This window comes from Echiichthys vipera (genome assembly GCF_963691815.1).
Source record: "Echiichthys vipera genome assembly, chromosome: 17".
NCBI classification, from domain to species: Eukaryota; Metazoa; Chordata; class Actinopteri; order Perciformes; family Trachinidae; genus Echiichthys; species Echiichthys vipera.
Window position 1 is genome coordinate 23,707,330 of NC_139842.1, and position 144,179 is coordinate 23,851,508.

General features: G+C 42.3%; 5 protein-coding genes across 5 annotated transcripts in view; 1 reads left to right on the forward strand and 4 right to left on the reverse strand.

Moving 5' to 3' along the window:
* ldlra (low density lipoprotein receptor a) overlaps positions 1-12,210 on the reverse strand; it is a 12,643-nt gene extending 433 nt beyond the window's left edge. Inside the window, exons 1-18 of the mRNA XM_083931582.1 lie at positions 11,993-12,210; positions 8,161-8,286; positions 7,916-8,038; positions 7,390-7,770; positions 7,173-7,295; positions 6,959-7,081; positions 6,696-6,815; positions 6,361-6,486; positions 5,211-5,382; positions 4,899-5,126; positions 4,674-4,792; positions 4,427-4,566; positions 4,121-4,262; positions 2,781-2,918; positions 2,327-2,641; positions 2,094-2,171; positions 1,816-1,979; positions 1-1,693 (exon numbers count right to left, since the gene is read on the reverse strand). The exon at positions 1-1,693 is cut by the window's left edge and continues 433 nt beyond it. Of these exons, the coding sequence (XP_083787708.1) occupies positions 1,637-1,693; positions 1,816-1,979; positions 2,094-2,171; positions 2,327-2,641; positions 2,781-2,918; positions 4,121-4,262; positions 4,427-4,566; positions 4,674-4,792; positions 4,899-5,126; positions 5,211-5,382; positions 6,361-6,486; positions 6,696-6,815; positions 6,959-7,081; positions 7,173-7,295; positions 7,390-7,770; positions 7,916-8,038; positions 8,161-8,286; positions 11,993-12,050 (2,733 nt within the window). The 5' untranslated portion in view covers positions 12,051-12,210 and the 3' untranslated portion in view covers positions 1-1,636. The remainder of the gene's footprint in view (positions 1,694-1,815; positions 1,980-2,093; positions 2,172-2,326; positions 2,642-2,780; positions 2,919-4,120; positions 4,263-4,426; positions 4,567-4,673; positions 4,793-4,898; positions 5,127-5,210; positions 5,383-6,360; positions 6,487-6,695; positions 6,816-6,958; positions 7,082-7,172; positions 7,296-7,389; positions 7,771-7,915; positions 8,039-8,160; positions 8,287-11,992) is intronic.
* Positions 12,211-18,743: 6,533 nt separating this feature from the next.
* On the reverse strand, positions 18,744-38,169 carry smarca4a (SWI/SNF related BAF chromatin remodeling complex subunit ATPase 4a). Its single transcript, XM_083931580.1, has 34 exons — positions 38,063-38,169; positions 35,110-35,373; positions 34,765-34,897; positions 33,320-33,778; positions 33,053-33,151; positions 32,709-32,964; positions 32,375-32,501; positions 32,085-32,258; positions 31,646-31,819; positions 31,360-31,527; positions 30,361-30,411; positions 30,118-30,248; positions 29,807-29,867; positions 29,603-29,715; positions 29,307-29,454; positions 29,029-29,192; positions 28,862-28,928; positions 27,812-27,922; positions 27,452-27,694; positions 26,180-26,293; positions 25,967-26,074; positions 25,752-25,838; positions 25,595-25,641; positions 25,333-25,499; positions 25,069-25,232; positions 24,560-24,826; positions 22,916-22,993; positions 22,602-22,820; positions 22,246-22,508; positions 21,929-22,037; positions 21,008-21,109; positions 20,510-20,642; positions 20,255-20,394; positions 18,744-19,369 (listed from the first exon to the last, which is right to left on the reverse strand). Exons 2-34 carry the CDS (start codon positions 35,329-35,331, stop codon positions 19,337-19,339), a joined length of 4,932 nt encoding a protein of 1,643 aa, XP_083787706.1. The 5' UTR covers positions 35,332-35,373; positions 38,063-38,169; the 3' UTR covers positions 18,744-19,336.
* A 4,842-nt stretch (positions 38,170-43,011) lies between these two features.
* On the reverse strand, positions 43,012-51,208 carry LOC310960010 (cysteine protease atg4da-like). Its single transcript, XM_083931584.1, has 11 exons — positions 51,101-51,208; positions 48,629-48,879; positions 48,447-48,530; positions 48,178-48,351; positions 46,274-46,568; positions 46,127-46,191; positions 45,496-45,623; positions 45,058-45,136; positions 44,878-44,954; positions 43,828-43,947; positions 43,012-43,660 (listed from the first exon to the last, which is right to left on the reverse strand). The coding sequence occupies exons 2-11, from the start codon at positions 48,819-48,821 to the stop codon at positions 43,490-43,492; spliced, it is 1,386 nt and encodes a 461-aa protein (XP_083787710.1). The 5' UTR covers positions 48,822-48,879; positions 51,101-51,208; the 3' UTR covers positions 43,012-43,489.
* Positions 51,209-55,212: 4,004 nt separating this feature from the next.
* On the reverse strand, positions 55,213-113,962 carry LOC310960007 (microtubule-associated serine/threonine-protein kinase 1-like; the record flags this gene model as incomplete). Its single annotated transcript, XM_083931581.1, has 27 exons — positions 55,213-56,861; positions 57,088-57,278; positions 57,403-57,536; positions 57,655-57,777; positions 58,838-59,067; positions 59,155-59,379; positions 59,485-59,744; positions 59,883-60,043; positions 60,180-60,289; positions 60,607-60,729; positions 61,998-62,099; positions 62,209-62,374; positions 64,858-64,990; positions 65,148-65,286; positions 66,700-66,908; positions 67,012-67,088; positions 68,421-68,488; positions 68,579-68,711; positions 69,936-70,037; positions 72,067-72,276; positions 73,130-73,205; positions 75,031-75,191; positions 78,028-78,100; positions 80,323-80,398; positions 83,590-83,684; positions 101,906-101,937; positions 113,924-113,962. The coding sequence occupies 27 exons, from the start codon at positions 113,960-113,962 to the stop codon at positions 55,213-55,215; spliced, it is 5,097 nt and encodes a 1,698-aa protein (XP_083787707.1).
* A 20,528-nt stretch (positions 113,963-134,490) lies between these two features.
* rtbdn (retbindin) overlaps positions 134,491-144,179 on the forward strand; it is a 13,954-nt gene continuing 4,265 nt past the window's right edge. Inside the window, exons 1-5 of the mRNA XM_083930693.1 lie at positions 134,491-134,579; positions 136,494-136,655; positions 136,761-136,860; positions 138,633-138,761; positions 139,967-140,063. Coding sequence (XP_083786819.1) covers positions 136,496-136,655; positions 136,761-136,860; positions 138,633-138,761; positions 139,967-140,063 — 486 coding nt within the window. The 5' untranslated portion in view covers positions 134,491-134,579; positions 136,494-136,495. The remainder of the gene's footprint in view (positions 134,580-136,493; positions 136,656-136,760; positions 136,861-138,632; positions 138,762-139,966; positions 140,064-144,179) is intronic.

Sequence of the window (144,179 nt, forward strand, 5' to 3'; positions counted from 1 at the left end):
TTTGAGGAATGCAATGGTCCTCCCAGGGGGGGCAAGGGGAAGGAAAATTTAAAGATGGCTCTCCAATGCACAGACAGCGAATCACAAATCAGGAGAATGGAGCTGAAAACGTGTTCAGAGGAATTCTGAAACAAAAACCAGCTGCTGCCGTGTGTTGTGAAAAATCTGCAGGCCATCACACAGCACAGTATAAATCAAGGCACAGTGTGAAGTGTGTATTCTTTGAGGTTAACAACGGCAGTGGCCTTAGGTCCCTTAGGGTGAATGTTTTGCTCCAGTACAGAGGCAATGACTGCCGCTAAACTCAAATTTAGTTACTGAGACTTATCGAGGTCACACTGGTTAATCTGACTCACGCAGAATTTCTATTAGCATTACACTCACCTACTGTGTATGCTCAACTTTAAACCCGCTGTAGTGTTAGTGTTTGTCTTGGGATAAAAGTCTGGTTCAGATTCTCTTGTTTCCAATGAACAAAGATACATTAAGGGAAACAAATTTGTCTTTTAGGCAGACAATTAGACGACACCATTGTTTCCACTCTCATGTCTGTGAGTTAAGTATTAGCTTAGCTTATTTTAGTATTCACACTGGGAAAAAAGCAGATACTAGCTAGCCTCGCTCTGTCCCCTTATTACTTCAAACATTATTTTTCATTTGTTGTTCCATATAGAAAGCATCAAAGTGTCTTTATGCTTTAAAAGTCTTAATGCTTCAACTAGTTAATCGTCTCCTAGCTCCAGGTTCATAGTCAAAAGAATAGTACGCTACATTTTGGGAAATACACTTATTTGCTTTCTTGTCAGGCTTTAGATGAGAAGATTGATACCATTCTCAGATGTGTTTTTATATTTATATATATATACATACACGTATGCCAGCCAGTTAGCTTAGCTTAGCACACCACAAAGAGTGGGAAAAAAACAGCTAGGGTTCAAAGGTAATATAATCTGCAAGCCAGCACCTCTCAAGCTCACAAATAAACATGTTATATCTATCCTATTTATTTATTCTGTACAAAATTCCATTTCAAAAAAGTGTAAAAACTAAAATTGTCAACAGGTTAGCTGTTTCCCCACTGCTTCCAGTCTTTGAGCCAAGTTAACTTAACCGTCTGCTCGTGCTAGCCCAATATTTACCATACGGACATGAGAGAGGTCAAAAAAGCAAATAAGGTTTCAGAATGTTCCATGAACAGACAAAAATAACTAACAGTGATATTTACAACACTCGTGTGTGAACTTTAACTTACAATTTGGAAAGTATGCATTAGCCTAAATGAGCTCAGGTAAACTGATGCATGAAAAACAAGACATTATGTGGCTTTAACAGTGACATCACAGTTATGATAACAAGTAAAAAAAATAAAGTTAGAATGAGGAATCTATCGTTTGCTGTTTTGGTATGATTTGATAAGGAATGGATTGTCAACAATGGAAAAAAATGTGCAACCTGAAAACATGTTTCACCCTGCTTCTTCCACAGTACAGCACTTGTTCACCTGTGGGGATATAGTGGTTCTGATACTGGCTTTGACTTCCATATCTTTGTGCCGTATGAGGTAAAAATACGAAAGGTCTTCCAAGGTAGCTTATCATCACGCCTCTTCTTTCCCCTCTGCCCGGCATTTCTCAGTTTAGTTTTCTGTGAAGGCTGGATTGTCTGCCTCTTCATCCAAGCTCACAACTTGTCTCTGATCGGTCAGAAAAAAACAGGATGTCAGACACAACATAAACTGTAGCAGGTGTGTGCTGATTACAACAAAATGTACTAACTTTAAACAGGCTGAACTGTAGACTGTGAAACTAGACTCACTTTTGGATAGGAGTAACCGTCAGGGCTGTGGCTCCTCCAAATGTGCACTTGGTCCTCAGTGGTTTTCTGATAAACAGGGTTGTCAAAGTGAATTGTGTTGGTGTTCTTCAGCCTGTAGTTCCTCCATAGCAGCACGCCACCGACAGCCACCAGGCAAAGGATCGCTACACAAGGCAGACATAGGGAGAGATGAGATATGACACTTAACACTGTTTAAATGTTCAAATAATTTGTATTTTCTGTGATGGAGCTGCCTTTGCAGCAGCTGACAAACTCACCCAGAGGTAATGCAATATACAGAGCTACCGGGGTGGTGGAGGCTGTGGGTATAGCTGCAGCAAATGCATGTCGGTAATCTGAAGGAAAGGTAAACAGTAGAAAAAGAGTTAATGATACATGAAGCTGACCTGCACTATAGACATTGTATGTCAGAGCCGAGGACAAAACACTCAAACAAAACAAACTTTGTCAATCTACACAGTCCGACCGTAACCACTGTCATGGTACTTGCCTGGCGAAGTGATTGGAGCTCCTGTAGTTGTCTGGGGAATTTTAGGGTTCACCGGCTGGAGTGTTGAGGTCTTTGGTTCAGGTGTGGTGGTCCTTACGGGAGGCTTGGTGGTGTGCAGCGCTGGCCTGGCCACAGTACTGGTGATTACAATAGGCACTGTGGTGGTGCGGACCAGGGGCTTAGTGGTGGGGACCAGGGGCTTAGGTGTGGTGTGGACTTGGGGCTTAGTTGTGGTGCTCGCTGGCAATGATGGCCGACGAGGGGGGTCGGTAGCTGGAACTTGAGGCTGCACAGGAGCTGCAGGTGTGGGCACAGCTGGTGAAGAACAAAACGAGAGGAGGAGTGAGAGACAGAAATAGGACCACTTCGAAGACAGAGATTACTCTGTTATGAATTTGTAATTTTCTTCTTAATATTATAGAACAGTACATGTGCTCTTTGATCATTTACATACCAGGTACACATGTCCTCATATCCCTGGCTAACATCATGTTGTCTGGACAGACACAGGTGTATTTGGGGGGATGTCTGCCCACTTGGGGAGCTGCCAGGCACAAGAATTCACAGCCGGACACCTGGCACCAATCCCTCCCTACAATGGAAAAGAGGATTCAACTTGACGTGAGATTAGGTGCTTTACATGTTTTGAAGCCATTATCATACTGAAGCTATAGACTTTTTGGGAAATCTGCTTCTTTACTTTTTGCAGTCAGATGAAGAGATTTATAACTTACTCTCATGTCTGTAAGCTAAAAAGTCGAGGTAATCAGTCAGCGGGAGCTAAGCTTAGTTTAGCACAAAGCTGGAAAAGGGGTCCTTAGCTAACCTGGCTCTATCCAGTGGCAATAAAATCCACCTACCAGCTGCTCTTTAGCCCACACATTAGCTGTAAACAGAGTGAAACTAGCTGTTTTGAGTCATAGTGCTAACCTAAGCCAAACAGCTGCTGGATCTAGCTTGCTACATACGAATGTGGCCTACAGACATGAGTGAGTTGTATGGATCTTTTCACCAAACTCTCAGCATGAATAAGCATATTTTCTTATACTTCAAATGATACTTTAAAGTCACTGATTTGACCTCAGGGATTTTGTGCAGAAAGCCAATATTTCCATGCTCAAAATGTCAAATATTCAGATATCCCAGATACAGTAGAGTGACCATTATGGGTTCAGACACACATAAATCACACATCGACATCACTAACCAGACCAGTGCAATTTTGTGGAGTAAGAGCACAAGTTCCCAACCAACCAACGCTAAAATAGCCTCTGTATATCATAATCATTATTATGTATTATTCTCGTTTTTTGCCAAATAAAAAAATGGTGAAGCATTCAAATGAATAATACCAGTGAATGAATAGTACCAAGAATGTAACTTTATTTCACTACACACTGTTGTGTAGTTGTGGTCAGGAGGGAGCCTGGCAGTGAATGTCAATGTTTCAATATTTAATAAAAAGGCCAATAATGATCTGATATGCCAGTAAAAAAACCCTAGTAGGCATGTGTCTCATTATGATGTGAGCACCTTTCTTTTTCTTTAAATATATATATATATATTTTTTTTTTAAGCCTTTATTATTATTATATAGGACGGACAGGAAATGGGGTGAGAGAGAGAGAGAGAGGGGAAGACATGCAGCAAAGTGCCGAAGGTCGGAGTCGAACCCGCAGCCGCTGGCTCGAGGACCTTCAGCCTCGTTAAACAGGGCCACTGCTCTAACCACTCAGACACCGGCCGCCTCCCTGAGCACATTTCTAAAAAGTATATGGCAGTGTTGTCTCTTACCGGTAGGTTGTTTTAGGTTATGGTAGAGAATAATGTCTTCTGGTGATGATAGGTGCTCTGCCACTGGTGTGATGTCATCACCCGTCAGCCTGTTTGCACTAAGGATGGCATTGTTACTGACGTCCGTCCAGAATACTCTTTCCTAGAAGACCAAAAAAGAAACCAAGCTTGAGCATTTAAGAGACTGGGGACAGAGGAGAAGTCGTGAGGAATGCTACTGTTGTAGCACGTGTAGTGAGGAGGCATGTTGCATTTGACAGTCAGCTCTGGGTTTATGTGTAACAGAGTTTATCAGGTGGTATCTACCTCAAACACAGTGAGGCCCAGCGGGTGAGCCAGCTTGTGTTCGTCAATGATGAGGGTGCGCCGACCACCACCCTGCACATCAATACTGGAGAGGGTGTGCAGTTTAGAGTCCACCCAGTAGAGCCGCTGGTTTAACAGGTCTGGGGAGGAAGCAGACAGGGGGGGTCAACAGGTCTGACCACTGGCATTCACATGAATAGATAAAAAAACAACTTGAAACCAGAGAGACATGAATGCTAGAGTTTACCCAGTGTAATTCCATTAGGCCACACAATGTTGTCAGTCACCAGAGCGGTGCGGTCTCCTCCATTGAGACCTGCCTTCTCAATCTTAGCGGGATTTCCCCAGTCAGTCCAGTAAATGAAGCTGGGAAGACATAGATATGTTGTCAATAAAACATTACAATTAAAAAAGTAGTAGGACTAGGATAGATATAGGCATTACTGCACTTTTATTAGTGCTATAGACTTACTTGCTGTGGGGGTCGACCACGATAGCACGAGGTTTCGATAAGTCTCGGTGGAAGAGAGTTTTGCGGCGGCTACCATCAGCAGTCACCACGGAGATGGTGCTGCGAATGCTGTCAGTCCAGTACAGATTACCATGGATCCAGTCGACAGCGATGCCTTCAGGAGCGTCAGTGTCGCTACCGATCACCACACTGTGATGGGCGGGGTCATCGGCTGAATCCATCTGAGCTCTGGAGTGAAAGTGAAGAGCGGTTGTTAAGCGGGAGCACAGGAAAAGGAAACACTACTTTTATTCTGATTTCATTCTCGCTCACCTGTAAATCTTCTTTTGGGAAATGTCTGACCAGTAGATGTCTTTGGCGGCCATGTCCATGTCGAGAGCCACAGCGTTCTTTAGACGGGGGATTACTCTGGTGTACTCACTCTTGTCCAGAGTCATCTTTCTGACTTCATGACGGTTGGTGAAGAAAAGATAGGCTATTGTTCCTACAAAATAAGAGTGGACAAGAGATGTTTTCATCAGTAACTCATGGGGCCCAACTGATACGGGATATTGGAGACCAATACCAATGGGATATGTGGATAAATCACTAATTATCGATAGGACAGCTTAAGTGATTTTTGAGCTGGAATGAAAATAGACTCTTTCTATGTGGACTGTGCATTGATTTTGCAACAATTTGACTTTGTAAAGGTGCTCAAAAAACATACAACTTTCTTAAACAAATCACTTATTATACATTATACATAAAATGTATTACATTGTCAAGCAGTTGTAGAGATTCACAGAGAAAATAAAGAATAAATAAACTTAAAATAAATAACTAAATAAATATCATGCTCAGTGTCAGTCAATGGCTGACCATTTAAATAAAAAAATACATTTAAATAAATTAAATAGTGAAATATTATTGTATGTTAAGTATCAGTCAATTGCTGGACATTTAAATAAAAATAAATACAAATCTATATGACAGCATGTCTAAATTAACCCAATCATTGTTTTCTGCTTTTTGTTGTAAAAAGTGTTTCTTATATACTCTCATATAAGAAAACGTACCGACAGATAGCGGTATCTCTGGGATAGGCCAATATTGTCTTTAGTATTCAGTAAAATAAAAGGTCAAACTGAAATTTGAGTTACGTTCTTACTCACAAATCCTATATCCATGGCACTTGTTTTGACTTGTGTACTTATTTTGATTATCAAAAAGAAGAAATTTAAATTGTTTTTATTATTCTGCTTTGATAGCAAAACAATAAAAGCTGAACAGCAAAATGGGTCTTCCCAAATGTTGAATATTGTAAATGGACAGATGTCTTAAACTGCTAACCATCTCGTATTGGCATATGTAGGCTATACAGGTCAGTGACGTGCTCCAGTTAGTAGACACCACACCAGAACATCTGTTACATATTATTGTAACAAACACTCTGGAAAGAACACAGAGAGCTGATATTTACCGATGGCCTTGCATGCTTTGGTTGCTGGGTCAACTTGGTAACCCTCCTCACACTGACATTTGAAACTGCCCATCTGGTTGATGCAGATCTGGCTGCATGTGTCCGGGTTGGCACACTCATCGATATCTGATTCAAAGTAGAGGGTGATAAATAAAAGGGGAACAGAAATCAGTGTAACCAAATAGGAGAATGAGTCATTGTGTTCCTAAGAATTACAGGATGTATCTGGCAGCACACACAGTGACATGGAATGGGTTGTGTCATAGTAAACAGATTGCAACATCATTTGATAATCTGAATGAAGTTCTCAAATGAACTATGTGGGAGGGTGTTACCTTCACAGCGCTTTTTGTCAACCAGGTGATACCCAACAGGACACAGGCACTCATAGCCGATCTTCAGGTCATTGCAAATATGAGAGCAGCCGCCATTGTTGTACAGGCACTCATTGGATCCTGCAGCGGGGAGAGGAAAAGAGTTGCCTTCTTTGTTTTCTGATGGCGTAGAGTAACTAGCATTCTCAACCTGCAGGCACCCTCTTTAAATGTAGAAGTAGCAATTAAGCAGACAGTTATGGATGAGAGGCCTCTGTACTCACCACATTCCCTCAGAGGCTCATCTGACCAATCCCTGCAATCGCGCTTCCTGTCGCACACCTTCTCCATGCTTATACATTCCCCACTGCGGCACTTGAACCTGGTCGGGCCCTCACAGTGGGTTGCTGTGAAATAAGAGGTTCAGTTATAGACACAGACTGAAGGTTTTTGCATTTGGCTGCAAGAAAACAGGATAAGAAGGGAGGAGATTTGCACCATTAACGCAGCCAGTTTCATCACTCATGTCCCTGCAGTCATACTGATGGTTGCACTGGTGGCTGCCATGGATGCATGTGCCATCACCGCATTCAAACTCATCGGGACGGCAGGTGGAATGTGCTAGATAGGGATGCAACAGGCAGAAATTTAAGTATAAGAAGACTTGAAACCAATGACAGCACCTAATCAAGAAGAAAAGAAGAATCTTTTTTACCGCAGTTGGCTTCGTCTGATCGATCCAGGCAGTCAGCGCCTCCGTCACACTTCCAGCTGCCATGGATGCACTCTCCGCTTCCGCAGCGGTACTCCAGGGATGAGCACTGATGAGTGGGAGCAGAGTCAGGTGTGTTTGCACCACAGTTCTGGGGCCACTCGTCCGAGCCGTCAGAGCAGTCGGTGTCACCGTCGCAGGCCCACAGGCGGGGAACGCAAACGCTGTTGTTGCACTGGAAAGACACAGCACTGCAGGTGACCCGCGGGCAGGAGGCCTCGTCGCTGCCGTCGTCACAGTCGGCCTCATCGTCACACACAAAGGAGGAAGACACACACTGGCCACTCCTGCAGCGGAACTCTGTGCTTGTGCACTGCTTCGGCGCTAAGAGAAAGGAGACATAACAGGGCGTAAGAATAAGGACAGACCAGGAACACTGTGGATCAGGGACGAAAGGGGATGACAATGATTCTCAGAGGAAACAGACAGATGTGTGGGCTTCTTGCAGCCTGCAGTTAACTCAGCTTACCGCAGCTCTCTTCATCAGCTCCATTCTCACAGTCTGCTTTTCCATCACAGCGCCAGGTGCTCGGTACACACTGGTTAAGGCGGTCTGCGCAGCTGAACTCAGCCGGTCGACAAGTTTTGGCCACTGGAAGTGAAAAACACAGAAGACTGTAATTAAAACTGTATAATAATCACACCAAGGGATTGTGGGATCGACAGGAATGTACGCAAAGCAACAACAAGCTCGTTCTCATGTATGATACTCACTGCAAGTAGCAGGAAGTTCGTCTGTGGCATCTCCGCAGTCGTCTGTGCCATCACACACCCATCTGACCGTGATGCATTTCCCATTACCACACTGGAACTGGTTGGGTCCACATGTTGTCAGTGCATCTATCATAGACAGATACAAACACACAGTTCAGCTGAAAGGGCCATAGCTTTAGTTATCATTGATCAGACAGACACGGCTGCCAACGAAAAGAAGTCCCATTGAATCCTAATTCTGCAGAAGTCTACAGCCATGCTAGCAGCTCTGTCAGGCTCTACTTTGGCACACTGGTGCTCAGAGCTAATCGCTAATGCAAGCATGGCAATATGCTCACTATTAAAATGCTTACATACTTATGTTTAGCAGGTATAATGTTCAACATCTTGATATCACATGGTAACATTTGTTATACAGAGTCCACCTGATGCTCTGGGGAACATCAATGTCTGTAGCCTACCAGACTTAAAGTGAAATTCTGGTGTAAAAGGATCCCAGGGTCTTTTTCTTTAAGCCATTGAGACGATTTTTTTCACGTAACAACTATTAACAGAGGAATCCCGGACAGTCGCTAACAGCCAAATACGGCTAAAACACTGATTAACTCGGGGCAGTACGGTGAGGATTAAAACATCTTTAACCAGTAATACTGCTCATGAGAAGAGTCCCTACACAGAAAACACGTTTGAATGCCTTCACTGTACTGCCCTGAGCGAATCAGTGTTTTAGCCGTAATTGGCTGTTAGCAACTTTCTGGGATATCCCTGTTAATAGTTGTCACACCAAAAAAAATGTCTCGAAGGCTTATTTGATGAGTGTATTTGCCGAAAAAGACCCTGGGATGATTTAACGCTGGAATTTCCCTTTAATGGCAATCGATCCAAGCTGTTGAGATATTTCAGTCTTGACTAAAGTGTTGGACCAACTAAACATCTTTTTGGTCAGCATACCTACATTCTTCTTCAGAGCAGATCAACATATGCTCTTGACATAAATCACAGGAAGGCAGGTTGGTCTTAGTTCACTAGTACATCAGCGTGGCAATTACAGCTGGGTTTTATTACAGTGTGGAAGGAGCTATGTTTTCAGCAAAGTCAAAGTCTGTGATAAATATGCTGCCAGAGAAGAGAGGGGCTTGGGGGGAGCCTCTATACTCTGGCATGACACACACATGACCAAACACACACGTGCCTGCAGGTACATGTTTAACTAGGGCAGGTAAAGTGTGAGTCAAACAGGGACACACATAGTGTATGTACGCCTTCTTTTAGCAGCCCTTATCAGGGAGCTGCTGATATGGCATGTTCATAACACACCACAGAAATCTCATTTTCCTGCTGGCAGAAATACAACCCATCTGAAATGAGTCTATATACTGAAGGCAGGAGTCCCCCTCCTAACCCCCATCTTTAATGGACTCGATGAAGCCATTGAACCAGAAGGAGCAATTAGTCTGTACATCAGAGCGACAGCACTTCATGAAAAGGTACTAGAGGCCATTTCTCCCTCTGGCCCCGGGGCTTAAAACCCTGGATGGCCACCTGTTTCTGAAAGAGGGCGGAGGGGGGTGTTTACCACTAGCAGCTAGGCATTTAGCATCTATAGACTGATACATAAGTGCAAGATTTGCTTTTGAGTTCTCATTCTAATGAAGTATTAATGTGCAAGTATTATACATTTTCATAAGTTTGTGCCCTGTGAGAATGGATGGTAAAAACACAAATCATAAATTATGTATTGCACTGAATGGCTGACAGCAGCATAGTAAATCATAACAGCTTCTTGGTGAAGTCAAACATCTGGTGCCGTCGGTCATGGGGGGTGCTTTAGTTGAACAAGGAGAGGCGTTATTCCTTATGAGGAATCGGGTTTTGCCACTGTAGTAATATTTGACATGACTCCAAATGACCGCGAACAGTCATTTCAGTGGCTGTAAAGTAAATCTACTACGTACTGTTAAGCCAATCATATCTTTATTACTCCATGTGAATGGCTGTGCACTATTGCCCTTGCCATAAAGACTTTCATCGGTTTCCTGTTGACAAACCGGGTCTTATCAAAGGGATATTCTTGGGCATAATACAAAAGACAGAAATACAGTAGAAAACACTCTGAGCTATATTTCAACATGTCCTTTTCCCTAAATGGTGGATTATTTTCCCTTTATGGATCAGTTCCAATTCCATGAAAATGGTAACATTTCACCCAGATCCTAGTTCACGCTGGTTATTTACTCAATGGGCTCATAAGGTCAGTCTTTGAAAGACATGCTGAACCAAACAGGCTGTTGTATTAAAGATTAGGCTGTGGGCGATAAACTGTACCTGAAATGATTGCGAGAAGCAATGATATTGCCGTTTTGAGACCATTTTCAACTGATATAATGATCATGACAATAGTAATAATGCAAGTTCACCCTTTATAAGAACAATAAACGCTTATTTCTAGAGAATATTTAACACTAGAACTGGGAGACATTTTAAATATCCAAACAACCAAAATCAATCAATCAAATGGACTCTGTTTTAACGCATTGGTGTTAGTTGCTACTGTTCTACTGCTCAGGTGAAGTGGTTCACCGCGGTCACTCTGTCTGAACCCGAAGAGCTCCCACACGGCAGCTGTGGCGTTCGGCTTTGAAACCAAATCCATCTTTGTTTTTAGACCTCCAAATCTCAACTAGGGTGTCCCCCAACCTGCTCCTCACAGGGCTCTCCTGCTGCACTCGAGCTCATTAAAAGTTAGACAGGCCTATTAATGATTGAATACGAATCCATGCTGGGGAAATAACAAAGCGCTCATGTTTGTTGCCCATTCTGTGACGTCTAATTGATTGGTCATAAAGTGAACCGATGGAGAGACAAGAACATTAAATATCTTAGAGCAATATCTCCTATCAGCTGAAAAACATTGACCCAGAGTGAGAGTAAAACCATTTTTTAAAAAGTCAAATTATCACTTTTAGATCAGTAGTTTCTCCTCAAATAAATTAAATAAATAAGTGGGAGGCAACTTTTTCCCAACATGGGGGGGCAGGACACATTTCAGAACTACAGGTCTCTGTGACTGGTATGGAAATGTGGATGGGTGACAACAACCAGTTCCAACATGTTTCACCACACACACCGTTTCCCAGAACCAACCCAGTGGGAACAGGTCTGACGTACGCGTCAAACCAAAACTCAAGGAATGCTGGCAGAAGACAATGTCTGTGTTTGTATTGGAGGATGAGTTGGAGGGCTTCCATTCATTTATACAGTTTAGGGCGTTTCAGGTAAAGCTCGATGGGAGACAGCCTTTTGCAAACAGGATATTGCATCATGTAGGAAGAATAAATTAATACTGTTATGACCCAAATGCTTCCAAATGTCACCATGATATATTTCTCTACAGTGATTTAAATACAAGTATAAGAATAAGAAAATATACATTTTATATAATGTTTGACTGAAAGCCATTAACAAATGCATGATGACTGATGGATAGATGATTTATATATATATATATATATAAAATGTTAAATGATGGGAAATAAGAGCTGGAGTCGCGGTGAAACACTCATTGTGAGAGAGATTTGACCTACATTCTGTGAATAATTGGCCCTCCCCCATCACCTTGCATCCTGTAATGTCAGAGAAGGGGGCAATTTAAACCCGCACATATATGAGTCAAAATCTCATATTTAATGATATTTAGGTGGATTTTTTTTAAATCAAAAACACATCAAGCTGAAGCCCAGTCTGTTATTCTCTTCGTTTAAGGTGGATGCCAAATCAAAACAGAGCTACTGAATGACACTGCTCAAGTTAAATGAAGGAAAGGTGAACTTACTTGTCTGCACAAGGGAGCAGAGGAGAAACAACAATGCCGCGTGGGCCGGCCGTCCCATGTTTTCCTGGCGCCCTGGGAGATGCGTGCACACTGAAGCCCGTGGGGTCTCTGAGGGGACACTTGAGTTCTAACAGTGTGAGGGACGGGACTGCTGTTTGACACCAGGACTGAACTCTGCCGCTGCACTGGAGATGCTCCTGCTGTAAGCTCAGGGATGCTCCGCCGCACACTCTACTGTTTGACAACAACATCAGACCCATTTCAATGTGGTCCAGGGGTGGGAGTGGCCGAGAGGGGCCCCACCGGGGGGAGGCGGGACCTGGAGTGGTGTGATTTCTGAGGCAAACAGCCCCAACAATTGGGAGGCGGAGCCCCGTGGAGATGGATTTACTATGAGTTTAACCCTTTCAGAGAGGCAGGAGAAACACGCGCGCACACGCACACGCACGCGCACATACTGTATTTGGATACATTCGGTTGAATTGCCTGAAGGCTAACTCACTTCACCACATGCTCAGCAGGGGCGTAGCCAGGGATCTGGGAAACCTGGTGGTGTTTGCCTGGGGCCCACACAGGAGTATTAAGGTCAAGGTTGGGAGGGGGGTGATAAAGTCAAAATATTGTGAGAGAACAGGTTTTAAATATTATTGGTTCTTATTAATAAAAAAGCCATAATATAATAACATATATACAAAGAGGGAAGGGCTCTTTGAGAAGGTTTGATTTGATTGATTTTGATTTGATTTGTTTGTAAAAAAGGTGTGGAGCTGGTGGACGAAGAGGAGGTTTGAGTACTGGTCAATGTAAACCTCTTAGTGAGGCTAATGGGAGCGTAGATGGGGAAGGTACTTTGAATGAGACTGATTGGACAATAATATGCTGTGTTAATATCTGAGAGGTTTATATTAATTTATTCTTTACTATTGATTTTTTAAAATTAATTTGTATCTTGTATGTGTTAAATTTCTTCTTTTAAAGCTTTTACCTTATATTGTTTGTTTGAATGTTGTGTATACCCATGTCTCAGTGCAGTCTGTTAGTCAGTCGATGTGCACTTCTGTGAATCTGTAATAGTATACTATACATCAACAACAAACATCAATAAACATATTGTTTCTTAAAAAGCCATCATATATCAGCTAGATCTGAGTGATATGGGGAAAAGAATTGTGGAAACGATATAAAATGTATATCGTATTTATATTTTTTCTATATCGTTTCTATCACAATGTTGAAAAACCAGCAATCAACCTGCATCATGCCTATACTTACGTCATACTGATCCTTGCATGTTGTTAATAGAATAAGAAAATACTCATTACTTTTCATTTGCCAAGTATTTAGTTCACACAGGAGCATACAAAAAGACTGACTTATTAAGCACTATGAAGGACACACATTTTATCTAATCTACCCGATCCAGTCATGATAGGACTCTGGGCTCTCGACTATGAGAAAACTCTTATAATATCATTACATTTTTCTAATAATATTATAACTTGATACTTGAACTATAAGGACTTTGTCCTAAAGGCTGTATGATTGTGTCCCCAAGTGATCGTTTGAATCTCTCTCTCAAAACATAATTATTTTCTTAAAATATTTCATTTTTAGAAATCCCTGCCCCCAAGTAAATAAGATGTTCCTAATAAACTGGTTTGATGTCCAAAAGTTGTCCATAGATGTGGCCTGTGACCGCCTATAGGGTTGGCAGCTGGCCTAGTCCAACACACGTTCAATATTTAAATAATAGCAAAAGAGCCGCTGTGGTCCAGTTCATACTGGGCTGCTCTAACAACATCCATGTTTTTGTGGTAAAAGGATAATGATTTACTTATTCTATGCATGTTTGTCATGTAATGTGAATTTCCCTTCATGTCACTTCCTTCATCAACCAAAACAGAAAAGGTAAAACTTTCACAAATACGTTACTAACAAGAGCCCGTAAAAGCACAGCATTTATCTTCATATCACGACTTCCTGAACTGAGGTTGGTCACCGCTCATAAAAAATACAAACACAACAGGTCAAAGTCTCCTTCTTTTCTGGGTCCATATGATAGTTCACAATGATTTACATCAGAGGCAGAGATAAAGTACATGTAAAGAGATAAAACTTGAAAACAACAGCCTTGAACCAAGCAAAGAGAGCGTCATATAGTTCAGTAATACACCCCCGAGAAAGTTGGAAATCAGAAATGGATGAAAAATGAAGATGTTTCTTTTGAACGTACTTCATGGAAGAGGCACTGCAATGTAAAAAAAACAAGAAGCTAAAGCACTTTAGGGGAAAATCATGTTGGTCACAGTGACACGTAAATAAATATGACCCTGTAACGATCACAGGGAGAGTTATATACATTGAGATAACATGGGAGCCCACTGGATAGTCTGTTGACCAAGTCCATTTTATCATGTGTGAACTTCAGTAACACTCCGGTGTGCACGGAAACAATTGGAATTTCAAAGAAACACGCAAGTGTGTCTCGTCATTTGAACTAAGCGCGTGAAAAGAGTCAGTCAAAGTCAGTGCTTTTTACCTCTGTCATCACTTCAGAGCCTCCCAGAAGATACTAATGGCATTCAAGGATCAAGGCCAGGGCTGCCACACTGTTGCCAGAGAAACAATATGCGCAGCAACTGTGGAGCTCACTTAAAATGTCCCCTGATATCTTATTATTATATGACATTAATGTAGCACCAACAACGTAGTTAGTGAACCCGGAGTTTATTAAAAGAGTGTTTTAAAGACTTACCTACTGGCCCCTGTACCAGCTCCCCTCATAGTAAAGTCCATTCAAGTGGATTACCAAAGTCAATCCCAAAGGAAGGAGCCCATTGGTGCTTTGTTTTCTGTGTAGGGACTCTTCTCATGCTGCTGCAGAGGTTTGATGTTATTTTCGTCTAAGTTCGTCTGTGGCATCTCCGCAGTCGTCTGTGCCATCACACACCCATCTGACCATGATGCATTTCCCATTACCACACTGGAACTGGTTGGGTCCACATGTTGTCAGTGCATCTATCATAGACAGATACAAACACACAGTTCAGCTGAAAGGGCCATAGTTTTAGTTGTCATGGATCAGACAGACACGGCTGCCAATGAAAAGAAGTCCCATTGAATCCTAATTCTGCAGAAGGCTTTCAAACAAGACTAGGAGTCTACAGCCATGCTAGCAGCTCTGTCAGGCTCTACTTTGGCACAGTGTTGCTCAGAGCTAATCGCTAATGCAAGCATGGCAATATGCTCACTATTAAAATGCTTACATACTTTAGCAGGTATAATGTTCAACATCTTGTCACACATGGTAACAATTGTTATACAAAGTACAGCTGAGGCTCATTGCAGATATAAACCACAGTACTGGACAAATTTTAAGTCCACCTGCTGCTCTGGGGAACATGAATGTCTGTAGCCTACAAGGCATAAAGTGAAATTCTGGTGTAAAAGGATCCCAGGGTCTTTTTCTTTAAGCCATTGAGACATTTTTTTTCATGTAACAACTATTAACAGAGGAATCCCGGACGTTGGTTGTTGCAGCTTTGCTTTCCGTGTGCTACTGCGGAGGTTGGTTTTATTTTGAGCAGTATTAGTGGTTAAAAAAGACGTTTGAATGCCTTCACTGTACTGCCCCGAGCTAATCACTCTACTGGATTTTATCTGTCAATAGTTCATACACGAATAACTTTCTCTTTGGCTTATTTGATGTATGCAAGTCCCAAAAAGACCATGGGATGATTTTGCGCCTGAATTGCACTTGAATCATATGAATACATCTTCCACTGCTGATATTTCCTTCTAAATTGTAAAGTATAAAGCATGAGAAAATGGAATTAATCAAATAAAGTAAACGTACTTCTAAAGCGAATTGAAGTACAGTATGTGTGTAAATGCACTCAGTTACTTTCCAGCACGGGTGCACACATTGACCTCCCACAAAGGACTCATCAACACAATTACATTGCTGAACATGAATCGACACCAGAGCCGCGGTACCAGTACAGGACGCATTTTCCTCCCAATGATGGCCTTTCTCAGAGTGAACCCACCCACCTTTAACCCCACTATAGGCTGCACATCGGGGTGCATTTAATAAGAAGTGACATGGAATTTTCAGGCCTCCGCTAAAACTGGGTCCTTTGGGTGACCGACTGTGAAACATGAAAAGTTTTCTAAACTGGGCCGGAGTTAACCTCTAACTTCCTGATGAGCTGTTGGGCTGATTGCTGTGTGCTGGTCCCCAAAACACACACACACACACACACACACACACACACACACACACACACACACACACACACACACACACACACACACACACACACACACACACACACACACACACACACACACACACACACACACACACACACACACACACTTACACGCCTCTCTTTCACCCCTGATTGAAAAGATAGAGGGAGAAACTCCTGATGTATACCTTGTGAGAGAAAGCATGAATGCAAACAAGAGTGCATATGAGGTTAAGTTCCTCTCACTGTCTTTTATTCACCAGAAAACACACCCTCATCTACAACTCTCTCTCATTATGCACAATCTCAACTCAACCTCCTCCTCCTCTGCCTCTGTAAACGGTTTCTGGTTCTCCGAGTATGCACGCAGGCCCTTTCACATTCACTGCTTCTCCTAACAAAACAAACAATGTGTTGGCTCCAACGGATTTTCTGTCACTCCGTCTTCTCCTGAAGGTTAAATCAGGTTCTTCCAGATGTACTTGCGCATGTTTTTGGCTTCTGCTCCAGACTAGCCGGGGAAGGGGGGTGAGAGTGAAAGATTTTTTTAGATTCAGAAGACAAAGAGAGATTTCTGTCTTCAGTCAAATATTTCTGCGTTCAGCTGTCCATCATCCACTCAAAATGCCACCTGCAGGTAGGGACACATTCCTGGATTGCCCTGCTGTCACTGTGGTTGGTGGAGAGGGAGTGACTGCACGGTTAGGGAGTGCAGCTCAAGCTATTTCTTGGAAAAAGTTATCTGACTTCATCACCTCGGCCCTTGAAAAGCAGATAAGACTGACACTGTGTTGAGAGGAGATGAATCAAACAAAGATAATAGGGGGAAAGTTGTTGAGAAGCCTCCTGTCCTTATTAGTTTCGATCATTTTGTATGTTTATTCTAGATCCAACAAAGACACACAAGGCTCCTGTGTAATCTTTTAGGCCAGTAATATGGATAGATCTAAATGGAGAATGTTTATAGTGGAAACAGCCAATACATCTTGAAATAATGACAGCCACAACTGTACAAACATACATTTACACAGGATGATGAGTCTGCCGGGAGAATCATGCTGGGGTTCCTCTTAACGTCAGCCAAGGCAGGAGAAATCACCCACACACAGAATTCATAGCAGATCCAAGCCGTCGTGTTTGCTCAGGTGCTGACAAAAATCACGTGTGGGAAAGGAGGATGTGTGTGTGTCAGGGTCAAGCACTTATCTCTGAGGAGTAAAGATGGTGTTGGGAAACTAAGATCAGAGATCAGGAAGGACCCCTGGGGCTGCTTGCCATGCAGAGTGTGAATATTGGAGCAGCTCAACCAATATGATTTTTTTTCTATTTTATTAGTGATTTAAAATAATCACAATAATAAAAGTCCACTGCAACAGCTGAACACTATACAGCATGTGGAGATTGAAAAGGCATAAAAATAAGTTAGCAAGTTTAGCTAAGAGGAGGTTAATGGGTGGTTGCAGTTAGCTATACACAGTTCAAATATAATATATAAAAGTACTGGATAAACATTTGGAAAAGAGGGATACAAGTATTAGATACCCTGTGAAATAGCTGCCTGTAATTGAAATAGTTAGCAAAATTTAAATGTTCAAATAGTTAGCCAACAGAAGCTATAGCTTAAGGTTGAACTAGATAAAGTTAGCTCAAAGTAATGGTTAAACGGTTCAGGCTAGGCTAACTAAAAGTACCATTGATGGGTAAATAGTTCAAATAGTTAACTTAGCAAAAAACAATTTTAATGGGTTAATGGTTGAAACCTAGCTAGAAGTTAGATTACGTTTGTCAATAAATGTTGAAAAAGTTCATGCCAAAAGTACCGTTTATCGATTAATGGTTGAACTCGTTAACTTGGATAAAAGAAATGTAATTGATAAACGGTTCAAATAGTTAACTACAAATAACTTAAATTAATAAATTGAAGTTAACTTAGCTAAAAGTTCGATTAATTGATAAATGGTTGCAATAGTAAGCTAAAAGTTGGCTAATAGATGGTTGAAATAGATAAGACTGAAACGACTAGCTCCTGCAACTGGTTGTAATAAGAAAAATTTGAACAAAAACAGTTTAATTGTATGAAAAAAAAAATTAATACCCATCTTTATACATTAAGCAACAGATAGTTCAAAATAAAGGCGCACATTTAGAACATGACTACTGGTGTTAATGAACCGGGTTATCTGAGTGGGCTGTGGGGATAGGTCTAAAAATATGTACAAAAGTAACCACAGACCGGGAGTTAAAGTAAATAAGAATAAAAAAATCTGATGACCCTGAAACAGGCAATGACAGATGAAATGATGGTAGCAGATGTAAACACGCCTCCAGTGAGGGTCGACATGTTCTCAGTAGGCCATCTAGTGTACACATGTAGTGAGTGCAGTCATGTCCATGTCTGGGTGCATTCTGGACAAACAAAGTGAAGACAACGACTAATTATGAGATGCCTTTATTGTACTTTTTGGAATCCAGTGACACCGACACGAGAACATGGTCCTATCCCTCCCTCCCCCTTTACATACACAACCTGAGAGGGAGGGGCTGCAGGGTGGGATGTACCGTGATCCCGCTTGTAGTCTTAAATTAAACACAGAGATAATAGCGAAGACACATCCAGGTGCATTTCCACAGACACGCACGACATGCATTCAAAAAGGGACTTCAGGGAACGCAGTGACTCCTGGTTCACATGTACGCTTTGTCTTAAAGTAAAAGACGACAAAATGAATACCACTTAAAAAACAGTTAGCTGTCTTTATGGCCCACGATCAGTCTATAATTCAGGCTCTGTCAATATTCCACTTACAGGAGAAAACAAAAAAGGCAAAGAGACACTACTATTCATACTGGGAAAAATGGTTTAAATATGGAAGTGAATGGTTCATAGCTTTCATATTTTAGTTTTTTTTTTTAATTGATTTTTAATGAATGGTAGATTTAATGAGGATACAATTGTCCCACTAAAAACCAGCTCATCTAGGTAAAACTAGGCCTTAGCCACCGACTGTCTCCCTGCTGTATCTAAGTAAAATATATAAAAGTTCAGTCAAGGGGCTCAGTGGGCCGTTGGTCCAATCGGGAGTGGTTCACTTCAGTCCTCCTCACTGCCACTGGCCGAACGCTCCTGAAACAGAGATTTATTTTTATTAGCACAAGTACACAGAGACTACACAGAGACTACACGGGGACAGAGTCTCCACACAGTATTTAAATGTCACGAATGTTTGAGTGATGATCGACGTGTGACAAACGTCAATGAAACGGCATTTGCTCTTCCCAACGCTGATCTGGATGACAGCAAGGTAAGGAGTGTGGGGCATTATTACTCACCTCAGTTCTGGCTTAATAATAATAATAATTATAAATCAAAACATATGGAGTGAAGTGCTTTCTTTTTTATTTAGTCTATAAAATATTTCATCTTGAAAACAATACGAAATGCAACATGTTTTCATTTTTAACTGTGTAACAGTGTTTACAGGGGAAGCTGGATCACTTCAGGTCAGTGGAAGCTGCTCGCGTTCTGCCACCTGGAGGGATCTTGATGACTGTTTTTTACAAACATTCTGAAATGCCGTATAAAAACGGGGTAAAACGTCATCATTTACAGCCGCGGCTTGTGATTGGTCCAGTGGGTGTATGAACGGGGCTTCTACTGTCTCCGACCACCACTGAACAGAGTCTGCTACTCCTCGGGCTACAACTAATGATTATTTTCAGTTCATAATACGTCACAGAAAAGTGAAAAATGCCAGTCAGCGTTTCCTCGAGTCAAAGATGTCATAAAATTTCTCGTTTTGTCTGGCCCAACACATTCAATTTAAAATGTTTTCAAACAAAAAAGCTGGAGCCGCTGAATGTTTGACATCATTTGCTGTTTACCAGAACTGTAGCCAAGTATATTGATGTAGATTTACAGTATTTAACAGAAAGGGAGTGTCCTTATGTTAGCGTTATCAGTGTTTCCTCCAGACTGATGTTCTTCTTGTGTGTGAACGTCTTGTCTCACCTCTTCCTGTTCCTCCTCGCTGTCATCGTCGCTCACCACAGGTTTAGCCCGGGCACCACGGCCCCTCCGCCGTTGTCCTTTTCCTCCTCGCTCCCCCTTTTCTTTCCGGCTCAGTTTGATCTTCACCTTCACTGAGCGAGCTGAACGACAGAAAGATCGATGTTCAAAGATCATGAACGCGGTCGCCTTTAATGTGCCTCCACGAGCCTGTTAGACAACAGCTTGGGCGCAAAACCCTGCGTTTCTGATACTCACATTCAGACTCGGAGCCTTCGTCTAGGTCATCCTCCTCTTCCTCGCTTTCCTCCCCTTCGCTCTCATCTTCCTTCTCAATCTTCTGTCTCACACTGGTGAAGACGGACTGCAGCACAATGGAGTCCTCATAGATCTGAAAGATTATTAACAGCTTCCCTTAGCTCCGATAAGAGTTTTACAGAGGGCCCATTGTACTTCGGGAATTCAAGTAGCTTTATTTATCCCGAGGGTTTCAATACAAAGATGGGAAAGGGTCAGAGTAACAATAAGCTAACATAAATCAAATCAAAAGAAAGCTAACATAAAATAAATCAAACAATTAACTAAATGTGACAGAATGCAACAGACATTGTGGTTAAACGTATCCCGTAAAATCCTTCTCCTTATTCAAAGCTTATTCCAATATTGTACTTATTTTGACAAAAAAACATTTGGTCCATGTCTAAATTACCTAAATAAAGCCAACATTGCTAAGTGTGTACTTGTGTCTTGACTCACCAGAGACCCCTCCAGGTTGAAAGTCTGGGCATTTTGACACAGCAGCATCACATCCTTCTCCAGGTCGTTCAGACTGCGGTACTTATGGCTGCGGATCCTCTCCTGGTGGCAGGAGGGAACACGGAAAGGCAGCAGTCAGACAAACCGTAGATACTCAGGCTACACCCACCACATGTCTGCGTTTTCATTTAAAAACGCATATCTTTTGCTACGTTTATGCTTGGCATCCACACTACTATTACGGCGTTTCTGAGCCCCTAAAACGGAGACGCTGGGAAACGCTGCTGAGTCCATTTTAGTTTGAAAACACTGGGGTTGCGTCTTAGTCTGAAAGAGGAAAATGCCGTCTTGTGGAATCGCCGACGCAGACACCCACGTGAGTCAGTCTTATCAGTTAGTAAGGCGGACACACCCTTTGTGATTTCATCCTTCTTGCGTTGGTGCTCCTTTCTCTTTGCCATCCCTTCCCCACTGATGGATGATGCTCCTTCTACCGCTTTATTACGTTGCCATATTTGCTTTGTAACGACTCACACTGCGCTTTCCACCGCCTTAGACTTGTGTTACTTCCAGCAACAGTTCCATCTCACAGTTGGTCCAAGCAAATAAATCTCTGCTCTGACTTTTCACAAATGGTGTTTATATTCTGAAGTATTTTCTGTATTTTCAACTTAAACGTCCATGAGTAACGACGATCTGCATCCTGTTTACACCGGCACACGCATGCCCAATGTACGCAAATGGTGACATGATACAGAGATTATTTCAGCTAAATTCCTTAAGAGCGCAGCTAGTTTTTGTTTTGAAACACCGTTTTTGAATGAAAACGTAGTAGTGTGGATGTGGCATCATGTGAGAAAGCACAAAGGAAGAACTGGCACAGAGCAGTACATGGAGAGCAGAGTTGTGTTTGATCCTTACCTTGATCTTTCTGAAGTCCACTGGCTTGCGGATGAGCTCGTAGTACTCGGGCAGCTCCTTGCGAGACGGCAGCTGGATGAAGACTTCGCTCAGCTGTCGCCCGTTGGTACTGAAACACGGGAAGCTGCTCTCTTAGTATGCATCTTCGTTATTTAACACACATTCTAAAATCACCGCTTAATAAATCAATAACATTCTTTTACTCAGGTAAATCATTTCCTTCTGGATAGCTTCAGTGAGGTTGTGTTCTCTCTCAGTGTGGTCAGAGAGCACTGATATTAGCGTGCGTGTTTGCAGAGATACGGCGCTGTTCTCACCCGTCTTTATATTTGATGACAGCATCAACGATCTTCTTCATCTTTTTGGTGAGTGACATGGGGTTTGGAGAGAGCTTCTCAGCAGGCGGGCGACCGCGTTTCTTTGCTTTCTTCACCTCCTCGTCCTTGTCCCGCCCTCGGCCACTGCTGGAGCTGGGCGTGGCCGGGCCGCCGTCATGGTCGCGGTCTCTCTTGCGCTTTCTGGTCGTCTTTTTGTGACGCACTTCCTCTTCAATGTCCTCTAGATTCCCCTCCTCTATGGCCTGCAGAGAGGAGACATGACCATTGAGCTAAACCAGGTCAACACTTAACATATTGATGCACCAAAGATGCAACTAAACATGACAGCATCCCACCTTGAGCCATTGTTTCTCAGTGAGCGAATCGCTGTAGTCCACTTCTTTACGTTGGCGGGATCCTCTGCCAAACATCTTCTCTTCCTCTTCTTCACAAGTTAGCCTCTCGACCTCAGCATCGTCTTTCAAAATCCAGCTGGGCATGTCGTCCTCCTCCATGAGACGGGGTCTCCTCTTAGGGTTGCGGGCCTCCTCGCGGCGTCTGTCTAGATCCATGCGCTGGAATAAAAAAAATTGAAAAAAAAACACAGCAGGGGATGAGTCCCATTCTTAAATGACAAAGTATCTAATGATTAATAGGAAGTCAGACTAACCATGAACTGTTCAAACTCCTCTTCACTCCTGGCTATCATCTGATTGACAGTCTCATCATCGGGCACTTCGTCCTCCTCCTGCAGACAAATAAGACGAGTGAGTGGAAAGAGACCGCCGGCAGATTGATGTGGCACCTCAGAGCCAACTCTTTGAACTTGTGTCTGTCACTTGCAAAAACCTGGGAACAAAGTAATTCAATGTGTGTATGGATGCAGTGTAAATAGCTTAGCATATATGACTGATCAACAATTGAATAGGGACGGGTACCGAAATCCAGTATTTAACAGGCTCCTGAGGATAAATGATGAAAGTCTGCAGTATTGATACGCTCTGACGTTATCAGATCTTTTATGGGGACTCTTTTAACGCTTTGGTGTAATGAATTATCCCGCTGCAGCATCTCTTCTGCTGTCTGTCGGGGCGGAGCTCCTCAAACTACACTCGTTGCGGTCAGGACTTTCCAGACCCAATTCTCCCTAATTCGAGGACCCAGCACGGCTGAGTCTGAGGCCCAGATCAAAGTGAGTTACTGTTACAACACGAAGCATTTTTATCATGAGAACTAGCAGGCTGTCGCTTGGAACAATGATGCAACTGCATAAGGACACATGCAGACAGCCCAACATTTACCAACTGTAAGTAAAACAATATCAAGAACTTCAATTTATGTACGAAACTATATGAATTCAAGCAGTTTTCCCCATTTTCAAAAATGCCTTGGTTTTTCCTCTCAAATTCAAGGGTCTCCAGGACCCGTGGGGACCATGAAAAGGTCAATACAACTGATCAGCAGGCACTAAGGACTTTGCATTTTATATTTAAACTTTACTGTCATTGCTCTAGAAACAAGATCAAGTTTTATTTAAAATAGAAAATTCTTAGCCTGTTCTGAATTGATTCGGTTTTAAATACATTTTTTTGGAGAAGCAATTATTTAGCTATGAAAAAGAGTACCCATAAAAAAAACAAGGAGTACTGACGATACCCATCCCTACATTTCAATTTTACAATCGAGGAAGGAAAAAAGCCTTAAAACGTTGTTGCAGGAAAAAACAGCAGAAAGATAAAAAGAAGAAGAAAAGTAGGGAATGGGATGCACAGATACTCTAAACCAATGTTTAAAAAGATGTTTTTGTTGTCATTTATTCCCCCTTTTGTGGCAGGAAACATTCATTATTAAAAAATATGACTGAACCGTTTCATTACACTATCTTTGAATGAGGTTAAAATTATTGATACAAATCTATGAAACATCTTAATACAACCGTCATTCAAATGAACTAGATGCTGCTTTTGTCTGAGTTTTGTTGCATCACAAAAGTGATGCAACAAAAGCTAAACATCGGCTCATACCAGTGTATCAGTGCATCCCTAAGAACAAGCATTGTTGCAGGAAAAAAAACAGCAGAGAGAAAAAGGAGAAATAAAAATATGTAATGGATAAAGTAACATATGAACCATCAAAGGTTAGTGTAGAAGCAGAAATACAGAAAAGAGAAAAGGAGAAGTCTGGACAGATGAAAGCTCACAAATCCTGAGGAAAGAGGGAATTAAGGAAAAAGAAAGTGAATGTAGAGGTGGATCAGCACACAGGCAGATGTGGGTGGGTGGGCAATATGTGGACAAGTTGAGATCACACCCACCCACGCCCCCCTGGCACGACTGCCTCCTTGGGCCACGACCTCGTCCTGTTCCTCGTGTTCCAGAATGGCCTGTAAAAAGGCCCGGCGTTCGCAGCCTGAGGACTTCTGGTCGAACATGCCAGCCTGGATGACCTTCTGGTCCACGTTCAGTTTATACTTTGCCGCTGCCAGGATCTTTTCCTCCACGCTGTTGACGGTGCAGAGGCGGAGCACGCGAACCTCGTTCTGCTGGCCGATACGGTGGGCTCTGTCCTGGGCCTGCAGGTCCTGTAGGAGCACGTGCATGTGGGTTAGTTTAGGTGGAGGGATTGTGTGTGGCGAGAGGAAAATGGAACAGGAATAAATGATATTAAAAATATTACGGCCTCAAATGACCAGTATCCACATAAGTGTTGTTAGTGCCCTTTTAATTCATTGGACTCTCAGTATATTCACTGTATTCACTGCCATAACTGAGACCTGTGTTGTTACCAACATCAATTTCCAGGTGTTCCTGGTATTTGAGGTACCTGGTGTGGGTTCCAGTCGCTATCAAAGATGATGACAGTGTCAGCAGACTGCAGGTTGAGGCCCAGGCCTCCTGCCCTGGTGCTGAGCAGGAACACAAAGTACTCAGAGGCCGGGTCATTGAAAGTCTTGAGCAGCATGCCACGGTCCTCTGCCTTGGTGGTTCCTATAAGAGGGAGGCAAGATTAGAGTGTAAAAGAAGTGAATATCAATAGTTCAGTATAGTTGGGTGACGGTGCACAAACACTTGGTCAGAGGTGTCTCACCATCCAGACGCAGGTACTTGAAGTTACGGTAGGCAAAGTAGTCCTCCATGATGGTCATGAGGGTGGTCATTTGACAGAAGAGCAGCACTTTGTGGTTGGTGGCCCTCAGCTTGGGCAGGATGCGATCCAGCAGCTCAAACTTCCCAGAGGAGCGGTACAGGTCAGGGCTGCACAGGGGCAACACAAGAAGGAAGAGTGAGCCAGGGTGCAACATATACAGACACACAGGGAATAAAAATGGACAACTTCAAGCTTTACGTACCCACTCACGACTCCACCGGAATAGCCGAGATGCTCAGAGAAAGACTCCTGCGAAACAAACACAAATCGGTCACATTCATTCTGTCTGCCTCCTGCATCCGTTTCTACCGAAAAATATTTGGGGGCGCATGGACTAAGGTGAAGCTTCTGTCTGGTACCTCGATGTGCTGGAACATGTAGGGGTGGTTGCAAATCTTTCTCAGTTGCATGATAGTGTTCATCAGGGTCTTCGTGCCACCTTTACCCTAGAAAATTTATGGGAACAACAAAATTCCCCTTTTAGTTTCCAGTTATTGTTAAGCTTCAAAATAACATTGATAGTATATACTTCAAGTTCTACAAAAATGTTAAGACATCCTCCTCTTCTTCTTACCTTCTTGTCTTTCTCTGACCCGTCTGTGAGCAACACTCCCTTGGCCTGCATGTGTCTGTACAAAACCCTCTGTAGGGCTGACATGTCGCACTTTATCACATACTCCACCTGTGAGCCAACAGGAAGAGAAAAGAGATACCAAATGATATCATTTTTTTTTTAAATCCACAAACAAATGTAAACGTGTGGGAATAAAAATGTTCCTGAGCGGACCTTCTCGGGCAGCTGGGCCTCGACTTCTTTCTTCAGTCGGCGCAGCAGGAAAGGCCGGAGCACCTTGTGTAAACGTCGAATGATCAGGATGGTCTCTTCTTCATTCAGGTCCACCTAGAGGGACGGAGAGAAGAGATTCAGCATTTTACTGCAGCTCTTCGTTATGAGGTTGCCATTTAGAAATATTAAATAATATTGGTAGATTTGGTATAATATTGGTATAGGTGTAGGTAGAAATGTTCCAACCAGCCACCGTCGGCACAGTAACAGGTGAGGTCTATATATTTGCCCAGGTGTGTAGAAGAGATTGTCACAAGTCACTTTTTGCAATTCCAAGTCAAGTCTCAAGTCTTTGAGGGCTGCAGCAAGTCCTAATCAAGTCTCTTATGGTTTTAATGAATAATAATAGTGTTGAAGTGCAACCATATTGTATAATTACACAAGGTCCCAACTAATGGCCCCCATAATCGAGTGTAAAACAAAGAAAGTCTGCTGCTCTCTTTACCTGAACTAATCAGACACACCTGAAACTCTAGGTCCTGCTCTCATTGGTGGATTTTAAAGATATCTTAAATAACTTGGGAGGCATGATATATTCAAGATTATGGCTGATTTTGATATAGATTTGCAGTTTCACTTGTTTGATATATTTGAATTGTATTCTAGTTATATATTTTATATTGGCTGCTCATTATGTTTGTCAGAAACGTTAGCCGTGGTGCTGCCTTGGCCAGAACAAAACAAAAATCGTATTTAATCTTCAAGCCTCTCAAACGCAGTGTAAGCTAATAAAGAAGTAACATTGAATGGTCAACAATAAAGCTGTAACGTAAACTTGCCTGTAGCTGACATTAATAATTAACGTGTATTTCTCCCGGTTTAACAGAGTTAGCCAGTAGATGAAGGTTGCAACGGCAAGAAAACACTTTTCCAAAATATGGACTTTAACGAACGCCATACAATATGACGGTAATGGAACTGGAGCAGCACACCGGGGTGAAGTTAGCTTTCATTTGGATATTTAGATAGGCTGGGACCAGAGTGGGTCTGTTGAATATCCAACTTCAAACTAACTTCACCCCGAGTCGAGTCTCGAGTCTTTGAGGGGCAAGTCCAAGTTAAGTCTAAAGTCACATTTGTGTACGCCTTAAGTGCGACCCGAGTCCGAGACTCAAACTCGAGTCCCCATCTCTGGTCTGTGGAAGGGTCCCCCAACCCCTGGGTCTCACAGAGACGCACCGCTACAATATACCAGACCGGACCATAACTCACCTTCTCTCCTGTCATAGCGAAGGGGGCGTTGAACCACTGTTCGAAGGTGGTGCAGCTCTTGAAAATGGTGGGCAGGAGGAAGTTGAGCAGGGCCCAGAGCTCAGGTAGCTTGTTCTGCAGCGGGGTGCCTGTGAGCAGCAGACGGCGCGGGGCCAAGTAGTGAGTGTTCAAGACCTGGGTCAGCTTACAGTGGTGGTTCTTCATACGGTGGCCCTCGTCCACAATCATGTACTTCCAACGGAGCTTGGGGAGGAAATAAAAAAGTCAGAAAGGGAGAAAGGGAAACAAAACACTGAGAAACTCATGCACGAATGAATTAATACAGTTTGTAGCCTAAAATTAAGTCCGAGTCTTCCTTACCTTTGCTAGCACCTGCTTATCTTTGATGATGTACTCGTACGTGGTGAGCAGCACGTTGAACTTGCCACTGCGCAAGATGGGAACGAATGCACGACGAGCAGCCGGAGACCCCTGAAAATAACAGAATTGTTTTCCATTCATGTTCAACAGAACTGCAGAAAAAAAACCAAGCCACATCTTTGAACGTGTTGCTGCATTCCCACACCTCTACTCAACTCGCTATGTTTTGCTTTTCCATTAGCTGAAGTTTATAGATAGTACCTGGCACTTTTTTGGTACCATCTCGAGGAGCTGAGCAGAATTATTACACTGCAGTGCAACACAGGGCATCCTGCACAAATATCCAACTGTTTTCATGAAATCATTTTCCAGGAGTCCTCGAAAATACAGGACTGCACAAACAGTCATATACTCCGCGAGTGGGCCTACTGACACATTTAATCTGCTCATGACTCTGGAAAATAGAAAGTCTATTCCACTTTGCAGATTCACTGACACAGGAGGTGAAACAAAGGGAGTGCTCTGACACTTTGAAGAGTCACAAACTGCAGCAGATCCGACCAACACGTCAAGGAAAAACACACCATGGTTTGTGGGGCTAAAATAAGTAGTAACATAGATTATTTCCAGGATTTTAATCAATTTCCAGGTGTTTCCATTACTGTAACACTAGTCTCTAATTTCCAGGTTTTCCCCGATGTGTGGGAACCCTGAAATTTTTCAACCCACTCACCCCGGATTTTGAAAAATGTCAGCCTGCAAAACAGCACTGTAGCCTACACTACGCTTTAGAACAGACGCAGTGCAGACGTCGGAGCTGGTGAGAGGATTCAGCGAGCAGCGCGTTGGAGATGATGTCACAGCAGTTTAATGCGGCGTCACTACGTCGATCACCTGAGACTCCCGCCTACAGTGAGGAGGTACTAACTCCAGTGGAACCAAAAGTCAGTTGAGTGGAGCAGAGCTGTAGCAGGCAGTGTATTTGACCATGACTTTTTTTCAACATGACATAAAATGACCGGCAAGAATATCTAAGCAGGTGTCACTGACCTTGTAGGAGACTTTCACGACAGATGGGGCCCACTTATCAAACTCATAGACCCAGTTTGATAGAGTTCTGAGAAGAAAAAAAGAAAACAACAGAAAATAAACATAAAAGCACGACTCGTACAACTTCCAATAAAAGGACTTCTTGCTTTATGTGGATTAGGGCTTACGAGAGAGGTACGATGATGAGGAAGGGCCCGTTGAGGCGCTTGTACTCCATGAGGTAAGTGATGAGGGCGATGGTCTGGATCGTTTTTCCCAGACCCATCTCATCAGCCAGGATGCCATTCAAGTTGTTGTTGTAAAGCGACACCAGCCACTCCAGACCTTTGATCTGAGCAGGAACATCTCAATGTTAGCTTTAGTTCACTCCTCTCAAAACCCATCTAGGGCCCTCATAAATGACACGATTCTCCCCTTTCTGTTTTTGCATGTTTTGGTTGTATACCTGGTATTGCTTGAGCTGCCCGTTGATCAGCAGAGTGGACTGTTTGTCCACTTTCTCAGTGACAGCATGAGCCACAGCGTAGTAGGACTGCAAGCCTCGGTTGAAACTTGCATTACCGTACTCATCGTCGACATCCTGCTTGGCGTGTCTGGTGGATGCAGTGAGAGGGACAAAGAAAAAACACAAGTTAACATATAATGCCTTGAAAGGTATCTGTGTGTATGAGTAATTAAAAAGTCAAAGGTTGTGTTGAAGCAGGAACTAGCAACAACAAAGTCTCAGTGTTTTCATCTTACTCGATGATGTGCATGACATCCACTTCGGATACTTCTTCACTGTCAGGGTCGGGGATCTTCTTCTTCTCGTCTGCTGGAGCGACAGAGGAATGTGGTTGCTCCTCCTCCTCTTCCTGACAGAAAAAAAAAGAAGATCAGAAAACTGTTTGCAAGAAGTTTCAAGTGACCATTAAGCTCTGATGTAGAGACGACTGTGTCATGTACCTCATCCTCCTCTTCTTCCGAACCGCTTTCTTCACTGTCTGAACGCGGTGCTACTTCGTATCTGCACAAACAAACAAAAAGTACAAAATATTTTTCACAAGATTAAAAACATTTACCGAGCGACGGATGTGTCTCTTCCGCTCAGCCGAAGGAGAACTCTTAATCTGATAAAAGACGGCGTGGAACGCTCAGTGATACGAGCTGTGACTTTTACTCTGGAACGTCTGCTTCCAGAATTTAAACCGCTGAAGTCAACAAACAGTGAACATCTCCCTCACGGGAAGTTATTATCAGGCAGACTTGACACTGACCCTGGGTTCATTTCTAGCCAGGTCTCCAGCTGACCAGCCTTAGGTGCTTCCATCCCGGTCAGGATCTTCCCACTGTCTGTGTGGATGACCTTCACAGGTAGGTCACTCATTTGACTGGTCTCGTCTAAAGGCTGGGAGAAGAAAGGATACGAGTGTGTGTTAGAAGTGTGTTTATTATGTATACCAACAAACTGCACATTAAGATTATGAATGACATCTTGTGTAAGTAGACGTGTTCCTCACCTCTCCATCAGGTCCCAGGGTAGGAGCACCACCCTCCACGGCCTCTGGCTTCTGAAAATATGAAAAAGTACATGTAAAAACGCAACGTAAACCGATACTAGAAAGGTACCGCGGTTAAAAACAATACTTTTTCACGTTTTATTAGTATCGGTACTTTATGAACTTTGTGCGACAGCGGGGCAGCGTGTCTGTGTGCAGCATCTCTCTGCTTCATCACTTCCATGCAGCAAGAATGGGCGTGGTTTCATAGTGACATGTCACTCAATGAGCGACACAGACATGGCTGACAGTGGCTCGAGTGCTCCTGGTAACCGCCCTAGGCTTCTTTATGAGAAGACACACTGAGCAAAATATGGAAGTGTTTTCCCTTAGTTGCTGACAGTAAGGGCAAGCCGTCAGACGAGTGTTGATTTTGTGACGAGTGAACCATCAGAGTTGGAGGAGGCCGTCAGGGGTAAAGCTGTTCAACTGTCTGATGTGGTTCACACGTCTCTGTATGCAAACGCAACGTTTACACTGGTAACATTAACTTTACCATAACATGCACTGCTGTTCACAAGTATGCTGATCAACAAAACAACAACGCCAAGGAACTTAAATTGTCCAGAAAATTGTCCAGATATAGAGACAACTTTCAATATGTCCATGTTCTGCGACAAATCTTTTTTATTTTACAAACAGCTGCATAATCCTTTAATTATTGCTATAACAAGTTCAGTGGCTATGAAGCTCAGCGGCTTTAACAAATATTAATATTTTTATTTTGACTTTTTAAGTTTAAGTGTTTTAATTAATAAAAATAAATCTTTCTGTCGTCATCATATTTTATTCCATTACTTTTGATGATGTTTTAGTTTTACGCCATGGTACTGTTTCAGTATCAAGATATTTAAGGCAGGTATCGTACCAAAGTCAGAATTTTGGTATCGTGAAAACACTAAAACGCACACAAGAGATGCATCACAAATGCATGTTATGTGTTATTTTATTAACACTTACCTTCTTTTTCTTCTTCTTTTTCTTCTCTTTGAGAGCTTGTACGGCTTTGTGGGCACGCACCAGCTCAGTGAGGTTGGCCACGTACTCGTCCGTCTGCTGCAGCAGGTAGGCCAGACGCTTGTCTTTCTTTTGGTCGATGAGTTTACGGTAGCCTTCTTCATCTTCAGCCTGGGGGGAGATTCACAGAGACGTCCCATGCTTGAGTTGGACTCAACATACACGATAACAACTTACATATACTGTCCACCTAATAGCAAATGCAAACTCATTTTGCATTGAGTCTCACCATCAGCCTCCGCATTCTCTCCTTTTCAATGCGCTCATTCTCTTTCTTCTGCTCACGCTCAGTGTTGGCATGATAGGTGGCGACAGCTTTGGTGGCCTTCTGGATCTTCGCTGTGATGGAGCGGTGGTACTCCTTGAAATCCTTGGCGTGCTGCAGGATGCTGTTGAGGTATTCCTATCAAGGGAAGGACACACAAAGCCACCGCTGTTGTTAAGTTCCAAGAATAATGTGAACAAAACTGAACAGTTTCTTTAACCTTCCGTTTTCACTTTTTGCTCCGTTGAGAAATATCATTTTTGTTTTTTCTGCTGTCTTCAGTAAATCGGTTTTGTTTTCACGACCAACTGAGCCACAACGAAATTTAAAAAAAACAGGAAATGATTAAACGACCGACTGAATCCCTTTACCCTGCTATAAACCTCCCCCACGCGCGGTGTACCTGGTGTTTCTGGCGACGTTTCCTCTCCTGTTCAATCTTCTGCTGTTTCTCAAGCTTCTCTGTGATGCGAGCTTCACGCAGAGACTGCCGTTTGCTGCGCTTGTAGGCCTTGGCGTTGAGGGCGGTTTCCAAAGCAGTGTCACGCCGCATGCAAACCACCACCTCTTGACGAAGCTGTGGGCACAGAACAGTGGACACATTAAATACTGCATCTACTCCACTAGGGAACTCAACGACACAATAGTTGCTACAGTTGCCTAAAGATTTCTTGCTGATAACTCCGTGGCTACCTGTCTCTGGAAGTTAAGCAGCCTCAGGGCCTTGAGCTCAATGGTGGCCTTAGTGCGCAGGTCACCGGCTAGAGAGCCAGGCAGGTTCTCAAGCTCCTGGATGCGGTGAGCAATACGAGCCTGTAGCCTGAAGAATACATATTAAAAAAACAATATTACCAAACATTGAAACCACTATTTTTCTCCCCTTCAGCGTGATCATCCACAATTAAAGGGCAAAATACTCATGATGGTAAATCAGCTGCCACAACAGTGTGCTTTGTAGTGTTTAAAATAAATATATGGTGCACAATTCAACACTGCTGCATCATGGTTTTTCCCTAGCCCGTCTTACCTGTACTCTCTCTCCTGCAGGATCTCCACTGGGTCCAGCCCGCGGGGCTTTTGGATTGGCGTGATGCGGTTCTGCTTCTGGTGAAGCATCATGGGAGGGGGCTGGGCAGGCTGTCCTGGGGACTGTGTCTGAGGGGGCATTACAGGGGAGGCAGCTGGGGGAACAGAGGGAGGAGCAGGAGAGGGTCTGCCAGTGGGTTGAGGTGGAATGAGCTTCTGAGGAGGGTTGGATGGGGCAGCAGCATTCACCATGGGTCCTGGAAGAGTCAGAAGAGATCAGTGTTGCTGCGCGTGCATGTTAACTTAGACGGTGCTGACTGAGATGAACCTCAAGACTAAGTTTACCTTCAGGCCATGATTTAGGGGGTCCGTTGGTAGGCGGGCCTTGCATACCTGGGGGAACTCCTGCAGGTCCAGGAGGCGCCATATTAGGACCTACCATGCCTAAAACAAGAAGAACCATTTGAGTTTTCAGGTAATTAGTAATATTCCCAGCCACCAGGTGTCTCTACTGAGCCACCAAATAGTCTGCTTCCTTTGTTTAAAGACTGGTACATATCTGTTTAGATATCGTTTTGTTAAGAGGCTTCCTGACGGGCTAACTTAACTCACCGTGTGGTCTGTTGTAGTTGGCCTGAGCTGGTCCCGGACCAGCTCCAGGCCCACCTCCTGGCCCTGTAGAAGGCGGCATGTTTGGCATCGGCTGCTGCTGCATCCCTGGCATGGGCCTCTTCCCCTGCACAGCCATCTGCAGGTGCTCTGGTAAGGGCTGACTGCGTGCCAGCATCTTGTAGGCCATAATCTGAGCCCTGAGTTGGTGCAACTGGTTCTGGTTGAAAGGAGCAGGTCCACCTGCACCACCTGGTCCACCTCCAGCAACACCAGGTCCACCTGGACCCTGGGGACCCCCACGGTTTGGTTGACCCATTCCCTGGTTAGGGTCCCCGCTGCCCTCCATAGGGCCAGCCCCGGGGCCAGAGGGACCGCTGGGCATCATAGGACCAGAGGGTGGGCCGTTGGCCGGGACAGGGCTAGGTGCGTGCTCGGAACCTCCCAATGGAGAGGGGTAACCTGGGGAACACAGATGCATGATGGGTATTCCAAAAATACTATTCACGCATTGTGCGTGAAGTTTTTAATATGGTTAAGAAGATATATTGACCGTGGCTCTGTTCAAAGTCACAAACTATTCATACGACTATGAGATAAAATTGTGTGTACATGCTAGAAATGCCCGGATGTATACTAGATTAGCAAGAATATCAAGAGGCAGGCGGTTTAAATAATTAACCGGTTGGATAAAATAGGTACGAATTACGATGAGTGACATTAAGATACAGTTAAATCAAGAGTCTTGATCAACACAGCTATGTGAAGCAGAGAAGACGTTACGAAAGTATAGTTAGAAATACTTACTGATTAAGTATAGAGTAATAGTGTGCAGTACATTAGTATGCAATTTCAACACACGAGTAGGGTGATAAGCTTCAAAGCATTTGAACTTCTCAGACTGATTTCACCGTGACATTAAGATACTGACTGTAGGTAGGCAACATGCAGTTTTATTCTCTTTAGTTTAGGCTGCGAGTGGAACATGGAAACATCTCCATATCATACACACTATGTCCCTGTGTGTGTGTCTCTTCTGCTTACTGACTGTGTGGTTTTGTAGATGCAGCTGGCTTAGTTGTTGTCTGAAAGGGGAAGCCCCTTAACCCCGCCCCCTACCGTTGTCCTGCCTACTGCTGTCTGCTCATGCTGCCAAATGAACCAACACAAGAGGAGAAACTGGCTGGATGGGTTCACACGCACGCACACACACACGCCTGTGTAAATGAGATATCTGTTGTGTGTGGAGCTTTTCAGAGACACAAAGGTGATCCTTAATCTTTCAGTAAGCGCTTCGTGTTTACCGTGTACACAGCTCAAGTTCTGTGAAGATTCAAACTGGCAACCTTCACGAGGACTCAGACGAGCCCAACACAGAGATATTAACACAGGGATGAATTTCCTCATGCTTGATCTCTCTGGAGCTAATGTAAAGGCTGTGATGTTACCTTGGGAATGTTGGTCCATTGGGCTAGGAGGGGGTCCCATCCCACTGTGCCCCCCTGGTCTCATGCCCATGCCCTTCATCTGGGCATAGCGGGGGTCATCGGGCATTCCCTTCTCATGCATGGCTTCCATGGGCTGATAAAAAGGCAGAGAATAATCACGTTAATCTTATTTTGATGTGAGGTAGGAACATTCATTTTATATCCATATATATTTTATTCAATACTTTGCTGTTTAAAGTCTACAAGACACACAAAGGTTAGTTGTAAATAAACTATTACAGGAACAATTGAGTGTATTTTTAACTTAAGATGGAATAAATGTTCAATTCAAAAAGGGTTCAGTACTTTATGCATCTGGTGCATGTTCTCCTGAGGATATCCTGAGGGTCCCTGTGGAGGGTGAGGGTGTCCAGATCCAGGAGGTCCTGGGCTAGGTCCCATCATGCTGTGGGCTGAGCCTGGAGAGGGACCAGGGCTCGGGCCCATCATGCCTCCCGGAGATGGCCCTGGGCCTGGAGAGGGTCCAGGCCGAGGTGTCCCTCCCATCGGGGGGTCAGGAGTGGACATCTCTCAGGGGAAGCTGGGAATGTACAGCGGCAGAAAGTACCCCTGAGAGGAGAGATGACAACAGGTATGACGATAACAGCCAGAATCCATCTGTGGCCAGATGTGCATGTAGGCTATGTGGGTTTTTTTTTTAACACTGCTGCAGTTGTAAAAGTACAAATTATAAAGCACCCTGTTTTGAATAATCACATTTGATTATTTTTAATTATTTTAACAATGTGCAAGCTGTTACAACTAATACAACTGCAAAGACTGCAAAATGGAGACAAGTTGCAAAAATGTTCTCTTAAAATGTTCGCCTTTTGTCTAGTTCCATTTTTCTTGAAGCACAAATTCACCTGGTTTCTGTGGATAGGGGCAGCAGTTTAATGTATTTTAGCCACCTAAATTTGTTTCTGACGTAGCCGTCAGACAGCCCTTTCTAATGGGTAATACGCATCTATGCTCTCTTCAAAGCCACCAGACTCCATTAACAAAAACACTTATTTAACCTGGCAGAACACAGGAATTTCTGGTCTGCCGCTGCCCTGATTGGTCAGTAACTTTGGGTTATTAGCTTTGTTTTTTTAATGGGTTCATTTTGGATTCACCAGCCACACAAACTGGGTGCTTGCCATCCACCATCTCTACTGTAGGCAACACAATGACTACGGATAAGTATCCCTCATACAGCCAAACTTCAAAGAATCTGAAATAATCCCTTTACTCACAACCATACAATTGTGTTTTCAATAATGAATCCATTTAAAAAAAAAAAAATCATCATCATCATTGCAATACCAACTTTTGCAAAAACACATGGCGAAAGACACTCAGAAAACTGCACTTATAAATGTAACCATCAATTCTTTTCAAACAGTGCCTTTTATGTTGTTGAATTTGTTCAATGAAATATTATTAGAAATCGTTTCCTTTCATTTTCTTGTAATTGAACAAGCAATTTATAGCATTTTGAAAGTATAGTAAAAGCAGCAGGAAGGCAGAACTGAGTAGAGTTTAATATCAGTTTTATTTCTTGCAAAATGTCGTTAGCGCAATATTCAATGTTATCACAGATTTCCCTCATATCTTTCAGCCTTAGCTGTCAAGGGTTAGGACAGTTGGCAGTAGCTCCCCATAACCTTTAATTGTGCATGTTTAAGGGGAACTACACCCATTTTCAAAATGAATTCGCATTATTCCTATAGTCTAAGACAATCCAAAAAGTATTACTAAAAAACAACTCTCCTAAATCTAAACACTAGAGTGCTACAACTCAAATGTATGAAGTCACCAAGAACAAAGCATGGAGCTGCTGCATAGACACTGAACAGAGAAAGATGTTATAGATGAGACAGAGCACCAGGGAAAGGTTCGGAGTATATGGGACAGTTTCACAACTGACGACACTACAATAAAAGAAAGAAAACAAACTCAATCAGTCTCCAGTCATTGTCTAGGAGCAGCTCCAGACTTCATACATGGATGACATCACAGGTTTGAGACTTTCTTGTATGGTTTTTGGTCACAAATATTGACAGCACTTTCCTGGGTCATGGAAATAACAGTGTAATTCTTAATTGATGTTGTGATACATTTTAAGTGACACACACACACACACACACACACACACACACACACACACACACACACACACACACACACACACACACACACACACACACACACACACACACACACACACACACACACACACACACACACACACACACACACACACACACACACACACAAAATGTCCAAAGCCTGAACCCACTTTCAGTTATAAGTGTGACAGATGGTCAGTTGTTGAATAGAGTCAGATTAATCACAACAAGTAAACCACACACGCAACAAGTCAGGAACTAAAGGAGGTATATGTGTACACACAATGGGAGCTCCACACACACACACAGTGGGTCAGTAACTTCGCTCATCTAAACTGTCACAAATGTACTAAATATATAGACGAGGCTCCATTCAAGCAGACACGACCTGCTGGTACAGAGGACTACTAGAAACCACCGAGAGAACAGTGTTCAAAAGGGAAACTCTGTGTCAGTCCACTAGTTACAATGTTGCATTTACAAACAAATAACAGTTAGGTTAGCTATTATTAGCATTGTGTTAGCCGGGCCTAGCCGGGTTTACAGCTAACCCTTAACGTTACATTGTGTCCGAATTCAAACAGCCAAGCCATCATTTGAACCTCATATTTCACACGTAACCCGAGTTCCCGGACGTTCGCCGGGCAGCCGGTTCACCGGTAAACACCCAAAGCGACGGTATAGTGACAAAGAGACCGGCCGCACTCAGACTTAGCTCGCTTGCTAAGTCAAAGCCCGTATTGATACACAACATAAGCTGGCCGCTGGCGGTGCTTAGCATGCTAGCGAGCTAGTTGGGTTAGCCTAGCCGGCCATGCTCTCCCAGGCCAATTAGGCACAAAAATGTGTTGTTTTTCGAGAGGACTGTCCAGATGCGGCGACATGTGAAAGGTTAGAGCATCCCTCATCGCCGGGGCCGATTGATCCATCGCGCCTCCCGTACCCTTGGCTCAGTGCTCCGCTCTCAGCACATTTACAAAAACAATTTTCATTCATTGCACAGTCGCGCCACAGCAGCGCTACAGTAATGTCGGTCTTTTTCTCAACGAAAAAACACCGTATAAAAGCGCACCAGTCATCTTTAAAGCAGCGCAAAACACAGACAAAACTCCCTCGAACTGTTCACAAAATTCAGACGGACTTACTCGAAAGGTGAACGCTGATGTTTAAATCCTCGCCGGTCGCACCGTCTCTTGGTTTTCCTCCTAGCCAGAAACAAAGACCGACCTACCCAGTTGGTTTTTTTCCTTCACCCCCCTCTCTCGGTAGATCGTATCGCAGGGACCGGCCTGTGCGACTCTGCAGCGCCCCCATCCACCGTCTCTCTCACTTCCCGCATGCCCAGTGAGGGCTGCGTTAACAGGCAGGAATGAGAGAGCGAAGAGCCGACGTGGGGGATGGGTAATGTGGAAGAGACAGCAAGGATGACCGTTTCACGACGCCTTTATTTCAGTTTGAAAATACCCGAATATACGTCTCACTTAACTGGGCCGTCACGTGTTGATGGGGCAGCGGAGAGAAAGCAGCATGCGGTTTTCTGGAGCTCATTGTCAGACCAGAGTGGTTTCATAGAGCTTTAAACACACTACTCATGCAACACAGGGCTGGTTTCATTATTGATTCATTTGATGAACACGTTTGATCTAAAACATTTAGTGTAAAATGTCCATCCTGTTCCTTAAGCTAAGATGGCTTCTTTAAAAGGTGTCTTTTTACACAACAGTGCATTCAGTTTACCTTCCCTTTAAATATACTGGGATCGACTGATGTGGATTTGTTAGGGCCGATACTGATACCGATTTCTTTCATCAGCCTTAGCCGATGACCGATACGGACTGATGATTTTCTTGAGCTGATATTTGGAGCCGATACTGCTTTTGCTCCCTCGATTTACATCATAAAAATTACACGTTGATGATAAATGTTACAAGCTTCAAATTTGTTTTAAAAAAAAGGAACATTTATTGAACCTAAAAAAGGCGTCTCAATCAACACGGAGCTGCCTTTGGACGCCTGTCTGTAAATAATGCTGGGAAAAACTATCAGAGAACACAGCAGCACACATCGGCCGATACCATACACCTAAAAAACTGAAACATCAGCCGATAATATAGGCCGATGTATCCGTCTGTCACTAAAAAACACTTAAAAGATTATCGAAATGGTTTGATATCAATCAGATAACTGATTGATTCATTAACTGTGTTTAAACAGACTTTGATGGTGCTTTTGATGACCTTGACCATGGGCTATACACTGTAGGTCTATTTATTGACTTTTTCTCATTTGCTTGAAGAACATAATGGTCCAGTCAGACGTCTATTTCAAAACAGTTCACACACAGACCTAAACTAAAGGTTTCTGGTCAAAAGGACACATTTTGTTTGCAAAATGCTCTATCACGCTCAAAACACATGCAACAAAAGCCTTTTCTTTCTTCACACAACACAACTTGTGGTCAAATGAATATATTCTTTCAATCGTACGCTACAGCTATCAACATGAACAAGTTCAACCTTAGTTTTAGTCTATTGCCTGTTTGTTGATACTTTACACAGTTATAGTTTGTGCCAAAAAAAGGCAAAGACACAGATCACAGCATGGACTGTATTGTTTTCTGAGATAGGATGAGAAGTTCAGCCTCCGTGAGGAACTCGGAGTAGAGCCGCTGCTCCTTTGTGTTGAAAGGAGCCAGTTGAGGTGGTTCAGGATCATCTGGTAAGGATGAACCCTGGGCGCCTCCCTAGGGTGGTGTTCCAGGCACGTCCAGCTGGGAGGAGGCCTCGGGGAAGACCCAGGACCAGGTGGAGAGATTATATCTCCACACTGGCCTGGGAACGCCTCAGGATCCCCCAGTTAGAGCTGGTTAATGTGGCCTGGGAAAGGGAAGTTTGGGGTCCCCTGCTAGAGCTGCTGCCCCCGTGACCCGACCCCGGATAAGAGAGTGAAGATGAGATGAGATGAGATAACAAACCCTGCTGCACTCACATGTACAATGCCCTGTTGAAATGCTGTAAAAATAAAAATAAATATTTTTTTCATTCATTTTGTTCTCGTGTGCAGGTCTTTCCGGCTCACGAACTGTTGTTGGCATAAGACCTACAGTGAGCACTAGACAAATGTAGGCGTTCATTATGGTACAGCTTTTGTACTGCATCTTTTATTCACTACAGAACCAATAAAGAATTTCACCCAAACTAAAAAAGTCTGCCCAAACCATGTTATTGTACTGCATCAGATTTGTCCATGTCATTCTTTCTGCCTGGAACTCAACATTCATTTTTATAGGTTTCAACCTTGAGTCTTGTTTCCGTCCTTTCCAAACTCAGGAATCCTGAATACTGCAAATACAATAAACACAAGAGCCATCAAAGAAAACGTATGGGTTGAAATACTCAGAGCGTCCATTTGTTCAGGCTGGTTGCTGACTGAAAAATTGTGCAAAGAAGTTTCACACAGGTGAATTAAAGACTCATAATTCTGAAAGTTTCTATCATCCGTGAACATATGTTTTCCTGTGTCTAACAGTTAATCCAGTATAATTTTGCATCTTTCTATGAGATCCATGTTAAAATGTGTGAAAACAATGAAAAAGCGGTTTCACGCATTGCAAGTGAAGACTTCTGCTGTGCTTAGAAAATGCTGATGAAGATCAAGTCGATCCCAGTTTCATTGAGCCTGTCTTAGTAATCTACATAGTTATTGACAATGTGTACACACAAACAGCACACAGAAGATATCCAATTCAATTCAATTCAAAAAACTTTATTTGTCCCCGACACGACAGTGCAACTATACAAAACATTTCAACCTAACAACAAGAATAAAGTGTAAGAGAAGAATAAGTGTCAGGATGTTGGTGTGTTAGTACAGGTTAGAATCCAGTCACAGAGTTCTCAACTCAAACTATTCCATCATTAGTGTGTGAAATATTAGGAAGCCTGTTTTTTATTTTGCACGATGAACCCTTATTGACTGTTGGAGGCCTGTTGACATGTGAGTGATCGGTTTAAGGAAGGTGACGTCAGGACTGTGTCAGTCTTAAATCACCAAAAGACACAGACACCATGTGGCAGGTCCCATGGTGACCTCAGGGGTTACATTGCTTATACTCAAGGTTCTCATTAGTTGCAGCATTTAATGTAAGGGTGTAACTTCCTACTGTTTGCCTCACTCTGCACTTATTCGGTTTCTGCTTTTTTGTGGCTAATACCGAGCAGTGTATCATGTAAATTGTGATATATCAGTTTGAAATCAAAAACAATTATTACAAATCTGACTTAAACATAATGTATAATGAAATATGAATTACTTAGTTGAATCCTTTTGTTTTATTTTTTTCACAATTGGCACAAAGGTTCAAGTAAGGAGCCAGTGAAGGGGCTGCTGTGCTGTGACAATCAAATAAGCCATCAAGACAAGTTTTGAAGTGTTACAACCATTAACTGCGATATCACGGAAAGTGGCAAGCACTAATGGGCTCCTTCCTTTTGGATTGACTTTGGTAATCCACTTGAATGGACTTTACTATGAGAGGAGCTGGTACAGGGGCCAGTGGTAAGTCTTTAAAACACTCTTTTGATAAACTCTGGGTTCACTAACTATGTTGTTGGTGCTTTGTTTTCTGTGTAGGGACTCTTCTCATGCTACTGCAGAGGTTTGCTGTTATTTTGAGCAGTATTAGTGGTTAAAAAAGACGTTTGAATGCCCTCACCGTGCTGCCCCGAGCTAATCAGTGTTAGCCACATTCGGCTGTTAGCGACTGTCCCAGATTTCTCCGTTAATAGTTTTTACCTGAGAAAATTGTCTCGATGGCTTATTTGATGAGTGTATTTGCCGAAAAAGACCCTGGGATGATTTTTACGTCGGATTTCACTTTAAAGCACTGTCTATACTTGGTCTTAGACTTTGTGGATGAGTTACCCGATAGTTCCTCAGTATGACATACTTTGAAGCCACATGCGTCTAGACGTGAGGCAGCTGAAACAGGTAATGTCAACAAACCACCATCTACATCACCATCCTTTGTGGACTTCTGCGGATACCACCTTAGCCAAAAAGGCAGCAGAGCACAAATCAGCATTGTTGGTTTTCCTGGAGTCATTCTGGGACCCTAAAGAGCCTACTAGTCCCCTCTGTCAACCTGTTTAACGTTTATTTTTGCACCACCTTTGGAAGAGAGTGAGTCAGAATGGACACAGATCAAACAAGAGCAGTGTGAGAAACTAGTGATGTCCTGTGGGAGCAGTTGTGCTGAAGTCATTCAAAGCTGTGGCCTCTACACTTCCTGTTCATTTTTGAATCCTACAGAAGAAAACATTGTTGAAATCTTCTCTTCTGACACAATAGTTACTGTTCTCTCATTTTTTCACAAAATAAAGGTTTTTGTTGAAGTGCCTTGGTTATTTAAAAAAAAAACATCCTAGTACAGCAGTGGGATAGACACAGAGGATATTCTATCAAATTATGAACAGTAAAAAAAATGACATCATTCCAAAATAAATCAAGAATACTTTGTTTACCAATTTTGATCTCCAGTGTATGTACTGTAATAATCCTTTCATAAATGGTTGTATGGGGCTAAATTTGGTTTATTACTATTGCACATTATCAGTGGAGATCTTCCTGTCCAGCTGACCCGACTCTGCTGGAAAGCCGTCAGCTGGTTAGGATTGTAGAGTCCCTGGTTCTCCTGGGGGCCCCGCTGAAGCTGAAGCTTGAAGAAGTAGTGTACACCTGCCTCAACACTCACTCCATTCAGGATGTTATTGGACTCCAGGATATCACATGGCTGACAAACAAAAGCCAGGATCCAGGCCTGGAACAGCCTGGATGTGTTCCTCTGCGACTATGCGGACCAGTTCGTCTGAGAGAAGCTGGAGCGCTGTGGACTGGAGAGGCTGAAGAGATAGGTGGCTCTACACAACAATTCACCACATTAAATGTTTTTTCATGATGGTGTTTTCAAAATTACAAATGGGTTCCTTTCTTGTTCATAAGCTGTTTATTCAGATAAAAGACAGCAAAAATAATCCAGCTTCTGAAAACATCAGTAAGTTTTGTCATTTTGCTGTAAGAGTGCATTTAAAAACTTGACTTCTTCTAGATATTCTCATATTAAAACCATATTCTCTCTGTGTTTCTCATGTGTGAGTCACATGTTAACAAGAATCCAACTTTTGAATCCATTCAAAGGCAGCACATCACGTCCCATGGTATGTGTCTCATAGTAACACTTGCCTTAAGATTGTCCCTGGGAGAAATCGATTGTTATCATTCTGTTTATATTATTTTGAACAGATAAACTAAAACTCAACTAAAAATAGAAAATATTCTTAATTCTTCAAAGTCCTTCAGAATTATAATAATTTAAATGTTCTTCTCTTAAAACAATAAATACAAATACAGATGAGCTTAAAACAGCAATACACATATAGTAGTGTTATTAATGATGCCTGGCCACTTCATTCTGCCCTTGAGCTTATTGCTCGTGGATGTTGTAGTTGCCTCACAGTGTAACGGACACGTTTGATCTCGGTACGCCCCTCAGGGCACATTTGATCGGGTTCTGTTCATAATAGAACAAACTCATCCAAGCTGTTGCTCGTGTCCACCCTTCTCCGTTCTTTCTTCCTCTGGATATAGGTGATATTGTTTGTGGGTGTATTGGTTCCCTCCTCCTCCTGACTTTTGCCTTCTGCAAATATAAACATGGGGTACGTCTGTGCAGATGTGGAGAGAACCTACAGGAGAAAGAGCCTGAATTACTCAACTAATTCCACAGCTTCTGACTTTGCGTTTGTGACAAAATCTAATCGGACAGATCTTTTACAATCCAAAAGCTACACAGCAGCATATTGACAATTCCAAATGCTCCATGAATAGAGACCCAAGTAACCCAATCACATACCTCATTAACAGCTGTGCACAGTGATTCAAAGTCCTTCTGGCACTTAGCATAGAATCCAATGGTACAGCTGGGGTCCATCCGAGAGAAAGACATTTTCCTGGGATATTTACAATGAAACGACTGCAAGTGGTGTGGAGAGAAGAATACTGATCAGAAAAAAGTTTCCCCAGATTCAAAGAAAATGTTCCTGTGAGTCTGATACGGATGTTGGACATGTTTACATTTAATATAGGTAAATCAGTGATCCTCAAGTTACTTCTGCAGTAGCCAGAGGGTACTCGGAAAGTTCGAAAAAATATATAAATTACTATTTTATTTTGAGTCAGCTGTAACATCTGAAAACTAGGTGTTGCATTGCAGTGTGAATTTTTTTTAGCAAGCAAGCGGAGCAGGGTTTAAAATAAAAAAAAACAACCACTCAGTGGATTCCCATTGTTTTTTGGCTGCTGAATGAAGCAAATCTCCGAGCCACTTGCCTATTTTACCAGCATTTGCCTGGTAAAGTACGCTAAGTTTGTGCCCTTGAGCAGATGATTCTAAAATGCTGGCTAGAAGAAATAGACAAATGGCTAAAACAATAATGGATGAATGGTTGAAATAAATAGCTAAAAATTGATAAACACTCTTTTTCCAACATTGAATCTCCTAAATCTGTGACTTTGTGTCATAGATTTGATACTTTTAATCTTGTAAATCTGCGACTTTTGTTTCCGAAATATCACCAGGTCCGTAAAAAAAATGTTTTCATACTTGGCCCTGATACATTGTGGTAAAAAACAGATTAATGGTCGAAATAGCTAAAGTAAAGAATGAATGGTTGAAATAGTCAACTATTGGTAACTAAGAATGATAAACGGTCGAAATAGCTCAAAGTAATGGGTATATGCTTGAAAAAGGTAAACACAGATATAGGTTGAAAGAAAATAACTGAAAAATGATAAATAGTGTATCGTGAATAGTGTTAAACCGCGGGTTAACATGACTGAGCACAGCTGTCACGGGAGGAAACAAAAGGGAAGCTAAAAGAAGAGAAATGACAGTTCCTCACACCTCTAAGGGAAAGTTCTCCTTTGTTATATCCACTGTGGGCTGACAGTAGTGAGGATCCAAGTACAGCAGATGGTCATCTTTTGCAGATTAAAGCCAGAGGAAATAAACAAAAAAGTGAAAGAAGTACAGTCAACAAACAGATAAGCATCATAATTGTAATGTAAACTGTGCAGCACATACCCTGAAAGCCGACGAAGAACAGAGAGTGCTTCGGTTTGCCCCCAATGATTCCAACGCAGCACTGCAATGTCAAGAGTTTCTGTGGGAAAGAATGACGAATGGGTAGTTGTTCTTTGTACTGCTGCACTCTGCTTGCTTTAGAGCAGGGATTTATCTATCTTACACTACAAAGAAACACAACATGCAGGGGGATGTTGATTTATTACTGAACTGTGCAACCACACTGCACGCAGGGAGAATGAAACCCATGGTTAACATACTGTAATGAGTTACTTTATAGTAAATTATAGTGCTGCTGTACTACTTCTGCCGGAAACTCCCTGGAACCCCCACAAAGCTGCCACTTGGAGGGCCGCTGGTGTTAAATGTTTCTCCGTAACATGCTCAGTCTAAAAAGAATGGACATTGGTGTGACTGCATTGAATGTTGTTTGGATACCTTGACACAGGTGATGTAGGAGGGATTGAGATCTTGTCCTCCAAGTCGCACAGGAACCAGGATGATAACAGACTTCCAGGTCTGAGGGAGAGGCCGCTCGCACAAGCTCTTCACGTCCTCTAAGTAGACTGAACACAAAGAGAGACAGAGACACACGCATAGTCATGTCCACATGGTTCAAAAAGTCTTCAGGGTTTTTTTCACTGTTCTACCATATGGTCTCTCTCATCACATTTTAATAAATATCATCTAAATTTAAAGGTAAAAACAACACCAACATCTCCTCCTTGTCATGGCAAACAATGCAGAGGTCAAAAGCATATTTCCCTCAGCTGCTTTTTAGTGCGTGCTCCAGGGTGCAGCTATACAGGAGCAAGGGCTGAGAACGTAAGGATTTTAATTTTGCGTTAAACCATTGCTACAAGGCTATATATGCCCCACCCACTGACCTTGGTCCATAAACCGATCTCTACTTTCTAACTCTCTAAAAGAAATAAAGAAATACAAACGTGAACTTGCGCTGTAAAGCACAAAGCCCTGCTTCGTTCCTCTGTTTGTACAGCTGTGGGGTCTGTTTCTGAGCACAGCTGCAGGTGAGAGAGTCTGTACACTGATGAAAGGAAGGACTCACTGGTGCAATCTTGTGCAACATACACCACTAGATTGGGAACGTCGGCTGATGCTGCCACAGCTTTCCTGAAACAAAAATAAAATTATGTCTTGATGAAAGCTGGTTAACATCAATCGATAACTGGCAAGTCACGGCTGCAGGTCTTACCGGAGGATATGTGCTGCAATCGAAGGTCCGTACCAGTCCCCGGCCTTCTTCCCTGAGCTTTTGCCCAACTCCACCAGATGGTGTATCCCAAAAGGGGCTGTCGGATGGTCTGCAAACCAGGACACCACCCTTCTGTGGGTAGCCTCCAAAGGTCTGTCCAGGAGGGAACCCAAGCTCCGTTTTCGACCCCTCCCTTCCTTTACACCCAGTCCGCGCTCTGCACTGTCTGTGGGGCGAATCACTAGCAGGTCCATGTCATCTTTGACCGCATGGGGGCTCACGGACCAAGTCCAACCTCATAACGTAAAAATAAAAAATGATGAGTATTGTGCCATGTCACAAAATAAGACACCACATGTCTACTGGAAATGGGCTTATCATTGCTTATATCACTCCGTTACTGTCCTCCACTCTAAGTGATTTCCATGGGGGAGGGGCTTTCAATTTTTCCTAACCAATCACCAGAGACCAACATATATGCTCGAAGCCTCTTGTTGAGTTGACACTGATGTGTAGCTATGCTAACATTCTGATTTTGCTGGGGTTTTAGGAGTGGAGCAGGGCAAAGTCGGTTGGGCGAAATGAGAAGGTGCTTGACAACAACCTGGAAACGGCGTTAGGCTGCAGTACATCCACACTACTGTGGTTTTGATTCTAAAATGGCGTTTGAGACATTGAGAGTTGTTGTAAAAGCAAATATGGTGATATATTTGAGCGGTACCGGGAGCATTATCTATCACAGGGAGGAAGCCAAAGGGAGAAGGGAAGGCGGAGTAATGTGGACACATGGCGTGAATGTAGCAAAAGATGACAAAAGACGATCAATTGCTTTTTCAACCGAGAAACAGCAGTTTCATGTCATGAAAGATTCAATGTCTGGAGTGGACCCAGGCACAGTTTATATCATACAGTTTTGTGCTAAGTTGACCTTTAATAATCGGTTTTCCAATTGTTCTTAACAGAAAGAAAAGTCTGTTTAACCCACAATCTGTCACAGAGGCGCTGAGGGAACCAAATGTACAGAGTACAGCTTTTTGTGTCTGTGCAGGACTGCTACTTAATAACCTTTCGTTACAGACCCACATTGCTAAAGACCAACCACAAAATCATATTGTATAGATTTCCTTCATTAGTAAATTTATAATTTTATTAACATTTTCGACTGAGGAGATTCTCTGTGACCTATTCTGCTAAGTACAGCAAAGTAACTTTAGTATCATATTTATTTTATGTTGTGCTCTTGTTGTGCTGACTCATATGTTGCTTTGAGAGATGAATCACATTCCAGCTCTTACTGCTTGATGACCTAAAACGCTGGAATTCAACATAACTAAATACGTAATGTACATTTATACTTTTGAAGTCTATTTGTACTCAGCGTAAACACTGTACTGCCCTGCAAAGCCAAAACTAGATATTTGTTCGAAATTGAAGATCAGTCGGTCTTTTTTACATATACAATTATCCAATGTGTAATTTGTGAAAAACATCACATAAAAGGAATGACAACACAGATGTAAAAACCAAACCACAGTGACTGCACTCCACACACAGACACATAGACACACAGACACACACAAACACACACACACACAAATAAATAAATAATAAAACCAAATGAATACATTTCTCATTAAAAAAACAAATGCAATCATAAATAATGAAAAAGGAGTAGGAGGAAATCTCCGTATTGAGTTTGTAATACTACATTAATAAGGCAGTGGCAAAATCAAATCTAATTATAACGAGAAAATAAGGAACACCAGATAAACTAGCCCTGCTAAAAGCTGCCCAGCCTTGCTTAGCAAACATGGAGTACAGTATCTGATTTGACAATATTCAGCTTCTGAACTTGATAGGTGCCTTGTGTGTGTGTGTGTGTGTGTGTGTGTGTGTGTTGTCACCTGGTGGCATCAGGTGCAGGAGCAGGCCCTGTGCCAGCAGCATCTGCCCCGTGCGTAAAACACAGCCCCAGCCGCTGTCAGTGGTCAGGGAGCAGCCTGTCAGCGGAGGGAAACCCCGTCTGTACGTCAACCAGAGGAGAGATGCAAAGGAGTGGCGGAAACGCTCTCTCTCCCCTGAAACAGTGGCAGAGCTCGAATTAAAATCCCTCCTTGCTTTTAGAGTCACATGTAAGAGACGATTTGAGGAGCCAACCGCCTCAAGGCCTCACCATGATCCCTGAACTCGTAGGATTGTCCAAACATGATCACAGGGGAGCTCTTTCTAAATTTGGATTTCTGCTTCCAGGACCAGCCTGATACATTAGAGGGGAAAGAGAAACCGTTTCATCTCACAAACCAGAAGAGAACAAACCGATCTGTTCTTATTACACAGTAACAATTTAAAACAGACCATATTTGACACTGTTCCACGCTGAGATCAACTTGGATTTGAGCTGGCCTCTCTCCTCAGTCTCCTGCTCTTCCCTGCTCTCTTCCAGGCCCTGAGGCCCAGCAGTTTCAGAGGAGAGGAAGAGCCAGTCATCCATTGGGTCATCTACTGGGGACTGGCCCTCACAGTGAGCTGAGGAGGTCCTGGGATTCATAACAACCAATGATGACCAACTCTGTGCGTGAGGAAATGCTCCTTATTTCCATAGCAGCCTACGAAGACACAGAAGGACCATTAAAGACGACACAAGACCCTGTACAGTCAATTATGTTGTTTTGTCTTGGAACAGACCGGATCTGCCCCTGGAACTGATGGAAAATTGTTAACCACAGCAAAGTCAATAATTCTCCATGACAGTAAGTTAAGAGGGAAACCATGTGACTTCATCCTGTGACTCGAGGAATTTCAGATATGTCCATTCAGCTGCAGCAGTAGAGCTGCCGGCAGCCTATTCTCCCCCACATTTACATAGGTAGATACAACAGTCACACGTTTACTCACACAACATGCAAATTAATACATGGTTGTAAGTACTTCAATATCAATGAAACAACAATGAAAAAATATCCCAGAACAAGTCTAAGTCCTGCATTTTGAAAATTAACTTAAACTATTTTCAGCAAAATGTACTTTAAGTATAAAAAAAAAAAAAGAACTGCTCCACAGTAACAGTTGCCAGGTTACCATCGGCAACTAATTCTACTTTTTAACATATAAAAACAGTGCAAACCGCAAAATAACATTTGCAATGTTTCTTGCATTAGTGATTTTCAAAAACAGGGCTCTCAGAGAGCTAGACATCCTTGAAAACACTTGAATTTAATGTGATGTTTCAAGCATTCAAAATGCCTTGGAATTTGATTAAAGTGCTTAAAACGGCTTGTTATAAATGAAACCAGTCTACTTACAAACATGAAGCTTTGTTGTTTAAAGAACGCTATATACACAAATGCAAACATTGTTTGGGTTGTTTATAGCACAATAACATCAAAGTGAATATGATGATTCAAAAAACACATGAACCTGAAACCAAAAAGGATTTTTTTCCTTCTTCTATGTCACATTTCCATTTACAAGCTTATATATAACTACACAGTCTCTTAATTACAAAATATAAGGTGACTCAAAATGCCAACCATGTTTTCAGACACCACTTTTAAAAGTTAGCGTTGAGCCCTGGATTTAGCAGAAAAATGTCGCCAGTAAGTGAAATGTATTACAGATGACCTAATTACATATTTTTTTACACTGATGCATCATCCTGTAAATAGCACTTTACTGTTCTAGCTGGTTCAGGTAGAGCGACTATTTCCAGCCTTATAAAATGTTTTCTAGAGTTAACTTCAAGCATGTTTCAAGCTTTTCCAGCACCGCAAAACTGAGGTAAATACAGTGGCCTACATACAGTATAGAGTATATGGATCATTGCACTTCTTTATCACCATCCATTAGATGTTATTGGGAAAACTCAAAACACAACAAAGTTTCAAAATGTGTCACTTTGGCATCTTATATCATTTCTGCAGTTTTAATTCAAAATCCAAACACTTTCCAAACCTCACAAACCCAACACTGAATTTCAAGTGTTTTCAATGATCTCCAGCACCTATAACCCTGTATTTTACACACACGTCAATAATTGATCTAATCCAGGAGACACAGTGGATTCAGATGATTCATGGAAAAGGGAACAAGAAAAAGCAAAGTTCAGTAAATGTACTTAATTACTTTCCACCAATGAGTGAACTACACCAACATCCCCTATCTCATCCATGTCATAACTAACCTATAACTTAAAAAAAAAAAACAGAAGAAAAAAATCGAGAAAATCATTATATATTAATATGTAAATGTATCATAAACATTCAATGTATGCAGCTCTTTAGTACATGCGTTCATACTTTATCTCCCAATCAAATCCTCATTCATGTTACATTTACAAATGTGTATTCATGACATGCGTTGTAGTGCTGACAAAAAGAAAACCATTGGCAACTCTGTCGATCATTTCATCACATCAACTTAGTTGTCAGGTAACTTTATAATGATGAAACGTAGCTGTTTAAAAACTAACTGCTGGTTAGACAGCAGAGAACAAAATGGTGGCTGTTTGAACTCTTTTGACATGTTAGTGCAGGAGGTGAATTACCTGATACACAAAAAGTTAATGGACATGAATACAAAAGCACATGCAGACTAAGTGTTCTCTGTATGAACTAATACAAAAACAAGTTAGTAGCCTGTACAACACACATACAGCGACACCGTGCAAAACCACAGACTGTTGTTAAACATAACTGAAGGTCTGACAGCGTCTTGGCTTAAACTGCCATCCATCCATTCAACTTTAGCCCTTCGACTTCAGAGTCCGTCCACTCGCAGCAAAACGCGGAGGGTTTATCCATTTATCAATGCACGACATTAATATTTTACCTTATTCGAGCATCGTCGTTGCGTGTCCTTTAATCTCAGCCACTCGCTTAGTGTACTCCTCTGAACATGCCCGCCCGTTGTCGTTCCGTCGGCGGTGTCATGAGAATCTCCGCTCGCTCCTGGAGAAGGAGCAGCGGAATCACTTCCTGTTTATCCCTGTGACGTGCTGGCACGGCTGTGATTGGCTGACAGAGGACCAATGACAGTGAGCCTGATATTATCCCTCTGGATGATCATTTCATACCATTTTCCTCTTTTTATCCGTATTAATATTCAACTTTCATCCGTAATCAGAGAAACTGTCCGGCAAACCTCTCTACCAGAGCTTTATATAGGAAACCAGATCATTTTTTGAGGGTATACAACTAATAATAGATGTATAAGGCAATACAAAGATGCACATTTAGTAAACCTGCTTCTATATGTTTCTGGAGTAATCAGTATTTGATACAGAATTGGTAAAAACATGGTTATTACCCAGGGATTTTTATTTATTTTTTATTTTTTATCTCAGATAAGGTGTAAAGGTGTAATGATTGCACAGCTGTTATCCTGTTAATTGTGTTCAATTCAATTTCAATTCAGTTTTATTTATAGTGCCAAATCATGACAAATGTTATCTCAGGACACTTTACAGATTAGGTAAAGACCACACTCTATGATAAACAGAGACCCAACAATTCCCCTGTAGAGTACGGTGGCAACGAAAACCTTCCCTATAACAGGCAGGAACGTCAGACAGTTATTGTCAGATTTATGTTAAATGTTGATCCTCTCTGCTCCTTTTGTCACATCACAGATGAAACGACACAACATCTTTTTAGGGAAGGCTCTTTTAGTCAAACACTGTGGATGATATTAACCTCTTTTTAAACAGAAGGTTAGGTACACGACTCAAACTCAAAACTTGATTTAATATTTTTTTGTATTTTTGAGAATATATTTCCTGTTAAAAAGTTGTATGTTATGATTCTTTTCTTATCACTTGCTAAATTCTATACACACACACCACCAAATGTTCAAAGCAGAAACCTGATTGTTTTGTTTTCATTTCTTACTTTAACTCTTCCCTGGACAAACTAAAGTACTGCACCGACTGTAAAGCTGTGAAAACCAAAGACATGTGTACTGAATCTGATCTGTAATTATATATGTACTTATGTTTTCTTTTATTTATGACAAATGCACTACCTCGAGCAATTATGGCATTGTTACTATTGTTATATTGTTTGAAGATCGAACAGTAATCACTGTTGTAAGTCCATTTGTGTAAAAAAAGTTTAAAAAAAAAAAAAAATTTATCCGTGAAAAGTCAGCGCTTATGACAGACAAAAAAAGTGTGCACACATTGTTATATTCCAAATAATTGTTATTTTTTTAAAGCTCCTTATTAGGACATACTGACTCAGTGTCAGTGTCATTGCTTATTTATAATGTTTAAATATCCTATGCTTTTTTAATTTCTTTTCTTTTCTTTTTTCATATTTCATTCGATTGACATACAGCCTACATTTTACACACTGGGATATTGTTCTTATTATCATTATTAGTATTATTATTATTTCTAAGAATGTCCATGATCTGCTGACAGTCTGTCTTTTTACAGAAAAATAAATAAAACTTAATAAAAGTCTCAGAAAAGTCAGACAAAACAAGGGCTTTCTTTGCATTTTATTACATTTCTGCACTATAGGCTTTTTTGCATTGGTTTTTCACAACAGTGGCTAGTAAATATGTAGCAATGTAATGTTGCTGTAAAAAAAAAAAAGTTAGCCTAAGGAAGAAAAAAAATCAAACACTTGGACAACGATAGACATGACAAGCAATATCACAACTTCAGACACAGAATGAGCGTCAATGCTGCACACAACAGGGTAGCCACGCAGATTGGAGTTCTCCGTCTAAATGTAAAAACATATAAATAACAAACATAACACAAACAATTTCCCCCCTGGGATTATTAAAGTATTTCTGATTCTGATTCTAACTAGTTTCAGTCCTAAAGCAGAAATTCCCAGAAAGTGATGACGTAAGATTCTTTTGATATAAATAAAAAAAGTTTAATAAATAGAGGTAAAATAGAAAAATAATCAAATAAATATACCAGTAAATAAAACTATCTGACACAAAATAAAGTGCAATTTTCTCGCATCACACACAAAAACACAGATGGAAACATTGGGTGAATGTCTGATGACCACTGCATCCTGAAGACTGTGTCAGCCCAGACTGCAAAACTCATCTGAATTGATCTAAATGTGTCCGTTAACGAAACAAATATGCGTCAGAATAATAATGATAACGTATGAAATGGAAAGAGTCTGCAGGCAAAGTGTACACCTATCTTTCTTTGTTCCTCGGGACTGTTGGTGCCATGTGACATCGTCCACAAGGTGGCAGTCGAAGACAGGTCTGAGCCCGCTGTCCTACAACTATCAAGCTCATTTTTCTGTAACACACGAGAACAAACAAGACCTTACCACTACGATGCTCTCGACACATCTACTCCTGGCTTTGTGTATAATCTACGACTGTATCACTGACAAGAGTGCTCCGTTTGATCAAACTGGGCACTGTTGGATTGCATATTATTATACATTTAAGTGTAAACGGAAAAAAATCACATCATCCCTAATTAAACACACTGGCACTTTCCTCCACACGCAACATTACACAATATACCGTACATGTGCGTAAACAGAGTGAGTGAAAGAGCATTCGTAGCCTGCCCTCCTTCCAGTATGGTTCTTTACGCTCTTTGTCTCCTCACCAGACACACTAGTGGACTCACTTAATAGCCTAAAATATATAATTGCACGTTTCACTACGATCAATGGAGACGACGTTTAAAACAAAATGTGTTTATTGCAACCCTTTCCTCTGTCTTCTCTTCTTGTCCGGAGCACAATGTAAACGTAGTAATTGGGGACACCAGGAAAGAAGTGGCATCATTAACACATTGCATAGTGTCCCTGTGCAAGTTCATCTACGACCTCTTTCAATTCCACTGAAATTCAGCCCTTAAACACCAGCTGAAGCGCACCAGCTGATTTACCCAGTCCCAATCACTGCAAGCGGTGATCATATCTTGGTCCAGTTCCCAGGATGTTGGTTGAATTCTTTGTCACTACATAATAGAAGCCCGGGCCTTATTACAGAAACTTCCAAAGTCTGGAATCCTGGCTTATCTTAGTTTAGGGTGGTATTTGGGAGTTTTGGTATTACAGAAGCATGGTTCCTAACTGCATTTAGGAACCAACCCAGTTTTATCTGAGGATAGGGATTAAGCTATTACAGGCCCATCTTCACTGAGGGGTTGGGAAAGCATTAAGCCCTGTCCTAAAAAAACACCTTTTTTTTGTCCATGATAGAAAGCTAGCTAGCCAGTGACAATGAGAGCTGTTGATATAGCATACCGGTACACTCTAAACAAAGACACAGACATGACATGACCAAATTCACCATTATAATGAGGATATTTTAAAGATATGATACGAAAGGAGGTCTGAGATAGGAGATGACACAACCCTAAGTAATAGGAAGATGTTTCTGTCATTGAAACTCAAGTTAAAATAGGACAAGCAGTTAGGATATGTTTCTGTAATGAGACCCATGACTGTACTGAAATACACTATGTTGTTCTTGAACTAAACGATGGCACTGGAGCTGAAATGTGAGGAATGCCCCTTTATAACAGAATCCTGCTTGTTTACACATTCAACAGTGTTCCTGTTGAAAAGTTGTTCACAGTGTTCCCCACCTTAAGGTCTGCTTTATATTCTTCATCTTTTGAAATATTCTTTCATTTTCCATGTGCAGTGTCAGACATGCATTAAGACATATGCATTGTTTCCTATATACAACACATTGAACATACAGTACATACACAGGCCTACATTATGATACCATGTGCGCACATTTTCCAACATGGCTGATGCTTTTTTGTTCACATCTTATGTGTCTACATGTCACATGTCATCTATTTGGTGTTATTTCTTCAGGCATTTATGTCTCCCCTCCGTTCAAAGTCAGGTTAATTCATGATATGTCAGTGTGAAGCTACAGTAGAAGGCATTACATGGGAGAGTCTGACTCTGTCTGGAGCCGTCTTATCACGAGTGATGCTTGGAGCTCCGGCTGGTTCCCTTATCAGACTGGACCGTGGCAGCACTTGCTGAGGTTGCTGTCTGAGCCCCACGGCGGCCGATCCCAGACGACGCCTCTGGTTTTCCTGCTGTGTTTCCTCGCTTCTCCTCACTTGACTTGGAGATATCTTTTACCTTGGCCCCCTCTTGTGATCCCCCCTTAATAGGCCCGAGAACTGTTTTGGCCACGCTTGTGAGCTGGGTGACAAAGCTGGCTTTATCCCCCGGAGACACTGGGCGAGACTTGCTTGAGCAGGGCGAAGCTGCGTTAGAGGAGGGTGACATGGGATTCTCTTCCAGGACCTCCATGTGTGCCCTCTCCTCTTTGGCCCCGCGGTAACTGTTTGATATCTTCTCCATTTTGGATCTAGCAGCGGCGGGCACTTGAGCTGCCACTGGGGTTTGAGCCTGGGTGGGAACTGGGGGTGCAGGTCCTTTGACCCTTGTCGTCTCCGTTGCTTTATCGCTGCCACCAATGCCTCCTTTCTCTCCATTCTCTGTACCTTTACGTGGCTTGGACTGCTCTGTAGAGGATACTCTCTGGATGTTTCCTTTGTCTGTACCTGCAGTGCCTTTCATTTTCTCATCAGTCTTCACCTGAGCTTTAGCTGCAGGTCCACTGTCAGTCTGTACACTCCGCTGCTTGCTGTCTTGTTGCTGCAGGCCCTTTGATGTGCCAGGAGTCAAGATTTTCTCACTGAGTTTACTCTTGGAGACTGTTGCCTCAGAACTTGAAGTACTTACTTTTTGGGGGGGTTTGTCCCCTGGGCTAGGCTTGGCCTCTGTAGTAGATAAAACCAGCGCTGGACTAGACTTCACTGCAGCTGCACTTATGTTATTCTTTAGAATCACAGCAGTAGCTAATGTCTTACTTGTATCAACAACATTGGTCTTGGACTCAGCTTTAGTAGCTTTGCTCTCAGTTTGCGACCCTGTGGTCTGGGTATCTCTCTCTCTTGATGTGAGCAGAGTGTCACGACTGAGCGGGGACTCCTGCCTTCCCAGCCTTCTCACGGGCTTCAGGCCTCCAATCTCCCCTCCCATGGGAGGGGAGGGGGAGGAAGACGATGAAGGAGATGGGGGAGCTGGTCCATTCTCTCCTTCCATCTCCAGCAGACTTTGTAGACTGTGCTCACAGTGGAAGGACTCTCTCCTGTAGTCCCCATGCGCCACCTCCAGGCTATGCTTGCGTAACGACACGCCACCGGTCAGAGGAGAAGGCGACGATGATGATGAAGAGGAGGAAGGCAGAATTGGTGCCCCTAGCTTTTCCGCCGACTGCACCCGCTGCAGCAGGGGGGACCTGGGTGGCTCTGCGCTTTTGGGACGAGGGCGGGCAACAGGGGGCGAGGAGTGCAGCTTGGCAGGAAACATCTGTGTGGTGTTGGAGCTCCCTACCGTGTGGCCAGTGAGAGGTGGGGGAGAGGAGGTGGTCGGGGAGGGGGTGTGAGCCAGGGGGGATAAAGGGATGTTACCGGCTGATTTGCAGCGTGCAGAGCGGTACTGACGGTGAAGTTTGGGAGACAGGCCGTGCAGGGAGCTGGGCCTCATGTGGTGAGTGGCTGCTGGGGAGTTTGGGGTACTGGATGCTGGGGAGCTGCTCTGGGAGGAGGTGCCTGAGGAGAGGAGAGGAAACAGACTTTTCAATCACAATATGTCAACGCTGGATTTCTGTAGACAGAAAAAAATGTTTATGCATTTGTTTGTTATACCTTTAAATATATATATCAGAGCCTTTAATTGGTTTTCTACATATAATATCCATACAAAGGGATTGTTTTCAGGCCTAGTAGAAAGACAGACTAGGAACAGACACATGCATTCTAGGCCTTCCATACTAACCCAGGTAAGGGGATTCAGTGAGAGTAGAGCGGTAAGTCTGAGTGGGCGAGCGGGCGGAGAGACTGTGGGTGGGGGAGCCTGGGAGACTGTCTCCAGATGAAAGAGAGCGATTTAAAGAGGAGAGGCTCCGGCTGGTGTGGAGCAGGTTGGACTGCTTGGTGATTTTCCTGAACAGGGAGCTGCGCTTCTTCCTGAAACGACAAATAATAATAATAATAATAATATAGTGAGAATAAAGGTATGTAAAACATAAAAGCTTATGTATTCCATTGTTATGTATCGTTATGAAATGCATCTTTTTTTGCAGTAACGCACTCTTGTCCCTCCTTGGCTCCTGTCCTCTTGCTGCGCCGTGCCATCTTGGATTTATAGCTGGACTTGCGGGCGGGACCCACTTTTATAGAGGTGTTCTCAAATGGAGTAGTTGTAACTGTCACCTTGTTTCCACTCTGCAGATTATATATATACATATTTTTTCACATGAATCACATTATTTTAAAATCGATCTGAACCGACGATAAAAATCTTAAAATGTATATTAAAATTAGGTAGTCAGGTAGTCCTCACCTTTAGGATGAGCTCCACCACCTCTGTATGGACCAGACCATGGACTGACTCCCCGTTTACATGAGTGATGAGGTCACCAGCACTAAGTCCCGCGTCCTGGGCCGGACCTCCATCTTCCACATGCTGTGAGAACAATGAAGGCATTTACCCAGAAATCTATCTCCATGTTCAAGTTCTAATTTGGGGCTTAATGATAACTCTATCAAAAACATCTAAGTGCTGGATTTGATACCATAGGACACACTGTGCTGACTGTATATAAAGATAAATGACACTTCTCCACATCCTCCCACTTTACTAAAGTGAAGCCAAAATATCCTGGATACGGGCAATGTCATGTTGGAATATTGCATCCAGAGCCTGCGCAGTAGAGATTGCGCAGTATCTAAGTCCCACCCATACACCTGCCAGAACAAATGCCCGACTTGAACTTTGACACAGCCACAATATATGACAATGTGCTATACAACTTCAAAGCTATGCAGACGATACACAACTTATCATATCCCTAACATTGAAAATGGTAAAGAGACTGCCCTAGCTGCCACCTTAGGTCATCGAACACTGAAGTATTAAATGTACCAACAATTAAAGCAATTCTTACCTTTCTGGCACTTTTACACTTTTCTCCTGTAATCCTATAATGCTCTAAAAAGCGTATGGCACACTAAAATGTAATAGAAATCCACCAGGCGTTCATATATTTCTGAAAAAAGTCTGACCAATTATTTTATTTGGTCCGAATAAAAAGGATTTGCCAAGCTTTCTCTCTGTCATCCGATGCTCTGTTTCACTCAAGTGCCATGGAAAATCCGAGATTTCGGACCTCAAACTAGGCAAAGTGCACTGGCATACCTGTCAAAGTGGAACTTCCTTTTGGTTTATGAAAAATAAGCATCAATAGGAAACCTTTTGTTATCATGTACTAAAACAGTGCAACCTCAACAACCTTTAAATCTCAATTTGGACTGTTATGTAGCCTTGCTTTCATCTCTTATTGTCATTGTTCTATTCCCTGTTTCTCTGGATATCAATGTTTCTGTTTGGCACCTATTTCTTGTTTCTAGTGTACATATTTCAGATGGTTTATTTCAATCAATTTGATGAAAAACACTTTGAGCTTGATTGCATGTATGATATTCGCTATATAAAATAATGTTTATTATTGGCTTTGCTCTCTCACCCAGACCATGTGATGTACGCTGTAAACATCACTGTCTCCCATGTAGACTCTGATGGCTCGGAGAGTGAAGCCATACTTCTTTCCAGAACGGTGTATGGTGATTGGAGAATGCAGAACATTGACCATGGGAGAGTAGTCTCTGCTGGGAGAGGAGTCCCGAGAGGAAGGGTTGGACGAGAGCGAGCGAGGTGACATGGGGCTCGCTAGCGGGGAGGCAACATGTTGCTCCACTGAGGAGAGAGGGATGCAGTTCAGGTTACATTACAGAATTTATTCCTAAATATTGCCTTACATTTCATTTGCTAATGTGCATTTACCTGCAGGAATGATGACAGACAAAGCGGTAGCAGACGCAGATTTGATAACTTTGGTTCCTGGTCGTGAGTTACGTTTCTCTCCTTCAGCTGAAAGCTGCTGGTGGCGAACCCTCCGCAGCACCAGGTCAGTGGTGGCCCCACGGATCCCCTGTGGGTCTGGAAGTCCCAGAACAGCAGCATTGCCTGGTGGAGGCAATGGTGCATCAACAGGTCTCAAAAACGTGTCAGTGGCATGGTGGTGATATGACAGCCAACATAAAATGAAATGCTGTGATTAAATACAGACTTGGGGTGACAAACAAGGTGATGTGCTGCTTCATCCCTTCTTACCTCCAGCTGTAAGCCCATTGCTGTCTTTGAGGAGTGTTCTCAGATCGCCTTGAGAGGTGATGGCACCCATGGCTCCTTCCAGGGAAGCCCCTCTGGCCTTCACTGGAGGTTGCCTGTTGGGGACAGGCAGCTCAGAGTCGACTTCCAGTGGGGAGGCTAGGCGGTGTGTATCCATGAGGGCGGAGAAGCGTCTTCGGGCCCCTGATGGAGGGCTGGAGTCACTCTCAATAAAGGAGGACTCAGAGCACGATAAGCGTTTCCTGAGAAAAGAAAGGTGGTCGTGCTTTGGTAAAGAATTATTCTCGATGAATCAGTATAAGTCAGTATAAGATAGCATACACAGGGAAACTATTTGGCTAGAGTTTTGACAATAAAGACTTTTTGTGGGCAGCACTCACATCTCGGGCGATCCAGTCCTCCAGCTCTTGTCCCTGAGGGTAAAGCTGCCCAGGCTTTCTCTCTTGGCCACTCCATCCTCCCTGGGGACCTTGTGCTCCCGTAGAGTCACACCGGAGGTTTTATGCTCCAGCTGGGACAGATGCTCCATACTGCTGTACACCTGCAGGCCCACCCAACAAGACAGTCAACATTGCATTGGCGTGTGGACTGATTGCCATTTAAAACACTTCAAACATTCTCTCTGTAGATAAAAAGAAAAATAGGGTGCAAGTTTTAACAGGAATGTCCAGTCTGACCTTGCTGAAGCGAGGGGAGCAGGATGAGAAGCGATGTATCTCCACAGGCTCATCATCGTTGGTATCATCCTCATCGTATGACTGTACATGATGGTAGCGCTCAGATCGGGCTGGTGAGGAAGATATCATAGCTTTACAATAAGCAAGTAGCCAGTGGCATTATTTTTCACTCTGTGCTCCTTTCTACTGATTCAATTTACTGTACTAAAAAACATGACATGGCTCATACATGTATAAGACAAAAGCAATCAGATTAACCTATGTGAAAAGCAACAAACTCTTCTACATTTACAGTAGTTGTCATGGTCACGTGGGCGACTTAATTTGGGTGTTATGGCAAAGTCCCTGTGGCTTTTAAATGAATAAGATTTTCCTAAGCTCAAAGGGATATATGGCCCGTGCCTGAAATCCCCAGCAGTAGACTCACTGTCAAAATAGCTGGTGTCTTCCTCAGACTCTAGGTGAGGAATGAACTCCGCCTTCTGTCTCAGCAGGCTGTTCCAGTTCACCTCTGTAAAGAATGAGTGCTGCCTCACTTCAAAAGCACCACCTAAAGGGCAGAAATTAGAAATTAAAAAAATAGAAATTAGGATTTAATTTTAAAAAGAAAACATTGAGTCAAGTGAAACATCTGAACATCACATTTTGTTTTAAGATTGGTACATGAAAACTACTCAGCAAATGGTTGAAATATTTAGCAAATAATAATGGATAGTCTAAGTGGTTGCATAATTAACTAATAATGGATAATAGTTGCAATAATTAGCTAATAATAATGGGAAAATGGTTAAAATAGTGAGCTAAAAAAGATAAATGGTCAAAATTGTTATCTTAAAATAAATGATAAATAGTTGAAGTAGTTAGGTAAAGTAAAAGATAAATGGTAGAAATAGTTAGCTAAAATAAAAGGTAAATGGTTGAAGTAGTTAGCTACAGTAAAAGGTAAATGGTAGAAATAGTTAGCTAAAATCAAAGGTAAATGGTTGAAATAGTTAGCTAAAATAAAAGGTAAATGGTTGAAATAGTAAGCTAAAGTAAAAGGTAAATGGTAGAAATAGTAAGCTAAGGTAAAAGGTAAATGGTTGAAATAGTTAGCTAAAGTAAAAGGTAAATGGTAGAAATAGTTAGCTAAAGTAAAAGATAAATGGTAGAAATAGTTGGCTAAGGTAAAAGGTAAATGGTTGAAATAGTAAGCTAAAGTAAAAGATAAATGGTAGAAATAGTTAGCTAAGGTATAAGGTAAATGGTAGAAATTGTTAGCTAAGGTAAAAGGTAAATGGTTGAAATATTTAGCTAAAGTAAAAGGTAAATGGTAGAAATAGTTAGCTAAAGTAAAAGATAAATGGTAGAAGTAGTTAGCTAAGGTAAAAGGTAAATGGTTGAAATAGTAAGCTAAAGTAAAAGGTAAATGGTTGAAATAGTTAGCTAAAATAAAAGATAAATGATTGAAATAGTTAGCTAAAGTAAAAGGTAAATGATTGAAATAGTTAGCTAAAGTAAAAGGTAAATGGTAGAAATAGTTAGCTAAGGTAAAAGGTAAATGGTTGAAATAGTAAGCTAAAGTAAAAGATAAATGGTAGAAATAGTTAGCTAAGGTAAAAGGTAAATGGTTGAAATAGTTAGCTAAAATAAAAGATAAATGGTAGAAAAAGTTAGCTAAAATAAAAGGTAAATGGTTGAAATAGTTAGCTAAAGTAAAAGGTAACTGGTTGAAATTGTTACCCAAAACTTCCAGCCTGTTGCTAACCTGACCAAACCAAAAAAAGAACGACATTTGAGACCAGGAATAAAAGAGATCCACTAATGTGGGTGACTGACCTGTGCCCAGTCGAACCAGTGGGTTGGTTTGCAGAAGGGAGGAGATCAGGTGCTGGGCGTCAAGAGGGAGCGCCTCATCCCCCTCTGGCCACACTATGTCATCTACCGGGTACGGAGAGAGAGAGAAGGGCATGAGGAACACACTTTTGGTGAAGAGGAGAGAAAAGTGTGTGGAATAATACTCGTTCGGCCTAGGCTTTTGATCCCTCACCTGTGATGACCTGTCCGAACAGCTCCTCCGGAGTGTCTCCAAAGAAAGGCACACAGCCCACCAGGAACTCATACAGGATGATGCCCATAGCCCACCAGTCCACTGGCTTCCCATAGCCTTGGCGCAGAATAACCTCTGGGGCGATGTACTCTGGAGTTCCACACACCTGAAGGAAAAACAGCAACACTTGGTTTCGTTGCCACCGTACTCTACGGGGGAATTGTTGGGTCTATGTAAATCATAAATAAGTCATAGAGTGTGGTCTTTACCTAGTCTGTAAAGTGTCCTGAGATAACTTTTGTTATGATTTGGCACTATAAATAAAATTGAAGTGAATTGAATTGAACTTGATTTCTTCAATTGTTTATTAAATTCTATCAAACAAAGTTTCCCACGATCAGATTATTCTAAACCATCTAGCCATATCAATTTAAGAAGAAGAAGAAGAAGAATTACTTTATTCATCCCGCAACGGGGAAATTTAATTTTTTCACTCTTATTATTAATCATGTCACACACACAGGCCCGAAACACACACACATGCACAGACAGGACCTATACATGCAATTAAGGAGAGATGTTAGAGCGAGGGGGCTGCCAGTGACCAGCGCCCCGAGCAGTTGGGGGTTCGTTGCCTTGCTCAACAGCACCTCGGCAGTGCCCAGGAGATGAACTGGCATCTCTCCAGCCACCAGTCCACGCTCCATACATGGTCCACACAGGGACTTGAACCAGCAACCCTACAGTTCCCAGCCAAGTCACCTATGGACTGTGTGACTGCCGCCCCTAAACCTTTAAAGAACGACTCTGGTGGGACTCGAACCTGCTTTAAAACTACGTGTACAGCATATGTGTGTGTGGGGCATGCGTATTTCTCCCTGGCTAAGTAGATCACCTCAGAGATGCCAAGACAAGATGAAAGCGCCAATGAGGGTTTTCATGTGCAGATGGTTAGCTATGCACTGAATGCAGCCATAATGCATACGCTAGACATAATGAGGCTTAGATTTAAAGCATGAGCACAAGGAAAGGCTTGAGAATAACCCTTACCTAAAAGTGAAATGATTATAGTAACTGAGGAAATACTGGCCTATTGTTCTGCCAACTGGTTTTTGTATGCTTCTTATGCCTGGCACACAATGACGGGAAATACCTTTGTACAGAGATGAAGACATCAAAGGACATTTCATAATTCCACTTTACTTGGATCATACTGTAGTATAATTAGTCTGCACTGCAATACAGCCAAAAAGACACTCTCTACAGATACATTGCATATGTAATCATTTTCATAATTTGAAATAGTTTACATTTACTAACCACTTTCACTTCATTAAATGCATGTAAGTTAAATGTTATGTACACTTTGGCGCCTTGTAGGAGTTATTTTTTAGTATACAGCTATCATCAGGGCCCGAGCACCAACTACATCAATTGGCGAAGACCCTATTCAACTCTATAGGGTAATTTTTCTTCTGCCAAATGAATCCAGTTTTTTAGGTGCATGAAAATGCATCAAAACACGCATCAGATCTGGTGAAAAATGTAATATGTTACGAGTGTTGTGCACGGTGTAAAAAATGTCTTGATAATGCCCCCTACAAAATATCAATGAAGTAGTCGCCGCTGTACATTACATTATGGTTCAACTAGATGTACGACATTTGGTGGGCATATGTATCATGTCCAGACTTAAATAATAATAATGTATTGGATTTATATAGCACCTTTCTCAGTACTCGAGGCGCTTTACAGAGTCCAGGTTCCATACATTCACACAGACACACATGGTGGTGATAAACTACGATAGTAGTCACAGCTGCCCTGGGCCAGACTGACTGAAGTGTGGCTGCTAATCAGTGCCTACGGGCCCTCTGACCACCTCCTCCAACATACAGCAATCATACACATTTACAAAATGTCTTGCCTAAGGACACAACGACCGTGACACAAGTAGGGCAAGGCGAGGATTGAGGCCCCGACCCCTCAGACACTGGCCAACATGCTCTACCAACTGAGCCACAGCTGCCCCAAAAAACAATTTCAATTTTGAATCAGTTGTAACGCCACTTACTGGCAGCAGGAAATGACATATTCTCTTCTTTAGTGGCACCTTCAAAAATTCAACACAGAATTTGTCTTGCTGCACATTTCACCTACATGTACAAAATTTGGTCGGTACATGTATCACATCTAGACTTACAAAACAGCCACCTAGGGCCAAACTCTATACCCACAAGGAAGTCGGACAATAACTTGCCATTAAACAGGAAGCTGTTGTAGCTCCAGTGTACATGGTCAAATCTGTCTCAAACCTGCATGCTTGATAAGAGTCCAGGCCTGAGGACATATACAGGCAGATATTGACTGAGTGCCTCCTACTGACAACAGGAAGTCAGCCTTATGTTACACACACTGTCTGATTTACATAAAATGTACATGGTGTGGTCTACACACAGTATCCTATACAGCAACATGACATATAATTAGTGTGTGTTCTCTAGCTCCACATAGTGGACAGAGCGTCATTTGTCATTTTCAGTGCCACACACTCCACGCAGGAAATAATACACCTGTGTGCAGTGTCCGGTTGTCACTGAAACGCACACATCAACAGGTGTTCTAATGTTTTTGTTGTCTTGCTCATACCTGTTTATCCAAGAACTCCCGAGTATCCTTCTCTATGTGTCCTTCATACAAGTTGGTGGTCAGACTCATCAGACCCATCTTAGAAAGGCCGAAGTCTGTGAGCTTGATGTGGCCCATCGAGTTAATCAGGAGGCTGGGAATAAAAACAGCAAAGTTAAGTCCAAACCAGCAAAGTTTTATTCATACTCTTTTGAAACGGCAATGAAACAGCAAGTGTCTAGGAATGTCTTGTCACAATTTGCAACATCTCTTAGCAACGGTTTGATAAAAACTAACTCTCATCTTCTTACTTGTCGGGCTTCAGGTCACGGTGTACAATGCCATAGTTGTGTAAGTACTCCAGTGCGAGGACCGTCTCTGCAAAGTACATGCGCGCCATTTCCACAGGCAGAGCTCCAATGTTCTTCAGCAGAGTGGCACAGTCTCCACCTGCCAGCAGAATTCATTATTTCATTAGTCTTGCTGCTGTCCTTAGCAACTACCACAGATGTCTCCTAGTGTCTGATGTCCAAGACCGTTTTAGTTTAAGTTTAGGTGGATGAGCAGCGCGCACAACAGAACGCAATCGTGCACGCTTTGTGACTTCAGATCTGTAGACTATGAAGACTGTGCTGACGTGTGTCATTCTACATGGTTTATTCAAGGTTACAAGCTTTCAGGTCTACAGCCATGCTGGTGTCCCACATCCATGCCACATACTAATTCTCATAGTTTACTGTTGTAGCAGTTAGCATACAAAGAATTCCACAGACAGGAAATGATACAATGCATGCAACATCAGAAATGGGAGTCAAGCTGTGACTTTGGAACACCACCAATTAAGCTGCTGCCAACAGCAACATGTCTATCTGCTTATTTTTTGTTTCGCAAGATCTTTGTGGAGCTGTTTCATCACCAACCCCGATTTATTTGAATTATTGAAGCCATGAGCAGCTTCACAGGAGCATTTCCTTTGCTCCTGTGGCTGAATTCAAACAATTCTGTCACAAGTGTGGGCCAAAATTCCCCCACAGCGATGCAGTGAAAGACTCATTGCCAGTTAGCACAAAAGCTTGATTGCAGTTGTTGCTGCCAAGGGTGGCACAACCAATTATTATGTTAGAAGGCAATTACTTTTTCACATAGGGCCAGGTTGGGTTGGATAGCTTTTTTTCCCCTTAATAGATGAAATCATCATTTAAAACTGCATTTTGTAATTGCTCAGCTCATCTTTGTCGGATATTAAAATTTTGTTTGATGATCTGAAACATGTAAGTGTGACAAAAACAAGCAAGAACAGAAGAAATCTGTAAGGGGGCAAATATTTTTACACAGCACTGTATATTTACTCAAAATCAAAGGTAAATGCAAAATGGTGATGTCAGGACAAGGAACACAACTGCATAAAATAACTGGATGTGTAGTTGTGTGCGGTGTAATGATCCACAAACATAATATTCCCACCAGTCGGCACACACACACACACACACACACACACACACACACACACACACACACACACACACACACACACACACACACACACACACACACACACACACACACACACACACACACACACACACACACACACACACACACACACACACACACACACACACACACACACACACAGACACACTATTCCTTCTCTTTAATTATAGCATCTATATATACAGTAATCACTCCCCACTTTCCTTTAGCAAGCAATTGATAGTTTGCTCATTCAAGCCCCTTCAGTTGTTGTTACGCTTGTCAAGCTTCCCATTCTCACCTTTTACTGCAGTTCACAATAATAACAGTGACTGTAGCTAATTAATGTTTGCTCCACACACACATACATAGACACACACATAGCTTTACCTTCCACGTACTCCATGACCATGCAGAGGTGCCGACGGGTTTCGAAGGAGCAGAACATGGAGACGACAAAGGGATTCTCTGCAAAAGTGAGGATGTCTCTTTCCACAAAGGCCTGCTGGATTTGGTTCCTCAGGATCAGATTTTGCTTATTGATCTTCTTCATGGCAAATCGCTGGCGAGTCTCTAGATGACGCACCAGGTACACGGCGCTAAAACACACACAGGGGCACATTTTTTTATTTGGACTTTGTGGTCACTGTGTTGTTTGTAAAAAAAAATGTGATGTAGGTATGTCCTAATTCCTCGACTCACCCGTACGCTCCATTACTGATCAGCTTGATGGTCTGGAAGTCTGCTTCTTCTGGTGGTTTCATTGCTCTGATCTTACCCTGTGGATCACAGATCACAATGCTGTAAATAAATGTGATCCAGTGTGAATGAAACAAAGCAACATGACATAAATCATTAATATTGTCCCTTAACAAGTGTCAAGAAAAAACACTTATTCTTATAGCCATCCACAGCAAGAACTGTAATGACTACTACTGTATAACCATGACTAAGTGAGCATCCACACTGATGAAGATAACGCTCTGTGAACAGCGGTGCCAAGCACACTGCCTGCCCCAGCTGTGTCAGAGCCCCACATCCTCTTCTGCATCAGGGTTTCCTAAATGCATCACATTAACTGTAACTTAGTTCAGTAGGAAATGCTGCTACACTTTTAACACTGTTTACACTTACTGCTCCTTATTACTTATTACTTATTTAGTTTGTACTTATTTTATTTCAATATGCTGCTAAACTGCACAGTGCGTATTGTTGTATATTGTATATACCTACGCTTAACCACAATGTCCGTTGCACTCTGTCACACTTAGTTATTGTTTGATTTATTTATGTTAGCTTTATTTTGATTTGATTATGTTAGCTTATTGTCACTCTGATCCTTTCCCACCTTTGTATTGAAACTGGTGCACAATCATTTCCCTCTGGATAAGTAAAGCTTCTTGAATCCTGAAATTAGCTTTCATATAAGTGTCAGAAACAACAGATACAACATTTATAAAACACTTGATTCAGCTTTTATTTGTCCTCATTATTGTTATTGAGGAGAATATGAAGAAAAATGTTGATCGATTTCAGTAAGTATCACACTTTATTTATCATTAAAGAGTTTGAATATGAAGCCGGTTGGGTTGGATTTTGATTGACTGTCAGTGTTTCTATCGTCCATTCTATTTTCATCGTGTTTTGTTTTTGCTGTTGTGGTGTGTTTTGTTTTCCATCTTATTTTCCATTCAGTCTGGCGTTCTTTGCCTGTTTTTATCTTACATTGATTCACAGATTTTTAATCCTCTGTACAGATAACTGTAAGGTGTCTCCCCCTCCCTCTCATCGAATCTTTTTGCCTACTAAGCTTCATTTTGCCAGTTGGAGCCGTGCCTAATGCTATGGGGATGGCCCAGAGATTCAAGGAGGGGGGTATCCTGTTTTTTCTTTTGTGCTCCAGCAAAACTTAGTTAAATTAGATGGCTCAAAGCACATGTGCCCAGCCATTAGTAGATGAAGCAGACATCATTTTCGATGAGAGCAATAAAGGCCTTGGCAAGCCAGACTTTATACTGTCTCTCTGTAAATATAAAAAAAGGGTGGATGAATGTGAGGATTGGCTGAGCGTTGAAGAAATCACCACATTGAGAGTTAATCTTGGCTCTCACCTCTGTTGAGTCATCTGTTTCAGGTGTTAGCGGTCCCTCGCTGTCGTAACTATCCAGGTTTACCATCTCTGATGACAAAAATATTCTGTTCAAATCAGCGGCCAGTTCATTTATCCGCTGATTTATTCAATCTGTGTGTTGTACAAAGTTTCTCTCACCTTCAATAGGGTCTCTGGTCAGTCCCAGCTGGCTGATGATGTAACGAGGTATGTCCGTTTTCATCAAGTGACCCTCCTTAGCGTGGTCCTCTGCTGCCTCCAGCAGATGGTAGAACTCCTCAGGATTAAACTCCTGGAAACCACAACATGGTGTCATCAGGTGCAAAGTTTCTGGAACTGGTCCAGTAACACTTAATGTATTACATTAAATGACTGATTAAAAAGACTCTTCGGGGTGACTGAATTTTTGCTTGAGAAATTGCTTCTAGATTAGCTGGTTTAAATGTAAATCAGACCATATTTCCACCAAGGCTGCTTTTAGCAGTTGTTTGATGATTCACTGCAGAACCAAAATGCCAGAACTGCCAAGGTTTCCGGACGACACCATAACTGAAGCCTGCTCTCAGCCTCAGGAGAGACCATGGTAAATCCACAGACAAACTTTAGGACTGATGTCCCACTGAACATTACAATTTACAAAGTTTACGTTCTGTCTAAACATATACCATTCATTCAAATCAGCCCAAATCATTAGTTAGCAAAAGACGATAGAAATAGAACAAATAGGGTATGGTATGGGGTTATATTTGTGCCACTCTAAACCTGTGATAGGACATTTTAAGCACATACACAACCACAAGTTACGTGTGGTTGAGAAAGTATCAAAATACAAAGAATATTTGAACCGGGCTGCTGGTTCAAAATGTTACTAACAATGTTAAGACGTGCAATGGGTCACACATATTGTAATCCAACTGCAGCGATATGCAGGAAACTGGGCTGGAATTACGTCAACGAATCAATTCTTCATGTCACTGTTTCAGCTGTCACCCGTAATCATAAAATGTGTGGAAAAACTGTAGCATGACTCATTGAGTGGGACACAAGACAGTTATAAAACACAATCACACACATCAACCCAGACAAACAACCAGCAACAAACAGACAGACACATGCACACGCACAAACACAAACACACACGTGGACATCCTCCAGCTTTAAATCGCACCATGGTCACGGTCTGCGTCACAGCAGCAGGGGGCCGCCGCCTGGTATTAGTCGTACCGTGGCAAGGCAAATTTTAATCTAAATGCAAATGTATTCGCCATCCAGACAGACTGGACCGTCTCTTTTACGTCAGTGTTTGCTTGTTTCGATTTTCTGCCTCCGCTGTGTAACATCAGAGTGCTTAAGTGCTTTTAATGGCTATCAAATGAATGTCTGTGACCATGTTTATCTGAAGGAAATCAATTTATCTTAAGTCACAATACAGTTGTGTACTGTGAAACGCTCTTTAATGAAGGGTGGTGCTGGTTAAGGATTGTGACCATGGCAGTAGGATAGGATTTCATCTTACCAGACACTCCAAAAGTCTGGCAGGTCGGGAGATGATGAAGAGAAGCTTCTTCGCCAACTCTGTGACGAAGGCCACCTCGGAGCTCTCCGAACGCTCAAAAGCCTGACAGAGACAGACAGACAGACAGATATGCATTAACATTTATGCAAGCCATCTGAAACAGATCCCACATACTTTAACAGTCAGTTAAAAGATGGACAAAATACACAAAGAGTAACAAAGGCTTCAAAAAACTGTGACATATGAGAATATCTGATCATGAAAAACACAGCTGATACGATCAAACCAAAACTGGAACCAGGGTAATCACGGTTATCTAATCAAGCCGTCAAAATGAGGCTGCTGATGTAATTGCCTGATACCTGTTATCTGCTCTGAGCACAATTAGCCTCCATTTAGCACAGCCATATCCACCTCGTCCCACCAAAGGCATCGCCCCAATCAGCAGAGAATACATGCACAGTATTTCTGTTTTGCTAATAAACCCTGGGGTAACGTTATCATTTAAAGCTTTTTAATGCTAGTGCTAATATGATATCAGTGTTTGTGTCAATTCCAAAATGATATATATATTTTGATTCTCTTGAGAAATATTTTTTTAAAGTGGATCTATTATGATTTTCCTTATTTTCTGTCATGTATATATTGTTATAATGTCATTCATGATTCATGACCAAAGTCTCAAATAATGAGTTAAAGTGTTTATGGGTATCATCTGCTCCGGGAAAAGCATGCACAGCTCCAGTAGAATGCGCTGCTGTTTACTACATGTAGCCACTTGCTAATGGCAGACAAAGCTGTAATATTTGCTGCTTGTGTTGTTCATTGCTCCCTAATTTAGTATCACAGTCCTGCTGCAACATGTCTGGTTCTGTTGTGTTTGGTTTAGAAAGTGTTATTTGTGATTTCTGATGGTAGAAAGTGCTGCTGTATTCCTCCACAGTCCACTGCTAACGGCATGTAGCTACTGTACATGCTAACAGCAGTAGTATGGAGACATAACGGGGAGAAGACCAGGAAAAGTCTGACCAATCACATCAGACTGGGCTTTTTCTCGAGGAGGGTTTAAAAGAGAGAGACGCTGCAGCAGAGCATCTCAGACAGAGGGTGCACCAGCTATGAGCGGTACGAGAAAAATAAAGTGTTTTTTTTTTATTATTAAAGCATGTAAACATGTTCAAGGAGAAACACAAAATACATGCATGAACTTGAACACCAGCTCTAACTGGGGGATCCCGAGGAGTTCCCAGGCAAGTGCGGAGATATAATCTCTCCACCTGGTCCTGGGTCTTCCCTGAGGCCTCCTCCCTGCTGGACGTGCCTCAGCCACCACCTCAACTGGCTCCTTTTAATGCAGGCTCCATCGTCCCTTCACTCGTGAACAAGAGCCTGAGGTACTTGAACTCCTTCACTTGGGGGAAGGACTCATTCCCTACCCAGACTAAGCAATCCACTGGTTGGAAACTTTACAACCACAAACTAGAGACCTGGAGCATTCAGAGGATGGATGGTTTCCATGGATACTGACAACAAGGAGGTTTCTGAGAACTTTACACAACACAGGTGATCGTCATCCCATCACAGAACAATGCAATTCTTACAGAAAAATCTACAAATGTCAGAAGTGTTTTTATGTCAAATTACAGCATGTATTTTTCTATGCCATGTCTGTTTTTGACAGTATTTATCGATTCTTTAGTGATACAAAATTGTTAAATTCAGAACCAAATCTGTGTAACAACTTATGACGAATAATTGAGCACAGGAATAGCCATCCCATACTTCTATAATATTGCTCTGAGCCCTTATACAGTCTAAATACTCAACTTATGAATAGATGGCTAAACAAAATACGGTGTCTATTACAGATTTATGACACACAGTGCTCAAATGAATCTTTAGTTTTTCACCTTTCAAACGATATAAGCTATTTCTAGGTGGCATTTACCGTTGGCCTTTTACCATGCCCTGAGGAAAAGGCAAGTGGAGTGGAACAGGTTAAGACTGTAATTCTGTGCTTTTGATATTTTTGATACATGACAGCTTGCCATATATGGGGGCCCTTACTAAAGGCAGCCAGTTCTTTATTGGTCGTACATGAGTTTGTTGGCATTATGTCTTTTGAACTCACATCCTGAAGGAGCTTCTCCAGGTTCTCCTGCAGCTCAAAGAAGTAGACAGAGGTGATGAGGCCCTCATGGGATTTGGCCAGGCAGTCTCTGGACAGCTCAGCTATCTGATGGTGGATAAAGCTGAGGACTCCATCAGCCAGCGGAAGAACGTTTTCAGGAGAGAAAGCCTGGATGAACTCGGCCAGCCTTCCCTCCATCTGTGCTGTGGCCTGGCAGCGGATGAACGGTGGGGAGCAAAATGTCAGGGCAGAGAGAAAGAGATGGTGAGCATATGGAGTGGAAGTAGAAGCATCAGAAATGAAGTGCAGGAAAATAGGGAATTTTAAAAGACCCAGGATTATGTGACTGAAGGTTCAGAAGGCAATTGTGGCTAAGACAGATTGGCTCTGCTGCTTTACACTGACTTCAATGCAACATCGTTTGACTTGTGTGAGAAAGAGCTTTTACCTCAAATTAACTCTTAACTCTAATGGCCAATTTCCTAAGGCTCTGTTGTTATCTCTGTGGCAGCGTTAGCCCATTTGATACCAACCTCAACCCAACCAAAAAAAGTGAAAGAGAGAAAAAATCAGCAAAATAGTTCACACTTCATAGTTGTGGCAGTATGGCAGTGACTAAACTTAAAATGTTCTTTCAGACAGGGTGGACTTATTGTGACTTGGCAGTGCCAAATAATCTTGTTTGCTTATGTTTTGCAGCCCCCATGGCTCCACTTTTTATTCTTTATTTTCTTATCGCTGTGTTTGTGTTTTGGTTATGAGTGTGTTTACTGTGTATTTGTTATACACAAATCTCTGAACATGTTCAATCATAAATTATATCCCCCTTTTATTTCTCTAAAATATGAGCTCAGACTAAATAGGATTAGAACGTTGTGTGGCTTGAAAGATTGGTTTAATGCTCTGTAGGCTTAAGGATTTGCTCAGTTTTTATGGCATATTATTATTGTCACGAAGCAGCTTTGTGTGTGTGTGTGTGTGTGTGTGTGTGTGTGTGTGTGTGTGTGTGTGTGTGTGTGTGTGTGTGTGTGTGTGTGTGTATGTGTGTGTGTGTGTGTCTCACCTTTGGAAAGCGCTCTTTATACACATGGTTCATCATGACTATCTCATTGTCATAGCAGGAGGAGGAGCGTCCTGGGCTGTGAGGACAGAAATCACAAAAACATTGAATACAGTCAAACATAAGATAAGACTGATGAGAAAATGCTTCCTGTGTAAGAAAGAACATGTCTGAACTATGCTTAAGACTCGATAAGCACTCAAAATCATCCCATAAAAAGAGAGGTTAGACCTCAAGACCAACTCATCATATAAATGTGTATAGCCGTGTTTCCATCACGCTTTCGGTACAGTAGCCTACCTTTGGAATTGTGTAAACACGAGATCTACAGCTGCATCTAGCTCTCGGTCTATTTCCTGTTCACTTGAACGTTTGCACCAATCAGCGGACTGCAGTGTTTTTAGCTCCACCGTTTAGTATAGGATCAGTGTGCAGGTACCTCAACAGAGGGGGGGCGAAAAACAGGACAGAAGGGAACGGTTCTTTTGGTACCAACCCACATTTTTGACAATGGAAACGCAAAAAATAACCGTTGTTATGTGTGACTAACTGAACAGAACACGACTGCTCTGTGGAAACAATGCTTACGTAACTAACTTCGAAAAAATAACACATACACTTCCCCTTCTTAAAAATTGAAGTAAGCACTAGCTTATTATTATTATTATTATTATTATTAAGTAGCTATTATTAGCTTATGTTAGCAATCTTAAGTTAGCTTTGAAAATGACATAACTGAGTTAGTTTATTGACTTTTTGTCCAGAAATTTTAATTAAAGCTCAAGGTTGAAAATGAAGAATGAGCAGAACATCTCCATCTAGCGTCTCAAGATCGTGGTCACAAGAACAAAAAAAGAATTCCAGCAGTCGGGTTGGCAGGTTGGTCAGACCCGGCCCAGTAGCCTACAGGAGACCGGAGTCTGTTTGAACCTGTTTGAACCCGACCCTCCTGCAAATCGCAGCATAAAAACAAGGATTAGAGGACTTTGACTGACAGTTAACATTAGCCATTAGCATTAGCTGTTCCAGCTAAGTAAAGATGAAAGTGATGTTAGCGATCAAGGAGAAATGTAGCCATGTGGGTGTGTGTTTGAATGGTGTTTCTCTCCTTTCTCTCAGTCCATGGAGTGAATGCTTGACCTATATTGACTCTGGTTTTTGCCCGTCTCCGCTCACTCAGCTGCTGGGACAAATAACGCCCCCTTCACTGAGGCTCCGAAGCAGCTTCAGGATTGGAAAACTCAATTTTTTTTAAAAATATAGCTTTTAATAAAGATTCTACATATTTAACCTTTAAGTGAGGAAAGGCAACAGTTTTTAAATTTCATTTGAATTCATCCTATGTCACTTCTGCTGAATAGAGAATGTCAATACTAAAGCATCGTTTAAAAGTAGAACAAGTAGGGAAAGGTCATGAAGGCAGCAAAATGGCTTTTATAGGGCAATAAAGTTTGCCAACATTATAACATTAGCTCACATAAACTACTGGCTTTAATGATGAATTCAAGTTCGAGTGTGTGTTATTTCTTCTTGTTAAAAGAGTCCCACTTGCATAATGAGGCTCAATATTGGCCTGTACAAAGCAAACAGCTACTCATACCAAACCAAGAATTACACATTTTTCTAAGTATGGTCTCACTACGATGCCTTGTCTTGATAAAGCCTACATACAGTACTAACTATCTATTAGCTCATTTCAGGTGCTGATGACATTTTAAGCATAGTTCAGACGTGTTAGCTTTAAAACAGGAATATTCAGGTTATATAAAAGCAAAAACAAGCTCAAGCAGGGCGACCCCTGTAAATCTGCTTTGAGAGAGTCCTTTTAAAAGAGGATAGTGCTTTTGGGCAGCTGAAGCACTGTTTAATCTCATGGTGGTGGTGGTACTGCTGATGCTGCTGACCTGAGACTGCGGGAGCGTGGGCGCATGTGGGGAGAGCAGCGGCCCCCATCATCATCTGTGATGCTCTCGGTGCTGCCAAAGTGTTTGGATAAGAAGTGGAGCTCATCCATGGTGGGCTGGAAAGGCAGCTGGTGCAGCCGCTCTTGAGAGGAGCTGGAGGACTGGAACAAGGGAAGAGAAAGGGGAGGAGGAGCGGAGGCAGGGCAAAGGGTGTAGGAGGAAGAGAAAGCATACGAGGGTGGGGGGGGGGAATTAGGAGGACAAGGGAGAGGAGGGGAAGCAGAGGGAGAAGTTGGCAGATGAAGATAGGAAAAGAGAATATTAGAGCAAGTGCAGTTGGACAGATAAAAAAGACACAATGCCAGAAAATTCATGACAATCTGACAAAACTCATGTCAAGCAACAACTGCCCCCTTATTTATTTGCTTCTAAGTGTAGGATACTAAGTGAAGCCACTAACAGATGACTTATTACAGAAACATTGTGGACACCACTGAGGACAAATTGAGAATTGAAATGTTAAAGGAGGTGTCCAGTGAACCATTGGGTCAGACCAGATCAATCTCACTGACAAATTGTCTCGCCTTCATCAGGGCAATGAGACCTGGACCTCCTCCACTTACTTTGTTAACTGAAAGATCGATCACTGATCAATTACAGGTGACAGTCTGATTGAAAACAGTCAGACTTAAAAGGCAGGTTGGAACAAGAGTGGAGGAGACTCGATTTCTCCGTTTCATGCATGTCCAGTTCTTTCTCCTGATTGTGATGAGTTTGCTCTACCTGTCCGTTTCTCTATTAAAGAAACAAACTTCCACTCTCTTGGTAACTTTCTCGTGGCAGTAACATTTTGCACTGCTTTTCCCACAAAGCATCACCAGAACTGTGACATCTTTTTACTTGTTTTCTTGTTTAAGTTGGTGTTTCTGTAGGTGTCACTTTCTCTTCTGTCCTACATATGAATATGATTTTGCAGTCAAGCATGCAAGCTATCAGTGTGTTGTACATTTCTAGGTGTCATTTTACTGTTAATGTTCATAATTTAACAAACTCTAAATCAATTTCCGAGTGGAGAGACATGGTTATGTTCTTGTTAGTGCGTATAATTACAACAAATTATAACTTTGCAAACAACATTTTATTAAAAACTTTTGTCTCATTGAGGCTAAGTCTTTAATAAGGCAGTGTTTACAAGGGTGAAAGCAACACATTGTGTTTTTAAGTTATCTTTTTACCCGTGTGTCCATTCTTTGTGCTAAGCTAAGCTAACAGGCTGCTAGCAGTAGATTCATTATCGTACAAACATAAGAGTGGGGTCAATCTTCTCATCTAACTGTTGGCAAGAGAGCAAAATAAACATTAAGCCAAAAATGTCTAAGTCTCCCTTTGAGCTAAGAATCTGGTACCTTAACCTTTCATGAAACGGCAGTGTCATTCAGTGGATGTGGACTATTTGAACAGGGAACCGAGGAGGAAGCGCTGCGCACCACAGCTCAGTCTCATCAATAAAAGTCAGAGCATTAATTTTAATGAAACATCTTTTTGTTTCTAATGATAGTATCTGGCTATATTTAGCCCGTGGTAAAAAATACTGTTGAACAGAGTGTGCTCATCTCACGCCATTTCTCCTCTCTAGCCCGTGTCTCTCATGTCCCTCTCATCCCACGGCCCGGCACTTATCACTTTTTCCTTCAAGTAATTCACCCTCCCTCCAAGAACAGGGCCTCTGACATTGCTGTTACGCAACAAGACGCACCAGGGAAAGAAATAGAAGCGACAACATGCTGAGATGGATCGAGTTTAAATGTATTGTGTGAGTGTTTGAAGTTCCGTATCTTAGAGTCCATGATGAAGTTTGCCCTTAACAACAACACTATAATGTCAGAGGAGTGAAAAAACAGTCTGGGCATGGTTAGAATCTGACAAAGGATGCAAAAGGAGGCTTTAGAGATGATATCTGTGCTAATTACTGTAATTAAGTTCACTGGTCCCCAACCTTTTATGCCTGACATACCCCTACAGTCACATGAGCTCAAGTACACCTTTACCAACACCACCAGACATGTTTCAAATGTGTTCTTATGAATGGATTTTATGCTAGACTTGATGTTATTTAAACTTACCAATTACACTCAAGTGGATACATCTGAATTGCCAGTGGTTAAGTACATACTAGGCCTGCTGCATGGAGTGGCAAAGGCTTTCAGTTTTCTGTCATTTGTCTGTTCATTCTAGCTAACAGTTGTGTTGTAACTATAAGCTAACTACTTCAACCATTTATCTATTAGGTTTAGCTAACGATTTTAACCATCTCATTACTTTTAGCTTAACTTCTTTTGTTTCATTATTTTTATTTAGCCTTACTTAATTGTGTCCATTCTTTTAGCTAATAGTCTCCTTTTTTCAAATGTAGCTTACTATTTCAGTGGTTTATCCATTAGTTTTAGCTAACTATTTGATCTGTTTCACTACCTTTAGCTAACAATTCTTTTGTTACTTTTACTTCACTATTTCAACCATTTATACATTAGTTTAAGCTAACTATTTTTTAGTTTTTTTTACTTTTATGTAACTATTTTAACTGTTACTTAATTTAGGTAACAATTTCAACTGTTTCATGATAGCCCACTGTTTAAGTGTTTTATCTATTAGTTTAAGCTGACCTTTTCAACGGTTTCAATACTTTTGGATAACTTTCAAATATTTGTTACTTTTAGCTAACAATAATTTCCATGCAAAAGTCAACTGACCCAGGTTAATAGCTTATTTCAAATATTGTAAAGCTCAGTATTACAGCAATTTGCCAATATGTTTGGCTATTTATCTTTACTCCTTAACATGGGTATATTTCTGAATTATATCATAATTTAAATTTTTGAGTTGAGTTACTTGAGTTTAGTTGTAGGTTGAGCTATGTACCCCCCAGCAACTGCATGACTAAGTAAACCCCTGCGGTTGGAAATCACTTGCTTAAAAGAGGAAAAGAGGGTTATTTACCGTTGAGCTAGGAGTGTTGGTGCCATATCCAGAAGAGGGCAAAGATGCTAAAGACCATCGTCGTCCGTCCGCTCTGCAGAGAACACAAATGTTAGATCATTTTAAAACCTGATGCATATATTTTCCCATAAAATTCAGGTCATATAAGCTTAGCTATGTTGTGTTAATTGTTAATATGCCAGAGCCTGAGAAAACAGTATAAATCTTCTGTGAAAATAATACAATTGACTGTAAGAAAAACCCTGGCAACCTATTTCACATACTTTGAGGACATTTCTCAATTTCAGCTGCACTGAGAAAATGTCATTCAGCAGACCAATGACTTATGACATCTAATTTGTCCCGGGGGCCTTTCTCAGTGAGGAGAGCACAGAACACTCATTCATTGAGCTTCTGTGTGCCTCGGCTGCACACTGACAGGCAGGCAGATGGATTTGATAAATGAGGACATAGGATTAGCCCTCCCAACACTGTGTCTGACTGAGGAGAGACAGAGGTAAATAACTAATTGGCCCTCTTCACATACATCTCTGCCTATAGAACACATGAGAGTGAAGGCTCGCCTTTGTTTATGTATCCATGCTATGGCCTGGCAGCTATTTTAGACCTACCGCAGTCACTTTGGCTCCCTTAAATATGGTATAGGGGCTTCAGAGAAGCCACAATAGCTTTAGTGAGGTCGGCCACATTTGTTGGGTGGTAAAACCTGGCATGTCGCAGATCATCCTAAAGGTGGTCGGTTGGGTTAAGGTCAGGGCTCTCAGACAAGTTCTGGCTTTGTGCTATGCAAGTTGCATTGTCATGTTGAAACAGGAAATGGCTTTCTGCAAGGAGTTGCAACAAGCTGGCACACAACTCTTTTGGATATAGTGGTTCCAAGGAAAATGCGACTTGTTCCCTCTGTCAACTCATCCCCCTGGCTAAAGGATTCCATTCGCTGTTTGCGGTGTAAATGTCTGAGGGCTGAACAACAGAAGAAAATCCACCAAGCTCCACGTACGCTGGTTCTAATACAAAGACCTTTTAATTGAATTCCACACTATTGTAAAGGAGGACATCTTACATTACTAACCTTATTTCCTCCAGTAAACAGAAATCTAAAGTCTTGTTTGAGACCACCAACAATATTGTCACTCCTGCTCCACCCAAAGTCCTTTTTTGTTTGCACTGCATATGCTTTCAATAGGTCATATGGTTAGCCAGTTTAAAGGTATCTCCTATCACGTTATGCTGATGATATCCAGGTGTATGACTCTTTTAAGCCTGAAGAAACTGATGAAGTGACAGTTTTGCACAATTGATAAGTTTGATGTCAGAATATGGATCAATCATTTTGATAGATCCATCCTAACTCTTTAATCAAAATGTGAGGCAGCAGTAACAGTCCATAGTCCATTTGGCTTGATGGCTGAAGAGGTGCCATTTCACCTCCTGGGCACTGCCGAGTTGCCCTTGAGCAAGGCACCAAAACCCAAAACTGCATTAATGCATACATATAGGACCTGTTTGTGCATTATGCACAATAATCCTGTTTGTGTGTATTTCGGGTGTGTGTTTAAACATGAAAAATAAATAGAGTGAAAAGTGAATTTTCTCTTGTGGGACTAATGAAGGCATGCTTTCTTTTATTCCTTTCTTTCACATTGGAAAAACACTATTGTGTATTATGGTCTTGATCAGGATTTTAATTTGCTCTGGACTCTATCTTGACTTCCTTTGGACTTGACTCAGACTCGATTAAGATGGTCTTGACAGCCCTGGAGGCAACACTTGGTGAGTAATTGATGGCCAAATGATCATTTTGAGGGTGAAGTCTTAGGATTAAGGTGCCTGAGTCTAAACCATAAAAGCATCAACAAAAAACAAACACACAAGTATGTGGACAGGGGTATTTATGAATGCCTGATGTTTGTAATGTAGTAAGACACATGAGTACCTTCTACAAACGCAAATGTGAAGACACATTCATATAGCTTCAATAAACACAGAGAGGCTGACTCATGTAATGGCTGGGCCCTGTCTTACATGAGTCAGCCTGTTATTTCTACGAGAACCTGCAAGTGCAGCGGGAGGCTCCCTGCTCCACAGGATGTGTGAGACCTCACACAACAACGGATCCACACCTCTTCTGTTCTCTGATGTTCACTTGTTCTCCCTCCTCCCTTCCCTCTGTCTCACGCTGACTGGAACTCTGTCTTTCTCACTTTCTGTCCCTCTCACATCTCTGGCACAACAAAAAGAGAGAGTACAAACGTGTAATTGCGCTCGAAATATGTAGTTATTTAAAGTACTGACCTTCTGGAAGAGGCAAATGAGAAGTGTGCCGGGTTGCTGGGAGAGAAGTTTCGGGGGCTGTCCAGAGGGCTGCTTCCTGGTGGGACAACAAGACATGCACAGATTAGGACACAAAAGTGGGAAAGAGAGACATGAGGAGATTAATCTAGCCCTTTTATGAAAAAGCACAGTTACAACTTGCTCACCATGTGTTCCCTGTGAAGTGCATCATTAAAGCTACCTCTGATTCTGTGGTTGGATACGACAGTGTGAGTATTCATAACCATTGGGTAGGGTTTGTGGGGGTAAAAGGGTGTGAAATTGATTCAGATTTTTTCAAATCATCTTTGATTTTTAGACTGATGAATGCTCTGAAGCCTAAGCTGTTTATTTATTCTGCCTTGTTCTGGGGACAGTATTGTGGGTGTTTTGATTAATGGACTGAGATAGTTGGTCCTGCCTGTGAGAGAATATTTACTGTCCCTTTGAGTAGAAGCCTATGTGAAAAAGTCATTCCTCGCCATAGAGGCCGATGTTGACTGCTGTCCTCTCTCGCATCTTCTCGCAACACAGTCGCATCACATTCCACCCTGGGAGACTTCGTGCCACACGGTTCCTCCAGACGAGTGGCCACAACACGCTGGGCTTTTCTTCATGTGCTTCTGCATCCTCACCACAACAGCTCAGCACACGGGCGTGCTCCAAAGCGCTCTTCTTTGCGTGCTTCTTGTGAAAGAAATTCTCTAGAGTCCTCAGTGTTTCTCAAATCGTGTCTTTACTAAGCTGCATGCATACAGATAGCTTCAGCATATATGCAGTCACATCAAAGCACCTTACAAACACAAGAACATCACAGTAACAATAACAACAAACACACTACCCAATGTTCATGATCCCAGTAGATGTTATCAATGTTTTACGACCACCAAATGTCACCATTTACAACCCTCATGTTGACCCCTCTCCACAATCCCCCCAGCACTTATTCACAGCTTGAGTGTTAGGGCGTGATCACACTGTCCTCCCGGACCACGACCCGGACTTTAGGGTACTTGTCCCCCCTCCCTCTCCCCCCCGCGCCCCAGCCCCGTTTGTACTCACACTGCCTGGGCCACGGCCAATGCTTCTTGCTGTCCATACGCCATCACGCTGTAACACGTCACACGCATTGATCGCGTGTGTGTGGCTTTGTTTACAAATCTTTCCATAGACCTCGGAGTTTTTGTGCGTCTTGTCGACTGTTTTTGAATATTTTCATCCGACCAAATCTGCAGTAAACACAACGTGAACCTTTCACCGCCATTGTTGTTGTTGTTAAATGTCCGCGCATGGTCCGTCCTTCTATTTACATGTCCGAACAGGCGGACATAACGCTACTGCCGTAGGGCTCGTGCTCGTGCTCGTACACATGCGCACGCTCGTGCTCGTACATGTGCAAACGGCTCCGCTAAAGCCCACCTATTTCAAGCGGGCCGTGGAGGGCCAGCTGGCCCCAGTTGAGCGCGGAGCGGGTGCGCTCACACTACTTAAAGGTACTAGACTTTAGCTGAAAAACCGGTTTTGGCCGCGGCCAAAAGGACAGTGTGATCACGCTCCTAATCACCATACAGAAACCAAGGATTTACACACCTTAAACTCAGAAAAACCCACTATATAAAATTGATTTCTCAGTTTCTGCACCGCTTGCCGCCTGTTCTTGCTATCATTTCCACCTGGTTAAATCCATGGTAAAATCACCACCACAATGTTCCTTTTTACTTTGAAAAAACTAAAGGTTGATGTATAAACCCCCATTATGTTTCATGTGCAAAAATACTTAACTGGTAAAGTAACCAGTAACTTAAAATCAGATAAATGTGGTGGAGTAAAATGTATAATATCTCCACTGAATTGTAGTGGAGTAGAAGTATGGAGTAGGATTAAAAGAAAATACTCAAGTATAAAGTATAAATGTAGTTAGTTACATTACACGTCTGATTAACAGCGGTGTTTATAAAATAAAGAATGTTTTTTGAAAAGGTAGTTGCCCTTTGACTAGGCCTATTATTACTCTTTTCCTTGATGACATAAAGACAACATATGCACTCCTATGTCGTAGTGATTTATAGTATCTCTAGCTATTATTGTGAGGGTCATATTTTTCGAGACATATTTTTCGGCCCCTCATTTTGGATCATTTTCATCAACCGGTGCCCATTCCAAACTAACTGAATAGCCCTGCTTTACACGAAGACACAAAGGACAGAAGTGTTTTCTTATGGATTAACAAAGTCAAATCCATCTGCATGGGGTTATGTTTCATATCCAACAGTATTACTCCACCGAAAGAATAGTTTATTTACTCTCTTGCTGACAGTTGATGAGAAACTTGATAGCGCTCTCATGTTTGTACAGTAAATATACTGGTAAGCTTAGCAAAAGACCTGGAAACGTTGGTGTACAAAAACGGGCGTGCAAAAAATAACAATAAGAAAAAAAACCTAGAAGTAACGTTTTAATTAGTGAGCTTTTAATGTGTTGGTAGGTGGATTATGTTTCCTTTGGACAGGCTAGATGTTCCCCCGTTTCCAGTCATTGTGCTAAGCTAGGCTAGCCGGATGCTAAGCTAAGCTAACCAGCTTAATATTTAGCGTACAGACAAGAGAGTGTTATCAATCTTCTCATCTGACTCTCAGCAACAAAAGTATATAAGCATAGGTCACAAAATGTCAAATTGAATCTATTATGATTATTTAACCAATTTCAGTTCAAATACCCCAATAAACGGGGTCATCCCTATGATCCCCGGGTCCTATGTCCCCCTTTTGGGCAAAAGGGGTCCTATGGGTCTGCATAAGCCTCTGCCTTCGCTGATTAATTCAGCATTTTGTTAGGGCTTGAGGTTACAGTTAGTGTCAGGGTTAGAGGGTAGGATTAGAGTCTTATTTGCCTTGGGTTTCGGCACTGAATTTGGAAAAATTAACAGAACGGGATCATAGGACCCTTTCTGTGATAAGTGGGGAACATTGGATCCTTTTTTAAGAAAGGTCACATACAAAGCGAGTAACATATGACCCTTTTTTTTTTTTAAAAAGGGTCCTATTTTCCCCGGTCTCATACAAAGCGGGGAACATAGGACCCGAGGAACATAGGTACGCTCCCCGATAAAGAGGTAGTAACCTTAAACTTGTTATTCTGTGGGAAAATGTCTTTCTTTGATTAATATTTTGGAATCTTAGTGATACAAAAGCTTATAAAACAAATGAAGAAGACAAGGTGACAGCTGAGGTGTGATGTCACTCTACGTACCGAGGTGTCCAGGGAGGGGAAGAGGGGAGTGTGGACGAGGCAGCGTGGGAGAAGTGGTGGTCAGGATCAGACTCTTCCTGTTGCTTGTACGGCAACTATAAAGAAAAGGACAGAGATGCATGTCAAGCATACTACAATGTCGAGGTTACCACAGCAGAGGTGTGTTTGTGTCTCTATGCATTAATTAGAGCCAGACCAGATCGGTATCAGCGTATATGTTTTCTGATATAAGAAACTTTTTAACAGAACACAAAACGCTGCAAATCATGCTTGGGGTGATTTTGAAATGTCATGGCTATTTATTTATTTATTTATTTTACTCTTTATTTCAATGGTCAGCAATTGACTGATACTACACATACCATACTATTTAATAATAACTATTTGTATAATGTATAATGTATATATAATATTATGTAAAATTCACTATACTGGCCGCCCTGCTGGTGAATTTCATTTGTCCCATCTAAAATCAGTATTCTTTTCCAAAATCCTGTAGTGGTCGGGCCATAAAGCACAAATATGTGCACACTGCAGGTGCAGAAGATGTGCAAAAGTATGGCTCACTGCAGAAGCACAAGAGCGACAAGGAGAATTCCATTTCCTCAGTCATCCATCTCTGTCTGCCTCTTCTCAGCCAAGATAAGAAATGAGGAGAGAGAGTGTGGAGCAAGATGAGAGGGAGGACAAGTTAGAATAGTGGCAACAAGCAAGGCAGAAAAGAAAGGATAGATGATTAGATGAGTAAAAAATTGACTTCCCCATGACCTCAGTTAATTATGTTTTGGGCATTTAATAGCTATCATTAGCACACTGAGTCACCTACTGAGTCATTCATACTGCACATAGTATCCAACTCACACACCACTCTGTAGTCAGTGGAGCAGGCTTTTTGTATTCCTTTACTTTTTGTATGTTATGCCCTTCTTTTGTTAGAACGCTCACACTGCAACAGTGCAGGCACACTGTGTAACACAATTTGCTTTGCTTCCCAAGGTAGAGAGCAGCAAACATGAATACAAATAAAAACAACTGGGAACAAAGAGGAAGAACAAACACAATGCAAACAGCACCATCTCGTCTTTGCTTAGAGAATGCTTGGTTTTCCCCTCTCTCCCCCCTTTGAGCCACACTCCCAGGGGTTCACATGTGAACAGGACGCACCAACCTCTACACACACACACACACACACACACACACACACACACACACACACACACACACACACACACACACACACACACACAAACACACAAACACACAAACACACACACACACACACACACACACACACACACACACACACCTTCACTGACACTTGCAGTGTAAAGACGTGAGCGGACTGAGATGGGATTCACACTGGGAGCTGAGGATGTACAGAGACACTGTGAGAGGCGAGGATGCACTGTTTTATACAAATCCCTCCAATCTAAACATGTTTACTGCTTCAAATTTGGATGTGAATCATGTATCCAGCGGGTGAATTCATGACAGATCCCACAAGAAATTTTGTCCACACAGAAAACCAACTCAGTTGCTAATACAGGTATTTCACAATAAACCATTTTTAGAAAGAAATCATGGTCATGAGGTAAGCAGAAGAATTTCAACTCAACTTAAAAACATCAAAAACAGAGCACAATGCATACAAATGTCTGTCATTGTTGCTGTATAGTAGTACAATGGAAATAATAATATAGTAGTATAATAATTACAATACCTATTTATTACTTTTATTCTATATAAACTAAAGCTATTGTACTGTACTGTATTTTACTGTATTGTATTGTACTGTATTGTACTGTATTGTATTGTACTATATTGCACTGTATTGTACTGTATTGTATGCTGTATTGTGTTGTATTGTACTGTATTGTGTTGTATTGTATGCTGTATTGTATGCCGTATTGTGTGCCTATGGATGTAGGTGGACACACACTGTTTGTGGCCGTGTTAACACCTGCCATCATGAAGTACTGGACAGCAATGTGCCATTTTGACAAGGTGTCAACATCTTAGGGTTGTAATACAAAGCTACTATTTGTGTCTGTTAAATGCCACAAACCCTTTTTGTGATACATTCATTAACTTCCACAATAGAGTGATATATCTTTGCACCTGAGCAACATCAGTTAAGCTGTATTCTGCAGTGAGAAACAAATATGGGGAAAACTGATTTAAAAAAAAAAAATAGTCGACAGCTGATTGGGTGTTGGAGTATCAACAGCAGCCAATCACTCCTGGCCTTTTCAGCCACCCTCCTGCCCATGTGCTAATACCACTGCTTGAGTTTGTGTTTAATTTCATATTGCTACCTCAAATCAAGCCCCCACCACAACGACTTCCTGGTTCATCCAATAAGCATCACAGCTCTCTGAGTGGCAAGAAGGAGCAGTTTGCACAATAGAGCAGTTTCTCATTGACCCCGATGTTAAACAGGCCGTTTTCACAGCATAATTAAACCTGTTTATGGTCTGGTAAGAAAAACCTTCTACTCTGTATGTTTAGGTCATATCTCCATGACAACGCTTAGGAAGGTGAATTATTTTGCACCAGGCTAGTTTTTATTGTATTGGAAAAGTTAAAAGTTTATGAATAATTAGGGGCGCTGCCTCTTGAGTGACAGCTAGGCTCTGGCCCTCACTTCTCCTCAGAGGTATACGTCATACAGATGGACGTATCTCCCTCCCCCCAACGTCACATACATGCCCTTTTTTGGTAAGAGGAAATGAGGAGAGATGGAGACTCCCGTAGGCGAGGACGATTGGATCAAGTTGAGAGAACGGACCCCGACGGAGAGGCTACGTCCATTTTTGATACAGTCTATGCTAAAATAGGACAATAACTTCATAAAATAGAGCCAGCACTCAGGGTGTAATACATCGATATGGATTGATATATCGGTTCAATGATTAATGATCCAATATCATCAATCTAAAGTGGTCATTAAGAGGTCTTTAGTATAACTGATCAAATAAGTGATAGTTAACATTAGGAGGTCTAGTTTTACTCCTGTTATTTATGAAAGATGAATTTAAATGTCTGGAAGAGCTTGGTAATAAAATCAAATCATTTTTTAGTTGCTTATTGTGAGTGGATATGTAACTGATTGTGTTAAATGGGCAGATGATTTTAGTCTCATATCAATTGCAGCCCCCTGAGTTAAATCGAACCATGGCAGACTTTGTGAGATCAGCAAATATTGTATTGTCCAAAGAATAAATGTAATATTGTATTGTGATAAAATTGGTGATTCACAGCCCTAACCAGAGCCATCTCATGTTTTCATTCTTTTAACCGCACACAGGATGTCCTGGTCGATCACATCTAAATAGCCTTATGGATATTGATCACATATGCCAATAGGTTGGATTTAACGCACAGGTCCGATAACTGCTGTTGTGCCATTTCTCGCTTTCTAAGCCGACCCCACTGACACCACTCACCTCAACGAGTGCATGTGTGTGTGTCTCTCGGTGTGTAAGGTTCAGCTTAGCTTTCATTACTTCGCAAAGACAGAGAGAAGCTCAAACAAAGTCACACCGAGCAGCACGACTATTCTTGGTTCATGGATTCTCAGTGCTGCAGGAAATCAATGGAGGCTGTGAACACAATACACACAGAGCTTGGCCTTGAATCTCCCTCGTAACACCGTCAGTATTCAGTGCCATGTATAAACATGTAGACTGGCATGTTTTTACTTTACTTCTATATCCATATATGCAGCTGCTGAGTCCAAATTTCAGAGCGATACCCGGGGCCTGTTTCTTGCTCTATGGTCAGTCAAGATCAGGAGAGCGGTGGGAGGGGAGGGAGAGATGCACTTCGCTGCACTCAGTAAATCTGGATTCTGTGTGCTGTTGCCGAGGGCTGGAGGGAGGGGTGGAGGTGTGGAGGGTAAGGGAGATGTGCAGAGAGATAGGAGGTGCAATCATGACATGAAAGGGAGATGAGGAAAAGTAAATGTTTAGGGAACGGGGTGACTGTGAATTCAGAATGGAAAAAAAAATGAGAGGAGGATTATAAATGCAGGTTGACAGCGCTCTCAGTGGTGCTCATCACCCACACAGGCGCAAGGTAAACATGACCCAATTTTTCCACCATTACACACTCTCCCTCTCTCTCTCACTCTCTCTAACACACGCGCACGTATATTCACAGTGAACAAACACCACAGAAGGCACAAACAGGGCACACAGGGGAATACTGCTCACTGTGAGCTGATGACACAGGGGGGAAATATGGCTCTAACAAAGCCAGACAAACAGGAGCCTTCATCCTCTGCATGTTCATACTCCTCCCTCTATTTAACAGCAGGGGCACCATTAATATTGATCAAACCAATCCGCCCATTCACATGAAACCACACAAATGTAGCCACGATGTACAAAGTCAAAAAGAAAGCAGATCGGAGGCATAGAGGAGGAGGGTTAGGGGCAAACACGGAGAGAGAGATAAGAAAGAGAAAGTGAGGCTAAAAGCAAGAGCACTTCAAAGAGAAGGAATAAACCAGAGAGGCGGAGCAGGAGGAAAGAACTGCTGATGAGGAGTCGGGGAAGACTGGTGTGTTTACCTCCACAGCAAGAGGAGAGCGGTGAACGGAGGGGAAATCGAAACGATCGGGGTGAATAAATCAGTTGAAATGTTGGCGGAAGAGATGAAAGGTACTTTTCAGGGAAGAAAGGAAGGAGGAGAGAGGGCTTCAGGAGCAAACAAATACCACATATTCAGTGCTTTTATTTTCTTGGCACGCATCAGCCCCTTTTGCCTTTGCAGTATACATAAAGTTTTATAACAGCATGAAAAGACTGGAGCACTTTATTCCAGGAACAAAAACCAGAGGACATTTTGTTGGCGTCTCCAACCCCGGAGGGGATGGGAGAAGAGGGAGCTATGGTCACATGACGGCTTGTTGCTATGCAGTGTGCTGCAGGGAGGCTTCTGATAACGCCGGCCGCGGACCACAGAGAAGGAAAGGGAGAAGGGAGATAATACTGCTCGTTATAGAAGTCACTCAAGTTCACTGTCCGAGGGTGGAGGGGGAGACAGGGAGCGACAAAGGAAGACACGCAAATATAAAGTATTTGTAATGGTGACACAGTGTGAAACAGACAAGTCGCCCGGTGGTATGGTAGAGAACTCTAACTTTAAAACCAACATGACATACAAACAAACAAACAAGTGGACCAAAGGACAGGTTCTGACAACAGAATTACTTTATAAGGGCACTGAAAGGGAAAGAACAACATACTGTCCTTGTGATATATGCTATTAAGAAGATGTGTACTGTATGCACATATAGAGACAACTACTAATGTATATATATACTGTATATATATATACATATATATATACAGTATATATGTGAGAAAAGTTTTAAAATGGGAACTATGCAGCAACAAATGAACTGCCTATACGTCATACTCCACATAATGTAGTTTACAATGACGCAGGTGTCATTTACACTGTCTCCATCAGTTTTCGAAATGGTTGATTTTTACCCCTAGACTGGAAGCTCATGATTCATTTCCTGTCAGTGTCTGACAGAGGAGCGTCATAGCTCCCAATGTCACTGTCGTTCTCTGTGCAGAACAGCTAACGACGCTCACAAAACTCCAATCAAGCTGACAACTAACTATTGGCATCAAATATGAATCAAGATTCTCTAACTATCCTGCCTATTTCTCACCTAAAAGGTTTTCAGAAACACATTTTAGTGTACTGTTTTACCTGCATCAAAACGGACCACGCACTGTGTTGTGTCTAGATGGAAACCCAAGATTTGCAAACTTCTCACAAGATGGTGAGGTCAGGCAATGACCTTGAATGGTTAGGGTTATTATAGGTGGACAAGAAGGAAGTTTTGCTAGAGCTTTTGTGAGTTTTCGCAAATCAAGGGTTACCCTCTAGACACTGCCCAAACACTAACCCAAACTGGCTTGTGTTGTGCTGTGACCGGTTGTCTATCCGACTGCATCCAGAGGCATTTTGGTTTGCACTGTTGATAACACCACTTTGAAATCGAAAAAATAAACGTATTTGAATGCACTGTTTGGAGGATGATTTGTTAAAAATGTTCTTAAAAATAGTTGATGTCAACTAACACATGAGAGAATATGTAGAGAAGGTTTATTTGCACAATAGGAAAACATACGCAATGCAATGTCAATAAAAGAGACAAATGTGCATTCTCCAAAAACGTAACGTAAGCTGGAAACAAGCTAGCCTTCTGTTTCTAGAAGTAGGTAAGATGTGCACGTGCTGAGCAGTTGCAGCTATGAACGTGACATATAGATGACTGTTGCTTCTGCGGTCAACATTGTTATTCGTTTTATGCAGAATACTTTCATATCATTGGCTGTGTAATAGTAAACACAAAGTGACGTATTTTACTGCTCTGACCACCGTGCCACCAGCCGCCCCACAAAGTGACAGCCTTGTACAATAACAGAATAAACAGATTAAAGAATGAATCGAATCATCGTTTTAGCTTTAGCACTATAGGGCATGATATCAGAGAGGTATGTACAGGATATAGACAGCTTGTATTGATATTGGAGTCTCTTTAAGTGAGTAATTCAAACAATATTTTCCACCAGGTCACATGAGCAGCAGTAAAAGGCCAGGGCAGAAGCCAAAGTGGTCATGGTGAGGGCCCGAGGCACAGCACTGTCCTCACTCTGCTCCGTCAGCGCTCCACTCAACTGCACCGAGCAGTGTGTTAAATGTCAAAATCATCACCTGGCCTAAAACACAATGACCGGGAGAAAGCCCAACAGGCACTTTGACCCTTTCACCTCTTTCTCTGCTCTGTGGGGTCCCAAACATCCTTGACAGCACTTTCGTCGGGATGAAAGGCTCTATTTCCTTGTTGATGTGTTTTTCCTGTAATAGGCTGAAATCTTCTGTCTCAGTCTGGGGAGCTGACAGTAGCAATATCTATCATGTGTAAATTTAGTGCTGTGGAGACGCCTGTGTCCTCAAGAGTGTTTTCCAGTAAGAGAAGCCCTGAGAGGGAGACAGCGGAGAAGAAGGAGGATCAAACAGAATAAAAGTCCCATTACTCTAAGAGGAGAGGACAGAGATGGTGCTTTACTGAAAGCTAATGGGAGATGAGGCACCTGCTGTATACTTGTGTGTGTACTGAACCCAGGGCTCCAAAGCTTCAGCACTTAGAAGAAGAGACTCTAGAGTCTGACTCAGGTGCCTCGGCCTTCCACTGACCTCCAGTGGTTTGCACAAAATTGGTTATGTGAAGTGTAATGACTTATTCAGTTACAGAGGAAGAGTGTTTATGAGCAGAAGACGTGGATGTTGGTGTGTTGATGTACTGTATGTGTGTGAGTTATGTGACTCTGAGCCGACTGCCCCACGGCATAGTGCACCTGAGCCAAAACACTTGGGACACACACACACACACACACACACACACACACACACACACACACACACACACACACACACACACACACACACACACACACACACACACACACACACACACACACACACACACACACACACACACACTATTCCTTCTCTTTAATTATTGCATCTCTATATACAGTAATCACTCCCCACTTTCCTTTAGCAAGCAATTGATAGTTTGCTCATTCAAGCCCCTTCAGTTGTTGTTACGCTTGTCAAGCTTCCCATTCTCACCATATACTGCAGTTCACACTAATAACAGTGACTGTAGTTAATTAATGTTTGCTCCATAGACTGTCTCTCAACTTGATCCAATCACACTCGCCTACGGGAGTCTCCATCTTGGCAGACTTTGACTCCGCCTCATTTCCTCTTACCAAAAAAGGGCATGTATGTGACGTTGGGGGGAAGGAGATACGTCCATCTGGCTGACGTATACCTCCAAGGAGAAGTGAGGGCCAGAGGCTAGCTGTCACTCAAGAGGCCACGGCCATAATTATTCATAAACTTTAACCTCCACTAAAATAAAAACTAGCCTGGTACAAAATAATTCACCCTCCTCAGTGTTGTCATGGAGATATGAGCTAAACATACAGAGTAGAATGTTTCTTTGTACCAGGGCTTAAATAGGTTTAGCAGACAGATGGCTCAGGGAGCAGAAGGCAGTAGAGCCACATGACTTTTTCCACAGATCATCTGTCTCATTGTCTTGTCAAGATATACCAGCGGTAGCTGCTGGTCTTTCAAGGAGGGGAAGATTATTTTTCCGGCCTACATAAATGTGTTTGTTTATTTAAATGTAAATTCTACACTCGTTTCTTTTCAAGAAAATGATCTGTGACCTTGTCGTACCAACTAGGCGTCTTTTCCAGGGACTTGACCAGTGTCCTCTCAATGGCCACTAGAGCTAGGCTGCTTAAACGGCCTTGGCTGGAGCTGCTGCGCCAGGCTACTGTGAAGTGTGAGTGACGGGGGGAGAAGCTCTGCAGCTGCCGCTGCTCGTTGGGGAAAGAAACCACAGAGTGACAGAACAGAGTAACCAAACACAACGCTAGTCGTTTTTAACAAAGACAAAGTCTCTGGGGATCGGTAAAGTCTCCGGATCAGTTCAGAACAACGGAATGAAAACCTTGGAAAATGCTCTGATGGATGTTTATTCTTCAAGATCGCTGATTTGTTCTTTAGCTATCAATCAAAAAAGGATCAGAGAGCTCATCCAATCATCATGCAGAAGCCGAGCGTACGGGCCAGCCCACTGCCCCATAGACCCCCAGAGACGCTGAGCGTCCGATGGGCGGGACAAAGCTCAGCATTTATTTAATGAGCGTCTAGTTTGGCTGCAGTGGAACAACCTGCTCTACACTTCCCCATTGAAGTCAGTAGAAGCTGAGCGTCTGATGGTGAAAAGCAATGTGGAGCTGTGGGGATGAAGGGGAAGGAAGATGCTCCGGTTTTCCTGTGATAAGGAGCTGATTCTGAACAAAAGATGAAGGCTTTCTAGCGCAGATTTAGTCAATGAAATGTACACACAGCACTACATAGTTAAACACTTTTTTTGATGAGATATTAGGGGAAGTTGAGCTTCCCTTGCAGTCTTAGAGCAATCACCACTGAGTGAAACATATTTTTCATAAAAAGTTACCAGTCTTACCCCGAAGCTCTTCCCTTCTGTTTATGCCCCGACAACTGTTTAGAAAACAGCTCTATACTTCAGGAAGCTCACAAACGTCCATTGATTGCACTGCACATCACCTTAAAAAAGTTTAAGAAAATTAAACTCTGGCAGCAGGCGGGCGTGTGGCTGAGACATGTACGACCGCAACAGTTTCATGGGATTACGCCCGCTTGTCAATCTGCCTGTCAGCTTGCCCACGCCCCCCTACCTACCTGCTCGCCTCTCATTGAAAATGAATTACTAGGAGTGTCAATCACTCCCTGAGTGAAAAGACCTTAACTCTATCTTGCGTAACATTGCTGAGGTTGCTGGAGTGTAAACTTCCCCAAATCCAATAAGGAGCAAGACCAAGCGAGAGTTTACCTATGTTCCCCAGTTCAATATCTTTTTAATGTGACACATTAAGGAGACCCTTCAGACTGTTTTATGTTTGCCTCTATGCTTCTCTTTTACAGCTTATAGCCTACAGATGTTATGCTCCTTGAAATCTATGCCCTCAAACTTGCAGGCTGGACAGTTTTCTTGACTTTAGACTTCAATATCTCCGCAGTGGCTGAACAGAGTTTTACTATTCAAACTGCATTTAAATAGTCCATCTCTTTTTGTTGCCATTTGAACTGAGAGGATAGCCCTTGCCAATGTCTCATAATGTTAGATAATATCAAGATTATATAGTCAATTTCCTTGTGTAATTTCATTCGTTTTTTGTTGAACTCTGATTGTCAACTATATATTTTTGGAAACCTTAGAGTATGACGAATCAGAAAAATTTTGAAGGTCAATATGGAGGCCATCTTGGTTTTTCAAAATGGCCACCTTTAAATAGTAATTTCTCAATCTCACATCTCAAGGATTACATAGAATTTAATTTCCAGCTGTAAAATTGTCATGTTGGATGGCAAGAAATCATGTCAAATAGATTTAGATGATCATTGACCCATATTTGGGTCTTTGTTTTGTCTTTTAATGCCAAATTGCCAAAGCTGCCTTAATGTTTGGCTGGTGGGTTTGGCTAGTGGCCAAACATGCAGACGACACTGAAAAAAACACTAAACACACTCAAAATAATGTAGTGATATGCCCTTTGGTCTTGGAAGGAAGGCTGGTTTCATTGAGTTTTATTTCACATATAAACAATATACCGTAAAACACAGTGATAAAAGTTATAGCCTACTGTACGTATTAAGCGAGTTGGCTGGACATGCTAACATTTGCATTTTGCATATTTGTTCTTGTGTTTTTGTTTTTGGAAAGGTTACAAAAATGACACACCATCCTCTCTAAATGCTGAGCATCACTCTCATATGATACTAGCTTCAGCATGTGTACTTGCATGTGCGGTTGCAGAGACAGTCTCTTTTAAAGGGTCACTTAGTAAACACACACACAGGTACATATGAATCCACATGAATCAGGAAAAACCTGGATGCTCATGAACACAACCTCATGAATCAAAATACAGAAAGAAAGAATGAAAGAAAGGAGAAGGAAAAAACAAAGTGAGACAAAGGAAGAAAGAAAGAGAGAGGCAGTCAAAGCTAGTATGCGTGTCTTGCATGCTCACGTAACCTTAGTGAGCTGATCCCTAATGGAAGAGCAGGCACAGATATTACCCCAGGGCCCTGTGCTCTACCCCAGTCTCCCTTCCTTTCACCTCTTGCGCAAGTTCCCTCTTTTTCTACCTTCTTCGCTTTCTTTGTCATAATCACGCGTTCACTTTTTTTCACTTGTTTTTGTTTTGTTTTTGCTCTCCAAGCTGTGTTTGGTGCTGTTAACTTTTCAGCAACTAGAGGGAAATGCGTATTAAACATATATATATATATTATACTTATATATTTCACAGTAGTCATTTGGCACTTTCCGTACACTCCAACCCATCCTGCATTTGATACACATTTGCAGGATTTTCCAAAGGGTTCCCATTGGTTTAGAGCACGACTGTAGGAGTGTGGCATTTAATATGATGAGACTTCCACATTATTTCCATCTGTCTGCCTGTGTGTGCTCAGGTGTGCCATAGCGAGAGTCTGTATTAGCAGCTTGTTTAATCCCTGATCAGCAGGGGAGAATGAAGTCACTTAGAGAGACTGAGCACGACATCCACTACTGCCGCGACGAAGAGAATGTCAACTCAAATTTTAGGCTGTTAAAAGTATTAATTATAAGCACAAAGGAAAAAAGTGCTTCATTTATTTAAGAAATGTGATGTGATATTTTATTGACTCCACCAGGAAAATCCTTTCCATGGTTCCGTAAAAATCAGAATGCAGTTGCAACCATTAGCTAGTAGGGATTTGCACAAGAAAACTTCATCCAGGCAAAAACGCCCCCCAGGAAACCCACCCGATCATCCAGCTCCAGAAAGTTATTATAGTTCTGCCTGACTCATGCAATCATTGATTTTCCACTTCAGACGGTGAATCAGTCCACATGGAGGTCTGCTGGAAATGTCACTATGATGAGTCACCTTTTCAATAACTTAATGATATATGTACATCAGGGCCAACAAAACCATAACCAGGGCAAAAGATACAGTGGCAAACCAATCTCATGCTTAAGGTTCTAAGACTAACTCTTTTTAAACATGCATATGTTATTCCTTAGAGACATTAACGCATCTTTTTCTTATCATTTTGGTGTTGAAATATAATTTATGATGATAGTTTCTGGAGATTTGACTGTTTGCCCTTCACTCTCAGGTCTCTGCTGATCGTGGTGGTGCTTGCTGCCGTGGTCCTACATGACGCTTCCTGCTGCTATTGTCACTGTTACTCATATATACTATCACTAGTTTAATAAACTATAAAATTTGTAGCTGTATCGTAGCTGCTATTGCCACTACTCATCATTGATCATGTTTGCCACCATAATTATTATCATTTTCATATTCTGTCGCCTTAGCTGTGCTTGTTTCTACTATTCTGTTGTATTAACTGCCTTAACATATACGTCATATTCACATTACTATAAATATTATAGTTACTGTTAGGCTTAGCTTGCATCTCTGGAAGTGTGTCTGTCTGTCTCTCTCTGTCCATCTGTGTGTCTTTTCTCTCTTTCTCTCTCCTTTTCTTCCTCCCCAACCGGTGCAGACAGATGTCCGTCCTCCACAGAGCTGGGTCTGTCCGAGGTTCCTGCCTGTTAAAGGGAAGGTTTTCGTTGCCACTGTACTCTACAGAGGAATTGTTGGGTCTATGTAAATCATAAATAAGTCATTGAGTGTGGTCTTTACCTACTCTGTAAAGTGTCCTGAGATAACTTTTGTTATGATTTGGCACTGTAAATAAAATTGAATTGAATTGAATTGAACTCTAAGACATATCTTATATAGTATAACAAATCCTTTATAGACATATATAGTGAAATCCTATGAATCTACGGGCTAAGGCTACGTTCACACTGCAGGTTTTAATGCACAATTCCGATTTATTGCTCAAATCCGATTTTTTTGTTTGACTGTTCACATCACTTCTTTAAATGTGTCCTATCTACAGAAGTGACCCGCATGTACAGTGAAGCCCCTTCTGATGAAAAACAACTTAAACTGTATTTTAGATATAAAGTCATGGATGGCAGAGAACTTACAGCTCAAACAGGACAAAACAGAGGTTTTAACACTTTACAAAACTAAATGTTTTTAAACATTCACAGTGCATAAAAAAACCTGGGCGTTCTTATCGAGTCTGAGCTTGATTTGATTCCACACATCAGAACTACTACAAAGACTGCTTTTTACCATCTTAAGAATATAGCCAGAGTTTGCCTGTTTCTCTCTCTGGCCAGCACAGAGGTGCGAATGCATGCTTTTATCTCCAGCCGGTTAGATTACTGTAATGCCCTGCTCTCTGAGCAAAAAAGAGCATTTCACATGTTCAGCTGCTCCAGAACTCAATGTGTTCTGTCAAGGACCAGAAGACGGGCTCACATTAAACCAGTTTTAGAATCGCTGCATTGGCTCCCTGTGCGCTTCAGGATCAATTATACCGTATTATATACCCAATTATACCTGCTGTTACCGTATCAGCCCTCGCGGACCCTGAGGTCCTCCGGTACTGGTCTTTTATCTGTTCCCAATGTCACAACGAAAACCTTTGGTGAAGCCTCATTTCATCATAACGGCCCTCGCCTGTGGAACAGCCTGCCGGAGGGCCTTAAGGGCCACTGACTCACCTTTTTAATTTAGATTTTAACTTAGTCCTCTTTGAGTCTTTTAATTTCCCCTTAAAGGTTTGATTATTCATTTACTTATTTATTTTTGTTTTGTTCAGTTATTCATGTTAACATTCATTTACGTTGTTTTAGGAGGTATTTTATTTCTTTTAGTTATTGTCTCTTAGTTTCCTGTTCCATTCATTGATGACATCACGCCACAACGTTGTTTACGTAAGCAAACGGCAACTGCAAGCAAACTGTACTGTAGGACTTTATGGCTTAATGCTAAAAACAGTGTGTGGCGACATCCAGAAATTGTAATTAAAACTTAACTATCCCTCCACTGGTGCCTGCTTCACTACTGTCCTCCATGTTTGTTTTGATTCTGTTCCTGGCTCCCACCTGTGGCACACTTTTTTTTTTTCAATCAACTTTATTCGTCATTCATTTAAAAAACAGTGCAGCGCGGGTCAGAATGACGTCAAATTCACATTAAGTGAGACCTGGCTGTTCAGGCTGCTGTTGCAGTCACATTCAAAAAAATCTGATACGTATCCGATTCAGTTGCACATTTAAAAGAGGCCTTATTCTGACTGGAAAATGTCAGATTCAATGGGACTTGTGCTGTTTACACTGTCAAAAGAGAATCAGATCTGGGTCACATATGGGAGAAAAAACAGATTCAGGTCACTTGGAACTGCAGCGTGAAGCCTAATTAGTCTACTTCCATGCTAGTGGCTTTATACAGCTGTGCTTTGAGCTAAATGTTAGCAGGAACTGTGCTAGCATGGATGCATGCAGAAGTAATTTGTATGAGTCTTAAGGACTCTGAAGAAACATAATGGTCACTTTAAGTGCTTTAACATTACATTTGCATGCATATCATTTAAAAAGCATACTGTGTCTGCATATCCTGCTACCTTAAAAGAGCAAGGGCATCATTTGCTAGGACTTTATAAACAAACCTACATACTAGCTTTCAGACCTTTAGAGTTACAGTAGCAGTATTTTGTAAAATACTCAAAATCACTAAGACTCAACATGCACACTCAGCAGAACAGAGCAGAGATCTGAAACCAAGTGAGACATTGGCACACAGTGACCTTACACACTAGTCACACTGTCAAAACGAGCCTCTTTGTAATGCATACTGCAGACAGAGAGAGAGAGAGGGGACTGAGGGGAAGAGAGACAGAGGAATGAATAGACAGAAAGCCAGCGCTGCCACACCTAACATAAACAGAACCAATTCATCACTACACTGTCTCTTGTACCTTTTAGTGCGTCGGAACATGCTGAGTATCTAGGCGTAGCTCTGAGCAACAGGAGCAGCAGCAACAGCTGAGTGGTGAGGGAGAGCAGTCAGAAAGCAGCAGGCCTCTGGGAAAATGTCATCGTAATGCATAGACGCATAGCCAACTGTAGCTCCTTCAAGCTTTAGATGTGCGCTGGACTGGTGTCCGGGCAAGTGTGGGCAAGCGCCAAAGGAGAGAGAAAGAGAGAGGGGGGGGAGAGAGAGAGAGAGAGAGAGAGAGAGAGAGAGAGAGAGAGAGAGAGAGAGAGAGAGAGAGAGGGAGAGGGAGAGAGGGAGAGGGAGAGGGAGAGAGAGGGAGGGAGGGTCTGTCTCTTAGAGAGGAGGAACAAAAAGGAGATTGTGGGTCGTTTTCTCAAGGCTAAGGTGCCATGGTACAGAGTGTAATTTTGTGACTTATTGTGGTTGTGTTTACCTCTCCTCTTTCCTCTTTGTGCACTGGAAGAACCTGATGGGAACTTAAAAGCTTTTTACTGCAGGCTACGGACACCATAAATGAATAAAGCAGAGAGTGAAGGGAGGTTAACTTATCTCAGCAGAGAGTGAACAAAGTCATGTTACGTAACTGTAAAACAGATGCTGAATGGAGTCCAACATTTAAAAAAGCATAACTGATGACAATGTATGCCACACACACATATATGCTGAATGGCTGTGTTTACTTATGAAGGCATGCAGTAGGCAGACTGAATGTGGGGCTAACTCCGCTGAGCTCATCTCTAACGCATGGAGGGCTGATCACGTCTTAAAGGAAGGGGAAAGCGAGAGAGTGAGTCCAAATGAAAACTGTCTCGAGAGAGAGAGGCACAGGTAAAAATCAGATGAATCAGTGGAAAGTGAAAGAACACAGTTAGATGGGTAGGAGCACATGGCCCGAACACAAACAAGAGTTGGGCTGCGACTTCATTTCATGTGTGATTACCCATGATGACTAGGGACGAGGGGGCAGCGTAAAGAAGATGGATAGGGTATGGGAATGGGTGGAGACAGAGGTAGTGGCCTGTGACAACTCAACCAGCACACAACCAGCTCAAACAATAACCCCCCTCCCCCGCAATAAGATTATAATGAAAGACCTTAAGAGTCTTGTTAATGCTTTTGTTCTTATTCTACACTGTCTTCATAATAAAGCTTATTTACTTCCCTGCCAAGAGTTAAAGGCGAAGATCGATACCAATCTCTTGTCTGTATGCTAAATATATGCCGGCAACTGGTTAGCTTAGCTTAGCATAAAAACTAGAACCAGGGTGTAAACACATGGCTCTGTAAAAACAACCTCACTAATGAACAGAACAGGTGCCTCAATACCTGAAATGAGGCGGGTCTATTTCGCCCAAACGCCCCTAAATTGCATGCAAATCGCTCGAGAGCCCGTTTGAGCGGCTGTCTTTTCCCTTGTGTTTTTTTCCCATGAGATATACCCGGTTGCTGATTGGATGTAGCTCTCAGTGGGATGTGACTGGTGGTCGTACAGACGCCACAACAACACGGCGAAGTAGACACTTTTATCCACTGGTGTAGTAGAACACAGCGCAGAAAAGGATCTGTGTATGCGCATCTTTGCACAGACTTTTTAAAATGAGTGAATGTGAATGTTCCCTCTCTTTCTCTCCCTCCCATTTACACACAAACGCATACACACACACACACACACACACACACACACACACACACACACACACACACACACACACACACACACACACACACACACACACACACACACACACACACACACACACACACAGTACTGCAAGCGGGGGGGGGGGGGGGGGCAGCCTGTCAACAAACACTTTTATACCGCCTCAAATTTTTAAGATGGAATGTTTTCTTTCATGTTACTTGTTGACGTGAATCATATGGGCCACCTTAAGTCAAACTGCAGCTATACTGTAATTCTCAGTTTCGTAAATCCCTCTCGTGTTTTTTTGTAATGGAATCACGGCGAGGGAATGCCGTGCCCTGCAACTTTCCGAGCAGCCACATTTTACCCCAATGGAAACACGCCTAATGTTCAGTACATCTTATTAAACCTGCATTCAAAGACTTTTTTCCACTTGGGGGCAGCAGAAACAACTTGTGACATATCAACAAACTTGTTTGCGAACAGTTTACACATCTAGCACACACAGAGCAACATTAGCATTCATTTGAAGTTTTGTTTCTGGCAAACTGACGAATGGAAGTCCAATAATCTCTCTGTTTTTGGTCTCCACCAACACCAAGGGAAATATCTGGCCCTTTAGCTGCTAAATGCTCCATTATGTTCAACAGCTAGTCACTTACTGTGTCGATCTGCCGTTTGGTTCTGAATAGGTAGTGTGCGGCGATGTTTTAAAGCTTGTGCCGAATTGCCACCACTGTGATGAGAGCCGTAAGAATCAACCACAACAATAACCTAAAGGCAAACTAAACTATGAGTTGAAAGATGCTAAAATGTTGAAGGGAACTGCGGAGTCAGGTGATAACTACCTCTGCGTAGGAGGTTTTGGTTTTGGCTCGGTTTGCTTGTTAGTTAGTTAGTTAGTTTGTTTGTTTGTTTGTCAGCAGGATTACATAGAAATTACAGGTCAGACTTTCCTGACACTCTGTGGAAGGGTGTAGCAAGGACCAATGAAGATCTCATTACATTATGAAGCAGATACAAATCACAGGGCAGATACACGTGGGAAAAAAAATCACTTTCGCTAACATCGCTAGATAGGACATCTGTGCTGCATCCATGTGGTATTGGAATTATGGGAAATATAAGCTCCAAACTGGAACAATTCACACTGTATTCACATTGTGAGATAGGGCATGCCTTGACAGAGGTCTGCACTCTACTGTGTCTCGAGTGCCCTTCTAGTGGGTTCATCGCTATGAGCAAATCTTTTCACAGTGTTAACATGAATAATCGATCAACGGCTTCAAGAAAAAGCAGTAAGTATCAACAGCACAAACGTAGTTGAAGCATCAAAAGTAAAAGCAGTGATTATACAGCAGAAATGCCCCAGTGTTATATTATTATATACTTGATTATTGGTGTTATGTTGTTATTATTATGGATTACTTTGTATGCAGCTTTTTAAAAATGTAGAGGATGGAGGTTTAGCTATTAACTATTTATACCATTGGGTAGTTTAATCCATGAAAATTGATCATATTCTATTTACTAATGATGTATTTTTATGTAAAATGTCAACCCACAAAATAAAGAAACAGTTGTCATATAAATGTAGGACACTATTTCCCTCTGAAATGTGTTTCTGTATAAGGTGAACATTCTTTAATTGCTTTTTGAATTCATTCACAGCTCTTTGCTGCTTTAATACTTATCTAGCTTTGCTGAGGGTAATTTAGCTGTGCTGTTTTACTGAATGTGTGTAATTTACTGTCTTACTGCGAGATTTAGAAATACAAAGGGGGAGAGGTGGAAATGAGTGTAGAATAGAAACAGATTAATAACCAAGCAAAGGGAAGAGAAGAAGGGAGATAAAGAGCGAGACTGGAAAGGCAGAGTGGCTTTCAGCACCATGGACAGCATCCAGAGCTCCTGGCTGGCTTTAATCAGACTCCGACAGACTCCCAGCATCCCTCCAGTCGACCTCCTCCTCATTCACACAAGGACTATGCACTCCACACCAGAAGCACCACTGAAGCATCCTCTGAGCTTTCCAAACACAACATGCAAATCATACTGAGCAGCTTCTCTCTCCAGAGGAGGGAAAAGAGGGAGGGAGGGAGGGTTGAACGAGGGTAACACTCACCTGCTGTTCTTGCGAGGCAGTGGCAAATCCTTCTGGAAGAAAGACAAAGAAAAAAGAAAAGAGAGATCAGGTACAGAAAAATATCAAATGTACACATCCACATGAGCAATGAAAATCATACCATTTGTACCTCATGACTTGTAAACTGACGTTTATATCTAAAATGTATGTTCCTTTTTTACTTTTAAAGTCACCATATGCACCACCAATCACAATTTGATGTTGTTGCAGGATATTGGGAATGACAAAAACAAAAAACAAAGGAATCCCTGTATATCAGGTAGAGAGAACAATGTGAGCTCACTTATGAAGAGGAAGAATTGTTGAAAGATTGACTGTTTGAAAAATCCCTCCCCCGAGCAGGGTCTGTCCAACCCAAGCCCCTGCCACAGCGACTTCCTGGTTGATCCAATAATAGTTTGCATAATAGAGTAGTTTCTCATTGACCCCCATGTTAAACAGGCCGTTTTTCACAGCATCATTAAACCTTTTTAAGACCTGGTACAAAAAAGAGAGAGCGGACCCCGACGGGTCTATGGTCCAACCAATAACTTAGCAATCGTGGCGAGGTTCTGGATGCTATCAGTGTTTATGCTAAACTTGGCAGCTTTGTCTTGGATTTGGAGAAGTTTAACTGTGGCAACCCCAGCCAAAGTCATTATCCATGATACTAGTACTTGCTCTACACTGTAATATTCTTCACTAAGGATCATCAACTGGGGATGGTGCTAACTTTTTGTATGTCCTTCAGCAGGTTAATATATGTGCCCATCAAGTGATTCTATGAAACCCCTCTGACAACTAGAAACTAACTAAACTAAACTATTAAAAAGACTACTTGAAATTATGTTTTCAACCAACTCATGCAAGTAATGCTAGCTACTATAGCTCACTAGCTAAAGCTGATAAAACCTGGAACCCGAACCAGGTACATGAAATCAAAGATCCATTGTTTTTTAAATCTACTAAGCATTTTAAATGGTAATCCTGTCACCATTATCATTGCAAATGGCATGTGATAACGGAAAGCATGTAGTAACATTAGCTCAGAGACATATAGGCTACATGCAGTTAGATGCTGCATGCAGGTTTGTGAGATGTGTCTCAGCTTCCGCCATCTTGGAAAGGGCTTCAGACCTTTCAATTCAATTCAATTCAATTCAATTTTATTTATAGTGCCAAATCATAACAAAAGTTATATCAGGACACTTTCAAAACTAGGTAAAGACCACACTCAATGACTTATTTATGATTTACAGAGACCCAACAATTCCCCCGTAGAGTACGGTGGCAACAAAAACCTTCCCTTTAACAGGCAGGAACGTGTAACAGACCCAGCTCTGTGGACCGTTCTGACCATAGACTGAATGTAAAGACTCAAGAAAAAGGGAGACTCGCTAAAGCTATCTTATGTCAGTATTTAGTCATTATGATATATCAGTAAGATGCTGAAAATGATGTTTGTTACTGTATGTTATTCAAGTGGTAACCTCAGGGCTGAACTGCAGTTTCTTGAACGGCCACTTGAGGCTCCAAGCCAGTCAACCCCCATAGACCTCAGTGTTAAAAAGACCCAACTTTAAAGCAGAAAACATATTTACAGCCTGGTACAAAAAAAAACTTTTTTGGTCTCTGTAGCTAATTTACCTGTTCATGATAACTGTACAGGGGGTGATGTCTTTAATTTAAATGAACCTATGTAATAGTGGACAGACCTCCTGCCTCGATAGACATACAAGCCTTAAGAGAAGTGACTACCCTGTTTCATCTATGTACACGCACACACACACACACACACACACACACACAGACACACACACATATACATATATATATGTATATTCTTAAGTATCTGTACGAGCACTACTATCTTTAACAAAAACCTTTATTTTGTGAAAAAAAACAGTGATCTAAATGAGAGAACAGTGTTCACTGTGTCAGAAGAGAAGATTTCAACAATGTTTTCTTCTATAGGATTCAAAAATGAACAGGAAGTGTAGAGGACACAGCTTTGAATGACTTCAGCACATCTGCTCCCACAGGACATCACTAGTTTCTCACACTGCTCTGGTTTGATCTGGGTCCATTCTGACTCAGTCTCTTCCACAGTTCACTAACTGGAGTGGGTTTCATAGGCATTACTTTGTTGCCAAAGATTTTCCAGAGATTCTCTATGGGGTGTAGATCTGGACTCTGGTCTGGACATTTCATTGTTTCAATATTCTTAGCTTCAAGGAACTTCTTAACCTTTGCAGCTGATTGGGAGACAGTTGCAGTGAAGTGTTGAATGGTGCTGAAGGAGGTTCACATAAACATTTGCATTCACTCTGCCATGGAGCTGTACAAGAGACCCAACTCCTGCTGCAGAAAACATCCCCAAACCATGACACTTCCTCCTCCAGAGTTAACTGACTTCTTTACACACTTTGGGTTCAGTCTTTCCTCAGTCCTACGCCCGACATAATGTTTCCATCAGACCCAAATAAACTGAACGTCCTCTCATCACTGAAGTCACTCTGGACCAGTTCTCCTCTGTCCACACAACAGGCTCCTCAGCAAAGGCAAGTCTAGCCTTTTGATTCTTTCTGCTGACGAGAGGTTTGGTCACTGCAGAGTGGGCTTTCACGCCAAATTGTCTAAAATGTGGAGACACTGTGTGCAGAGACAGATCCTTGCCCTGTTCAAAAACTGAACTGGAGACCAACTCCAGCTGCAGTGTTGAACTGATTCCCCATTGAGAGTCTTGTCATCATCCTGTTCTCTGGTGCACTTGTTACACGTGGACGACCAGCCTTTTTGAGGGACTTAAATGAATCTGTGTCCTTGTAAAGTTTCAATCTTCTTGAAATCACAGAGTGTGAATACCCAACCTCTCTCTGATGGTTGAGAGGGTCATTCCTTTGGCCTTCACCTGGACAACCTGCTGTCTCAGGGTTTCAGTCTCCTTAGAGCAGCTCGCCATCTTACAAAGTAACCAGGAGAGCTGCAGATAAATAGGGGGTGTCCAACAATTAAAGAAATTGTCACCAGTTGCAGATTAACACCAATAACTGGGAGGGATCTGAAAGTGTTAGCTAAATTTGCTAACTGTTTTTTTTTCACTAAATAAAGGTTTTTGTTGAAATGACTTGGTTGATTAAAAAAACATGCTAGTACAGCAGTGGTATAGCCACAGTGGATATTCTATCAAATTATGAACAATAAAATAAATACTTTGTTCTCAAATTTTGATCTCCACTGTATGTGTGTGTATGTATGAAGTTAGTTAATTGAAAAGTGGTTAATTCCTACAAAGTGAACTCCGGGCTTTGTGGTTCTTGGGCCCTGTGGTTCTTGGGCCCTGTGGTTCTTGCGCCCTGAAGAAGTTGCGCAGCTGGTAATCCAGAATAACGAGGTAATAAACTTGAGTTGAAGTTATCTTGGTTAACTTTGCATGTATGCACATTATGCATTTGCATCTGTGTTTGTTCAAAACCAGGCTGTTCATTTCTGACACTGATATAAGCCAGGGCACCCTCCCCTCTCTTTCTCTTTCCTTCGCTCTCTTTCTCCTTCTCTCCTTCCATCTCCTGAGCCCAGATGGACAGAGTACATTCAGCAGCAGCAGACATTCACTGCACCGAATGAAAACAGTGTGAGCACAGCCAGATCTTATGCCAGCACAGCCTGGCTCTTTACAAAACAGCGCACGCTGAGATAGAGAGCGAGGGAGGGAGGGGGTAGAGGGTGTAAACAAGGGTGGAGTAGAGGATGAGAGCGGAGGGGGGAGGGGGAGAGGATCATGCCCAGAGCCTTACCCTTGAGTCTGAGTATTGTGGCCTTCAGCACCGTGTGTGTCTGTGTGTGCCAGTGTGTGTCAGATGTGAGCCATCACACAGAATATAGCCGCAGTTGCAATTAATGCATTAGCCGCCTCACACCTTCTCCTGTCACACGCAGGGTAATGTTGTTAAGGTGCTGTTAGCTTCGCATCGACCGCCTTCTAACCATAGTCAATGCAATTATTAACCTTCAGATAACCATTGTGTGTGTGTGTGTGTGTGTGTGTGTGTGTGTGTGTGTGTGTGTGTGTGTGTGTGTGTGTGTGTGTGTGTGTATCTGCTGCTATCTCCACTGAAGCACAACATACTGCATGTATTGTAGTGCAGTGCTCTGTATTACAAGGACAAACCTGTGAGTGTTTTTATGTAGTCAGTCACCATCCATAAGGTTAAATCTATGACATGGATCAGAAATACCTCCAGAGGAGCTAGCTAAGTAGTTAGACACTGCAATACACCAAACACGCACTTGATAGGAAGAATAGAAAATAGTCTTTATTTCTTCAAAAGGCCAGTCACAAGCTACACAGATAGTCTACTGCATGTCCCGAGGGTTTATGTGTTAACAGAGACAAATCTCTCCTTAAAAGGACAACTGAATATTCAACCTATTGATCTCTCCTCACTTTGTCCTTCATTGATCAGGCTAATTGACCCTGAGCCGTCAGAGCCGAGGAGACGATGACTTACAAGAGCGAGATGCATCAGGAAAGGCTTCCTGCTGATGAGGAGGCTTAACTATACAACCAAGACCTGACCAGACCTTACAGTTACAGTGCTATTAAAGCGAGGGGGTTTGTCTGCGGACTGCATGACGGGGACTTAACTTGAAGTTGTCCAGATCACACAGAACCCCATAAGAGGTCAAAATTAGATGTTATTGGCAAGCTGGCCGAGCGGACAAGACTGAAATGAATCTGTGCAGACCTCGAAACAGAAACATCTCCATGAAAGCACTGCTTTCACCAAACAAGCCGGCCTAAAGAAAGTCATTTTCAGGACCGAAACGTTGCAATGAAAGAGTTTGTTCCAACAGAAGTTTCACTTAGTGACATGTAGAGAGGCTAGCATAGCTCCAGCATGAGACAGGGACACAAGGAGGGCCAGACCATGGGTTAGCTACGGATGGGGCAGCAAAAGGTACAGAGGCCACCCGGACCTACTGAGTGGAACCGTCTCTCCCCGCTGCTGCAGCTACCAGCCATACGGCTGCCAGTGCTGTGTCAAAGACTGTTTCCCCATCAAGATGTGTTTCCTTAACCAGAACCAAACCTTACGACCTAACCTTAACCACAGAGCGGGTGTTATCATTTTATCAGGAGGGAAATGTTATTGTTAATGTTATTAACAGGGGAACACACTTTGGCATGACACCGTGTGTGCCTGCAACTCTGTGACCAGAATAAACTAAACTAAGGTAAATTAACTTACCTGAACGAAATTGGACTGACACATTAACTCAAACAAAACTATAATGACTGATCAGGTAGGTTATGTTGCGTTTAACATTCAAACTAAACATAGAGGCATTCACAAGGACAGCTATACATTCTCTTGCTGTTAATAACATCTGTCGTCATTATAGCAACCGCAGACTCACACTTTCACTGAAAGTGTGCAGTTAACGGGACACTCGTTAAACCCAAACAGCAGTCAGGAGAGAAAACGTCCGTCAGAGCAGTCTTCTAGTTTGCACAGTTTCAGGAGAACTGCAGTGGATTCAACCCGGTCCACTTGACATCGGGTCGGTGCATGACAGTGTTTCTGAGGCTGGCTGTTGGCTGCTGGCTGCTGGTGTCTGTGCTGACCTTTCCTATACTATCCTTAACATAAACATTAACCTACTCAGTCACACATAACCCTTGGTCTTACTTTCCTGTCCCTCAAACTACATCACAACTGCATGTTCATCAGCCCAAATTCAAACGTTTTTTCAGGGGAGAAACCTCCGAACCCCCTGTCTGAAAAGGACTCTGACTTCTGGGCTACAGCCCGGGATGTTTTCACTCGCTAGCAACGCGCGAGCTCCACATCATGTCCTCCCTCCTTCACGTCTACCCAAGCGCCACACCTTCACTAAACCAGAGTATTTCCAGTAAGTGAGAATGCGTCTGACCCAGAGAAGCCCCTGTTGTGTGCTGTATGTGTTTAAGACAGAACTATTATTTATTTACTACTACTTTAAGGTTAATATGGGAGAATGAGCAGAACAGTGCCATCTAGTGTCTCAAGATCGTAGTCGCAACAACAAAAAATAATTCCAGCATTCGGGTTGCCAGGTTCGTTGCAGAGTGTGTCAGTGATCAGCCTGCGCCAAGTGATGAATAATTCAGGGTAACAACTCATTTGGACTAATCTATGAATTTGACAACAGTATTTAACGTTAGTCAGTCTTTGACTGAGTGGTGTGTAATCCAACAGCTAGCTCTTAACTCAAAATGATTCTTCCTTTCTGTAGCCTGATGGTCGTGAGCAGAGCAGCAGCTTCCACAGCAGTGACAGTGAGGCTGAAGGCAGATGGAGAGATGGAGAGACTGAGGTTTGCACAAAGATAGCAGTCAGGCAGTTGTGTGGTGATAATGAATACAGAGATGGGTAAACTGACAAATACACAGTTGAACCACCTAGCTGCACCCAACAGCCAACCCTGGCAACCCACAACGCCCAACGCTATTGGCTGCTACAATGGAAACAGAACGGGACAGAAAGTCATTGTCAAGCCCGTCAAATTTAAAAAAACAAATTAATTCAGACTAAATACTTTCATTCTGTACCCATCAAAAGGCCCCGTGGATGTGTTACATATATTTTTTTAATTTAGCCTTTAATATAGATTCTACATATTCAACCTTTAAATCTAAGAGAGAACTATTAGATTGATTACCATTAAATTTGGTGCAAACATCCAAATTCCCCTGGATGAATTGTAATAATCTTTAAGATTAAAATCTGCAGACCTGACCTCAGTATCCTCAGCGGTAACTATGGGCCTGGGACACCAAGCACAGAGCATATTTAGGCATGGATTTTGTAAGTCTTTAGGAACTTTTGCAGTTACATAAAAAAACAAGACTGTTTTGCATAAATAGCTTATTTAGAACTAAGTACAAAGAAAATCCAAATTCATGTAACATATTGGTGGGATAGAGCAGACGGCTGTGGCTCTTTTGTACCTGAATCCAGAACTGTGAACATCTGCTCACTGTCTGTCTGATGTCCCTCTGCGGGGCTCTTTAATGTGCAGACATGTCTAGACAATAAAAAGAACCAGTTGGCACATTAAACAAAGTGCAGCCGTCCACTGGTGCCTGAAATAATAAATGGGCACCATGAATATGATGCTTCCCTTCCTCACATGATGTCTTTCTCTGCTTCAAGGTTGCACACAGCAAACAAGAACATGCAGAATTGTAATTCAGAGTCTAAACTGTGCGGACGGTAGATTATATCCCTGTGCTACAGTGGCTCAATTATCAAATCCTCAGGTGACGTGGCCTTTATTAACCCAGTAAAAACTCCATTAAAGTAGTCCTCTGTCCCCGTCGCTTTATTATAATTCTTAGTTATCAGTGTCGCATAGTTTCTTGCTGAATTTACCCTCATGATCCTCAGTTCTACTTTAATTTGTAAAAAGGTGAGAAAGAGACAACTCATTTCCCAATTTCCAATTTAGACTTTGTCAGCAGTCATTGTGCCAGGAGACCAGAACATCGGTCTGCTTCTGAATCTGCATGTGAGCCAGTCTGGGCATTTCTGCAAACTCAAGAATAAGCAGACAATATATCATTGAGGGAATGTATATTCGCTACTTATATAGCACCTACGACAGCTCTCTGAAGCCTGAAATCTCTGTGACTTATTTCTCCTGTGGTGTAATTACGGTGTCAGAATGCCACACGTATTGCTCTTTGCATGGCTGCATTTCCCACGTCACAGCATGTGAAGAGATTGTTTGAAAGAACATTGTCTGAGACTGGCGTGTAGCTAGGTTTAGAGCCTTCTGAGCCCCGTTAATGAAGTGTGGTGGTGGTGATGGGTGACTGACAACAGATGGGAGGCTCTGTCACAAACATGACATGCCCACCGATCACAGATTAGAAAGCAACACAATTCCACAGTCCATTTGCTCCCTTCTCTGACAGGAACGTGGCTCTTTTTATCCAGGTTTAGCTTCATCCTCTGGGGGAGTGAGATGAGGTCTGAGCTTCTAAACAATCGTCTGATTCCCTTTGATCCGCGGCTGTCACATGTAATGTATCTGGTCTATGTACGAGCATATTGCCTTAAGATCACTTTGTGTTTACAGACACAGATTCACGTTGGGCTTCTTAGAATCTAACCTGCAGATGGCCTATTTCTGTCAAAGCAGATTCACTTTGACAACTAATAACCTTTATGGATGTACTTTTTATGTACTATGCGTGTGTGGTTTCCTCATGTTATGAGTCCCTCTGGATTCATCATTTGTTAATACACTCATCCTTAGGCAGGAATGTACAGTACAGAGATGCAATTATGTTGAAATGAATAAAAACATAAACCATATTTGCATTAGTTTAATCCAAACATTTATCTTAACCAGTAGACAGGTGTTAGTTTACTTGATGAAAATAATCATAATATGGTTTATGTGGGATGCTATTCCTCAGCCACTCTGCAGAGTGAAGTCAGCTACTCTGCTAATCAGTGAATCAATCGACCATCTATCTATCAATCCACTCAGACAGCCATTCTAAAAGCCTGCGGCTAAACATGTCAATACAGGTATATACCAATAACTGATACTTAAAGTGTCATTCCGGGGTAAAATCATCCCATGGTCTTTTTCAACATTTTTTTGTACAACAGCTATTAACAAAAAAATCTGGGAGAGTTGCTAACAGCAGAATGTGGCTACCACTGATTAGCACTGTGAACGCATTTAAAAAACTGCTTTTTTAACCACTAATACTGCTCATGATAACATGCCGAACTCCGTCTACTGTAGGTAACACACGGACTATGGATAAGTACCTCATACAACCACACTCCAAAAAAGCTGAACCATCACTTTAAAGTCCAGTGAATGCTGTCTCCTCACACCTTTCTCCACCATATGACAAACCTATAAGAGGTCCTTTGCTGTTGTGTCCTTCAAGTTATCTTGCCTGCACTAAAGGAATAAAAAAGCACCAGTAATAATGAAATGGCATTAGCTGAGGGGCTTGCCTATAAAGCATATTGCTGCTCTGTAGAGATGAGCCGGCCTGTCCAATCATTTTGTGGACACGGCAAAAGAAAAATGATGGGGAGTAGGCTCGGAGACGAACAATAGGGATCAATCAATGATTGTCAAGCTGCCAAGAGGCAGTGACCACACCAGCCATCATCTCCTGACTAACTGGCTTGGGTTTGACAAATGGAAAAGGCAGAGGGGCTGGTGGGTGTCATGCATACTAGATGGCCTGGTGCTCATTATTGCTGTGCAGCCATTTACCTTATTTCTACGTAATATGTGAACGTCATGTCTGCGAAAACAATGACTTGTCAAGAAAAGTAAAAGTCCAGCTGTTTGAACTTGTCTAAACTTGCCTAATGTTATCGGACCGAATGGATTAAATTCTGAGAGTTAAACGATTCATTTCATGCGGATTGTGACGTTCAAAAACCATATCCACTGGTTTACATACATCCCTTTTTTATTTATATATTTTTTGTATTTTTGGGCCCCATGGCATCATGTAACAGATATGGTTGTTGTAATCCCATTGCTTGGACACTATGTCAAATTGGCTTCACATCCCAGCAGTCTTCCTGGGGGCCTGGTTCATATAAAACAAACTAAAAGTGACATCCTGTGAGAATCAGCACTTATGCTAGCATGCTAGGCTAACTAGTTTCCACTTTCTGGATGGAATAACACGAAGCATTCTCCAAAATGTTACATGTTGTAAAGGGACTTTCAGCTAAAATGTCTAACAGATAATATCAAACACTATGTTGTAAAAGGGATAACTTGTGCCAGCATTAAAGGGCCTTTTATGAATATGCCATGCGGTCAATAAGATATCCAGAGGCCTGAAGCTTAGACGCTGTTTCCAATTGTTAAAAAAAAGGAAACAATTGCTGCATCATCATAAAAGGTTATATTTCCTTACACAAAAAGTGTGTATCTTTTCATATAGACGACATTCTTTTATAGCAATTTCATACTTATCCAATAAAATTATGATTCGTTTTTAAATACAAACTACATATGTATGTGTGGCAGCTAACAAAATGCAGCATCACTGAGTGGAGCAGGCACAAAGATTTCATGTTAGTCATGTTGAAGCAATGCATCATGGGTGTGACCCCTGACCCCAACTGCAGGGGAGCGGGGTGTGTCACCATATGGTACTGAGAGAATGATTGTGTGTGTGTGTGTGTGTGTGTGTGAGAGAGAGAGAGAGAGAGCAAGAGAGAGAGAGAGTGACGGTTGGGATGATGAGACCCAGGGGAATCACACACACGCATACCCACACCCACCCCACACACACACACACACACACACACACACACACACACACACACACACACACACACACACACACACACACACACACACACACACACACACACACACACACACACACACACACACACACACACACACACACACACACACACACACACACACACACCAAATCATCCAGCCTATCTATAAAATGCCAGTGACTTTGTGAGTCTGACTCTATGATGATTAATTCCCTTGCAGCTCCTGTCATACACCACAGCAGCAGAGCAGTGAGCGGAGCCATGGGGATGATGAGACATGAAACCATCAGCACACCTCTCTACTAATCCTCCTCTGATTCCTTTATACCCTCTTCCTCTCTGTTCACAGTAATGGGGGTCAATTTTCCTCTGAACAGCTCAGAGAATTGTTCTTTTTTTTTTTTTAGCACAGTTACCACCTTATCAAAGGAAATAAATGCACATACACTTGCACGCACACATGCCCGCGGGAGGTTGCTCTCCGCCCGGCCTGCAGGCTGCTCATCTTCGCTCAGTTCACTTCACTGAATCACACAAAGATGGAGGGGGGTGTATGACCCGTGGCTAAGCAGGCTGCTTCATAATGGATGAACGCAGTCATTGGAACACGTCATATCAGTATGCATGAGTGACGATTCATTAGCAGCATTTGGTAAAAGAGACTGTACATAAGCGAGACTAAATCCAAATGATCCTTAAGGGATCCTTACAGTGATGAGACGAGAGCAAAGGTACAATTCTAAATGTCATGTGACGTGTATTTAAAAAATATATATGTGGTCACTTTGGTACAGTGCACTGCAGACACACTGTGACCCCATTAGAGGCATATAAGAATACCTTCTGATTTGTCTTTTCTCAACTCCTTATGATGACAGTTTATTTTCAGCTGAAATCAGAGTGGAAACACCCGGCTAAATTCATCAATTACCATCTGAGGAAAATGACCGGGCAACTATTTTAAGAACCACAATTAATCATTAAGTCCATTTTTTAACAAAAATGCCAAGCCTTCGATGAGGTTCCAGCTTCTCTAAGGCAAGGGTTTGCCAGTGTAACATTAAAGTAAAGTGACTATCTGGCCGAACAAAGAGAAGCTGTTGGATGACATCACATTTGGGCTCTGGAAAACTCTGATGTTTTACAGATCAAAGAAAGAACTGATCAATCAAGAGAATAAGCAGATGAATTGATAGTGAACTTAATGAACTGCTTTGTATAAAGCAAGTAGTTATACTGCTGTTCTTTACAGCTGGTTCCATTATTTTTTGTGACAGGATAAGAGCCAATAATTATTATGATGTAAGCCATAAAATCAGCTTAAGAGTCTCCATGGAAATATTATCGTGATATATCCTGAGGTTAGACTTGGCACCATAAGGATTTCTATTATAATGTTGAGCCATAAAAGCCAAACTGAAAATGACAGTAACTTCATTAGGATTGCACACACAGGCCTGTGGACTTAGTGTAAGGACATGGTGTCAGTGTGGCCTACAGCTGGAAACAATGGCAAATGTTTAAGTAGAGTAAGAGACATCACAGGATGATGATGATGATGATGATGATGATGATGATGATGATGATGATGAGGATGATGATGATGAGGATGAGGATGAGGATAATGAGGATGATGATGACGTCCAGCCTGCTGTCCGGCCGAACCCGCGAACCAACTCACCTGCAGCCTCCGGCGCCGGATTATCCCCGAGTCATCCATGTCGTAACGAAGAGCGGCGGGGCTCCTGGCGGGGGATTCCCCTTACTGAAACAATCTCTCGACCCCTCACTAATCTGTGTTTTGACCCGGTGGGGCTGCGGCTTCCACCGGAACTGCACAGCAGCAGTCCTGGCGCACTCTCATCCAAAGAGTCACACACAGTGTCAGAAAAAATACACAAACAAAACCAAAACGTCTGTGAATGTTTGCGACAATGTGTCTCTCAGCCCCGGCACTTCTGCCCTGTGTCCTGTGTGTCAGGGCCGCCGGTCATGCTGCTGTCTCTGCCGCCTGCGCTCCCTCTCGGAGCATCCTTGACATTTTGCCAGAGGTTTGTGCGCTTTGATCCTGTCCCGCCGAGCGACCCGAGGCCTGAACAATCACTGCAAACACAGGGTAGGCTGTATGTAGGCGGAGGCGAACCCAAGTTCTTCTGCTGTTCCCACAAAAATCTCCCGAAGAAACGTGAGCTTCCTCCCACATTTGGGCACAAAGGACGATGTCTTCAAAGGCTCAGAGCAGGCCAAACCAACCGGGTGATGATCGCACACAGACACACTACTGCACCGTAGTTGAGCAGCGCTGCCCTGAGACGCGCCTCATCCTTGAGCCCCTCGGTCGGGCTGACATTGCCGCTGATTCGCCGCGGAGGAGTCTGTCTGGTCCCGTTACCATCACCGGGAGTGAGGAGAGCGCGTCCCTGCCTCTCGTCCCCTCTTCAAAAACACAGAAAGTTGAGACTCTTCTCCGTTTCATTCATCCGCCCGTCGCTCCTCGGTCTTCACCTCCTATGAAACCGGAGACTGGACGGGGTTGCAGCAGCAACGCGATATTTGTAACCCCTTCCTGGGATTCCCTGTCGCCCCTCCTCCTACACGCACAGTGAGCGTCCTCTTCACATGAATGAAGGAGCAGGTACGGCGCACACTATGGGTCTACTTAAGATGTTTTTGAACACACCACGTGATTTTACTCCTTTGATATCCTGAACATGGAGTCACACCGTTCAAACTTTGACATTTAAGACATTTCAGCTTTTCAGATGACATCATGTCTGTGTGAATGTGTGCATGGACGCCGGTTGGAGCCACGTTCAGCACCACAGACAGCGACGGGATAGGGGGAAGTTGGCCTGAAGTAAAATGCTATATACTGTACTCGTTTAAGATTCAATCCGAGATTCAAGAAGTTTATTGTCATAACCAGATCACGTTGTGTGAAAGGAAACGAAATGATGTATTTGGGTCCGGTGGGGGAGCAATAATCAAATGAACACAGAAGAACACTAGGATAAAGGACCTAAAGAAACTAAAAACATACACAATAAATAGACAATAAGTGTAAGGGAGGAAGTGTGGGAGGGGAAGCACCAAAAATATATAAATAGCACAACTGATAATTATTAACTAGCAGCATATAAAGTCAGCCGCATTATTGCACAGGTCAGGTCTGGTTGTCCTGGCCTTGATTCTGCACAGTCTTCTTCCTGGGGGGGTGGGGGGGGGCAGTCTGTTAACAGGGTGGGTGGAGTCCTTTGTGTTGTAGGAAGCCTTCCTCCTGCACCTGGTGGCACAAATGTCTGACAGGATGGGTCTGCTACTGTCCATGATCCTCTGGGCAGACTTCACCAGCCGCCGTAGAGCCTTCCTGTCTGCAGTAGAACACTTGCCGTACCACACCATGATACAGGATATTATCCGGCCCTGCAGGATTGCAGAGGTTAACCTTCAGTACAGCCCTTCTCACATCTGCTGTGGTCACACTGAGGGGCAGCTCACCTGGTGGAATGGTGAGCCTGGTGCAGGGAGCGGTGATGAGTGCCTCAAAACGGGTTTTGTTCCGGACATCAGGGAGAGACAGATCTGTAGGGCATTCTGCATCTCTTTTATTGAAATCGTTGATGGTTTTGATGCCCTTCCACAAATGCTCCGAGGATCGTTGGTTGCAAAGTGACCAATCATTTTCAGAGCATATGCAGCTTTGGCCCTTTTAATACCCGCTACCAGGTTTCTCCTGGTTGCTTAGTGCTGATGCCTCCGCAGACCTGAACGCAGAGTCCCGGGCTCTCAGGAGTAGCCAGTGACAGATGATCCATATTCCTCTGAGTCTACACCTGTGTTGCTGTTTTCCTGAAGATTTGCCGATCAGTGCATTTAAACAGTCCTTGATCATGGACGCAGCGTCACTGGGCAACACAGTGATGGTCTTCAGTACAGGACAGTGGGCAGGGAGCTGCATGATGGAGATGTGGTCAGAGAAGCCGTGGTGGGGTTGGGGGACAGCTCTGTATATCGCCCATCTGTTGGTGTATACTCGGTTGAGTGTGTTATTCCCAAGCCCCCACCACAGCGACTTCCTGGTCGATCCAATAAGGAAGTGCCAAAAACTGGAGTTCTCTGAGTGTTTCATAATAGAGCAGTTTCTCGTTGACCCTCATGTTAAACAGGCCGTTTTCACAGCATCATTAAACCTGTTTAAGACCTGGGACAAAAAAACATTCTAGTCTGTATGTTTAGGTCATAACTCCATGACAACACTGAGGGGGGTGAATATTACTCTGTCAACAGGTCTTGTTAAGGGTTACATGTATGGATTGAATAAACCAATATTGATTTTTTGAGTCCACAATATGTGCACACATTTAGTAAATAGCCCTATTACTCTACAGCCAGCAGGTCGTTAGCATAGCTTAGCAAAAAGACTAAAAGGTTACATGCAAGCTCCAATTAACAAGTTATATTTTATTCAATTTGTACTAAAAAGTGTAAAAGTGGCCAGGACCAGGGCCAGTCACTTCCTGGTCCCAGTCCTGTGCTGAAGTTCGTTCCCCCTTGAATATTGTTTCCCTCTTGTGTGGCTCAACCATAGCCTGTATGGGAAGTGTTTGTCTTTTTTTTATCAGAATCAGAATCAGAATCAGAATCAGGTTTATTGCTAAGTATGTTGGACATACAGAGAATTTGACTCCGGCTTATGCTTTGCTCACAGTTTCCAAACATTTAACAGGACAAACCTAAACATAACAATAACAATAACATTTACATAACAATAACAGAACAATAACAGAACAACACAGAACAATAATTTAAAATAAAAAATAGAGGTAATATTAAAAATAGGTTAACAAGTAAATATGAGAAATTTAAAATAGAAAGATAAAATAAGTGTGTAAAGTAAAGTGACCAGGCTGTTATAAATATCTTTGTTATATTATTTTACAATGATATACATAAGGTGCATAAGGTGCATTTGTCTTTGGCATGTGTGTGAGCAGTGTGACGGCCTGGGGGTAGAAACTGTTTTTATGTCTGGCTGTTTTTGTGTACAGAGTTCTGTAACGCCAGCCAGAGGGGAGAAGTTCAAAGAGGTGATGTGCAGGGTGTGAAGGGTCTGCAGAGATGTGAACTGCCCTTTTCCTGACTCTGGATGAGTGCAGGTCCTGGATAGTGGGCAGTTTGACACCAATGATTCTCTCTGCAGTCCTGATTGTCCGTGTCAGTCTGTTCTTGTCCTGTTTGGTGGCCGATCCAAACCAAACAATGATGGAGGTGCAGAGAACAGACTGAACTATTGCCGTGTAGAACTGGATCAGCAGTTCTTGGGGCAGGTTGAACTTCCTCAGCTGAAGCAGGAAGTACATCCTCTGCTGGGCCTTTTTGAATATGGAGTCCACGTTGTGGCTCCACTTCAGGTCCTGGGAGAGGATGGATCCCAGGAACCTGAAGGTTTCCACAGCAGACACGGTGTTGTTGAGGATGGTGATGGGGGGCAGTGTGGGGGGGCGGCTCCTGAAGTCCACTGTCATCTCCACAGTTTTGAGCGTGTTGGGCTCCAGATGGTTCTGACCGCACCAGAGGGCCAGCTGTCCCACCTCCCATCTGTAAGCAGACTCGTCACCGTCCCGGATGAGACCGATGACGGTTGTGTCGTCTGCAAACTTCAGGAGTTTGAAAGATGGGTCACTCGAGGTGCAGTCATTTGTATAAAGGGAGAAGAGCAATGGAGAGAGCACACACCCCTGGGGAGCGCCTGTGCTGATGGTCCGGGTGCTGGATGTGATCCGCCCCAGCCTCACCTGCTGTCTCCTGTCAGTCAAAAAGTTAGTAATCCACTGACAGGTGGAGGCTGGGACGGTGAGCTGGGAGAGTTTGTAGTGGAGGATGTCTGGGATGATTGTGTTGAAAGCCGAGCTAAAGTCTACAAACAGGATCCTTGCATAAGCCCCAGGGGTGTCAAGGTGTTGCAGGATGTGGTGCAGTCCCATGTTGACTGCATCATCCGCTGACCTGTTTGCCCGATATGCAAACTGCAGGGGGTCCAGCAGGGGTCCTGTGATGTCCTTCAAGTGGCTCAACACCAGTCTCTCAAAGGACTTCATGACCACAGATGTCAGGGCCACAGGCCTGTAGTCATTTAGTCCTGTGATTGCTGGTTTCTTGGGGACCGGGATTATTGTGGAGCGTTTGAAGCAGGAGGGGACTTCACACAGCTCCAGGGATCTGTTGAAGATCTGGGTTAAGATGGGGGTCAGCTGGTCAGCACAGACCTTCAGACAGGAGGGTGACACATCGTCTGGGCCTGGAGCTTTCTTGGTCTTTAGTTTCTTGAAGAGTTGACACACATCCTCTTCACAGATCCTGAGTGCTCTGCTCTTCAGCTTCTCAGTGTAGCACCTTTTTGCCACCTTGATCTCCTTTGTCAGTGTGTTCCTGGCCGTGTTGTACAGGACTCTGTCCCCACTTCTGTAAGCCTCCTCCTTGGCCTGGCGAAGCGTCCTGAGTTTTGCAGTGAACCAGGGTTTATTGTTGTTGTATGTGCAGAAGGTTTTTGTCGGCACACACATGTCCTCACAAAAGCTGGTGTAGCTTGTCACAGTGTCAGTCAGTTCGTCCAGATCTGTAGCAGCAGCCTCAAAAACACTCCAATCAGTGCAGTCAAAGCAGGCCTGTAACTCCTTTGACTCTGTGGTCCATCTCTTCACAGTCCTCACTACAGGCTTGGCAGATTTGAGTTTCTGCCTGTAGTTTGGAACAAGATGGACCATACAGTGATCAGAGAGCCCCAAAGCTGCACGGGGAACAGAGCGATAGGAGTCCTTTAAAACAGTGTAGCAATGGTCCAGAGTGTTTTTGTCCCTGGTGGGACACTTGTATCTTGTACCTGTTGTCTGTATCTTGGTAGTTCACGGCTGAGGTTTTCTCTGTTAAAGTCTCCCAGCACAATGAGCAAGGAGTCTGGATGCTTCCTCTCCTCGTCCGTTATCTAGTCAGCCAGGTGTTGCAGGGCCTCAGTAACACAGGCCTGAGGTGGGATGTACACACCAACCAGAATGAACGAGGAGAACTCCCGCGGTGAATAAAACGGTCTACAGTTTATGAAAAATGTCTCCAAGTGGGGGCTGCATGATTTCTTCAACACTGTGACATCTGTACACCAACCTTCGTTAATATAGAAGCAGATTCCGCCTCCTCTGCTTCTCCCCGAGAGCTCTGTTACCCGGTCCGCTTGTAACAGCTGGATGTCCGGTAGATGTAATCCTGAGTCTGGGGTGAGTTCACTGAGCCAAGTTTCAGTGAAACACAGGGCGGCAGATCTGCAGAAGTCCGAACTCCTTCCTTCCTTCTGTAACTAATGGATCTTATTAGTTATTTAATCCTATAAAAACAGGGTGAAATGTCATGATTGATGTGATCGACTTGCGATTGGTTGGGTGAATGTACGGGCGGGACTTTGATATATTTTAGTTTCACTTTTATACAGTGGGAATAAATGGAGACCCAGCGTCTATCTTTATAGGCTACAGGCTATGAGAGTAACCATAGCAGTAGGGTATAGGTCATTGTTGGGCATAACGGAGAAAACTGGTTGGTGTAAAGGTCAGGTAAATGTAGGAGGAAACACACATCAACAAGGCAACAGACACTGACACCAGCCAAGACATAGCCAACATACCTACATAACCAACTGTATATCCACAACTTGTTTTACTTTTTTTTACTTTATGGATTAAACAAACCATTTAAAAAAAAAAAAACTGTTAATATGTGAGCTTTAGAGCTGCTGATAGGTTGTGTAACCTTTGGACAGAGCCAAGCTAACTGTTTACCCATCCCCAGTCTTTATGCTAAGCTATAAGCTTATGATTTATTTGTTTCCTGTTGAGCCTTGTAAAAGGAGAGCTTCTCAGCTTACTTTTGGCAAGATAGTGAGTTTCCCAAGTTGTTGAAGTGTTTTACATTGTTGTGACCCTGTCTCCCCATGACATCAACATTTTTAAGAGTGTTATTATTTCACATGCTGCATAGTCCTAATAAATCTTTCCTAAAATAAAGAAATCGCAGCCCAACTGTCATTGGGACAACCGGGTGAATCTAGCAACAGTTAGCCTTTATATGTGCTACATCTCTGTTTTTATTATTTTATGGAACAGTATACTGTGACTGGGCTCAGGTGATAAAGCCTGACTCAGGTAACAGAGTGAGCCTCTGCACTAGTGTTTGTTTAATTCTAATTCCACTCAGGTCAAATGAATCTCTCATCCATGTGACATTTGTTACTCTGAGAACAGGCTAATTGTGTGGAGAATAAATATATCTACATCAACACATACAACTATACGCGCTTTACAACAGAAATCAGCATTCACCACACATTCATACACTCGTGGCAGCTGCAAGGTAACCTGACTCAGCAGATGGTTTCCTACACACTCCATCCGAGAAGCTGTCACTGGAAACTGTTTGGAGAAGGAAAATTATACCTGGCAGGTAGTATGGTATCTGTCTAACACCTGTATTGTGGGCTGCCAAAGTCAGTTGGGAAAAAAATCCGAAACATATTTTCCATCAGGAAAAGCCTCAGTGCCGTTCTTTTCTCTTCTTTCAATACAGAAATAAGTCGCTCTCCATATAAATGATGTGATTGCAGAAATCTAACTTCTTTAGCCGCCATTGTCGTTTTGAACAAACAATGGCCTCTCTGTGTCTTCTTCCCTAGATTTTACTGTATCTTGGATTACAGATGTATCACAGTATCTACATACTGCACATCTACTGTTTATCTGTAATATATATCTATATATGTCTTAAACAATATACTGGATGTCCCTCAGGATGGCCCTTAAGTCAGTGCATTAGACCTTGCTTGGGGATTAGGACTTCCACACAGTTTTTATGTAACATATGGTCCAAGCTGCCCACACAGCCATGACCTCATCAGTGGCAGCAAGAGATCTGCAACAGAGCGTCCAAACCCGGCCCACGCTGACCAGTCCGAAAGGAAATGGGCAGGAAGGCGGCAGGGATGCTGTTGGTCGCCGTTCAAATGGCCGACAAACAATTCTCTCTTTCTCAGCTAGACTGAAAAGAAATGTGGCCTTTGACTTTTCATCGAACCTTTACCGCAACAGGTGTAAAGCAACTGCAAATGTCTATGTAGCAGTCTGAAACTTACTCCGGACTTAAATATCACAACAACCATGAAATCTTTTACAGACATTCATGGTCCTCAGAGGATGAACCAGACGGACTTTGCCGATCCTGACTTGTCCTCTAGCATAGATAGATAGATGTCTAAACAGTGAAATCAGCAAACCTCTCCCTTGCTGTGGCAGAATGTGTTCAGAGGGGCACAAATCTAGTCAGTAAAAAGCCCTGGTAAGCAGGCTGTTATTTGTTAGATTAAATGGAGCTGTCAGGGCCGTCTGGCTGGCAGTCAGAGAGCCAGATCATCTCAGTGCTGATGGCAGTACTTTGTTCTGTAGCCTGCTGTGTAAACCCTGACAAACAGACAAAACTCCTACAGCACAGTCACTCCCTCTCATGCACACAAAGCCTTGTTGCCTTTCTGCTCCTCTCAACTGTCAAAGTCTGGAACGTCGTTTGTGCTGCAGTGGAGCCACTGGACACTAGGCAGGCAGGAGAGGCTATCGATTTCTGCTCTGGCACCAGCTAAACTGAGCTTGCTGTGAAAAGCCAAACGCAGGTGGAAGTCTGGTCGGGAAGACACACTCCATTGAGTCTGGTAATGTCGTCATTATGGTCGGTGCAGAATGAACTGCTGGTGCTCGGGGGCCGCTGAACACAGAAGTGATGTTGCTTTCACATCCTCTTACATAATCATTTTGTAATCCCTCTGAGTTTGGAGACTAACAGCTGCTCAGTTTTGTTTGGAGCTGATTTTGTTAATCGCTGCAAAACTCAAGGACAAACCACCCTAAATACCCCTGGAGTTATGTTATAAAGAAATGCTTCCATCTATCTTTAAATTAGCTGTAACCAAGTATCATGCATACTTGTATGTAAAAGGCTGACTGACCTACAGAGAATTATCTCCTGACTCCTCCGGTGGGCTTTATTTAGCTCATTGTTTTGTTTTTTTGTTTGCCCACAACTTTACTGTTTAGGTTCAGTCTTATAGCTCTCATCAGCATTTCCAGCAGCAGTGAGCAGCTGTTTAATTTGTGAAAAAGCTGTGATAAACCCACTGTAAGCTACCTGCACAGCACTAAACAGCAGACACATACAGTTAGCCACTGGCTCACAAAACAAAGTGGAGCATTTAGCCGGAAAAAGACAGCTCTTTCTCTCAAGAGTTGGTGGAGAACAAAAGCGGAGCCAAAAGAGAGTCAATATTGGGTTTAGATTCACCAGATGACCAGTGACATGACTTTAAATGAAAGCTAATGTATGATGGTTGTGTCCAATCTAAAGTCTAATGTGAATAGGCACTGTTACATGTTTTGTTAAACTTCAAGAACTGTTTTCAACTTAAAGAACTTAAAACCAGGCTGAAAAGCAGTATATTGCTGCACTCTTTGTGGGCCAGGTGTACTCTCTTGCATCTGTAACTACAGCCAACAGTGATGTCACAAGGTCCTGGAGTCCATGTACAGTGGACATCACTACAGGTCAATACAGACAAGATGTTCAGGGGGTGTTTTTACTCTTTTAAAGATTTCAAAGGCATTAAGCATTGGCAAGTTATGGAATACTAGACGTCCACTGTACTAAAAAATAACTAAAAAATCATTTTCAACAACAATATACCGCCTAAATGTAAGGATTGGTGCTCAGACACACATTGACATTTATTTCCTATTCATTACACAACTGAAACACCCAGACACTGACATCAGTGTCTGACTGTCCCAAAGACAGTCTGTCCCCCGATGTCATCTGTTTCAGAGTCATTTGATGGATAGTAATAATAATAATAATAATAAGCAAATGTATTTATTTAAAACATTTCGTAGCATGGAATGTAGTTCAAAGTGTTTTACATAAGAAACAAATCAATAATAGAGCTATTAGAGAGGAGAGAAAATACTACAATAATAAAATCTTAAGAGATTTTTAAAAAGTAGGTTGAAAAAATCACAATGATAAAAACTATTTAAGATATAAGAAGCCATTAAACAAGCATGAAAAAAGAAATATCAAATAATAACAATGCTGTTCGAATAAAGCGGAATTAATTAAAAGCAATATCTATATATATATAATATATATAAAAATATGTTTTGAGCGGTATATTAAAACTATCATCAGAAGCTGCTTGTCTCATTTCTTGTCTATTTCGTTATTCTGGCGACACAGTGGTGTGGTGGTTAGCACTGTCGCCTCATGTTGTCCCCGTGTCTGTGTGGTTTTCCTCCAGGTTCTCCTGCTTCCTCCCATAGTCCAAAGACATGCAGGTGTTAGGTTCATTGATGACTCTAGGGAACCCGATAGGAACAAGCGGTTGAAGATGGATGGATGGATGGATGGATGGATGGATGGATGGATAGATGGATGGATGGATGGATGGATGGATGGATGGATGGATGGATGGATGGATGGATGGATGGATGGATGGATGGATAGATGGATGGATGGATGGATGGATGGATGGATGGGTCCTGATTCTGGTAAAGTTGACCTGATGCAGATACAGGGTTTTTACTCTGAAACGATAATCTCTTGGATTCTTATTTTGTGGTTTATGACAGACATTTTCCAGTCCCATGACTCTGAGGAATCAAATAACACACACCGTGTTGGTACATGTTCCACACACACACACACACACACACACACACACACACACACACACACACACACACACACACACACACACACACACAGAAGGGGCGCAGGTGGCAGCAGCGATGCTTTCCAGATCACTGAAAACAACTGTACAGCTGCCGATCCTCAATGCTCCGAGCATCAGCACAAAACATGAAACTAAGTACAGTGTGTGTTATATGTGTTACAAGTAAATACAGTATAATTATGGATACGGAAATCCAGAAATCAGATTTTTACTGTGACTGGTGTCAAAGGGTTTGCTTTTCTAAAATAAGTGGTCAGTAGTTTGCAGTGTTGTATTAGACTAATAGCTCTGTTACAGCAACTGTAAGGTACAGCAAGTACAGTGGGTTTTTTTGAGAGTACTTAAATGTTAAACATATCCGGAGGGGATTTTTGAACTTACCAATTCATTAATTGTACACCTCCCTGCCATCTCCAGACATGTCCTATCTCCAACTCCGATGCTATTAACATAACAATGAAAAGCACTGTAACACAGACTCTGAACAGCAACACCATTTCATAGTTTAATGTGCACCGTTTTAACCAGACATGATCCTTAAACATGTTCAACATCAATGGATTTGATACCTTTTTCAAGCCTGTCAGTGCATTGGGGCTCAGTGTGTTCACAGACAGTCTAAGGGGAGTGTGAACTAGAAAATATCCAAAGGCGTGTTAAAGCTTCTGTTCTTTGTTTTGTTTTACAGCATCAGCAACACGACTGAGTCATCCATTCCACACCAAACACGGCACAAACTTCTTTTCCTAACGCAAACTCATGTCAACACACAGACAAACACATGATGCCTGTGTTGAGAGAGACCTCTAGAGGATAACCAGTGACATGAAACAGACAAAGCAAACAGGGGGCCTGATGTCTGTGTGTGTGTGTCTGTTTGTGTGTCCCTACTCTATTATGGCTATTGTGGTGTATAAGGTAAATTATCAAATGCTGCTCTGGGCTTTTTGTATTCACTGCACAGACTCTATTTGGCTGCTGTTGTTTGGTTTTCGGCTGCCTTACAATATTAATACACATTAATGTGAAGCTCTATCATTTCCTGAAGGTAATGTCTCCGTTCACCACCAATAAATCACCACAATGACTCCCTGTGGTGGAAGATGGCAGTGCAGCAGAGATTTCACGACTCTGCACAGTATTATGTGACTGCAAAGGAACATTTCATCCCCATTGGACCCTCAAACACAGAGCATGTGCACACACACATGACTTTTCCTTGTTTTTGTCATTATGTGTGTTGTATTTGATGTTCTGTATTATAACGTGTGTGTATTGTTTTTAACTTTGCCTGTGTAACTTTTAGTAAAGGCCTAACCAGGGACAGGGGTTGCAAATTAGTCTTGACTAAAAAACCTGTATGCATGGAAGCTATTTCATATTTAATATGAAACAATGTATTTTTCCCTAATCAATAAACTTATAAACCTAAACCTAAATATGACAATAAATCACCCACATCTGGGTTATATAAGTCTGTCTCCTAACCTTTCTGTTGATCTGGAATCTGGAATGACACATCCAGGGGGGATATTTCTGCTCCTGGTTGATTTCATTCATGCTTGATTGATGCGTTGGGAAAATCTCCTCATCTGAATTGTCATGCTAAGAGAAGTTGGAGCAATGTTTTGGTCTGTCTTCACACTCATTCAAACATACACGTTACTCCCTGTGTGAGAGCAATTAGAGTAAGCACTGGAAGTGCCACTTAATCTGTAAGACGATCCCAGGGTCATGATAGGGTCAGAATTCAACACACACAGACTGCCTGTGCAAATGAAGTCACGGTGTCAGACATTATGATAAATATCCTAAAATCTGGGGTGTTTACTGCATTGTGTTATCATCCCTGTCTGGAAAAGAGAAGATGTTCTTATAATTTCCTGCCTTTCTCAGGTAAAACAGAAGAAAATCAAAATGTTTCCATCTCAGTCTTTATTTCCATGCCTCCTCCCTGTCTTTATGACCCAATCATTAATTGCCACACACCCACGGGCTGACGTCAGTCACCAATTATAGAGCTAGACAGTGGCAGCGGACATTGCGGGTAATCCTGGTGGCCACCGTGTCTGATTTAGAATCAATCAAGCTGCTGGCGGCCCAGAGGCCCAGCCCAGCAGGACATACCTAAACCCTCCTCAGCACTGCACCACACACTGCTGCTCCTGACAAATGGAAACTGTAAGAGGAATGCTCCATTCACTCTGGCCAATACACATCGATGAACTATGAAAGACACACACAGACACATGGCACAACCGCATGCACACAGGGTCAACACATCCAGACATGTAATGAGTAGGATAGAAAAGGGGAAATGAGAATAGGTCCTGGTCTATTAGGCAAGGCAAATGCATTTATATAGCACCATTAATACACAAGGCAGTTGTATATAAAAGAAGGAATGAGCTTTTCTACAAATGTGGGGGTAATGCAGATATAAACAAGAGAATGTGTTGACAGTGTTAAAGGGCATTTTGGTATTTTTTAACCAAGACCCTGTTTCTCCATGAATATCTGTGTGTGCTGTGAACCAGCTACAATGTTATCTTATCGGACACCTGCACACCGACATACGACAGACTCAGATTGTTGTGTGACTGGATTATGGAAAGATGGAGAAGTTGTTGTTCTGCTGCCATGCTTTGGTGTGTAGCTACTGATGCAGGTCAACACAGTGACTTTAGCTAAAAGCATTAGCCTCCCTCCACTGTGTCTGCAGCAAGTGTCTGCACTCTTGGAGCAGCGTGTTTCTGTAGACTAATGTGCTTTATTAAGATGTCTTCTCCTCTTTGTCTGGCAGGAGTGTCCCTGTCAAACTGCAGACCTGATGCTCTGTAAGGAGCAATCTGGAGTTATTAGGATCCATTTGGAGCACCACCAGACACAAAGTCTGCCTGTCTGCATCCACAGGGAACGTTTGTCTCTGAAGTGGAGCAGCACAAAAACTAAACATTATTTTTTATTTAAAATGGTTTAGATAACACAAAGCTACCCTTCATAATACTCTCCCTTTTTGAAGTTTCGCAACATCCCACAAGATTTCAGAATGACATTTCAGAACAAGTCTCCTCCATCCTTCCATAACGCAGTCAGACACTTTTGATAACAATCTGCATCAATAGGAACAGAAAATGCCTGCATTAGTCCATAATCATTTTCACTGTGAGCTTATATGAACAGTGTTTCCATTTTCATAAAGAGCTGACTGTGATCCTGACACAAAACTGGAAGATGTCATGGCAACTAGATTATTAAGATGAAGAATTTCAAGGCTTTTACATGTGAAAGACTTCATTTATGAATGGACTGCGCAGCCTCCCTTTGCAGCCGGTTTTATAGCTATTTTCAAAGTGTCTCTCCTTGGTTAGCAAACAACATTGATGCTGAGAGAGCTTGAGCTGTTTCCTTTCTCACTATCACTTGTTGTGGAAGACAGAGAAAGATAAAATGGGGAGAGAGAGAAAATTACAGGAACTTTGTTGCATTATTCATTATTATGTAAACAAATCAACCTTGAGACAGGACGGTCAGCACAGAGATGGAGAAAAGAACAAAGGCAGATGTCATCTGATTAAAGTGCTTTTAGAGAGCGAGTTGATTAACTGAAGTCAAGGCCTCATTTTTCTATGTATGTGTGTGTATGTTCCAGTGTTTGATGATAATTGGGTGCAGCTTCAAAGCAGCATTGGCAAAGGCTCAACCAGTGTTTTAGTCCCTCAGACAGCTGATGAAAAGACCTACCTACACACACTAAGCCTATTAAGGTGACGTAAAGAGTTTTGCAAGAGCACACAGCAACATCCAAAAAGTAGCATACAGCTGTGGCGTTGTGCCCAGACTGATGTAACCGTCACTGCCAGTGCTTTGTTACATTTGCGTGTTTGAAAACAACCTACATGAAAGTTTGGAATATTAATATTTAAAAACATCATGTCGAGCGACCAGATGCTGCAGACAGATCTGAAGTCGGATCAGAAGTGTTGCAGGGAAAGTGAAAACAAGGTTTGTTTATCGATCTCCTCCCACTACGCTGTCATTTCAGAGGTAGAGTTATGGGACAAACACAGCTGTTTGTCGGGACATTCTTCAGTCATCCATCTACGGCCGCAGAGCCTGAGCTTGTAATACAAACATGAATCTGTCTGGGCATCTGTCAGGAAATACATCTTCCCAAACGTGCACCCACACAGCTCAAGCATTAAAGATCTGTCTCTCGTGTGTGTCTCTTTATCCCCTCCTTAATGTCAAAATTCACTCTGATCGTGACTCAGATACGCTCCCTCTGTATGGAGTGTTTCATTTTTCCAGCTAGGGATTTCCTTCGAATGTGACCAGAGGAAATGAGAAATGATAATCAACAGCGCTCATCCCAGAAAGCAATAATCTGGATATGACAGAGATGATGAGGCAGACAGCAATGTACAGAAGCAGCTGCTGTGAAGTCGGTTTTCTCTAAGAAACTGACTGTCGTCTACATTTTAACAACGGCAAAATATGATATCATTTGACCCCACAGTTACCGCGTATTTTATATGTGCATTAAAGATACATTTGCATCCCTCTTGATGCCTCTCACAGTGATGTCCATTTGTAGTAAAATTGCACATTTAATGATTTGCATTGTTTTCTCAATTAAGGTGAACAAAAGGTATTTTTAATTATATATCTTTTCATGGACAGTGCAATGTCTAACAAATCAAATAGTCCACAAGAACACACATTAAAAATATATATAATATAAGGAGATTTTCATTGAAAACATCTAAAACAGATCCAGAAAATGAAATCAAATTAAAAAAAACATTTTTATCAGATTGATAACAATTTATAATACAAAAAAAAACACATTGTATTGCATTAGATTTTAAAAAACGATATCATGAGCTTCCTAAATGAAATATAGTGAACAAAAGGGAGCATTTTAGTATTTTGAGTTCAAGCAGAATTAATCTTTACTCTAATCTCTATAAAGAGATTCTGCAGGGGAATGTAGAATCTGTTGGTGGTCTGGTGGAGTGGTGTGGTGTGTGGAGAGCAAAAGAGGCAGAATGCACCGACCCAAATGCAATCACAGCACACATCGGCTGTTGTGTGACAACGATTCAGCTTTTCATCAGCTTTTTGTTATTATTCATCTGCATTTATATACAGATATCTGTTTATAGAGACGCCGTCTCTCAAACCCAACTCCATTCTCATGTTTCAAGTAGCTAATTGGACTGTAAAGATTGACCACTGAGCAAAAGGGAAAGTCTTGGCCTGAGTCACTGGCTACACCAGAAAGCCCAAAATATTATCCGTCAATGAGATAGAAGATGGGTTCCCAGATCATCATTTCTATTAATTGACATCTCGTCCTATTGCTTTAGCAAGTTCTTTATATATATAAAGTCATTTAACTTTATGGTGGGAATTGATTGACATCATTCTGTTCAGTTAGACCTGTGATAATATGGTGAACTTTAAGCTCATGGACCTAAAGGTTTGGTTCTAAAAACTGTAGTGCATGCTGGGAATTTATGGGGGGCTTAATGTACTTCAACAGTCCTAGAGAGGGCTCAGTCAGGTTTGAGTTCATTACAACACATTTTTCAACAACATGTCACTTAACAACTTAAACGGTGCTGTTACACAATAGGGTATAAAACTGTAATACCTGTCAGACAGGAGGCAGGATCAGGCTGAGCTGATAGGTTCTCCATGGATAGGCTGTGGTCAGGGTGTTACGCTATGCTTGGTGCTGACCTTGGTCCTGAAACACAAGGGAGATCAGACTGAATGACTTCTGTTCATTCTATTATTGGGCATCGCCAGGACAGTTTGCACTGCCAGGAGACCTTGTTCTTTCTGGCAATCGCCAACAGTTGTTGTTGACGTACTCTGGCACCAAAGCTGAGTCTGAGGATTTGGGCTGCGTAGATAAAGCATGTGGGGCAAAGCTAACCAGGCATTCTGAGCTTCAACAGGAAAGGTGCCATCCATTCCAAGAGACGGACAGCAGCCCCGACATTTCAGCAATCCATCAATACTTTCAGAAGTCAAAGGAGCTATCCGTCCAAGCAGCAGATATGGAGCCCATCGTTCAGACTGTGGAGGCAGCAGATGCTCACCTACAGAGGCGCGGCTGGAGGTTTGTGGCAAAGCGGGGAGCCTCGTCACAGTTTGTGGGGAGCACCATAATGGTCTTGTCCACTTATGCTGTTGCTACTCTCACTATGAACTTTGGGAAAAACATCCAGGAACGAAGATTAAGATCAAACAGCAACTAGAAACAGGTGCCTCATCAAAGATGTGAACCTCTTCTCTCACGATGGTATAATTGGCAAAAAGAGCTGAAATGAAGAGAACTTTTTTGCCTCAACTCAAAAGACCCAGTCATCTCAACTTCATGCTGCGAGGATGTGAAAATGAAAAGGTCAAATCAGCTCCTGTCAGCCAAGACTCCTGTAGAGACACCTTTTTACCTCCAAGACCAAATAATCTGGTTTCAAAGTAAGTGTTTCAATGAAATGGGAGTCCTGGCCACAGATGATAAATAATGAATGGGCATAAATACTTTGTATGCAGTGCCGCCACGTGACCACATGGTGGAGAACTGGGACTTCCTCACTATTTCTTTGATACAACAAAGCACAGGATCACTGGAGACTGGGTGCCTCTGTCCGCTCAACAAGACTGGACAGAAACATTACTGAACTCAACCAAATGTATTAGACACAATGGGAAGTAAAGATGCATGAGCGATACGTGATATAAGAACAGCAACTAGAATTTTGAATATTTGGCTTTGTCCTTGGATGTTTTTTTAATCTTTGTTATAAAATGTTCTTTTAGTTGTTGTTTTTTTAAAAGCCTGTGTGACTGTGCGACTGTGGATTGTAGATACCTATTTTCTAAATGTCATATTGCTTGAATGTATTTCAGTGCTGGTATTAAAGTAACTTTCAAACATGAGAATAAATGGTGACTCACACTTGCCTTGAATTTGCCAGGCTATGTTGAGCGATCACAGTAGGTTTTAGATCCAAAATAAAGATTTAAAGGGGAAGAGTTGTCCAATCCAGATAGTCGTACATGAGCAACTAACTTTGGAATTAAAAAATGATTTGTCAATCGAAAAACATAGATCTGAGTCATTGTTCCTATTTATCCGACTGCAAACATCAGACTCCTGGTGACATTTAAAACATTTCTTCTTAGCAAAGACATTAATTAGCAACACAAACTATTTGGAATTTGACCAGTGACATTTCTGTCAACTAAAAGGTCAGGGATTTAACCTTTCTTCTTCTACACTCGCAGTAGTGGCTCCGTCTACCATTAAATGTTACAGACTGATACAAACTACGGCGGGCTGAGATAAAAGGCAGGATCTTTTTTTCCAAAATGCTACATAGCATTTAATAAGCTGGAGGGGTTTCCCGTATTTTCATGAACAGGATCATCTCAGATCCTCTGCATTGGATTTCCACACGAGGAAATAGAAGATCCGGAAGTCCCTTGGACTTTCTTTGATATTCAATTCAATTTTATTTACAGTGCCAAATCATAACAAAAGTTATCTCAGGACATTTTACAAACTAGGTAAAGACCACACTCTATGACTTATTTGTGATTTACAGAGATCCAACAATTCCCCCGTAGAGCACACAGTGGCGTTGAAAACCTTCCCTATAACAGACAGGAACGTCAGACAGACCCAGCTCTGTGAAGGACAGACATCTGTCTGCACCGGTTGGGGAGGAAGAGAAGGAGGGAGAAAGAGAGAAAAGACAGACAGATGGACAGAGAAAGACAAAGACAGACACAAAGACAGAGACAGACACACTTCCAGTAACTATAATAATATCTATAGTAATGTGAATATGACTTATATGTTATGGCAGTTAATAGAGCAGAATAGTAGAAACAAGCACAGCTAAGGTTATAAAATATAATAGTAGCAGGAAGCGTCATGCAGGACCACGGCAGCAGGCACCACCATGATCAGCAGAGACCTGAGAGACAACAAAGCACAAACAACTCCTGGGAAGAAGTTGAATTAGTAACATGCATTGATGAGACATGAATGATACAGACAGAGAGGAGAGAAGCTCAGGGGATCAGGAAAAGTATTATCCCCCGGCAGACTAGGCCTATAGCAGCATCATCCAGAGTAACGATGTCTTCAATAGGTTTCACATGCAGTACACCAGTGGTCCCTAACTCTCCAGCACCACCGTCACGTTCATATGTTACTAATAGAATAAAAGCAGAAGTTTGAACCTTTTAACAGTACCTTTCTTTTTCAACAGTTTACTAATAACAACTATTAACAACTGTTTATTTTTTACTTTTAGCAAACATTCTCTACACAGAAGATACTGCACCTTAGGCAGTACCTGTGGGAAAAAATAGTTTAATGATTTACATGTTACTGTTAGCTACCTATCTTAAATATTTAACCATTACTTTTAGCTTACTATTTTAAGGTTACCTGTTACTGTTCGCTTACTATTTAAAATATTTAATATTTACCAACTTTTTAAGATGTAGGCTACCCTTGGCTGCAAATAGGTTAGTGGAACAAAAATTAAAGATACTAACAGGCGAAATTAATGTCTGTAAGTTAATGAGTCAACAAGGATGGGTGACACTGTATGCCAGCTGAGGACCAGCCTAAGGCCCAAGCACAGGCAGTGACCCAACCCTGTTAAATGAGAACGACAACAAGAGTACACAGAGAGCAGCGATGGCCTGCTTTGTCCTCCCTCTCTCTCTCTGTTCCCTGAATAGCTCTCACACAAAGGATATCGTTATTCCTCCTCTAATTACCAGATGGAGAGCTGTTTTTCTGCCTCTCGCTCCTCTGCTCTCACCCCTAGAAATAAAGTGTTCTGGGGTGACGACCCTCAGCCGTTATGAAACAGTCTGGTGGACAACGGGGCCCTCATTTCCTCCTCTAACTATATGAATCTGATTGTACGATCCACTGAGACCGTGTCAATCTGGGTATTTGTGATGGCCAATCTGCCTCGTCCCTTCCTGTCCCTGCGTGGTTGCATGTCACCGACTTCACAGTCCTGGTTTTAAGCAGACGTATCTAGGCCACAAGACACTCTCCATCTGCTATTCTGTGGCCAAAAGCCTTGGGAGGTCACTCAGGGAGGGAGAGAGAGCGAGAGAGAGAGAGAGAGAGAGAAAGATAGAGAGAGAGAAAGATAGAGAGAGAGAGAGACAAACCAAGCCAAGCCAGGGATTAGGCTGGTACGCCAGGTCCAAGGGGAGGTGAGATTAAAAACCAGGAGCTATATTACACACATGGTGGAAAAACACACTGGCTGGCTGCCCTCCTGTTTCCATACAACCCCATTCACACCATATACTTTAAGGGCTGTCTTTGAGCAAATAGTTGGAAATAATAATAAGCTTTAAGGGATTAGACCTTTTGTTAGCATTAGTGGAAAGGTCACCAGCTCTGCATCCATAGACACAGGCAAAAAAACAACAACTTCCATCCAGAAATCTAGGCTGAACTAAACTCTGTCTTTATGATAAAAGAAAGGCTGTTGCAACATGCAGCAGCTTCCCTGTGAGTTCACGGTATTTTGTTCTGCAGAGATTTGTGTTTCCTGTCCTCAGCATATCATGCAGTATTAAATCTCTGCTATACCCTCCACTAACCCTGTCATCTGGAAAAAGCCCTGACCTCAGTGTGTGTGTGTGTGTGTGTGTGTGTGTCAGATAGAGGACAGGTGTGACTCAGCAGCACCTGTGAATGATCAAGGGTAACACATCCCTTATAGGGTTGGTTTTGCCTTTGAAAAATTGCAATTTTGCAACATTGCTTGGACTAACTCTGGTGGAAGGAAGGCTGTCAACAAGGAGGATTTGGTAAACATCTCATTGGGGGATTAACAAGGAGGGAGTATTTTCTGTGTGTGTGTGCGTGTGTGTGTGTGTGTGTGTGGGGGGGGGGGGGGGGGGGACGAGTTGCCTGGTGGAAGGGACTGAAATGTCCTTCATGTAAACCGGTGACAAAGTGGCGAGCAGCGGCCCCCGGGAAGCAGAGATCATTGCCAGCACAGTGAGAGAGAAAGAGAGAGAGAGAGAGGGAGGGAGAGAGAGAGGGAGAGAGAGAGAGAGAGAGAGAGAGGGGGGGGGGGGGGGAGAGAGAGGGAGAGGGGGAGAGAGAGAGAGAAGGAGAGGGGGAGAGAGAGAGAGAGAGAGAGAGAGAGAGAGAGAGAGAGAGAGAGAGGGGGGGGGGGGGAGAGAGAGGGAGAGGGGGAGAGAGAGAGAGAAGGAGAGGGGGAGAGAGAGAGAGAGAGAGAGAGAGAGAGAGAGAGAGAGAGAGAGAGAGAGAGAGAGAGAGGAGAGGGAGAGGGGGGGGGGGGAGGAGGAGGAGACCTCAGCACCGTCAACCACGCATAGTCGCTGGATCTACAGCGACACACCGGAGAGACACGGAGAAATCAGTCACCAACAGAAGAGCATAGAAAGAGAAGAAACTAGTCCGCACGGAGCATCCATACCCCACCGACAGGTAAGGAGAAATAAATACACGACGGTCCAAACTGCTCTTGATTCATTGGACAGAGTAATATTTAGAGGGATCTGAACATTGCCCTACAGATTTATTCATTTCAAACATGCTCTGCTACGGCACATGCAACACAAATACCATAAAGTGCCTTAAGGTCAGTGTGAACTCGCTACTGTCGGATTTGGATATTTTTCCAAGTGTTGTTGAGAAAACTGTTTGATTACAGCTGTTTAAGTTGCTTTTGTTAACATCCTCATCTTGTATTGGGGCTGGGCATATGAAGAAATATTATATCCTGATATAGGTCATGTCATGTACCGATATGTATCACGATATAGCAGGTTTTCTAGAAATTCAGTAAATTAATTGTATATATGAAATAACCACCATATGTTAGAGCTTGTTTTGGTTCATTTATTACCAACTGTATAATGGACAAAACACATTACTGTAGATTTTCTGGTTTTGAGTATGTGCTTGTTATTATAAATAAGGAGGTAATAGTATATTATGTTATATACTTTGAAAGGTGATAAATGATCAAATTGAATTATCACCCAGCCCAAGTTCCTAATATGTTGTAAATGATAAAGGCTTCCTTTGTTCCGCGCTGTGTCCAGAAATACAGTTTACTGATAAGATGAAGTTGCTTTGTTTTCTTTTTCTCTTTCAAGGTTACTTCAGCTGCTTCACATTTAACAACTTAGCATTTCAATGGTAGCATATTTTTGAAAATGCACTACATAGGAAATTGATGGAAGAGGGGAGTAAACCAATGCGTCAATATTTTTCCATATTTTTCTCCTTTTTTTTTACTGTCTATCTTTGTTGTGTAAAATCAGTCAACAGATTTATTTAATTAGTGTAATGTAAGCTACACATAGGCCAGCCGCTTGTCAGATTAAACAACCACGCATGTCATCCATCTCAGCATGGTGCCTCAGTCTCGCCTAATTAGGCTCACCCTGTCTACTAGGTCACCGCATGTAGAGCACGCATGGAGCTAAACTGCCTGCCCGGATGTCTCACACACTATAACTCACTATTTACCATGATGATTGAAACTAGGAGGCATCTGAATAACTGTAAATAATGGGAAATTCTGGCATAAAAATCATCTTTTTCGGCACTTACATATATCAAATAAGCCCCTGAGACAGTTTTTTTCATGTATTAACTATTAACGGAGATATCCGGTAAAGTCACTAACAGCCGGACCTGGCCAACACGGATTAGTTTTGGGAAGCACGGTGAAGGCATTAAAATGTCTTTTTTAACCACTAATACTGCTGAAAATAACACAAACCTCTGCAGTAGCATGAGAAGAGTCCCTACACAGAAAACAAAGCACCAACAACGTAGTTAGTGAACCCAGAGTTTATTAAAAGAGTGTTTTAAAGACTTACCTGCTGGCCCCTGTACCAGCTCCTCTCATAGTAAAGTCCATTCAAGTGGATTACCAACGTCAATCCCAAAGGAAGGAGCCCATTGGTGCTTTGTTTCCTGTGTGGGGACTCTTCTCATGCTGCTGCAGAGGTTTGCTGTTGTTTTGAGCAGTATTAGTGGTTAAAAAAGACTTTTGAATGCCTTCACTGTACTGCCCCGAGCTAATCACCGTTAGCCAAGTCCTGTTGTAAGTGACTCTCCAGGATTTCTCCGTTAATAGTTGTTTCAAGAAAAAAACAGCTTATTTGATGTATCTAAAGACCATTCCAAGATTTTACGCCAGATTTACATTGAACTTGGTATCGATATCAGTTATTTCTTGTGTGGACAAATGCATTATAGGCCTGTAGTATCCCACTAGATTGTGTGTGCATGTCTTTACCTGTAGGTGATTCAGGTGAGAAGTTATGTTTTGTCTGTAGCTGTCCAATGTGCTGAACTCTTTTCTTGACTTGTTTGTTGCTGTAGAGATGGCTGTCACCGCTCGCCCTCTGCTATTGATTTGCGCCTTTTTGTCGACTGCACTGATCGACAGAGCCCGCTCAGAGGGGGTGTGTCTTCAAGATGGCAAGCACAAGGCCACGCCTGGCCCAGAGCCACACCTGAGGGAGTGTGGGCTATATGCTGACAGTGAGTGACCGTGTTTGTCTTGGAACCCTGCATGTTTAATGATGTTAAGACAACCTGTGATGAAAATATCAAACTGAAATGCTTTCCTGTGCTTGCTGCTGACAGATAGCTGCTGCAGAGAAGAAGACATCCAGGATATCTCCCATGTTCCCTCTGCTAGTAATAAGAATGACCCGTGGGACAAGTGTGGGTCTCTGAGCTCTGAGTAAGTCATGCCCAGTAGATATCACTCTGATCCAGAGTCTTCACCTTCACCTTCTAGTGCCGGTAACCAATGTCTTATTACTTCTCTATTCTCGTTTGTGAAGGGTGTCACTCATAGTGTTAAACCCACAGAGGATTATCACTCTGCAGTTGACCTCAGCTCTACAGAGCATTATAGTCTCTATCCAGACCATCCTCGCCAGGAAAACCTCCGTATAGGTGGATTGTTCAAGCAGCTTATATGGATCCATATTTACATTTACACTTAGGCGGTGACCTCTAGCTGCAGTAGTGATTATTTAGGGAGCAGAGAAGGAAGTAAGGTGATGTAGTCAAAGATTGTGTATACTAAAGATAGCGCATTTCAAGCTGTGCCAATGGTATTAACTGCATAGACTTCCTGTCTGCCTAGTGGGTATGGCCTCGTTTGAAATTCTAATGAACGTTACACTGCTAACAGCAATATCTGTCATTACAAAACCTATTTATAGGAGTGTTTGCAAACATTAGTTGATGTTAGTTTAGCTGTGTTCACAGATCTTATGAGAGTCTGTTGCTGAGACAGAAACTTAGTAAGTTCTCCTGATTTGTCTGTCTGAAAAATGCCCCTTCAGTGTCAGAATGTTCAGAAAAATGGGTCCAATATTTACTTCACTTGACTATGGGGCGAAGGCATCAGTCATAATCTGTGTTCACGTTAACTTCCCCCATTGAACAGATACAGGAAAGTACTCGTTGAGTGCATCGTCTCGCTTCTAAAACCTCTCTGATGTAGTATAAGAGCCCCAAACTCAGCATAGCCAGGAAGGTCAGGGGGGATTGGTCCAACAAAGAGGACGTTCACACCTGGTGTTTGTGTCCCGTGTAGATCCAATTTTTTTTGAGTTTTACTTTGTTATGGGCTTTGGTCCATGGCGTTTCTACATCTCTGACTCATTTCAATCCAATCCATTATCTTTTCATAACCCTACAAAGTAGTTATGTTGCCCAAACTTAAATAGTTGTATTTCACAATGTTAATTATGTTTAAAACTGTGAAGGTGAAGATAACATGTTACTGTCACATGTGTGTGCTGCCAGCCTGCGGGCATTTCGCAATGTTAAATAGAACAGGGATGTCGTCTTGGAAGTAATTGGAAATCGACTCATTGGTTTCGTTTTATGGCCAGCAACTTTACTTTTACGGTCCCATCTTCTTTTTTAGGAAAAAAAGCTCTACAAATCTACTGTATTCTTTCTACCCTGAACCAGACAGCTTGGTATTTCCCTCAGGAGTTGGTGGAGACCAAAAAAAGAACTAAAAGAAAGTGAATAGTGGTCTTATATTGGTTATTTGGCCAGAAAAACAATGGCAAACAAATGCTAATGGTGATCTATGTCTGATAAATGTGTAAATAGGAAACTGTCAGTGTACAGAGTTACAGTTTGTTTCCATTGCCCCCAAAAGGCCAAAAACATCAGTTATTGCAGGTTTGAGTGTAAGATACTTTTTTCACAAAGCTATATTGAGTAAAAGATTTAAATCCATAACAGAAAATAACCAAGAATTTATAAAGGTCTCTGGAATAAACAATAAAACCTGCCAGTGGATAATGGTTCCAATGACAACTCTTAGACAGACATTCACACAAGGGATTAGAGATATTAAACAGGGTACCAATACTAATATCAACTACTATGTCATGCCGCCTTTACCTGCCCTCCCCAGGTCAATAAAGGTTTAAATACAGATGTCATCATGTTAGGGAAAACTGGTCCCCTCTCTCTCCTCAGGTGTGAAGGCTTCCTGAAGCGTGTGTCATGTTTTTACCGCTGCTCCCCTGATGCCGCGCGTTGGCCTCACCCCCACCGCCGCTCCTACATCCAGGCCGTGCCGCTCTGCCACAGCTTCTGCCGTGATTGGTGAGGATGCCTAACACATTGTCAGTCACATCTAAATCAAAATCAGTATCTGTCCCCCTTCACCTATAAGGCTGTCAGGCTGAGAGATTACCAGCCAGTGAAACAACGGCGTACTGTGCCATCTATGCTAAGACAAAGTGTCCAATAAACAGCATAAAACAGCATGGCACAGGGAAGACCAAGGCTACATATATAATATTCCTCTCTTATAAAGAAGGGTTCAAAATCAGCCAGGGGATTCCTAGACCAATGAGGAGCAGCTTCATGCCATGGTGGCTTTGTTAAAAACACTAGCAGTAGTTGTTGAAAATTGCCTAGTATACTTTTCTATAATTAAATATGAGGTGCATGTATTGTATTTACAGTGTGCATAATTAAAGGAGCAGTTCAATATTTTGAATACTTCTCTAGCCAAGAATTTGTAGCAGCCCATTACCAGGACGTCAAATACCGCCATTTTGTCACCACCGCCTGGTGCGTGTGTGCCAAGAGCAACAGGCTTTCAACTGTAAACCTGTCCACCGTGATATTAGACGCTCAGAGCAAGTACTCCATGCAGGATTACGACCACCAAACTCCACATAAAGAGGCAGGTTGGGGTGGTGGGTGGGTCAAACCCACGCAGGAGGCTGCGCTTCGTGGCTGTTTGTGACTAGTTTGGATGAAGACAGGTTGTTTGATGAGATTATTGATACCGCTCTCATGGCTGTACAAAATATAATAAAGCAACACGTTATGGTTTTACAGAGAGTTATGCTGACAACAAAACTACAGGAAGTTACTAGGCCCTGCCAAGAAATCGTTGGGCACTTCTTCCACTAAAACAGTGAATTGTTTTTTTACGCTTCAGTTTTTGTAGTGATGCTTCACAGTTGCTGGTAGGTGGATTTTATCATGCCAGCTGCTGTATCCCCCTGTTTTCTGTTTTTATGCTAAACTAAGCGATGCTAACAGGCAGTTGATCATAGCTTCATAATTAGCATACTGATGTGAGAGTGGTATCGATCTTCTCATTTAACTCTCAGTAAATGATTAAGCGTACTTGCCAAAATGTTGAACTGTTCCTTTAAAGAAAGGCTGCCCCTCAGTCCTCTGGTAGGCCTGTTCAACATGAATATCAGGAGAAAATATTCAAATGAGAGAATGACAGTTAAATGTTTTGCCATTTCAGATATTCCATTGAGAATTCACATGCCTTTTTTCAGGTTTGATGCTTGCAGGATGGAAATGACCTGTGCTCGCAACTGGGCCAGAGACCCCAGGGGACAGAACTGCACTGGAACCTGTGTTCAGTATCAGCAGGTAGGCTGTGATCTGGCACATCTGTGATTGGCTTACATAACCTGGGAACTTGCGGGGGTTTGCCATCAGTAGAAATCAGACAGATTAAGTGTTTTTGGACACAGTAGCATCACTAGCAACGGTCTCTCCTGCACAGACACACAGACTGAAATTTGGTACAGATATTCATGTCCCCCTGAGGATGAATTGTAATAAATTTGGTTATCCCTCAACTTTTTATCTTTGTCCAATATTTTGGTTTATGACCAAATACCAGCAAAACGAATGACATTTCCATCAGCCTCATCTGTACATTGTATTTAGTGCTAATTAGCAATGTTAGCATGTTAAACTAAAATCAACTAAAGACTAGATCAAACTGCAAGACAAACACGGACAGCGGCCACATGGATATGGAAACTGTGAACTGGCCTTTAGATGGTCAACAAAAAGACTGTAGGCAATAATAGAGATGCATGTAGCTTCTGGCTCTGGAAAGTGACCTTGGTAAACATTTTCCTAATGAGTTTATGGTCTCAATCACTTGTCTATAATACATCATAATGTTCATTTAGTAAATAATGGTCCGATTTATAGTCAAATAGATAATAAAGCAGGGTATGTTTTGGGGCGTGGTTACCTTGTGATTGACAGATCAGCATGCTAGCGACAGAATAGCGGTCTAGCAATGCGTATCCACGGCACTATGTAGGCTACATTAAAATAGCTATGAACTTCTTTTTAGGTGTTGTCTGTATTAAGTCTGAGGACCTTGCCTCTTCTAAAAATATTTTGTTCAGGGTGGTTGCACCTTGCTAACAAAGCTAGCACTAGGTGGTAATGCGAGCAAGAGAAACTGCCAATGTTCATCTGCTTATTTGTAACTGAACGCTCGGACAGTACATGCAGATGAACAGCACCAGTACCCAGAGCTCACCGGCTCACCTGCTGCCAATAGTCAGGCGGTTGAAAATTGCTCTCTTTAGCGTTTAGCTTAGCGCAGATCCACACTGGCTTAACGTTCAGTTGTGGCCTCTATGGTCATGTCTCGCTTCAAGAAACCAACATGATAGCATTGTGAGCATGTTGCCATGCTGGTAGTCTTTTCCACACAGTTAAGAAGAGTTTCAAATAGAATAGGTGAAACGTTAAACTGTAACAAGCTCTGCATTATGTGAGCAGAGTACAGTCACACCGTAGCTGGGATTTTTCTGACCAGCGCAGGAAGTGTCAGAGGTTTGAATACTATTGACGGACCTCAAGGTTTGTCCCTTGAGCCATGTGCTGCAGGTAGAAGGTCAGATACTGTGTCACAGCACAGTCTGTGTGTCGGGAGTGAGTGTGCTGTAAACGAAGGGTTAACAGTGCAGGGCAGCGCTGTGGGCTGAAGCATGAAAAGGTTCGGTCCTGCTTCAGTAGGCAGAGGCCAGCTGGGTGCTTTAAAAAGAGGCAGAGTTACCGAGTGGCAGACCAACTGTCACACACCACATGTCATGACACGCTGTCTATCTATCTATCTTTCTATCTATCTATCTATCTATCTATCTATCTATCTATCTATCTATCTATCTATCTATCTATCTATCTATCTATCTATCTATCTATCTATCTATCTATCTAATGTATTTGTCCATCTATCTATCATCTATCTATCATCTATCTATCAATCTATCTATCTATCTATCTAATGTATTCGTCTATCTATCTACCTATATATATTATGTGTCCTTTCTTCTCTCCTTCCTGTTTTCCCTCTTTTGTCATTCTCTCTCTCACACAAAAAGGGAGAGACACACATCCCCAGAAGTCAGAGTTATTACTGTAAGGCTCTCCAGTGTATCTTGGATGAAATATTACTGGATATGACAGATTTCTAGTGAGAGAGATAATACAAAGGGATGATGTCTGAGTGTGTGTGTGTGTGTGTGTGTGTGTGTGTGTGTGTGTGTGTGTGTGTGTGTGTGTGTGTGTGTGTGTGTGTGTGTGTGTGTGTGTGTGTGTGTGTGTGTGTGTGTGTGTGTGTGTGTGTGTGTGTGTGTGTGTGTATTTCAGTGCTGTTTGTGTTTTTATTGGCCCTTTTTATTGTAGGGCGCCACTAATGACACAAATCAGGCTCCAATAATTGTGAGTAGCTCTCAACACAGTGGTTAAAACTGCTCCTGAACACAGAGAAATGAGTCGCCGCATTCACCACATTCAACAATTTAACAATTCAGCCCTCTCAGAGAGACTGCAAACAAGTGCCTGCCTATCGCAACATCTTTGGAGGTCACAGCAGTAAAGCTTCATTTTGTTTTCTCTTCAGTCGGCAGAGATGGGATTTCACAGTGGGTCTCCTCGTGGTCTGAGCTTGCGGCACTTTTGTCCACCTTAGGGATGAGATGTGCTGCACAGGAAGGCAAAACTGCAAGCTGCACAGGCAGACCTTTTTCTTGAGATTTGTAAGCTTTACATTCAACTCGTATAATCCACAGATTAACGATGAGTTGAGAAAATCCTAAAGCCTTTTTTCAAAATCCTTGGCGGTGTCTCCCTGCTCCTGAAAAGTTCTGCCGATAAAGAGGAACAAAATGCCGGTGTGTGTGTGTGTGTGCATGTGTGCGTGTGTGTGTGTGTGTGTGTTTGTTGCAGAATAAATATGCACAGATACAATGAGGATTTGTAAATGCTGACTGCTGTTGGTGCATAGAAACAAGCTAATGCATGTAAAGACACACACACATACACACACACACACACACACACATTCACTGCCTGCAAAAATCCCTCTGGCACTCTGTGTCTCACTCTGTCTTTGTGCTCATTGGTAACATTATTTGCCAGCCAAGGTCTGATTTATCTCAGCATTAGACACTCTTTCTGTTGCGGATTTTGTGGGAATGAGGTTACTTGTGCAAAGAGTGGCCATGTCTGTGCTGGGCACTGGCACAACGATTGAGCGGGGGCATCTGTGGACCACGTAGAGTGGATACATTGTCTCAGGAAGTGGGGAATTATCATACGAGGTTACTGAAGATAACGTGTGCATGGGGTACAGATGAAATACTTAACTGGGTACTTATTTATAGCTATGAGGGAAGAAGTGCAGAGAATAAGGGGGTGACACATTTGCATTAGGGGAAAGTCAATTACTCTGTGCTTCCTAGATATATAATAACTACTACAGGGTACGTACAGGGGATCAATAGGGTTAGCTCATGCGTCATTCTACAGTAGCTTTCCGTTTTTCACTGTTCTATGTTTTTCATTAGCAATGTTATAAGCCACACTACAGCCACTTTTTAAATGGGGTCTGCCTTATTTTACAGCCTGCACACCACAAACACACATGGTAATAGGGTTGTTTCTCACGTTTGTTCAGTGCAGACAAATGTGTTATTTTATGGAAAGCTTGCTTCAGTGTTCTTGACTGTTTACTATCCAAACTAAAGTGAAGTAAGTCCCTCATTAGCTAAGCTACAGAGGTTAGAAATGTTCCAATATCATTTTTTCCTTCCAGATACTGTTCCGATACCTGAACTTGCGCTAACGGCTGAATCTGAATATTGATCCAGTACCAGTGCTTTAAAAATAAATGTATATATTATTATTTGCTGTAATAACCCTCTCTGGGTGTGATAAGATTGCTCTCATTGTAGTCTGGCCCGGATCAGGTTAAACCCTTTGTAAAACATGATCAATTACATACAGAGAATGAATGCCATCGAACTTTCTTTGTTATCTAGTTTTGCAGTCAATCATAACAGAAACATAACATAACTAAACTACTTTAAAGTAGATTTTATAATTAAGAGTTAAATTACGTGCTATCGGATCAGTGCTTAGGCTCATACTCTTCAGGCAGTATCAGGGGCATACTAGTATCCAGGGCTTATCGTATTTGAATGAAATTGTGTCATGATAAAATAATATATTGAAATATTGTGATACACAATTATGTTGTTTAAATTGATAATAACAAGCACATACTAACTCAAATGTCTTAACCTCAAAACTCTGAGTTTGTGTGAATACATGTAGATATATACTCAGCTGTATCATTTTGCACTGAAGTTCTCAATAAAATCAGAGAGTACTCACAATATTCACACAGGAGTATACAAACAGGCTTTACCGTGTGATTATTTACTATATTAT

What these genes read in the sequence shown, in the direction of transcription:
- smarca4a (XM_083931580.1), bottom strand. Translation starts at nt 35,331, where the DNA reads ATGTCCACTCCTGACCCCCCGATGGGAGGGACACCTCGGCCTGGACCC. An exon ending in TCAACCTGGAGGGGTCTCTG is followed by an intron (nt 20,643 to 21,007) that starts GTGAGTCAAGAC and finishes ATAATCTTTCAG; the next exon opens with ATCTATGAGGACTCCATTGT. An exon ending in GCGAGGAGGAACAGGAAGAG is followed by an intron (nt 19,370 to 20,254) that starts GTGAGACAAGAC and finishes TCTCTGTTTCAG; the next exon opens with GAGCGTTCGGCCAGTGGCAG.
- LOC310960010 (XM_083931584.1), bottom strand. Translation starts at nt 48,821, where the DNA reads ATGAATCCCAGGACCTCCTCAGCTCACTGTGAGGGCCAGTCCCCAGTA. An exon ending in TGTTGCACAAGATTGCACCA is followed by an intron (nt 45,624 to 46,126) that starts GTGAGTCCTTCC and finishes CTTTGTGTTCAG; the next exon opens with TCTACTTAGAGGACGTGAAG. An exon ending in AGGAGAACTTTCCCTTAGAG is followed by an intron (nt 43,948 to 44,877) that starts GTGTGAGGAACT and finishes CACCACTTGCAG; the next exon opens with TCGTTTCATTGTAAATATCC.